Here is a 144179-nt window from a genome sequence, read left to right as displayed (position 1 = left end):
TGCTTCGGTTGAAGCTAAGTGGAAAAGTTTTTTGCTTTTATACTTGAAGCTTCAATTAAAGCTAAGTGGAAAAGTTTTGACGTCTTGGTAATAAATGACAAGAAATGGCTGCATGAATCATATAGTCTTTAATCACTTAGAAAGCAGTAGAATACATGATCCGTTTATAGATAATACTTGCACAGGTGCTCAACGTTCCATGGTCTCGGGAGTATCTTCCCGGTTGTTGATTCGAGATGATAAGCTCCCTTGCGGTGGCACTTGATGACTCGATAGGGGCCTTTCCATACCAGACCTAGTTTTCCCTTGGATGGGTCTTTTGTAGTCAGAGTCACTTTCCACAAAACCCAATCGCCGGGATTTTATTGCTGGATTCAGAAATTAGGAGAGCCAATCTCCACTGGGTTGACAAATTTGGTTCCGAACGTAAGAGAATAAGGTGTCTCTCCTGTAGCGGTCTGGGAAGTAGTCCAGTATGACCATAATACTTCTGGGATATATTCTACCCTTCCACCTTTTCGCTAGGAAACTTCTTTTTCAGAATCTTCATCAAAGTCTAGTTAGTTGCTTTCACTTGTCCATTAGCTTGGGGATGAATCGGTGAAGAGAAGTAGTGTCGGATTTTGAGCTCGGCACACCAGTCCCGGAATGGCTTGCAGTCGAATTGCGTGCCAATGTCGGTAACTAGAGCATGGGGTATTCCGTACCGGCACACTATTAACTTCCACAATAAATTCTTCATGGTTCCGGTAGTAATTGGTGCCAAGGGCTCCACGTCTACCCATTTGGTGAAGTAATCCATAGCAACTGAAAAATTAATTGGACTTCTAATTTAATAACAAGTGTGTGCACAAAGTGTCAACAAAAATAAGTACAGCGAAAAGTAAATGACACAGAGATTTTTGTTGATGAAGTGGAAACTCAATCAAGAGAAAAACCACTCCGGGGCAGCCAAACCCAGGAATTCCACTATTCAGAAGACAAAGCTAGATACAAGATAGTAACACTCACATATACCCGATGCAGTGGTCGTACCTTGCTCTCTGACGTGTAACCCAACACGAACGCTTCCCAACCAAGTCTCCTACCTGAACGGGTCTTCAATGGAATCCTTTACCTTAGGGCCAACCCCTAAGATAGACTTCAGATGTAGCGCAGCAACAGCACACTTGCAATGGCTTCAGAGGAAAAATCACGTCTCTGAGCAGTTGTGGAATTCAATACCAAATTCTTGCAGTTTTCAATGCCCAGTGGCCTCTATTTATAGGCTGAGAGCTCAAATGAGCGTCAGGCAAAATATATCTGGGCGCCGTCCAGACGGTGGTCATGGCCGTCCGGACGGACAACTGTGCGACAAGATTTTATGAAAATTTCGCAGAGAAATCTTTCCTGTTTAAGAGCCGCGTCCGGACGGGATGGCACATCGTCCGGCCGATCGCACGTCCGCTGCAAGTAATTTCCTTATAAGGCTTCGCGCGTCCGGACCATGGGGGATGAGCGTCCGGACGGCTGAACTTCAACACGCAATTTCCATATCTGCTATGTGCGCGTCCGAACCATGAGAGGCAGTCATCCGGACGGTTGAAGTCGAATCGGCAATTTCCATATTAGTTGCATGCGCGTCCGGACCAAGGCTGACTGACGTCCGGACGGTGATATTTGAATTGCGATTCTTGCCATAAGGAGACGCACGTCCAGACGGGATACTACACAAGTCCGGACGGTTGATCGATCTTTCCTTTATCGAAACTTGGAAAGAATCTGAGACTGGTCGAGTACCGAGAGGCGTCCGGACGTGCTGCTAAGACGTCCGGACGGATGCAAGCTGGATAGAATTTTCTCGACACAGTGGAGGGTCCGGATGGAAATGCACGTCGTCCGGACGGATGATGCTTGGTCTGATTGGCGTTCGGACGGTATGGCACGTCGTCCAGACGGATGGAACAATGGTCAGATGGGCGTCTGAACGGGGATGGCTCGATCGTTCGAACGGCTGACAGGGAACCGAAATCTTCTATCTTTCACGCAGTGCAAAGTCTTCTAAGAGAGCTATGAATAGTAGAATCCCTGTTTACATCATCTTTACACACACAAGTGATTTTGTCCAGAATGAGGCCAAAATACTAACAGCAACTACAAGGAATTTGCAATTTCCCTTTCCCAGGGGCATGGGCGTTACAATGTCAACCCCCCATTGAGCGAATGGCCAAGGTGAAGAGATGGAGCTCAACTCTATTGGGGGACTCCTGTCGACTTTTGCAAACCTTTGACACTTGTCGCAGTGCTTTACCATTTCAGAGGAGTCTCAGTTCATAGTTTGCCAGTAGTACACGACTCTTACTGCTTTGTGTACCAGCATCCGACCCCCCAAGTGGCTGCCGCAGACTCCTTCGTGTATTTCCTTCAAGAAATACTCAGTTTCGGGTCTGGAGATGATATGAACTCCACCAACAAATGTGATGAAACCCGATAGCAATGATGGTTTGAAACCCCAAGATCATGTAGACAAGAAATGTTGAGGCTTGACCCGTCACCTAACTAGATGAGAAACCAAGACTACGAAGGATTGAAACGCCACACCAAGAATCTGAATCTCTTCAAGAATCAAGGTGATAAGTTTGGTTGTTTGAACGCCACAAGATTAACTTGATAAGCTCAAAAAGTTCTTTCAAGAACAAAGAGGAACACAAGACCTCACAATAATAATTTTCTGAAAACAAAATTCTATATCCCTTACAAAATTCGTTATGCCCATATATATACTTGGAACAACCCTCCAAGAATAGGAAAAGTCTTAATTATAGCTTTAAAAGCAACACAAGTGCCAACATAAACAAGTCCCAATATTTTTAGGTCTCTTTGGACTTCTAGAGGCAACCAAAATAACTAAATGACTAAATTCATAACCAGCCAAGACCAAGTTCATTCCCCTATTTAATATCCTTGAAACTCAACGAGTTCACACCCTTTAATGGTCAAACCAAGCTGGTCACGTTTTTGCATGCTAATTATCCTCTTCAACTGCTTTGATGACATGGACTAAGCCTTGATTATTATTTGAGCCCATCTTGGTCTTTTTAGAATCAGCCCAATTCTCTTGGATTAGCCCATTTAGTGCTTCCTTGAAACGTTTGGCTCTAAGTCTTGTAATTGGGCCACTAGGAAGTGACAAAGGGTCTTGCACAACTTCAGCCCCATTCCCATGTGTATGATCAGCATGTCCAGCTCCTTGGTTTCCATCAGGAGAGGCATTTAAGGAGTGGTAAGGTGTACCCCCGACGATAAAAGACATCCTTGACGAGGGTGTACCGAGAGGACTGAGTTCGTATTCTTTGAGCCTCCTCTTTGTCCTCGGGTAGCTCTCCTTTCCATAGAGATTCAATGACATCCTTGGCCTAGTCGGGGCTGTCATATATGTCGTCGATCTGCATTACCAACTCAAGAATAACTATAGATGATTGAGTTAGGACTCTCACCTTTTTCGTTGAGGTTTCGATTTCTTGATCTGTACCTGATCCTAACCAAGCCAATGAATCGGCTTGGGTATTGTCGAACCTTGGGACTTGCGTGATCACCATCTAGTCTAACTGATCTTGGAAGATTTCGACCTTTGCCAAGTACTTTAACATTTTATCTCCTCTAGTCTCAAATCCTCCTTGTATGTGGCCCACCACCACTTGTGAATCACTGTGAATTTCAAGATTTCTTGCTCCAAGTTCTTTCACTATACTGAGTCCTGTAAGGACCACTTCATACTCTACTTCATTATTTGTGGTCGGTAAGGCCAGCTTTATTGCTACTGAGACTTCATCTTTATCCGGGTTGATTAGGACAACATCGACTCTGCTGCTAGTTTGAGTGGACGATCCATCCACGTAAGATATCCACGTTTCGCCTTTAGGTAACTCCTCACTCTCCAAGATGTTGCAAAATTCCACAATGAAATCTGCCAGGACTTGCCCTTTGATTTCAGTGCTCGAGTGGAATTCAATGTCGAATTCCCCGAGCTCAATCGCCCAATTGACTAACCTTCCCCGATAGGTCAAGTTTCTGCAATACCTTCTTCAGGGGATATTTGGTGAGCACTCGAATGGCATGTGGTTGGAAGTCCGACCTTAACCTCCAAGCCGACACGATCAAAGCGAATGCCAACTTCTCTATCCGAGGGTACCTTTCTTCAGCTCCATGCAGTGCTCTGCTCATACAGTATATCAGCTTCTGCATCTCGACTTCTTCTCAGATCAAGGCTGAGCTTACAGCTGAGGGTGATACAACCAAGTAAAATAGAGGATCTCTCCCTCGGTTGCTCGGCTCAGTAGGGGCAGATTGGTCAGATACTCTTTAAACAACTGGATGAAAGCCTCTTCACACTTGTCGCTCCAGACCAATTGCATTAATATTGCTTTTCTATAATTTTATAATATTGAACATTGGACATATATATTATTGCTTAACATGTACATATATGTTTGAATATTTTCATATGATATATGTTTAAGGACCCTAAGTTACATCATTATATTTGACTATGGTGTGAGTAATGAGATTATCACACAGAATGATCATAGTCATAGGTCCTTGTAATTTATAAAAGATTGTCGTAGTCACAAATGGAACTGGAAAATCCATCTAGACTTAACATGTCTTCTTTAACGATCTATCTTGGTTAGGAGAAGCAGAAGAGCTTCATGCTGATATGTTGGTGTAACTGCAAGGTAGTGCCATGCATCGAATGGACTACATGAGTTATCACTCTTTCAACATTGTGATTAAGAATGATGTACGTGCACGACGACTTATAACAGTTACTCTAAATTCTGAGAAGATTGTGAACTCAGATGTAAGTGTAGGTCACTTTGATGTATGAGAATGAAATCAAATCGCTGGTCAACACTTCCGTGCGTTGAGTGATCGCATATAGCATTGTGGGAACACCTTCTTCAAGAAGGAATCCAAATCCTTTGTCATGGAACAAAGCAATAAGGAATATTCTCCTTGATGTAGATTTAATGGAAATGATTATCCTAAAGCTTGGGCTTGAGTGTTTTAGTGGTATTTTCTGAAATTTTGTTTTGTGCAAGGTAAGATGAAATCTCAAAGGTACAAAAAGGATATCATGTAATTAAATTAAGATTATTAAGGAAAAGAGATAGTGAACTAAGTAATTGATGTGAACCTCGTCAAGAATAACGAGACCCAACAACGAAAGGGAACCCAAGATCGTTCTAAGGACAGATTCGAATGGAAAAACCTCGACCCGTTGTTTATGACAAACAAGAACCTCGGTATAAAGAAGACGCCACAAACGGTGGTGGAAATTCCGTTTGATAAGTCGAGATGAACGTCACGGGAAATCCCGATAAGTTCGAGTAGTTCTTTAAAGAACCAAAGAGAATAAATCTCACAAGTTTTAACAATATTCAATGTCTCTTCGATTACATGGTAGGTACACCTATTTATACAAGAAAATTACTTGCGGAGAAAGTAGTTCTAATCCTAATAAGTAAACAAATCAATTCCTAGCAAGGAAAGAAAATAAATAAAGATCTTAGGTAGGTAAAGAAAATAAGTCTTGCAATCCGATCCTTCTAAATTAACGAACAATCTCAGCAGTTCTTAGCCTTCACTGGATCCTTCTAGAACTTGAATCAAGATGACAATTCTTTGTTGCCCACGTGGATCATGCTCAATGGGCCTCCCCGAATTTGCTTGAGCCCATAACTCTTGGATGAGTCTGTTGAGCACATCCTTGAACTTCTTTGCTCGTGCTCTCGTAACCGGCCCAATTGGTACTTGAACGAGATCCTTCAAAGTGGTGCCTTGATCTCCATCAGTAATGGTGTATTGACTTTGGCTGGACTACGGAAAGATTCCACGGAGGCATAATATGTAATAAATAAGTACGTCGCTGGGATTGATTCATTAATTTGACGCCAAAAACTTGTTGTGCAAATTTTATTAACTCGCAAGTGCACAAATCGTTTGCAATAAAGGGTTTTGAGGTCGATCTCACAGAGAATTGTGTTCTTGAAAACAATTCTATATCTAAACTAATTAAATCCTAACCTAGTTCCAAAAAAGGTTTGATTTTTGATAAAAATAAATAAATAAACATAAACTAAATAAAGTAAAAATAATCCAAAGATAAGGTACTAAGGTTTTGGAATCCACAACCACCAAATCATTACAACGTACTCCATGTTCATCAATATTAATCCGAAGTTCTCACAATTAAAATCTTAGGTATGCTTTACTATGTTTCAAACAGTTAATCGAAACCATCCCATGTATCCATTCTTTACACAAATCACAAAAGAAATCCAATTGAAATCAAATCATCAAGTTTATCCATAAATCACAGCAAGATATCCGATTTAAATCAAAACATCAATTTTATCCGTAGAATAAATCACAAGGGATATCCATTTGTTTATAAATAAAAAACCAAACAATCAATTATGTGAAATTATCTTAAATCATCAAATGTATTCTTGAATCACAAAAGATATTCAAGAATCATTCCACACATTGAAGAGAAGTAAAACATTGGAAAAATTAAACCAAATAAAATCGGATCATAAAGACTTACATAGAAGTATTGTTGTTCTTCATCAATGAGGCTTCATCCTCAACCTCAGTTGAGAAATTAGCTACACATGATTATGAAAAATAAAACCTACACCTAAAGAAAAACTAAACTAAAAGGGAGAAAATATGCGGAATTTGTTTCTGGTCTCCCACCTCCTTTTCTTGAGGCTTAGCAGTCTATTTATAAGAAACAAACAAACCCTAGAAGCCCTAGAGATCCCAGAAAAATCGTACTTAAATCTCCAAGTCAAATTAAGAAGCAATCCTAGTACAAATTGGAATAAGATTCGTCCAAATTTATGTTCTTATATTCCGGGACACTTTTGGCATAGTAAACGTCCGAATTAGGAAAATCCTATATCACAAGGATTTGTAGTATTTTTAGTTAGCTTTCTATGCCTTTGTTTCACCTTAATCTGAGACCTGTAATGAAAGTTATGGTCAAAATTCTGATTTAATCCTTTCATTGATTTGGTTAAACATAAACACATCATCTAGGTCTTCTTAAAGTGTGCTTTCTTCCAAACTTTGCATTTTTCATCTTAAAGCTGCCTACAAAACACTAAAAACACAAATCTAACTCAAAACATTAGATTAAGATACACCTAAAGAATTAACTCATCAATATGGTGTAACGCCCCGAATTTGGTCCAGCAAATTCGTAAGCAGAAACCTCCGGTTCCCACGTGACGTTACTACATCAGAGATAACTCTCGCAGCGGAATATATTTTTTGTTCTTCTAAAGACTTAGGAATTGATAGCATAACACGTTAGAGCTGACTTAAATACCTCGAAACATTAATTAAAAGTTGCTTAGGTTATCATTACACGCTATTTGCACACTAGGTGCATTAAAAATAAGTGCCACAAACGGCACATAAACATACAACATAAAAATACACCAAACAAAACATCGTCATAATTATTACAAACCTTGAAATAAAGCACACATAAATATGCCTAGCAATTTCTAAGCTAGCACATATTACTTCAGTAATGGTTTCAAAAACCATTAAAACTGGCATATGAGTCCATGCCTTCCTCTTCTAGATCTGCATCAATAACTATGCAAATATGGCGTTATCATATTTGCATAGACAAACAAGTGAGTCATCCATTTTCATATCTAAGTTACCATCAAACAAATAACAGTTCATAAAGAATGCAAATGCGAGGGTTGTATGATTATGCATCGTAGTAACCATTTAGTTTGATGTTTTATGATCATCTTTCTTCAGACCTCTCGTTCTAGGTTATCTGAACCCGTTCACTTCCTTTGCCTCCCATTTAAAGTCTTACCTGTTTTTACTGGAATCCTACCGGTCCCAACATTAGTTATATATTAGGACTTTGGACACCCCTGGGTCACTCTGAACCCCTTGGGTCCACTGATTAGCCTTCCTTCCAGTTGCTACTACATCAGCTTGTTGATGGCTATCTGCTCAGCCATTTTATTAATTGGACACGACATGCAATACATGAACAAACACATGCAATAAACACACACCACACAGTCCTAATGAAACATAGAATCATTCCTCAGTAAGTACATCCATACTTACACTCTTCTTCGTGTAGTTCCTTTAAACTTCTTTCCTGCATATAAATTCATCCATACAATAATATATTTATCAATCATCTATCAAACAAATCATTGTTTCTCATCTTTTTATATTTATTATTCATCACTTCATTATGTTTGAGACGATCACTCATAATAAATCTTAAAACCTTGGTTCATGATTTGGTGACGAGGCTATATGACCAATGCTACCAAATATGAACTTGAAGGCTTAAAATATATCATAAGGACAATAAGGAATAAATACGATCAACTCATGAGAATCATGAGGACAATAAAAAAGGAATATAAATACGATCAACTCATGGAAGTCATGAGGACAATGAAATATAAAAGGAAATATAAATACGATCAACTCATGAAAGTCATGAGGACAATGAAATATAAAAGTAAATATAAATACGATCAACTCATGAAGTCATGAGGACAATGAAATATAAAAGCAGTTTATAAATACGATCAACTCATGAAAGTCATGAGGACATTGAAATATAAAAGTAGTTTATATTACTTTTTATTTTAATTCTTTTTATCTCATAAGCTTATTGGGTCTTTAAACAACTCATAAAACAAGTAATGAAATCAAAACCTATATCATCAAATTAATGAAATTAATGATTGGAAGCTTACCAAAATACTTCTTAGCACACACTTCAAGTCTTGAACCACACAAAACTACACAAATCTCACAATTTTCTCTCTTGGTTGTAGGTGTGTGAGTGAGTGAAGCTTAATGAGTATTGCATCTTCCACCATGGTTCTATTTATAAGAGAATGAATGGTTAGGATCAAGTAGACACATTGTGATCCAATGGATGGGAATTGGTGCATCTTAGCCTTATCTCCAAGGCACATGGGTTTCATCATTACTAAGGTGGTGCATTCTAGATGTGGGATGTGGGCAACACTTGTGGTGATGAGTGCACACATTAGAGGAAGTGGGTGATGAGTTGTTCAATCAAAGGAAGTATTAAATAATGCTATGTATGAATTTTCGTCTAAATAGAGGCCAGCTTACTCCAAGTAACGTTTTGATGGTCAAATCTACTCCGATCGCTGTAAAATTTTGAGGGTAGATAGATGACATCAAGACGAACACTTTCTATTTTTGGTTCAACTCAATCCGAGTTCGTTATGACTTAGTTTTGGTCAATCAAAGTTTCTGGTTTACTTAGACAAGTTAAACCAAGATATTGTTTAGACTACTTTCATTTTATGATTACTCTAGATTCTATTCTAGACATCTTTTATTCTTTCATCATAAGAGGGGGAGGGAATAAATGTAGTGGAAGGTTGCACTAGGTGTTGAATCATCATATCTTACACTATCCTATTTAATCAAATCTAACTAGGATGATATATTTAATGACATTCTTAAAGCATAAAATATAGGTCTTCCACATGTTGAGTTGGGTGATAGCACATGTAGTAATCATGGCTATGGGCAGATGACATGTGATAAATGGGTTGGGTTTGTGGATAGCAATTGGAATGGGTTGGGTTAAGTTCAAAGATGGCCCATTAATGAATAATGTGAATTTCCGTTCAGAACAGGGGTTGTATTTTTCACCGGTGTTTTCATGGCCTTAACGACGTCCAAACATCATGAAATTTGGAGGGAAGCTAGAGGACTTCAAAACGAGTGTCTTAGTTTTTGAATCGACCAAAATGGAGTTCGTTTGACCCTGTTTCCGTTATTCCAAAGTTTAAGGTCTGTTTTGAGTTTTTATCAAATTGCAACTATAAACGTTTCTAAAAACAGAAATACATTATTTATTTTCATAAATAATCGTAGTTATTCTTTTTCCTTATTAAAAATGTTTTAAAATTAATTTAAACTATTATAATTTATGTCTTAAAATCTGGGGCGCTACATATGGAGTCTTAAGAATAAGAGTAGATGATGAAGGAGCCTTAGTGCTCACTTCCTCGCCTTTTGCCCAATATAAAGCTTTTAGGGCCTCAATTTGCTCCTCCATCCTATTTTCCACGTGAGTTTCGACCACTTCTCCATTCTTCAGTGTGGTGATGGCTTGCTCATGATAAGAAGTACTCTCGTCCACCATGTAGTGTCCATCAAGATTGGCCACCCGCTGACTTTGAAGCTCTTCTTTTTCTCTATTGAGGTGGTTGACGATTTGTTCAACATGAGCTTCCATCTTGGCTTCTATCTCGGTGAAGAATTGAGGGGTATATTGTTTTATCTTGCTCATAAATTTCAACAGCTGATCTTGAAGGTCAGAATCCAACTGAGGAGATGGTGTGGCTTGAGACTACTGTTGTGGAGACCAGTATGTGGAAGAAGGCTGCCAGTTATCCTCAAATTCAGCACAATATAGAGATAATTGCCATTGTTGGTGGGGAGAATGGAAGTTAGATGGTGGATAGACCGCTTGATTGTTGAACTGCAAATTTGCTTGATAGTGCAATTCATGACACTATGGGGCTAAATTTCCTATGGCTTAATCATAACAAGACAAATTATGATGGTTTCTCCATCCCGAGTCATAATAATCGAAGTAAGGATTATTTGCCAATCTAAAGAAAGCCTCTGGGTCTAAATCAAAATGATCAAACCTAAAGTGAGTTTGATATTCTTCATAGGGGTCCCTAGCCATGCGCTCTTTGCAATGCAGTAGCTTCAGTACTACTGATCTGGGAAAGTGCACTCGATGCAGACCGCTGGATGTGTTGGACCTGATTGAGAAAAACTAAGAGAAAAAAAAAAAAAAAAAAAAAAAAAAAAAACTAAAAGCAAAATTAGAAACCGAAATTAAGAAAAAAAAAATAAATGAAAATAAACTGGAAGTAATTAAGCTACATTTAATCTTTAAAACTTAATAACACAACCGTTAAGCAGTCGTCGACAACGACGCCAAAAATTGATGTGGTCATTTTGTGTACAAAAATATCAATAATAAAATTACCACTCGCAATAGTATGAATCCTTGTAGGATAGGGCTATATTGATGGTGTCGAACCTCAAGGACTGCATAAGTGTTTTTATCAAGCTTTTCAAGATTAAATAGAACTTAATTTAAAAGATGTTTGATTTGATTTTTGTTCTCTAAAAATAAATACATAAAAGTAAAAGACATAAATGTAAAGAGAGTAGTGATGAAAGAAAGAATAGGGAGTTGATTTCACCACTCACCGCATAACAATGGTCAATCATAAATTAATAAGGAAAATTCATACTATGCATGATATAGGGCTCGTCTCATTCGAGTAGTCAAGAAATTACCTCTAAAGAATAAGTATAATCCATCTTCGATTGGCATGGACTATCTACATAACCACCAAGATGTGGTACGACCCATCTTCCTTAGGTATGTATTAGCTACGTCTTTAATAGGATACATACAATCAATGGAAAAGTATAACCCATCTTCGGTTGGTACGAACTGTCTACCTAAATTACACTAAACTAGGGTGTAATACAATTCGTCTTCCCTAGGCATGGCATATCTAACCCTCTTCATCATATATCAATTAAAACCGTTGTATAACAATCATTCACATAATTATACAAAATATGAAGGATTGAGTTCAATCAATATAAAAGACTTTTTAAGACAAGATAAAAAATTCATAATGATTGAATATTAACATTAAGATCAATTCTCATAGTTATACATCCATCATGCGCATAGAAAATTCCAAACTAAAACACAATTAAACCATTGTTACTTGGAAAAGGCTATATCAACACCCTATTACGAGTTTAGCCGTTCATCGTGGTGCTGGGATGGCCTCCTGCCATGTTTTTCTCTTCTTCAACTTCTCAAGCCTCCAAGAAGAATTTTCTATTTATACCTAAATTGTTTTTCTCTTCTAAATGCCAAATATTGTATATTTAGACCCCTAAATTCACATTTGTTAAACCTTTAGCTTTGTTATTTTTTAATGTTTTTGGTTAGTTTTTGTATTTTGGTATTTTTGCAGATAATGAAGAGAAAATAGTATTTTTAAAGTGAAAAATGCAAATTTTGGAAGTCAAATTCGGATTTGATTAAATTTTAGGTTCTACACAAGTCATAGTATTTTGACCATAACTTTCAGCTCAAGTATCGGATTAAAGTTAAATCAGCGGCGTTGGAAAGCTAATTCAAAATTCTACAAATCATTATGAAATATAATTTTCCTAATTCGAATTTCTGCCACGTCATAAGTGTCCCGCAAAATAAGAAAGCGAATTTCCTTGCTCCTGGCAGCTGCAGACACTCCAAACCCTAATGGTGTGTTTGGATTTAGAAACAAATAAATATTCTTTTCGGGTATTTTCTAAAACCCGCCCACCCGCCCACCCGCCCAAAACCCGAATTTTGACCCGAATTTTACACCAATTCAAAGCTGACAACCTGTTTAATGGCTGGGACCCACGCGCAGGACAACTTGTCTCAAAAAAACGCGTGGGTCCCACATTTAAATAATAAACTAATACAAATTTCAATAAAAAAATAAAATTAAAAAAAAAATTAAAAAAAAGCAAAGGGTGGCTGCCGGGCAGCCACCCCTTGGGGGTGGCCGCGCGGTCCCCCCCGACCCTTGGGGGTGGCCGCGCGGTCACCCCCGACCCTGGGGGGTGGCCGCGTGGCCTCCCCCGACCACTGGGGGTGGCCGCGCGGCCTCCCCCGACCAGCGGGGGTGGCCGCGCGGTCACCCCCGACCAGCGGGGGTGGCAGCGCGGCCTCCCCCGACCAGCGGGGGTGGCCGCGCGGCCTCCCCCGACCACCTCCGGGGGTGGCGCGCGGCCACCCCCAGGCAATGGGGGTGGCCGCGCGCCACCCCCTAAAGGGCAGCCACCCCTGCATATATATATATATATATATATATATTTTTAATTTTAATTTTAATTTTTTTAAAAAAAAATTATTTATTTATTTTTTAATTAAATAATCAATATATAATAAATTATTATTATTTAAATTATTATTTTACACAACTTTTCAAAATACCAATCATTATACACAACTTTTTAAACTTCCAATCATTTCTTACCATTAAAATATAATATTTTTCAATCTCAAAATTCAACATCCAAACACAATTTTTTACCTCGATATTTGTAAATAAAATTAGAATTCAATTCTAATTCTCAAAATTCAATACCCAAACGCACCATAACATTCTTTTCTCTTATTAGGATTTTTTAGGGATAGATGTGCCATTTTGAAAATATGGCCCTAAACCCTAGCATTCTTTTCTCCTATTAGGGTTTAGAGGGTAGAGGTGTCATTTTGTAAAAATTAGGTTTAACCTAATTTTCTGTTATAAATACCCCATGCTAAGCACCACTTAGGGCATCAATTTTTCTCTTCAGAGCACTTGTCTTAGCTCTTTTCTTTTGTAAGTTACTTTGTTCTAAGTTCTTTTAATTTAAATTTTCCATTCTTCTTTGTTATTTAATTCATCGCTTTAATTTAAAATTAATTAATTTTCAATTGTTCTTCTCTTTCTTTTTCTTTTTTTTACTTATCTTTTGTTTATTGTTATTTCTTCTCTGTTCTTCCTTTCTTTCCCTTCATTTTAGTTTATTGTTTTCTTTTTACTTTTATTAAATTTCTGTTCTTCTTCTTATCTTTTTCGCTTTTAATATTTCATGATTTCATTTCATGAGTTTTTGGTGTTTTCAATCATGAGATCAACTAAAGTTGAGGATGAAACCTCATCAATGATAACACCTATGCTCTTGTCATGATATTCATAAATCCAATGTTCTTATATATATATTCAAATTCCATGTCAATCATATATTCATTAGATTGATGATTTTTATTTGATGTTTGTTGTAATTCATTCGATAGATACATCGATTGATTTATTTGAGATTGGGATATCTATTGTGATTTCAGGATACAATAGATGATTTCGATTAAAAATGGATAATTGTTGTGATTTGTTGGGTTGAATTCTTCAAATATTTTCTTGCTTTGTTACTCAAGAATTTGAATATCGAGCTTATTGAATTGAATTTATGAATAAAATGCAAAGAGTAGGGTGTTTGATTTGATTTGGTGAATTCCGATACCTTAGTGTCTTTCTTTATAAATTGTTCTTATTCAGTTTTATTTTCGTTTGTTATTTTGTTTAACAAAAATTCCAAAATCTTTGGCTCTAGGTTAAAATAAAGTTAATTTAAATAAAAATTGATTTTTCTTCTTTACACACACCTCCCTGCGGATTCGACCTCGCACTTGCTTGTACTATGCTACATACGATTCGTGCGCTTGCAAATATTAAAATTTGCACATCAATGCTCACACCAAGAAGACCAAACATTAATACGAGGCAAGATTGCTATCGGTTAAGCATACAATGTAAGTACGTAAACCCTCTCGGTTTAATTGAGTAGAGCTAGTATTCAACTTTTCGATTAAGAATTTATATCCCTAAGGAGTGCAGTATTAGCATGATAGCCTTATTCATATATAGAGTTAGTACTCACCAAGACTTTTGGGTATAAATTGAGCTATGAAGTTGGTTTAATTTTAGAACTCTCGATTCCCCAGTTTTAGTTATGATAAATTTGAGGATGAGTTATCATTTACTCATAGTGATTTTGGATTAATGCTTAACCTTAGTGATGAGTTTAAGTTGCTTTGGCTACTAAGTTGTGATTATAGTAATTATGAATCTTAGCCAAATGGATTGAGGAATTCCATGGTGATATTTTGGATAATCTGAGATAGATAGTTTTAATTGAGGATTTGTAAATTGACTTTTCATTGGCTAAACTTGAGGATTTACAGGGATTAAATATTGTATTCGCCAAATATTGGAGATTTGACGATGAGTTGATATTTTTGAGGTAATCTTTCATTTCAAAGTTATGAGATATGATTCAAGTTACTGAGAGGATCTTGATGACCTTGTAGAAAAGAACTTAAGTGTTTGCTATTGGAAAATAATGTATGAAAATAAATCCATTGTTAGAGTTCATTTGGATAAAAATTATTATGTTTATGGATTTATAGTATTAAGTTTTGTTATTTGGAATCAAGACAGAATAATTATGGCACTGTGGAAAATAGGTTGTGATATACCACTTGCGTTGATGCCTAGTTGACTTTAGGAAAGTGAGAAATGCTACGTGGTAGATAAAGGAAGTTGTCCCTAAATCAAATTACAAGAACAAGATAGCTGATTGTGATATCTAAAGCTTAAGTCTTATTGATTCTGGAATGACTGATTTCTTGAATTGAATATTAAGTAAATGTTTCATTACTAGCAGGACTATATGGTTAAACCTTGCAATGGAATGCAAGGATAGTGTTTAAATTGAGGCCTATGGACTAATTTAAAGATAGAATTAAGAGACATTATTTTCTTACACCCTTTTTGTGGATAAAGAGGAACAAGAATTAATTGAAAAAGGGTTATTGGTGGAATTTGATTTTAAGCCTTACACCCCAGTTAATGATATCATGAATCTTAAAGATGGTCATGACGGTTTAGACCAAAGTAGCTATGATACAATGCAGATTTGAATTCGAGGTGATCTTCTGAGATATATGATGTCAACGTAGTTGATTGAATGAGATGTCTAACTATTTGAATATTGTCATTTGGAGAATCTCAACGATTAAGATGTGACTCAAGGTCAAACAACAAGGAAATCTATATCAGTCTTTCACTAAGATGCACTTGAGGATGATTGAGGTAAGTGATGCCTTGATTTGAAATTCTTGCTTAGTGTAATCTATTATCATGATATGATTTATGTTTCGAAGTCCGAAGAATTAAGGACTAATTCTTATTTGAGGAATATTAGACCCGGATTTATGTTAAGAAACTCCGACCCTTAAGGATGACTAAGGATGTACTTTAATCGAGACATTGGACCTTGAATAAGACTCTTCCCTAGGTTTGGGAGCTGGAATTTCAATAACATAAGATGGAATTTTAACAATAAAGGATAAGATGAAATTTCAGCATATTACATGAGGTATTTGGAAATATAACGATCTGATCAGGTACTGCTAACACGGACGAATAAAGTAGATGAAGGTCTACGATAAGAGCAAACCTTTACGTTGAAGCAGAGAAATGAAAATGAAAATCATGTGGATGGTGAAGGTCGGATAGAAGATCATATAAGTTAAGGTGTTATGGCAAGACGATAGAAAATATGCATTATTTTTCATTCCTTAGAACAATTTTAAGTGGTGACAGTTAGAGTAATTTATGTTCAACAATTAAGTTCTACGCCTTAAAATCTGACCCTTGACTTTAGATTTAGAAATCTAAATCTTCGTTAGAGAAAACTTTATGGTTTTCAAATTTCGGGGACAAAATTCCTTTATGGGGGAGGGGATGTAATACCCCAGATTTTAAGACAGGGAGCCTTAAATAGAATTTAAGACCCGTGGTGATCAATCGCTCGATCGGCCACTTCTGCCGATCGATCGACTTATTGTTTTACCATCGCTCGATCGACAATACTTGTCGCTCAATCGACCTGTTGATTGATAATCACTCGATCGACTGTAAAGTTGCTCGATCGACATTATTCTGATAATTGCATATTTATGTGCCACCTGTTTTAAAACTTAAATATCTGGTGAATTAGTTAGAATAATAATATTTCTAATATTATTATATGAGAATATTTTGTGGAATAATATTATTGATATATAATATTATTTTGAAATATTTATTGTACATAATATCATTTTGCCTAATCTTATTCAAAAATTTACATTATTTATGAAACAAACTAGACTCAAAACGGGTTTAGAATTATACCCTAATGAGTTATTAAATGAAAAAGATTTTATATAAAACATTTATTATTATTAATGATTAGTTTTTAACTCTAGTTAACTTAACTAGATAAAAGTTAACCATGGGTTAACTAGATATTTTTAGGTTAACTTAGGTTAATCTAATTAGGGTAAAACTTAACCTTAGTTAAATGTAAATATCATATTAACCAAGATTAAAAGATTTAAATTCAGTAAGATTTAACTTCAGTTAACGAAACTTGAAGCTCAAGTTGCTAAAGTCTATAAATTGACCAGCAACTTCTCAGTAATTCTCGCACCTCATCTTCTATTCTTCTATTCTCTTTCATTCTGTTATTATGTTCTTCTTCCTTTTGTCCGAATAAAAGTAAAAAAGGGAGAGAAAACCCAGTTGTTCTTCCTTCTCTTCTTTCTTCTCCTTTCTCCTTCTTTCCCGTTCTTTCCCTTGCTCTCTTTTTTGAGAGACATAGGGAGACTGAGCGAGAAAGTGAGAGATCGAGAGAATGGGAGAAATAGAAAGGGGAACCGAGAGACTAAACCACTCCCTTTCTTCTTATTTTTCCTTTTTGCTCTTTCTTCTCCTTTCTCTCTTTTCTTCTTATTCCTTTTCCCTTCCTTGTCACCAAACCCAGACAGAGATCGAGAGGGAGAATAGGAGAGAGTGAAACAGAGAGATACCGGGAGAGAGTGGAACAAAGAGAGATCGCCGAGGGAGCCAGAGCACCCGATAGACCTAGACCCGATTTCCGGCGAGCAGAGGCGCGACTTCCGGTGGGTGGTTGGCCGGTTGAGCTAGGAGTGATTTTCGGCGGTTCTGGCCAGAAATCCGACGACTTCCAGTAGCAATTTCCGACGACGCATCCCATGACCCATTTCAATGTTTTTCCGATGGATTTTTGTGAAAAATCCCCAAAGATAAATTCCTGTAATTAGTGTAATTGGAAGTTGATGTTTTATGGATTTTTGCTAAATTCCCTTGTTTTCCTTTGATCGGCCGAATACTGTGATGTTGGGGAGGTTAGCCGTGTGTTGATTTTTGGGGTTGTTTTGGTGGTTCGGCAGATTGCTTGTAGGTCGGTCAATTGCTATAAAATTTGTAGTGTTTTGATTGTGTGTTCGATGGTCCTTTGGGTTGATCCTTAATCGGCTGAGCCGTGATTTTGGTGTGATGGTTTCCTGGTTGTATGGTGTTCGGTGTATGGGTGTGTGTTGTGTTTTGGGTGATTTTCTTAATGGCCAAGTACCCCTTTTTTGGAGATGATCTTCCCTGTTCCGACCACTGTGTTTTGGTGAGGATTTGATCATGTGTGTATTATATTGATGTCGGTTGGATTGATGGTTTTTGGCCAATTGTGTTAGATGAGGTTGGACCAATTTCTCTATGCGTAGGTTTTAGCTATTAGGTATTTTGGTTGCTAATATGCTTTGATATTAGGAAGTTTCGGTAGTGTTAATGATTCGGCCAAAATGAATGCATCTTACTCAATTGGGTGTGATTTGGTTAGGTCTAGAATTGAGTATTTTGGTAATTATTTTATTAAAGTATATTATGTTTATAATTTTAACCGATTTTGGGTGTTTAAAGAATATGTGAAATGATATGGAAAATTGATAATCTCTTAAGAAAGAGTTTAGATATTGGGAATTAACGTCAAGACAAACATATTATGTTAAGTGGCTTTCCAAACTAAAAAGATTAGGTACAAAGATAAGTGTACCTAAGCTTATATAATTAATATTCACAAGTAATGATGTTAACACTTTGTATGTAAATATATATTTATTGCAGATAATGAACTATTATGATAACTGCACCGAAAGGCTGTAAGTATCTCTATACTTCCTGAGGACGAAGCTGGTTGACTTTCCTATAATATATGTTTACTACTTTATTTACTTGTTTGCGCATGTGGTTTTGCATATTTTATTATTTTTAATAATCTGTCTAATAACAAGCTGTTGGATCAAGATCTACAGTGAGTACGTAAGGCTTCACTTGAGTTCCAAGGTTCTCAGTGAATGAGGAAGTACCTGAAAAGAGAATAATAAATACAAAAACTGATGTACCAAGGTCACTAGGGAATCCAAGGCTCCCAAATATTATAATTAAAAGTTAAGGTGAGGAAGCCAAGGCTTCAAATAAAACGCTAACCGTGTCAAAACCAACAGAGTAATGGAAAAAGGGCAATACCTAAAACTCTGCATTTAAAACTGACATATCACTGCTTTATGGTTATGTTTATATTCGATATATGACTATGATTAGCTACCATGGATCATATGTTTACTTATATATGTGATTATAAAGCAATATTTGCATTATGTTGCATTTATTAAATAAACCAGCATTCGTTATATTACTGGAAACAGTTGACTCACTTTAGTATTTTATGTTTTTGTTTCTATATATATGTACATTTGTGTAGGTTTAATAAATGAAAATTAGAGCTCAAGAGGTTTAAAAGCTAAGGATACATAGATTGTATTTTGTTTGTAGTCTTCTGTGTTTATAACATTTTATGTTGACAAGATTGCTAATAATTTTCATGTATTCTTTTGTGTCACTATTGACACACGTTTTCATGTATTTGTTCTAAGTATTTTCTAATGGATGTCTAAAGGTATTTTAGTTAGAAGCTTTGATGTGTTATTTAATTCCAAGTCAGTTGGATATACTATATTCCGCTGCCAAACCTTAACTCTGATGATGTTATAGTAAAGTCACGTGGAAATTGAAAAAGGCGGGGCGTTACAGAAGGTCACTAATGGACTAAGTAAAAAAAAAAAAGTGTTGTGACTTAAGATGAGTGTATTAGATGAGGGTGGCTAGGCCCTAGTAAGATAAGGTTTAACTTTTGACAAATCAAATAATAAATTTTCTCTTTTTAGAAAATTTAGTTGTTTTAAACCATATATGTAAACATGTTGCCTTATTGAGAAAGCTTTCACACAACATGCATGGCATGAGTTGAGTAAATTGTTTAAAATTTCATATTTCCAGAGAACTTTTTAGCTCATAAATTACTTGACTCTCAATTATATGTTTGCATATTTTTTATTTGCTATTTGACCGGTTTATCAGTTTTAAATACATGCGTGCTTTGGAGTTAACATTGGGAAAAATTCTTTTTCTGTATTTTTCTCCAAAATTTCAAGTTTCTGTGTGAAGCGCCCAGACGGCTGAGTCTCTCTTCTAGACATGCTATTCGTCATGTTTTTCAACATAGCACAGCTGTTTAATGTGTCAGTTTTTGTTTAAATTGCCCCTTTCTTTCATTGGCTTGTTTTTACTGTGTCAGTTTCTCTTGGATAAGTGGATTTTACATTAAGTGGGAGAATTTTTTTAAAAAATAAAAATAAAAATTCAATTTTGCATATCATGTGTTATACTGTTCATGATGTTGCATTTCATGCATGGGTCATTGTTTTGGTTTCTTACTGGACACTTTTTCTTTTTTTTTGTACGCTTTGTCATTTCGTGACAAAAATGGGTAGAAGAAGTAATTACCACTTTGATAGGGGGAGTAATTATTTTGATACTTCTTGATGCTGTGAATGATTAACATAGTTATGATAATGTGTTTATTGAATATATATTCAATGATTCATCTTTATGTTAATCAGAATTACTTCTGAAAATAATTATTGACTTCTAATTTAACCAAGTGTGTGTGTTTGTGTGCAAACAAATATAATAAATGTGGAATTTAAATAAGACAAGATATTTGTTATGAAGTGGAAACTCTGTGAAGAGAAAAACTACTCCGGGGCAATCAAACCTAGGAAATCCACTATCCAAAAACAAAGCTAGTTACAAGACACTCGTACTCACTTACCCTTATACAGTAGTCATACCTCTAACTCTGACGTGTAACCCAACATGAACGCTTCCCAACCAAATCTTCCACCTGAAGGGGTTTTTGATGGATTCCTTTATCTTAGGGCCGACCCCTAAGATAGAATTCACACGAACGACTGAACACACACTGGCAACGGCTTGAGAGCTAGCGGATCTTCGATTCTCCCTAAACACCCTCTCAAACCACTGTCGAATTCTGTACAAAACACTAGCCTAGAGCCCCCTATTTATAGGCTTAAAGAGACCTCAAAAACTGCTGAGATTCGGAATCTGGCTAGCGAGCGTCTGGACGGAAGTTAGCCACGTCCGGACGGTTTTCTGCGATATCCTTTCAAAAACAGCGTAATTCTATCTTTATCGGGTTCACGTCCGAACGGCTTGATCGAGCGTCTGGACGGTCTTCGCTAAAATCCTTTCTGCGTTCGAACGGAACTCTGGAATATTCTGAAATACTGGACATCGTCCGGACGTGTTGCCACATCATCCGGACGGCTTGCAGAGACTTCCCAAACAGTGTCGACTTCTGAAATCCAACTCCTTGTTGAATACTGATTGACCTGGCGTCCGGACGGTGTTGCTTTGACGTCCAGACGTCTTCAATGTTTATCTGCTGGACGCCTTCAAAGGCCCATCCGGACGGTTGCACAGGAACCGGTTGTTTTTGTCTTGGATTTTGCAAGGACTCTTCATGGACATCTTTAAAAAGCTTGTGATCAGTTATTGTCTTTGATTTGATCATTGTCTGAATACATGAAGATTCTGAATTGAAAACGACCATCCTGTTAAAACGCAATCATTACATAAAGTGTTTTTGTTTTATCCAGAATGTAGACAATATAAAATACTAACAAACTCCCCATTTGGCCATTTTGGGATAAAAACACTTGACCAGTTTGGAAACACATTCCCGGTCGAAATACCAAATACAACCAAAAAATACTCCCCCTTTTTGTCACACAATGACAAAGGGTAAACAGAGTATTAATTAAAACCATAACCAAAAACAAAAATAGGAGAAAAGAACAAGGTTAGGTCGTCAACGAGAAATCAGCACACGCATGGATCTAAACCTGTGAAAACAGTCAGAGAGCTGGTCAAAAATATGCAAGCATATAGAAAAGAGTTAAATAATCTATGAGCAAAAATTTTCTACAGACAGAACTTTTTCAACAATAAACTTAACTCATGCAATGTATGTGTGTGTGTGAAAGCTTTCTCAATAAGGTATGAAGTTCACTGATATGACGTAAAACACTTGAATTTTCTAAACAAGAGAGAAAATCAATGTTAGATCAGTCAAAAGTCAAACCTTATTATGCTAGGGCTTAGTTACCTTCATTTGATACACTCCCCCTAAGCTGCAACACTTTTCTTTTACTATATCCTTTAGTGACCGTCTATTTCTGCAATAATGTGATCACTGACTGTTTCTTTAAGGACAAGATCAAGAACAAATTTAGCATAAGCAGTGGATCTTTTTATTTATCCATTTTTATTCAGTTTTGAATGCCTTTTATCACCTGGTGTTGCAACCTAGAAAGAATGCCAGAATTTATGGGTTCTAGGTTCAACTAGCGAGTTGATCAATTTGACCATCTTAGTAAAAAAAAATATCTCTCATTAGAATTTCCAAAAGCTAAAAAGTCAAAGGAGAGACAACCATACCTTAAGGGAGCCTTGGATAGTGCACATTTTTCATCGCAAGAGAAAAGTAACTATCTAGTATGGATGCCACTGGGAAACTTCGCAGATATCACAAAAAAAAAAAAACTCTCAGTTATATAAAGGCAAATGAATAAATGCATCAGACATTGTGACATCAATTAAACACACATAAGATATCTGGAAACTTATATAATGGACAACAAAGTTCTACATCCTTTATTCCATACCCCATTTTTTTTTCATTTTAAAAACATGCTTCACAATAAAAAGGATAGAAATGATCAAGCATGTAAGGTAGAAACAAACCTGACCTCAGGGAGAGAGGTTTGAGAGTAACAAGATAGAAAAGTAGCCGCTCGACGTGCTTTTACTATCATCCCTATTTAATACCTACAGAATTTCCTCAAGACAAACCAAGAGAGAATATAGGGATAGAAAAGATGGTTCCATAACAACATGCAAAGTTTTTATAAGATGATAAAATAAAGTAAACTATGCAAGTGTACCTGTCATGCTCTAGGTTTAGGAACAAAAATCCTAGGCATGTGTGACCTTACCTACTAGGTAGGTCTGCTCCCCCTAGGGGAGTGGGTGTCCTCGTCCTTGTCCTGTCCTTCTTTCTTAAGCTGTAGTGTCAGAAATATGACCAGATCTTGCATGAAAGAACTGGCGGAAGATGTTCCTTCACTGGAGATTTCCCTTCCTGCAGTCTTTTTGGGGACCCAAGTCTTTTTCGCTTGAGTAGGCTTCTACAGCTGCTGAAGCTTTGGAACATGATTTATGGGCGAAGATCTATGATGCTTGGGAGGCTTAGGTGGACGATACCTTGGTCTGATATGACTGCTAACTCCACATTGGTGACACATGGGAGTTTTAGGAGTCAGCCATTTTTTCTTCTGCTGAACTTGCCAATGTGGGCAATTTGGTCTGATGTGCCCTAGCTCGCCATAGTGATGGCATATGGGAGGCTTTCTCCTGATAGGAAGCTTGACCAGATGCTGAGGGTTGAAAGGAACTTCTCCTTCCATAACCACTTTTCCCTTATCCATTCTTGGAGGTGGAGATTCGAGAATAACAGGCCTCACGAAAATGGTCTTGGAGGTAGACGAAGTATCAGAAATAGAAGTAGGAACATACCTGAGTCCTGTCTTGTCAGTCGGGCACTTCTAAATGGAGAGCATGTGAGTGCGCTTCTCGTCTGAGACTCTTTCTAGTTGTAACTGTGTCTCCAAGCAACCTTCCGGACGTGTGGTGTTCTCGTTCGGACACTCATCAGTTAGCAACATCCGTCTGGACAACGAGAACTTTCCATCCGGACGCCCATCAGTGTCTAGAAACTTCGAACTGTTCAAGATTGCATCCGTCCGGACGTAATGGCAAATCGTCCGGATGCTATTAAGAGTTCGAGAAGAATCTAGTGTTCAAGTGCATCCGTCCGGACGACGTGGCAATACCATCCAAACGCCATTCAGAGTTCAACAAGCAATAGGGTTTCTGTCTCAGACACAAATATGGGAAGACAACTACAAACCGTCCGGATGATGTAGTGTTCCCGTCCGGACGCGGCCTTGATATGGAAGCTTTCAACGCTATTTTGGAAAGGCAGTTGCAATTGATCGTCCGGAAGTTCGGTCAAGCCATCCGAACGTCCTCTAGTATTTTGATCATAATTTTCTGCTCAAATATCAGATTGAGATGAAATTGGCGTCATTGGAAAGCTAATGAAAAGATATACAATCTTACTATTTGGATGGCCAATAGAAACGTCTGGACGCGTGCCCATAACCGTCCAGACGCATTTCAGTCTTCTAGGAAGATTTCTGCGTATGTCTCAGTGTTTTTATCATAACTCTCTGGTCGAGTATTGGATTGAGATGGAATTGGTGTCATTGGAAAGCTAAGAAAAAATCCTACAACTTGTATGTCTGGAAGACATTTGGACGGCCCACCATCCGGATGGAAAGAGAGTAGCGTCCGGACGGCCTCCAGGATTGCGTTGTTTCTGAAAAGATAACGCAAAAATCCGTTCGGACAGGGCTAAATTTCGCCCGAACGGTCGGCAGTCAGAGTCCATTTCTCAGCAGATTTAAGGTCTCTTAAAGCCTATAAATAGGGGGCTCTAGGTCTGTGTTTTTGTTCGGTGGTGAATTCCATAGGGCTTTGAGAGGGTGTTTATGGAGAATTGAAGATCTGATAGCTCTCAAGCCGTTGCCAGTGTGTGTTCAAGTGTTCGTGTGAAGTCTATCTTAGGAGTCGGTCTTAAGGTAAAGGAATCCATCAAAAACCCCTTCAGGTGGAAGATCTGGTTGGGAAGCGTTCGTGTTGGGTTACACGTCAGAGTTAAAGGTATTACTACTGCATAGGGTTATGTGAGTACGAGTGTCTTGTAACTAGCTTTGTTTTTGGATAGTGGATTTCCTGAGTTTGGCTGCCGGAGTGGTTTTTTCTCTTTATTGAGTTTCCACTTCGTAACAAATATCTTGTCTTATTTAAATTCCGCATTTAAGATATTTGTTTGCACACAAACACACACACTTGGTTTGTTTTAGAAGTCAATAAATTATTTTCAATTGGTATCAGAGCAGGTTACACTTGTGTTTTAGATTTATTTCTTAAGTGTGATCCATGACTTCTTCTAACATAAATCTTCCTGAGTTCTGTGAAGATGATTTTTATGATTTCTCTAAAGATACCCTTTTGACAGGTAAACTCTTTAGGAAATCAAATAAAGAACTCAAGAAGATTAAGCAAGAAAAAGAGTCTTTGATTTTACAATTATCTGAATCACATGTTTTGATTGACTCTTTGAAATCTGAGAATACCATGCTTTTTTATACTATTGATGGACTAGAGAATAAATTAAAAGAATTAGAGGATCTCTTGAAAAAAGTCTCTAGTAATAATTTGAAAAGCATGCTTTGTATTCATACAGATATTTCTAACAAGCCTGATTTAATTCTTAATGATTTAAGTACTTCTACTTCACATGCTTCTGATTCTGAATTAGATTCTATTGATATTAAGCATGTGATAGAAGATACACCTTGTTTAGATAATTCTTGCTTAACTAATCATGTAATGCCTAACTCCAAGAAATCAGGAATACAAGATAAGTTTATTCCTAAGTGTCATAATTGTGGAAAGATTGGTCATATTAGGCCAAATTGTTATTTGCTGAAATCCCATAGGCCTTGGATTAAGCAGGATGCTCTGAGGAAAAGTAAAGTTGAAGATTGTTCCTCATCAAAATATGTCCATTCGCATAGGAGACATATAAAAGGTAAGGGCAATATTGTTTGTAAGAATGCTAACCATATTTCTGCAGAGAAAGTCAAGCAACATTCCAACAAAAGAAGCATGCCCACCTGTCATCACTACGGCATCACCGGTCACATCCGACCCAAATGTCCACATCTTCAGGCATAGAAGTCGAAGGTTCAGAAGGAGCTGCCAACAAGAGCTACATCATGTACTCTACCTCCGACTACATTTCAAGCTCCACGATATCAGCAGCGACAACTGAAGTTTGTTCCTGCCAATCAGAGTGGCAAATCAAAGAATAACAAATCAAGGCGCTACAAGAGAAAGCCGCAGAAGCCCATTAGCAACCATGGCTATGAAGGGTTGCTGAGCCTAATGCAATGTATGCTAAGAAGAATGGACAACATGAACAAGACTTGCAAACCACCGCCACAGGTCAAGCAGGTATGGGTCAGGAATGATGAGACCATTCACCCCTTGAGGGGGAGTGGACTCACCTAGTAGACATGAAGTCTTACCATGCCTAGGATTTTGGTTCCTAAATCCTAGTACATGTCAGGTATGTTTTGCATTACATCACATGTCATATCCTATTCATGACTTGCATTCTATTTGAGGAACCATTTATTCTATCCCCATATTTTATCTTGTCTTGAGAAACTTCTGCAGATATTTTTTTGGAGATAACAGTTAAAGCACATCGGGCGGCTACTTTTCTGTCTTGGTATTTCTAAACCTCTCTCCCTGAGGACAAGTTTGATTTTACCTTACATGCTGGAATTAGATGTTATTTCATTTTCCATAAGCATGTCCTTGTTTTTTGTTGTTTTTTTGTTTCCAACAAAAAAAAAATGGGCGAGAAGATGCAGAATTTTATTTTTTTATATATAGCTTTTCAGATATTGTATGTGTGTTTTTGCCTAATATCTCAGTTCATTGTGCATTAATTGAATATGTTTATATATGATTGAGAGAGTATGTCTGATATCTGCTAAGTTTTCTTGTGCATCTTAATACTAGATATTTGCTTTTCTCATGCGATGAAAAATTGTGTATTATCCAAAGCTCCCCTAAGGTACATTTTTTCTCTCTGACTTTTAGCTTCTGGAAATTCTAATGAGAGAGATTTTTTTTTCTAAGATGGTCAAATTGACCAACTCACTAGTTGAACCTAGAACCCATAAATTCTGGCATTCTTTATAGGTTGCAGCACTAAGTGATAAAAAGCATTCAAAACTAAAATGAAAAATGGATAAATAAAAAGATCCACTGCTTTTGTGCTATAAATCTGTTCTTAAACTTGTCCCTATAAAAACAGTCAGTGACCAAAGCATTGCAGAAATAGATGGTCACTAAAAGACGAAGTAAAAGAAAAGTGTTGCAGCTTAGGGGGAGTGTATTAGATGAGGGTGGCTAGGCCCTAGTAAAATAAGGTTTGACTTTTGACTGCTCTAACATTGATTTTCTCTCTTATTTAGAAAATCTGGTTGCTTTAAATCATATCAGTAAACTTCATACCTTATTAAGAAAGCTTTCATACACACACACATTTCTATTTGCAGGAAATTTTTGTGCTTATTGACTCTTAACTCTCAATTATATCTTGGTATATTTTTGAAATGCTATTTGATTTTTATATCAGTTATTTATACATGCGTGTTCTGAAGCTAACGTTAGGAAATTTTTGTTCTGCATATTTCCCTCTACTTTTCAGCTTCTAATGTGAAGCGTCCGGACGGACATGTTCTTGTGTCTGGACGTGCTTGGCTCTGTCGATCTCTTATCTGACAGCATGCCGTCCGGACAAGTATGTACCACTTCCGGACGCGAGTTTTTTGCTTTCTCTGCTAAACACACACACACTACTTTTTGTCTGTTCTATCATGTTGTGTTGTGTGTGTTTTCTCTCGGACTGATCCCGAGATTTTGGTATTCTCTGCACATCTTTCTCATTCCAAGGTATTCCTTTAACTTTCCTTATTATCTTAAGCTTTGGTTCTTTTTAGAATATTGGAATCTTTAAGTGATTATGATTTGAGAGATTGTGCATGAATATCTTCTTTTGTCTTTTATACTGGATGGATATTACTAATCTGTGTCTTTTGGATTGCTATATTTACTTTCATATTTCTTTATGCATCCAATTGATAGCCATCATAATCCCACCTTCTTTTTAAAACTAACAGGATCTAATATTTTCTTGTGGTGTTATTTTTAGATAGATTTTTGTTTAAATATTTTTAGGAATATGTTGTCCAGTGGCTTCCAGCATAGTGTCAGATAGAGGGCTCCTTGGAAAATAGACCAATGTTGAAATCATATGTTCCAGTGATCTCGACTTTTAGATGAGCTCATTCCCCCGCTCATACAAAGTCTTCCGTAACTTCTTCCTCTAGATCTGCACCAACTAGAAATTCAGTGGTGAATCTTCTTTATCGTCTTGCAGACCACTTGTTTAGAGGATTTCATTCTGTGGATGATCAATTTCGGGCTCGAAGCCTCAAGTGACTAAAACTTTTTAATTTATGTTTCCCGGCTTCAAGAGCTAGAAGTCGAAGTGTTTCAAATCTAGCTTTTTATACAGTTTTCTCTCCGTTACTTGATTTCAGTGGATCAACAGGATTTGGTACTTGGAGGATTTTTGTTCCTCTCTTTTGGGCCACTTGCAGACTCTTCTCTAGTTTCCTATTGTTTTGGATTTTAGAATGTTTTTGTCTGTGGATTTTAGATACTCTATTTTCCCTTGTTCTGTTGAGATATCAAGGGGGTGTATTTTAATATTGTGGTCTGTCTATACTATGTTTACCCTTTGAGACAAAAAGGGGGAGTATATGTTAGTTTTTGACCGGTAATGTATTTTTAACCGGTCTAGTGATTTTGTGTCCCAGAATAGCCAAATGGGGAGTTTGTTAGTATTTTAATTGGCTACATTCTGTTGAAAAAATCACTATTATGTAATGTTGCTGCTTTCACAAGGATGCCGTATATTTCAGAGTCTTCAGATATTCAGAGTCTTCAGATATTCAGAGTTTATTTCTCTGATGTGGAAGTAGCTGTTTTATGACAAGTTGCAAGTGTTACAAGTTTCATGAAGGCTATTTCAGTGTTCAATGAAGATACTATGTAGATTCCAACTCAGAGAAGTCGGATCCCAAGCAACCGTCTGGACGATGTGGTGTTCCCGTCCAGACGCTCATTAGTTAGCACGACGAGAACTTTCCGTCCGGACGCCCATCAGTGTCTAAAAACTTCGAACTGTTCAAGATTGCATCCGTCCGAACATAATGGCAAATCGTCCGGACAATATTAAGAGTTCGAGAAGAATCCAGTGTTCAAGTACATCCGTCCGGACGACGTGGCCATATCGTCCGAACAACATTTAGAGTTCGACAAGCAATAGGGTTTCTTCTCAGACACAGATATGGGAAGACAGCTGCAAACCGTCCGAACGATGTGGTGTTCCCGTCCGGACGCTATCCTCGGTAAGGCAAGTCGTACAGCAGAAGTGCAACCGTCCGGATACTAGGGCAACACCGTCCAGACGCGGCCTTGATATGGAAGCTTTCGGCGCTATTTTGGAAAGGCGGTTGCAGTTGATCGTCCGGACGCTCGGTCAAGCCGTCCGAACGCCCTCTAGTATTTCGATCATAACTTTCTGCTCAAATATCGGATTGGGATGAAATTGGCATCATTGGTAAGCTAATGAAAAGATATACAACCTGACTATTCGGATGACCAAGAGAAACGTCCAGATGTACACCCAAAATAGTCCAGACGCATTTCAGGCTTCTAGGAAGATTTTCGCGCACGTCTCAGTGTTTTTATCATAACTCTCTGCTTGAGTATCAGATTGAGATGAAATTGGTGTCGTGGAAAGCTAAGAAAAAATCCTACAACTTGTATGTCTAGATGACGTCCGGACAGCCCACCGCCCAGAAGGAAAGAGAGTAGCGTCTGGACAGCCTCCAGGATTGCGTTGTTTCTGAAAAGATAACGCAGAAATCCGTCCGGACGGGGCTAAATTCCGTCCGGACAGTCGGCAGTCAGAGTCCGTTTCTCAGCAGATTTAAGTCTCTTAAAGCCTATAAATAGGGGGCTCTAAGTCTGTGTTTTTATACAGAATTCGGTGGTGAATTCCATAGGGCTTTGAGAGGGTGTTTAGGGAGAATTGAAGATCTGCTAGCTCTCAAGCCGTTGCCAGTGTGTGTTCAAGTGTTCGTGTGAAGTCTATCTTAGGGGTCGGCCCTAAGGTAAAAGAATCCATAAAAAACCCCTTCAGGTGGAAGATCTGGTTGGGAAGCAGGGTTACACGTCAGAGTTAAAGGTATGACTACTACATAGGGTTATGTGAGTACGAGTGTCTTGTAACTAGCTTTGTTTTTAGATAGTGGATCTCCTGAGTTTGGCTGCTCTGGAGTGGTTTTTTCTCTTCATAGAGTTTCCACTTCGTAACAAATATCTTGTCTTATTTAAATTCCGCATTTAAAAATATTTATTTGCACACAAACACACACACTTGGTTTGTTTTAGAAGTCAATAAATTATTTTTAGTTGTATCAAAGTGAATTCAGAGATCTTAGGATATGCCAAAAAAAAAAAATAGTCCTTGAAGTCAAATTTCATTAAAACATTTGACGGATTTCATTAGGTATCACGACAGCATCAATAAAATAACGACGTGTGTGACTCTAAATAAGAAATATAAATATATTAAGAATATACATTTGCAAAAATTTTAAAAAAAAACTAAAAAAATTATTTTTTAAAAAAATATATAACTTTAATAAATGTTTTTTAATATATTTATATTTTTTTTAATAAGAGTAACACATGTCATCATTTTATTGGTGCTGATGTCAACACTAATGGAATACGTCAAGTGTTTTGACGAAATTTAACTGCAATAATTAAATTATTATTTTGGCCTACCATGAAGACCTCTGATTTATTTTTTATTCCGCATGGAGTGATTTGTAATTTAGGCTAACTACATGGACCGAATTTACATTTTTCTTTTTTCTTTTTCTTTTTCTTTTTTTTTTTTTTAAAAAAAATAGTTTAGTATAGTCTTTTTGACATGCCTTGATAGTTTGATTCTCACTTTAACACACTAGTCACTTTATGGGACTATTTTAAGGAAAAATTACATTTAAGCCCTCCAAACTACCAGCCGTTTTGGAAGTAGCCCCAAAATTACCAATCCTCGCATTCTGACCCCCAAAACTACCAAAAAGTGTCAAAAAAGACCCTATTCATCAAAATATTCCTATAATACCATTGCCACGTGTCATTTTTTCAATTAAAAAATAATAAAATTTTAAACAATTTTAAAATCAAACAATATATATATATATATATACCCCCAAGGGCCATGAGGGTGGTTCGGTCACCCCCAAACCGGCCTTAGCCACCCCCTTGGCCAAAATGCCACCCCTTTATTTTATTTTTTTCATATTTTAAATTTTTCCTTGTTTTTTAAAATTGTTTTAAATTTTATTATTTTTTAATTAAAAAATGACACGTTGCAAGTGTATTATGGGAATATTTCGATAAATTGAGTCTTTTTGACACTTTTTGGGAGTTTGGGAGGTCATAGTGCGAGGGTTGGTATTTTGATGAGTTACTTTTAAAACAGCTGATAATTTAGTGTACTTACATATAATTTTTTCTTATTTTAGAAACAACTATTAGTTTAAACAACTTTTTAATATTTTTCCCTTAAACTTACCTTATTTTATGATTATTATAGTAAAATATATATGCTTTAGTAGAGGAATTGTATCATCAGCTTTCTACTCTCCTTATACAGAGCTTTCATGCTCTAGTTTGTTTTCATGTTATGAATGAAATCAATCTTTATTTTGTATATATATGCTCTGAACATATCATAAATATATAGTTATTAATGCATGTAGATTTGTGAGACCCAATAAATTAGATTTTGTTTTTAGTTTTTTTTTATGTTATGAATGAATCGGCCTTCTTTTATATATATATATATTATTCTGAACATATCATATAATATATAGTTATTAATGCATGTAGATTTGTGGGGCCCAATAAATTAGATTTTGTTTTGACCCATTATTCCTCTAAGCTACATGTCGGTACCATGTTTCCGCGTTACAGTTGTCGACTTTCGATGTAACAATTTTGCATTGAAAATTGAAAATATGATTTTTCTCGAAATATTCTGCTCTTTTTGTTTTATCAAATTCATCAATCAGCTTGATCCTTTTTTTTTTTTTTTTTTGGCTGAATCAATCAGCTTGATCTTGACGTCACACAATTGGCTGCTTTTAAAATTCTTCTTCAGCATCCGAGGCCGAGCCCTCTCTTCTTGTCTTTCGTTCAACTCTTTCGCACTAATCGAGTGAACAAATTTATGATGGTTACCCAAGTTTTTTATTTACCGATAGAATTTTCTTATAAATTGATTTGTATAATATTTTTTTATAAATCAGTTTTTAATTTCTTAAAAGGATATGTCTTTAGCATGTAAATTTTTTTTTTTTTTTAATAACACGTCAAATCACATACTTTTTAAATAACTTAAAAATACGTATCATTTTTACAAATTAATTTGTATAGGCATCTTACAATTCAATTTATAAAAATGTGTATCCATAAAGCTTATTATTACACTGTTTTACAATCCATCAAAGATTTGGTTTTAATAGCGGGTTTGCTTGAACTTTATAAATTTCCTCTAAAATCTTAGAGAGAGAATGTCTACCTTCTCTATACAAACCACTACTCTTCTTCCTACACCAAAAGTCATGGGAGGAAAGCCAAAAGCTTCCAGCTTCCCACCCCCATTTTCTCTTCCTTTTTCCTTCTCTTTTCCGTTTATTTTTTGTTGCTTACACTTCTTATGAGGTTCCTATCATGCTAGAACTCTTTTTAGCCATATCCGCTTCATTAGAGGCAATTTATTTGCTTTTTATGCTTTCCTACTCCACAACACAATGTTCGCCGGCTTTCATCATCTTCCTCCATCTTGTTTTTTAGATAGGTTGTAGAATCAAAATCTTTGGATATAGATTAACACTCCTCCGTCCAATATTGCACGACACGTGCCTCACTAGTGGGTTCGCCGACGTCTTCTACTTCTATCGACGATCGTCGTGTCTTCATTTGCCGCACACGCATCAAAGCATGACTTGCACGTGCCAAGGAGTTTGTCTCCCTTTCCAGGGCGTGGTGGCCACACCTCTCGATTTTCGGCGGTTCCCTGTGATACCCACTGACGAGAGGCTTTCTAGGGACAGCGCATGGCCTTCACGTGTCGCTTCGAGCAACCCCTAGTCACTCGACTCCGCCAAATTTGAGTTGTTGTTTATGGTACAGTATTTGTTTTACTTTTCTTTGTATTTTTTGGCTTTTCTATTTCTACAACTTCTTCATGTTTACCCCCGTCTCAATGTTTGAGCCATCAAGACTCTCTATACACCACAAACAACTTTAACTAATGGCCCAGATTATTGGCATCCGTGTCGAGAATCATTTGGTCCACATCTTCGGAAGCATTGTCATCACATACTTACATTTCTAATTTTTATTTTGGGTTACATAGCCTTGTTGTAATTTCCTTTCATGGTGTAATTTCTTTTCTTGTATCTAAAAAAAAAATATTTTTATTTTTTACTCTCATAAGTCTTATGCTCATTCTAGATGGAATCTTATATATCTCCAAATAAAAGGAAAACTATTAAACAACAATATCAATTGCCTCTTTTAGTTCATGACCTTGCCTTGACCATGGGTCTGTTGACCAACTACTAAGGCCAGCCATGAATCAGCAGACCTACTGATGAGTGCTAAATAGTATATTTAGACCTCTTAATTCACATTTGCTAAACCTTTACCTTTGTTATTTTTTAATTTTTTTGTTAGTTTTTGTATTTTGGTATTTTACAGATCATGGAGAGAAAACGGTAGTTTTAAAGTGAAAAATGCAAATTTTAGAAATCAAAATCGGATTGGATTAAATTTCAGGTTCTGCACAAGTTATAATATTTTGATCATAACTTTCATCTCAAGTATCAGATTAAAGTGAAATTAGTGTCGTTAGAAAGCTAATTCAAAATGCTACAAATCATTGTGAAATAAAATTTTCATAAGTGCCCCGCAATATAAGAACACAAATTTTCTTGTTTCTAGCGGCTGCAGACACCCCAAATCCTAGCATTATTTTCTCTTATTAGGGATTTTGAGGGGTAGATGTGCCATTTTGAAAATATGGCCTTAAACCCTAGCGTTCTTTTCTCTTATTAGGGTTTAGAGGGGTAGATGTGCCAGTTTATAAAAGTTAGATTTAACCTAATCTTTTGCCATAAACACCCCATGCTAGGCACCACTTAAGAATCACCCAACATTGTATATAGCAGCAGCTGGGTTTTTTGGCTTCTATTCTTTGTAAGTTTTTATTTTTATGTTCTTAATAAAATTTAGTATTTTCTTTTTAGTGATGAGTGGTTAAGTTTTCAACTAAGGTTGAGAATGAAACCCAACCTTTGATAATACTTTCATACTTGTTATTTTATCTTATGCAACTCTGATATTTATCAAATTATTGTTCAAGTCCAATATTCAATTAATTGATTTATGTCTTTTGATTGAATGATTATATATGAAAAAATTGGATATTCAATGTGTTTCAACCGATGGATACATCGAATGATGGTTGAAAGAAGATATCCATTGTGATTTGTTTGTTAAAACGGATACATTGGATAATTTGATTTCAATTAGGTATTCGTTGTGGAGTAATGCTACATATCACCCTTATATCCTCCTTTTGTCCCCCCAAAATTAATGTGGCTCTTAAAATCACCATTGAATTTATGATAGACTACTATTAAATTTTGATTCAATGGTAATTTTAAGAGCTACATCAATTATGGGAAGACAAAAGGTGGATACAAGGGTGATATGTAGAGTTACTCTTCGTTGTGATTTGTTATTAAGTTGGATTCATTGAATGATTTAATATAATTTTTACGCAACCTTGAACAATAAATATGTCTTAATTATTTATCGGGTGTATGAATAAAATATAAGAATGTGTTATTTGATATGGTGAGGTGGATTCTATAACCTTAGTGTTTTTTTTTTTATTGATTGCTTTTAATTCAATTTTTATTTAGTTTATTATTTTACATTATAAAATCCCAAAATTCGGAACTAGGTTAAGATAAAATTAGTTTAAATAGAAATCTATTTTCACAAAGCAATTCCCTGTGGATTCAACCTCGCACTTGCACATACGCTATATTGCAAACGATTCGTGCGCTTGCGAGTTAAATAAATTTGCACAACACCCACCGCTATAGAGCTACTTGGGGATATATATATTGGCAAGGTGCACAAGTTGACACATGGCAAGGTGTAGGGGTTGGGCCATGGTAAGGTTTTGTGCATGGGAGAGTAAACCGGGCTTAACTTTCTCTACGAGTTTCAGAATCGTGCAAATGACACTAATTCGGAAAGCTATTTTTTGATGCACACGTCATGTTGTTGTTTTCATGCCCAAAGTCTATCGTTTTCACCTTCAAAACTCTATTTTAAGTTATTTCCTGCCACTCTTCAGGAAATATTTGTTTTCTTTAGGGCGGTTACGATTTTGTTTTTCCTTAATCGCAAATATTTCTCTTCTTAACATCTTTCCACCAAAAATCTTAAATGAGTAATGCTACATAACACACTCCATCTTATTTTTATTACACAATGCTAAGAGAAATTTAAAGGTGGATTGGTAGTACTATGTCAGTATATTAGGATAGTGGTGGGATGAATCATGATAGAGTAGCATGTAAAAATTTGAAAAAATTGCACCATTGGACCTTGTAACTTGCCTAAATTACAAATTGCTCAGTCACCTCTGCGGGTGGTGCGTGGCCTCCCCTAGGGGCTGGGAATAGCCTAAGGGCCACCCCTAGATGCATTTCGGGGTGGCCTTTGGGCCAATCCTGGCCACCTCTAGGGGTGGCTGCCCAACCGGAAGCCACATCTTTTTTTCTTTTCAATTTTTTTTTTAAATCATAATTTTTTAAGTTTTATTTATTTATATTTTCAATAGATTGATATTTTTTTTATTATGATCAACATATGTCGCTATCGTATTGATGCTGACGTGACGCTTAACGGTATCTATCAAATTTTTTAACGAAATTTGACTATAGGGAGCGATTTGTAAATTAAGCCAACCACATGGATTTTTGAATTAATTTTGATACCAGAGAGAGTGATTTGTAATTTAGGCCAACCATAGGGACCAATGATTCAATTTTCCCTAAAAATTACTAGAATCGGTGAGACTTCATTGCTATCTTGCTAGAATTCCTATAGTTTCTATAGTATTGTTTTGTTTATGTTTCTCGGCTGCACCACATATATAGTGTTGCCATAAATCTAGTCTGGGCGTACATTGAGCTTGTTATGTTTTCTTTCGAATTGGTTGTACTGCTTATAATCAAGTGATTTCTTATTTTTAAAAATAATCTGTTGTCTATTAGTTGGCTATACTTGCTTTATGTCGTATAGTACAATTGCATGTTGTATGTTTTAAGGAATTACTCTTGTGGTTTCATGCTTTTAGGCCCTGTACTCCATGTTTCACTTGGCTTATATATGCATTTGGAATTAGAGAAATGAGGGACTTGGTGCTTGTTCAGCATGATCAGCACTTTTGGTGCGTGTTCTCTTGATCCAATTTCTCATATGTGGTTTGGAATTAGATGTTATGGTCCAGACATCGTTTATTCATGACATGTACGAAAAATGTGGTAGGATGGATTATGCAAAGAGGTTGTTTGACAGAATTTACTTCAAAAACCGTTGTGGCTTGGAATGCAATGATAGATGGCTTGAAAAAGATGCAAGATGCTGATCACTTGAACCAGCTTGATCAGTTAAGACTTGAGGGTGTGCTTCTCTTTGGGACATTTTAGACATCCAGATAATTTTGGAAATATTTTTAGGATGTTATAATTTGGACCAGCATTGGCTAATGACTCTTCATCATTTTGTAATTCATCTTTTTCGGTATCATGGCCTATGAATATATTCTAAGTATGATGCTGCCATGTACTTAAGCTTTGATATTTATCTCTAATTGTGTCGGTTTATTATTGTGGGTTTAATGTCATGATTTTATATATATATATATATATTTTTTTTCTTTTTCCCCGTTGGGTTGTGCTAGATGATGTTAAATTTACTTTTGAAATCACCCAATGGATGAATAAAGCACAAAAATTGAAAACAAAAATAAAATAAAATGTACAACACCCAAATGGTTTTGTATTTTCTTGCCAAGTGTAAAATGTTTTGAAAATAACTGTCCAAACACCTTAAGCACTTTTTCTGTTTCAAAAAACTATATCTGAAAATAGTTTGTCAAGCGCTTATTTAACAAAAAAATAGCAAAAAATAGTTTTATATTTTTATTTTTGAAAACAATTTGCAAAAATAAAAGCAGAAACCAATTGCCAGGCCACTTTTCTTAAAATTTTACTCATTATCCAGAATATTTCTAATCCAGCACAACGTCAATATTTATTATTTTATATTATTATCTTCAAATTGTATTTTCCTTCCGTTTATACTTTTTTCTGAATATTACAAGGTTAGAGGGTCACAGCAAAAGAAGAGAATGGCAGGAACTAGTCCCCAGTAAATTTCTCAGCCATTAAAACCAAATAATATAGAAGTTTCCAAGGTCATTACCAAAAAGTTTATTAAAGAAAGTAAAGAAAAGGAAAAAAAAAACCCATTAGCTGGATCAATAATGTCTCCGAAACCGACAATTTTTAAGCAATCACGTGCTAGAGTTCATGTCAGCATGCTAGGTAATGTCGGTCCAGTTTCTTTGACATTTTACGGGCTTGGAAATTTAAGAAAGGCAAGAAACGGTGAAAAGAAATCTTCCTATTCACCAACCAAACAAAGACCAACATATATATATATATAGATAAGACCAACATATATTTCATTGTCTATTACTATTAACATATTACGATCAATATGTTGATGTTGGACGACCCCTGTTGTGTTAACTTTTAGGTATTCCATCCCTGTTCTTAAAAGAGAGCAAAGTCTGACGTAAACGTCAGCATTTTCAATCCCATGCGAATGAGAGCGGTTGGTGTTGACATCTAATCCCTCCCTGAAATCCGCATCTGCACTACCCGGGGGCTTCTGATATTGCATATATTTGGTAGCCATTTTGGGAGTCGATGCCAAGGATCCCATACATAAAATTTGAATCATGCTTCTATTCGCATCATTTATCTCTCTCTCTCTCTCACACATATATATATATATAACTACAACAAAATTTGGAAAAAAAATAATCAAATACAGACAGACGAACACAAAAACCAATTCAAACAGACAGTTAACAACAGCTCATTGTTCTGGAAGGAGACCAGAAAGTGAAAGACAAGCGAAAATGCAGCTAGTGATGGTTGTGGCCCATAAAGGAAAATACCATTTTTTTTTTTTTTTTGAGAAATAAAGGATAATACCATTGTGAGTACCAACCAGAGCCAAAACCCTCATTTAGAGCCAAACGTTTGCTCCAAATAGCAGCAACCCACCGACATGACCGATGAGATCATCTGCCATTTCTTTATTTTTTATTTTTATTGCAGTAACTTTCTTTTTTGTTTTATCTTTTCAATACTTGTTACAATTACAAAAAGTTAGCGGTTGAACAGTGTGAGAAGGCAATAAGTACACACATGCTGTATTTGTCGTCCTGGCCTCCCCTGCTGCCTGGTTGAAAAGCTTGTCATAAGTACACACATGTTGTGTTCCCTCTTCTTGAGTCTTTTTTTTTTTTTTTTTTGGATGAAGAGTCTTGATGGGTGATACATAGGTTTTACACAGAGCTTACCTTTCAGCTCGCTCACAACACCAGCGAAACAAAAAATGAATCTCTCCTCCTCTCTTCTGCTCCGACTCACGATATTGGTGCTCTTCTGCGTCGCTTTATCTCTTCCTGGCAATGTGACCTTCGACCGTCGCTCACTCATCATCAATGGCCAGCGGAAGCTCCTCATCTCTGCCTCCATTCACTACCCTCGCAGCGTTCCTGCGGTGAGCGACCACTCTCTCTTCTCTTATCCACATTTTTGCCGAATCCTCCGCTCGCTTGCTCACAAAGCATTGGGATTTTATATAAAAACTAATGAGATTACAAGGTAGCGTCCGAGAATGAGAGAAGCTCAATCTTAAGCTTCTCAAGTGTGGAATGATTTCCTTATTTTCATTTTCACATTTTCGCAGCCAACAAACGGGGCCTGATTCTTTTATTTGATCGATTACTCACTCTCTGTAATCCGCTGATTCTTCAGTTTCCTCGTTTTGTAGAGCTCCATGAGTTATATTTGGCGTGTTTGTCTGATTTTTCTGTTTTCTATTTTGGTCTGTCGGAAAAGAAAAAAGGATTTTTTTTTTATTCCATTCATTCTTTTCGTAATTGGAGGGAGTCTACTGATTTGTTAGCTTGCTTGTTTAGTTAAATATTCTCTCTTTAATTTACATTTCCGTTTTTTATAGAACGTTCTCATTTTTTTTAATCGATTCCCTGTGTAATTTGCATTTGGGATTATGCATTGTTTTGGCTATTTGATCGTTTTCTCTATAGTTTCATTTTGGATTACTTTTTTCCTTGTTCTGCTATCTCTGATGGAAATTAATTCTGTATAATAAATGAATCTGATTTGTGATAGATGTGGCCCGGCTTGGTTCAAACAGCGAAGGATGGAGGGGTTGATGTGATTGAAACATATGTATTTTGGAATGGTCATGAACTTTCTCCGGACAATGTGAGTGAGATAACAGATAAGTAGTACTTGATCATTGATCAATGTGAGTGAGATAACAAAAATCGTGTCACCTTTCATATAAAATAAGATTTAGGAAAATCACTATATTCTTACCTATTTTTTGGTATCTATCTAATCATATTGAGTTGGTTTGTTTCTTCTCTTTGAATTTGGGAAATCCTAGTATTATTTTGGGGCGAGATATGATCTGGTCAAGTTTGTGAAGATTGTTCAGAAGGCGGGGTTGTATTTGATTCTTCGAATTGGTCCATTTGTTGCAGCAGAATGGAATTTTGGGTATGTTATTTCAATCATATATTGTGATATTGTTTCTTTTACAATAATGAATAGATTTTAAATCCACTCTTGATGTTTAAGACTATGGAACATGGCATTTATTAATGTTCTTTCACTCTTTCAAACTTCAACTATTAATTGGAAATTCCTAAAAGAGTTCTATGATACAGTGGTGTACCTGTTTGGTTGCACTACGTGCCTGGAACTGTATTTCGAACCGACAATGAGCCTTTTAAGGTATGGGAATAGGGCTTTCACAGTTAAACTCTAAGAACACTTATAAGAATAGTTTCGAGAACACTATGTTCTAATTTCTTGTGATACAAAATCTTACCTTATAAAATGATATTGAGACTCTTTCTAACTGATTCCGTTGCTTGGTGGGGTTTAGCATTACATGCAGAAGTTTACAACATTCATAGTGAACCTAATGAAACAAGAGAAGCTTTTTGCATCACAAGGAGGTCCCATCATTTTGGCCCAGGCAAGTCTAACATCTATTCTGAAATTAGTTAAATGAGACTGCTAGTGTGCCTTTTTTTGTTATCATTTTATTTACTTTTATGTTCTTCCTCTATCTCGGACAAGCTGACTGGAGTTGTTATAAGTGAAAAGTCGATTTCTGAACTTTTCCTTAATTGCTCCCACAGCTAGATTTTTGTACAAAACCCACGAGTGCTATTCTACTTGCATCACAAGAAGATGAGACTTGCTTCAGTATTAGTGGTATTATTATTAGGCACACTACTTCCAATTAACTCCAGTTTTCTCGAGTTATCAATTTCAGCTTCTTAGTTATTGAAGGATCTTAAGTAGCTTTACTTTGGAGGATACTTGTTTTTATCTTTTTTCCTTTTCTCTAGGATCTTATTTATGTCTTGACTATATGCTTTCTAATGATGTAAAACTAAACCAAGCAACTTATATTCAAAGTCATTCATGTAAATACTTTGAAAATGAGACCCCGCTTCCTATTTCTTTTTCATTTCTTCCTCCATTGTTTTTTCCTTTACATAAACAATGGTTTGCCCTGCTTATTCCTTTTCCCAAAAAAGGTACGCTGTTTATTCTGTCCACCTTCCTCTTAGAAGTACATAAAGTACATAATTGCACTTACTTTTTGACTTGAAAGATTGATGGGCCATTAGCAGATTAATTTGGTAACTTAATGTTGAAAATGGTGTGGCTATTTCCATGTAATTCTTTTAGTTGAACCCTATGTAGCACTGATTCAGAACAGGGGCACTGTTACGATATGGCGGTATGTCAATTCTTGAAAAATCTAGATACAATAGAGCAAGGATAAGTGATTAATTAATATATAATTAAATATATGTAAATAGATATTATGCTAATGCTTAGTCTAAAAGATACATTATAAACAATAAAAGGCATTAATTATGTATAACAATAGAAGTAATGTAGATTCTATGAATAAAATAAGAACCCAACTTTGTTGTTCCAAGAATTATGAATTCATGAGTGCTAGGGAGGGACTAGAGCAAGTGTTGGATTCAAAGCTGTTGTTAAAGATTATAAATTGACTTATTGTACTCCTAACTATGAGACCAAATATAATATCTTGGCAGGGCAGCATTCTGAGTAACTTCTCAACCTAGAGTTCTGCCTGAGGAAACAGGGGCTGTGGCTCAGTGATACTTGATTGACATTCATAGCATTCTCTACCCCCACCCCCCTTCCCCCCGCTTTCCTTAAGGAAAAAAAGTTCAATTCTTAGCCTGCAGCACCTATTATCCATGGCGTATTATAGCCACTTATGTTACAAAAATTGATTTCTTGATTGCCTGAGCTGGGTTTGGGTTGTTCCAGTTTATGCCGGCTGATCAGTCTCCTCTGGCTTCGTCGTCGGAGCTAGTTGTGAGGGATGATGGGGAGGATGTGGATGTTTCTTCCCCTCTGGGTTTTCCTCCCGTCACTTCCTTGGATTGGGCTCTTTTTTGTGTTAAGGATATTGGTCTAGTAGTGGGGTATGAGGATCAGGTTGTGGTTCTCCTAACAGCTATTGAAGAGGATCATTCTCGGGTGGTTAAGGGTGCTTGTTCCAGAGATAGAAGGGAGCTTTAGAACTTAGAATGCTCCATTAACTATTAACTATCAAGGGACGTCCTCAAGGCGAAGGAGAGGCAAGGCTCACATTTGTTAGTGTTGAGCGCTTCGTGTGGGTTTAGGGTTTGAAGGTTTTTGGTGTTTTGTGGGTTTTTGTTGTTTTGCGAATTTTTTTCTTTTTCTCGCTCTAGTTAGGTGCTTTTCTTTGTAAACTGCTTGTACCTAGGGGCGCTTTACACTTTTTATAGAAGTGTTCCTTTACTTATAAAAAAAAAAATAAAATTAATTTCTTGATTTATGGATACATAACTAATACATATTAGATATAGGTCCATCATCAGTGATGGTGAGTCTTGAAGCCTGGCAGTCTGGGCCTTGTTCGGTGATGCAGTTTGAGGGCACAGAAGTTCAACCCTTGATAGTGGTGGAAGCAGCTCTTGTCCTGGGCTGTGCTTGTCCTGTGGCTTGGCCCTTGATGGTGGTGTAGTTTGAGTGTACTGTATCCTTGCTGCTGCCTATACCGTGTTTCCTAGCAGGTCTTGGGTTAGATGGTTTGGATCTCTTGATTCTAGGGGCAAGAAGTGCTATAACGGTAAAACTAAGGATAGCTGGTTTGCGAAGATGGAGGGTAGTGCTTGCCGAGGTAGTGTCGGCGTTAGTTGCTCCCCCAGTGTTGTCTTCTATCGTCGTGGTGCCGGAGCTTGTTGGTAAGATTTCAGCCACTGCGCTGAAGTTGCCCAAGTCCCGGCGTTGAGTGCTGATTTGGGTTTTCTCCAGAGGGGCTTTCTCCAACCGAGCTCTTTTGCGGTTTAGGGCTGTCCTCCTCTAGCAGCTCTCAGTGTTATCAGTCCATCACGTTCTCATACTTTTTTTTGATAAGTAATGATAGTATTATTGAAAGCGTAAGGCGCCCCTACGTACACTAGAAGTATACAATAGGAAACACCTAACTAGTAAGCGAAAAAGAAGTAAGAAATTCAGCAAAGCTGATAGATAAAGGGTACAAATAAGCCATCGACCAGACATACAAAGTATGGAGAAACAACTCTAGCACCTCCTCTAGGGAGCTTTCTAGATTCTCAAAACACCTAAGATTTCTTTCTCTCCAAATACACCAAAAAAGGCAAATAGGCACCATCTTCCAAGAAGTAGCGCTCCCAGATCTCCCAGACTTCCACCAACAAGCAACTAATTCAAGTACACTCCTAGGCATGACCCACGCCATACCAAAGCGGGAGAAAATGTTGTTCCATAGAGCAGAAGCCAGATCGCAATGCAGAAGAATATGGTCCACTGATTCCCCATCCCGCTTGCAAAGACAGCATCTATCCACAATAATTAAGTTCCTCTTCCTAAGATTGTCCAAGGTCAAAATTCTGCCTAGAGCTGCAGACCAAGTGAAGAAAGCTGCCCTCGGGGGAGCCTGAGACCGCCACACACACTTCCATGGGAACCGAGTACCTCCAGCGCACATCATAGAACCAAAAAATGACTTCACCCTGAACACACCTTTCTTGGATGGTACCCATTTAAGACAATCTGCCCTCTCCATATTCACCTTGGTAGAGCCCAGCATCTAGAAGAAAGAGGCAAAAACATCAACTTCCCAATCATGAGCCTCTCTAATAAAGCTCACGTTCCATTGAATGGACCCGCCCAATCTCTCCAAATTATCAGCCACTGACGCATCCTTCACCCGAGCAATGCCAAAGAGATCAGGGAACACTTCTTTCAGAATCGAATCTCCACACCACAAGTCATGCCAAAATCTGATCCTACTCCTTTCCCCCACCTCAAATCTAAGGAGTTTGGAGAAATTCTCCCAACCTTTCCTTATAAACTTCCACAACCCTACTCCAAACGCCCCAGCAACCTCTCGGGAGCACCACCCACCCCACAAACTTCCATACTTGGAGTCCACCGCGACTCTCCACCAAGCATCCCTATCCATGCCATATCGCCATAACCATTTACCTAGCAAAGCGCGATTAAACTGAACCAACTTCCTAATGCCAAGCCCCCCGTTCGAAATTGGAGTACAAACCTTCTCCTAACTCACCAAATGGTATTTAAAAGCTTCACCCATGCCACCCCAAAGGAAATCGCGTTGCAACTTCTCAATGCGAGAAGCAACACTCACCGGAATAGGGAACAGAGACATGTAGTACGTAGGTAAGTTAGAGAGCGTATTCTTGATAAGGGTCACTCTCCCTCCCTTAGAGAGGTATAACCTTTTCCAACTAGCCAACCGTTTTTCAACCTTCTCAATAACTCCATCCCAAATACGAGTAGATTTGTAAGGAGCCCCCAATGGAAGACCCAAATACATCACAGGCAAATAAGCAACTTCACACTCTAAAAGGTCGGCTAACCTACCCACATTATTGACATTCCCCACTGGAATAATGCTGGATTTGGCCAAGTAAACCTTAAGCCCCGAAGCAGCCTCGAATAAGAGCAAGAGAACTCGCAAAGACCGAATCTTGGAGGAGCTAGCATCACAGAAAATCAAAGTGTCATCAGCGAACAAAAGATGGGAAAAAGAAGCATCACCCACTCTGAAACCATCCAACACACCCCCACTCACTGCCGCAGTAATCATGCGACTCAACGCCTCCATAACAAACACAAACAAAATGGGAGACAAAGGGTCTCCTTGCCTTAGGCCTCGAGAGCTGCTGAACAAGCCGTATGGTGAGCCATTAACAAGCACCGAAAACTTTGCAGAAGAAATGCACCGAGCTATCCACGAACACCATTTTCCCCCAAAGCCGCATCTCCTCAACATATACAACAGAAAATCCCAATTAACGTGATCATAAGCTTTTTCTAAATCCATTTTGCAAATGACTCCCGGCTCCCTTGATATAATACGACTATCAAGGCATTCATTCGCAATAAGGATTGGATCAAGAATCTGCCTCCCTTTGATGAACGCACTCTGGGATTTGGAGATAACCTTGTCCATAACCGTCTTCAATCTGTTGGCCAAGACTTTAGCAATAATCTTGTAGATACCTCCTACAAGGCTAATGGGCCGGAAATCTTTGAGAGACAAAGCTCCTGGAGTCTTAGGAATAAGAGAAATAAAAGAAGCATTCAAACTCTTCTCAAAAACTTCTCTATCATGAAACTCAGAAAAAACCTCCATAATGTCCAAGCGCACCACCTCCCAACAAGCTTGGAAAAAAGCCATAGAGAAGCCATCCGGACCCGGCGCTTTATCACCATTAAAAGCAAACACAACCTTTCTAACTTCCTCCTCCTCAAAGGCTCTCTCCAACCACCTAGCTTCTGACTCTAAAATGGCATCAAAGGAAAGATCATCCAACCGAGGCCTCTAACTATGCTTCTCAGAGAAGAGATCTTGATAGAACTGAACCACATGCTCCCCTATCTCTGCCGGATTAGAAGAAATGGAATCTCCAATCAACAAGGAATCAATAGAGTTATACCTTCTGTTTGAGTTGGCAATAGAATGGAAGAAGTTTGTGCATTTATCTCCTTCTTTCAACCACGTCACCCTGGACTTTTGCCTCCAGCAGACCTCCTCCAACAGTGAGCATCTCTCTAACTCACTGACAAACTCCAGCTTCTTTTGAATTTCCCCCTCAACCAAAGCCCTACTACCTTCCACTGTATCAATCGCCTGAAGCTCCTCAAGAAGCTTTCTCTTGTTCCTCTCCACATTACCAAAGGCCTCTACATTCCACGTCTTCAAATTAGACTTGAGAGCCTTTAATTTACATGCAAGCACAAAGCTAGGAGAGCCATGAAAAGAGAATGAGTCCCACCAATATTTCACCAACCCCACAAAACCATCCACCTTGAGCCACATATTCTCAAACTTGAACGGCCTACTTCTTGTAGAAGAGTGGGCACAATCGAGGAGAATAGGAAAGTGGTCAGAGAAAAGGCGGGGAAGCCTCTTCTGAGACGCCTCAGGAAACCTATCTTCCCAATCAGGAGAGACAAGAAAACGATCAATTCTGGACCAAACAGGAGGATCACAGGAAATTGACCACGTATAAGAACCTCCAGCGAGCAGAAAATCCATAAGACCCTGGTCAGAGATGAAATCACAAAAGTCCCTCATGGCAATCACACTACCAACTCCAGATCTTTCGCTAGGAAACCTAGCAGTATTGAAGTCTCCCCCTATACATCAAGGCAAACTCCACCAACTCATAATCCCCGCCAGCTCATCCCAAAGACCCCTCCGATCAACCCTGCAATTCGGACCATACACTCCCACAAAACCCCACTCAAAGTGATCATCAACATTCCTTAACGAAACTGCAAGTGTGAAACTCCCCACGCACACATCCACCTTTTCCACCACCCTCTTATCCCACAAGATAAGAATACCCCCTGAGGCCCCACTAGCATCCAAACAACACCAATCCACATAATTACACCCCCAAAGACTACGCACAAACTGCCTAGAAGGATCCTTAACTTTTGTTTCTTGGAGGCAAATAAGATCCACCTTCCAATCTCTAAGCAAATTGCAAATCCTTAAGCGTTTACGCCTATTATTCAGCCCCCTTACGTTCCAAGAAAGAATCTTCGGCTTCATGGCACTACTACTAGCCCCCTTGCCCTTCTCTTACCGCTACTCAATCCGGAACTTTTGGCATCATAGTTAATAGAGCTCTCCAAATTCTTAATCTCCCTCTTACCCTTCGTGCGTCCTTTACCCAATCGACGCTCCTCTTTTCTCTCCTCTTCTATACAAGTCAGAAAAGCTAACAATTGCAATTTATGCCCCACGAACGTCATCCCAACAATGGGATAAATCTCGTTAGCACTCTGCATCACCCAGTCCGAGTACCCCAAACCACCCAAGTCTAGAGAGTAGGCATTGAGAGGAGAAACCACAACAACAGCCCCTCCCCCCTCCTTGAACTCCACCAAACCAACTTCCCCGGGAGTAAAGCTTCTTGAATCCTCACCCAACAATCCAACCTGCAGGCCAGGGGACACTGAGTCCTCCACTGGCCCCCCCATCCACTCACAACCTTCCCCTCCAGCACTGCCAAAGCATGGAGCAATCTCCATATCCACCGATTGATACCCAAACACGTCCCCTGTCAACTCCCGAGGCACACTCAGCATATCCACACTCCTCAACTGCGAATTTGCCGAGTCTTTCACCCTCACTAGACCACCCTCTAAGCACAAGACAGGGATCTCACTACAACACAACTGCTCTAGCTCTGAGAACAACTTATCCCCTGCTGCACCGGACCCAACTATCAGCTCCCCCTCCCTCTGCTGACCCGGCTCCTCCCTCTGCACCGCCTCTAACTCCACTTGCACCTCAGAGCTACCAAGGGGCGAGAAGCTTCTATCCAAGAGTCCGGACTGTCCTTGGAGCTGCCCTTCATCTACACCCAGAGCTGGAGTCGAAGTCAGACAGTCGGCGACTATGCTCAGTGGACTGTACTGAGAATCAATCCCCCGTGCGGCTGGATCTGTGCCTGCCGAAACCAGCGCAGGTGACTCCCTCACCGGCGAACGAAGCTGGCCGTCGAGAGAAGAGGAGGCGACGACATGTCCCAACGCCGGACCCCACGAAGAAGAGGCACCAGACGTCAGGTTACCGGCGTCCAAGCCCAGAGTCGACATGTCCCACGAAGAAGAGGCACCAGACGTTCTCATACTTGAAAGCATGAATTTGGTCAATCTTCGGAGATGGTGGTTAGTGATGCGATTTTTGGGGTGAGGAGGTTGGAGAGTTTTTGTACCCTTTGGGTGATTTTCCCCCTGCCACCTTATTAGATTGGGCTTTGTTTGGGGTCATGAGGGGATCAAAGACTTGGGGTTCGTTTGGGTTTGCGATTTCAAAAAGTGCGATTTAAAAATAGCGATTTTAAAATCTGCGATTTAAAAATGTGATTTTTAAAAACGCAGTTAAGCGTTTGGCAAAATCGCAGTTTGGCCTTTAAAATCGCAGGTTAGCATTTTAAAATACTGTGTTTTCAAAAAAACACCCTATTGCCTGCAATTTGAATAAGCACTTTTCTGCGTTTTCAAATCGCAATTTTTTAAAAACGTAGTTTCTAAATGGTTTATTTTCTACGATTTGGTTTAAAATCGCACTTTTTCTCTACGAAATCGCAATCCCAAATGCACCCTTAATAGATGATAACCCTTGGAAGGTAAAGGGTAGAGAACTTCTGAACTTGGATTGCTCTATGAACTATGATGCGAACAGAGCATCATCTAGGCATGAGAAAGGCAAGGCTCACACTTGATAGCGTTTTATGACATGTTTGGGTGTTCGATTTTTTGAAATCTGAATTCAACTATTATTTAGTGCGCGAATCTCGAGGCAAAAAGATGTATAGATGATTGATAGAGTTTAAATTGTACTGAAATCATGTTTAGGTAATAGTTGTATGAGAGTATTTTTTTTACGGAAAACTGTGGTAGGAAATGATTGGAGGTATGAAAAGTTGTGTAAAATGATTGGAGTTATGAAAAATTTGCATTGGAATTTGGAAACTCGCTTGAAATTTGGGGTGAATCCGGGTTGTATTTAGGTTAGATGCGGGTTGTATTATATATTTGGATTTCAAAAAAAATCTAAACACTGTAGCAAGTAGAATTTGTTTTTTATTTGCATAAATATGCCATTAGGGTTTTGGGCTTTGTTGTCTTGTGGGTTATGGGGTTGTGGGTTTGATGGGGTTGATTGGGTTGTGGGTGTTTTTATTGTTGCTTGGGTTTTGGGCTTGTGGGAGCTCATTGTGTATAAGGCCTGTGTATAAGGGGTGCCTTACGCTTTAATGATAAAATTTTACATTAATGATAAAAAAAAAAATTAAATACAGGTGGCTATCATGATTTGAAAGAACTGTTATCATGAAGTTCAATAGAAAGGAAAATATCCAAGAGCCTACTGAATCATATGTGATTTCATAATCTAATTTTGTGGGCTAGAAATTTGATTCAGGGAAAGTTGTTGCAGTTGTAGGAGCAGTTTTGTCTCACTCATTCATTTGTCATATTGTGTGATTGGAACTGATTCTCAATTTTGATGGTCTAATAAAATTAATCCTCTATTACTATATTTGTTATACTGTTATCCTAATTTGATATGAATATATTCCTTACTTACAAGAAGGGTTTTAAATATTGAAGCAAACATTTATTTTGGTTTAGAAGTTGGAGGTATCTCTGTGAAATTTCCTTCTAGAAAAAGATTATTTTGAAATTACTGTTTTTGTGATAGGGATTGAAAAACAAAGTTCTATTAAATACTAAATGTTTTCATTTATCTGTAATTTTAAATTATTTGTTCTTACCCAATTAAATCTTTCAACTGCTTGTCAGCGCCTTGGCCTGTCTGGTAAGTTTAGGATCCTAACAAAAAACTGCTTTGCAACTCCTCTGCTTTGATGTGCTTCTCTGTTTATCTTTGTTACAAAAATGGAGATTGTGGTCAGCATTTTTTTCTTCTTCTTGCAGATAGAGAATGAATATGGATACTACGAGAGTGCTTATGGAGATGGGGGGAAGCGATATGCCATGTGGGCTGCTAGCATGGCTGTTTCTCAGAATATAGGTGTCCCTTGGATTATGTGCCAGCAATTTGATGCTCCTGATACTGTGGTAATAATTTTTTGTCTAAATGAAGCATTATTTATCTACTTTTACTGAAAATATTAAATTCAATGCAGATCCAATATCACAAACTATAGTTAAATGGAAAATCGTGTGCTTTTACATGTGTAAATGAGTGGTATTAATCATTTTTATTTAGTACGAGTTACTTTGATTTGGAACTTTTGGTTTATGACAAGTTTTACCTTGTGTATTTTTGTAACACTTTGGTCCTATATTGGGAATATGAGTATGGCCCACATAAAGTGAGTGATTTATAAAGATAGTCATGAATGCAAAGTTTTACATTGCCTAGTTATTAGGTAAAACGGGGCTTTATAAAAAATTCTATGGAAACTCCAAATTAAGCAGATATGTTTAGCGCTTTTCCTTAGGTCACATTACAAATAATATATTAGAGCCATCTAGTAACGCCAGACCATGTGATACTGGAACGCTGCATGATATGGCTCTGACGGCTGACGAGGGACATTAGGAGTTTAAGAGGGAGAGTTTGTAACACTTTGGTCTCATATTAGGAAGATGAGTAGCCCACATAGAGTGAGTGACTTATAAAAATAGTCATGAGTATTAAGTCCCACATTACTTAGTTATTAGGTGAAACTTGACTTTATAAGAAATTCTATAGAACTCTATGGAACTCCAAATTTACTAGCCCTTTTGGGGTGATAGTGCAAATGTGGCTAACGTTTTTTTCTCTAAGCCATTACAACTTCAGTCTTTTTTTTTTGATAAGTACGACTTCAGTCTTCTTAAATAATAACTTTCATATGAGTGTAATATAAAACTGAACTTTCAATAACCTTGTGACTTTTATGCTGTTGCAAGCTCTAGTATATTTCATATATGTTGAAGGTACATTTTGCTTCTCAAGTTATTCAGGCTGAAGAAAATTGTCTTACTATTTTCTATTTCTTTGACACTTGTCAAAAACATTTAATAGTTCTAATGCGGGACAACAAACAATTGAGAAGAAATTTTGAAGAGAGAGAAGAAAAAGCTAAGAAGAGAAGTAAGAGAGAAGAAGAAGCACAAGAGAGAGAAGTCAGGAGGATGAAGACATTTCTTTATTCATCAAAAACTAATTATCATAGTACAATATTATGTTTAAATAGACTAGAGATTAAACCCTAACCCTAACTCTAGTGATACTTGAGTTGATAGCCCACTAAAATAACATAAAATAAAAATAAAAATAACATAACCAGTCTGAAAAATAAATAACAAAAAAAAAATAAAGTGCGGAAAATAACAACAGTGCCGATAATAATATCTTTATCTCTCAATCATCCAACCACAAGTGTTAAAGTATTGATTAAGTGATTAAATTTAACTCTTCCTATCTACTTAAGCTTTTGAGATAAGTGGTGATTTAACATGGTATCAAAGTCAAAGGTACTGAGTTCGAACCTTGACTCCGTCATTTACTTCTCATTTCAATTAAATATTCTATGTGTTGGTAATAAAAAGAAAGTCTGAGCCCACACATGAGGGGGAGTGTTAAAGTATTGATTAAATGATTAAATTTACCTCTTCCTATCATTTTAAGCTTTTGAGATAAGTGGTGATTTAACAAGAAGGTCTTGGACTGGGCCATCCTTAGACGTTGACGTCCATACACGCGTGTGATCGGTGGTCTGTGTCCAGTGGCTCCTAAGAGTCTTTTGAAATCTCTTTAGCGACCACAACAAATATGACAGACTCTTCATTAACTTCCCTTTCAAATTCTCTTGGGCTTGGCTCAAAGGAGTTGTCCTCTTTCGTAGTCCAATCTGATTTCAGGTCTGATAATGTGGAGGGTGGTGTAGGCGATGAGGTGGAGGGTTTGGGCCCGTTATCGGTTATGCCTTTGGTAGTGGAGATGGACAAGGATTCCTGTTCGAATGTGTCTCCTAGATGGGTGATGGAGAGGGTGAAGGGTTACTACAAACTCGTAGGAGTGTCTTGTGACCAATATGAGGATAAATTGTTGGCTTTGTTTGAACAAATTGAAGCCAAGCGGGTCCAATCCTTGGCTGATTCATTGGCTTTGGTTACCACTGCGTCAGGAGTGAAAGGCCAGAGGGAGATTAAGCAGCTGGATTGTTCCATTAACTATGACAAGAAGGGAGAACAATCTTATAGAAGGAGAGGTAAGGGTAGGGGCGTGTCATGTGTTAATGAAGCTTAAAATACTGTCATGGAATGTAAGGGGGATTAATGAGCTGGATAAAAGATTGCGTATTAAAGGGCTCATTAGAGATTGGAAGGTTGATTTGGTGTGTTTGATGGAGACAAAAATGGAAGTCATTACTAGAGAGGTGGTTCGAAGTTTATGGGGATGTCAACATGTGGATTGGTGTTATATGGGGGCTAGTGGGGCATCAGGTGAGATTCTGATTATGTGGGATAGGAGGGCTGTGGAGAAGGTGGATGAATGCATGGGACGGTATACTTTAGCTGTTTCATTGCGTAATGCTGATGATAATTTTATGTGGGCGTTTGGGGGTGTGTATGGGCCTAATGATGATGGGGAGAGGAGGGTGTTGTGGAATGAGATGGCTGGACTGATGAGTTGGTGGGATAGACCGTGGTGCTTCGGGGGAGATTTCAATGTGGTGCGGTTTCCGAGTGAGCGATCGGGAGTTAATAGTTTTCCTGCTGCTATGGAAGATTTCTTGGAGTTCATATATGGGCAGAGTTTGGTGGATATTCCTCTCCAAGGAGGGCAGTTCACTTGGTCCAATAATCAGGTATGGTCTAAAATTGATAGGTTTCTGCTATCTCCAGAGTGGGAAGAACATTACCCTGATGTGTCTAAAATTGATGGCCTAGACTTTTATTAGACCATGTTCCTTTAATGTTGGATTGTGGATCGCAAAGAGAAGGGAAAAGATACTTCAAATTTGAAAACATTTGGCTCAAATTCGATGGCGGCTTTGTAGAACAAGTGCAACGTTGGTGGGAGTCTTATGATTTTCAAGGTCTGCCGAGTTATGTGCTGGCTCGCAAGTTGAAAGCTTTAAAAGTGGACTTGAAGATATGGAATGCGGAGGTCTTCGGTGATGTGGGAAAGAAGAAGAAGGAATTATTGGAAGGTATTAAAGAGCTGGAGTGTTTTGAAGAAGCTCAGGGGCTAGTGGAGGAGGAGCGGGTTCAGAAGTCAGACATGATCAGGGAGCTGGAAAAAACAATCCTGTTTGAGGAGGTTAATTGGAGGCAAAAGTCTCGGGCTCTGTGGTTGAAGGAAGGGGATAATAACACTAAATTCTTTCACAGGGTGGCCAATTCGCATCGGAGGTACAATCATGTGGGAGTTTTGAGGATCAATGGGGCTTTGTCTTCTGATCCGGTGGAAATTAAGGATCATATTGTAGATTATTATGACTCTCTGTACATCAAGCAGAGTTCGTGGCGGCCTAGGGTGGATGGGATTTCTTTGTCCTCCATTGATGCAGATGAGTGTCTTTGGTTAGAACGAGGCTTTGAGGAGCAGGAGGTGTGGGAGGTGGCGCGGGAGATGAACGGGGATAAGGCATCGGGTCCAGATGGTTTTTCTATGACTTTCTTTCAGAAATGTTGGGGGGTTCTCAAAAAAGATATTATGGCGGTATTTTTAGAGTTTCATAATAGTTGCCAATTTGAGAGGAGTTTGAATGCAACTTTTGTTTCCCTAATTCCTAAGAAGGCTGATGCGATGGAGGTTAAGGACTTTAGGCCTATCAGTTTGGTGGGAGGGGTCTATAAAATTATTTCTAAGGTCCTTGCTAACAGGCTCAAATTAGTGTTGGAGAAAATTATTTCGAGCTCTCAGAATGCTTTCGTTGGTGGAAGCCAAATCTTGGATTCAATTCTTATAGCCAATGAATGCTTGGATAGCTAAAGGCGGTCAGGGGAGGCCGGATTATTGTGCAAACTGGATTTGGAGAAAGCATATGATCACGTGAATTAGGATTTCCTCCTTTACATGCTTCAGAGGTGTGGGTTTGGGGAGAGGTGGAGGGAATGGATTAAATTTTGCGTTTCTACAGTAAAATTTTCCATTTTGGTTAATGGCGTCCCTTTTGGTTTCTTTTAGAGCTCGCGGGGGATTAGGCAAGGTGATCCTCTTTCTCCTTTGCTGTTTGTAGTGGTTATGGAAGCGCTTAGCAGGATGTTGAATGCGTCTATGCTCCAAGGCTTGCTGTCAGGTTTCTCAGTGGGCTTTATGGGTAATGAAACTTTAGTGGTGAATCATTTATTGTTTGCGGATGATACCTTAATTTTTTGTGGAGCACAGGTCGAGCATGTTCGAAATTTGAGGTGTACCTTCTTATGTTTCGAAGCGGTGTCAGGGTTGAGGATCAATTTAGGCAAATCCGAATTGGTCCCTATTGGCGAGGTGGAAGATGTAGAGTCTTTGGCACATATTCTAGGTTGTAGAATTGGGTCTCTGCCGATGACTTATTTGGGTATGCCGTTGGGGGCGTCGTTCAAATCTATTTCTATTTGGAATGGGGTTATTGAGAAGGTGGAACGAAGGTTGGCTAGTTGGAAGAAATTATATTTATCCAAGGGTGGTAGGGTGACATTGATTCACAGTTCTCTTTTTAGCATTCCTACTTATTATTTATCTCTGTTCCCTTTTTCTCTGAGTGTAGCTAAGAAACTGGAGCGGCTTCAAAGGGAGTTTCTGTGGAGTGGTTTGGGTGATGAGACTAAATTTCATTTAGTCAATTGGCATCAAGTTTGTACTCCTATCAAGGCTGGTGGACTGGGAGTTTGTAATGTTATTAATTTTAATCAAGCCTTATTGGGAAAGTGGATTTGGAGGTTCTCTCAGGAGCGCAATGCTTTGTGGAGATCGGTGATTAAGGTGAAGTATGGGAGTGTGAGGGGAGGTTGGCGTTCTTTACCAGTTTCGGGGCCTTACGGTGTCAGTGCTTGGAAGTTTAGTCGAAGGGGGTGGGATAATGTTGCCAAGTATTTGCGTTTTGAGGTGGGTGATGGGTTTCATAATCGCTTTTGGCATGATTTATAGTGTGGGGACAAGCCTCTCAAGCTCTGTTATCCAGCTTTGTACTGTATTGCGTGTTCTCCTGATGCTTAGGTAGTGGATAATTTGTCTGTGGTAGGAGGCGTGGTTCATTGGAATGTTCTCTTTACGCGCTATGCTTAGGATTGGGAGGTGGAGATGGTGGTGTCCTTCTATGAACAGTTATACTTTACTTGGGTTCGGCATGGAGAGGTTGATAGGGTGGTGTGGAATCTTTCTAAGAGGAGGAATTTTGAAGTGATGACTTTCTACAAAGCATTATTTTGTCACATGGCAACTTCTTTTCCTTGGAAGGGTATATGGCGTGTTAAAGCTTCGAAGCGGGTGGCATTCTTTGTTTGGACAACAGCTTTAGGAAATATTTGAACTCATGACAATTTACGTAGGCGTGGTATTGTGGTAGTAGAGTGGTGTGTTATGTGTAAAAAGTATGGGGAATCCATTGATCACCTTTTTCTTCATTGTGATGTGGTACGGGTTGTTTGGAGTTCTTTTTATAGCTTGTTCGGGGTGGAGTGGGTTATGCCTAGTAGTGTCTTGGATTTGTTAAGTGGTTGGAGCACTTTGCTGGGTCGTGGTCCTGTTCTCCGTATTTGGAAGCAGGTTCCTTCATGTGTTTTGTGGGGCCTGTGGCGTGAGAGAAATTCTAGGCTTGTGAGAGAAATTCTATGCTTTTTGAGGATATGGAGGTATCGGTTGGAGCTCTTTGTAGAAATATGCTTAAAATGTTATATCTTTGGGTGTCGGCGCATAGTTCGGGTAGTATGCTGTTCGCTGATTTTTTACTTTCTTGTTCGTTTCTTTCCTCAGTTTAGGGGCTCTTTTGTATACTTCCTGTGTACTAGGGTTGCTCCCCTCTGCACTTTTTAATGAATTCTTACTTATCAAAAAAAAAAAAAAAATTCTCTTGGGCTTATGATGTTTAGGCCCTTTTCTTTCGTGGCCTCCTTTTTCTTGCTCTTGTTGTTAGGCCTTGGGGGTTGAATCTTCTTACCCATAAAATTAAAGGAGCATGAATTTGAGCGATCGTAAATCATGACGTCCAGATCAAAAAGCAATGGTCTATCGAATATGATATGTCCCACATCCATAGGGATAACGTCACACCATATCTTGTCCTTGTAGTGAAGAAACTGAATAGGGACAAGACGCCTCTCTGTCATTGTTATAGAGGATGTATCAACCATGATATACTGTATGGGTTGGGATGGGGAACTAACTTCAAACCTAAGCGGGTTACAGTATTGGATGAGACAACATTAATGCAACACCCGTTATCAATAAGGATTTTACAACTCTTGTCTTCACACTTATTGTAGGTGTGGAAGATTTGCAATCCTTTGCTAGTGATCGATCTCCTTAGGTTGTGCAAGAGCACACTTGACACCCACTCGGGGCGTCCCAAAACAGCTCCTTTGCTGCTCAATATGATCTAAAATGGCTCCAATGCAACATAGATAGTTTGGATTGCCCAAGAAATCGGCCTTTAAGTCCTCAAACTCATCAGGGCTAGGCTCATAGATTAGTTTTCAACACCCTCTTTTTTACTCACATGCTCTTTCTGATCAATGACAAGGGCCTTATTTGCACAGTTAGAGGCAACATGACCGAAACCTTAACACTTGAAGCATTGAACCCTAGAATGCATCTTGTGGGTTTCACTAGCTGTTCCCATACCTTTGTCATCCCTAGCAAGTGGAACACCACTAGCCACTCGGATTGGGTTTCAAAGGTAGAGGTCCTAACAAGGATTTATTACTCGAAGACTGGGACTTGGTGGTTATGTTCCGAGTTTTAGTGTGCCTCATGAACTAGGACTTGGTGGCCAACTCATAATCTTGCACCAGGGTATAGGCTTGGTCAAGAGTGGTAATACCATGGAGAACAAGTTCCTTTTGAGATCATCATTTAGGCTTCTCTTGAACTTACGCAAGGTCATAGCTTTATCCTCAACTACAACACACCTCATCTTATACTTATCAAATTGTGCTGTGTAGTTAGTGACATGTCTTATTTTTTTGTTTTGATAAGTAAGAAAACTTTATTAAAAAAGTGAAAAGCGCCCCTAAGTATACAGGAAATATACACAGGAACACCCAGCTAGCCCACAGAAGAAAACCCACAAGAACCCACAGAAGAAAACCCACAGAAGAAAACCCAAAGCCCACAAAAACTCAAAATCTAGAAGATACTCCCATAAAGCCCAAACTACAAAAAAAACCCCACCCAAAATACATGAAAACACCCCCAAAATCTTAAACCCGAAATACAAGCAAACGCAAAATACAGAGGGAAAAACCCAAGAACTACAACCCTCAAAAGATCCCAAACAAAAACCGAAAGCTTGAGGAACGACCCACAAACCAACCCAAGCATACAACTCTACAACATAAGGTTCTTTTCTTTCCTACTCCTAGCGGAAGGCTTAGTGTCGCCATAGTTGATATAGCTATGTAGATTTAGAAGCTCCCTCTTGCCTTTGGACTTTTGGCGCGATATCATCTTGTCACGCTGAAATTCTTCTTCCATGGCATCCCTAATTGCCACCCGCCACCATCTCTGCAGTTTTTTTTGTTTTGTTTTGTTTTTTTTTTTTTTTTTTCTCGGCTTCTGTCGGCTTGAGTTTTGGGTGTCTCTCTTGGGTTTGTTGGTTTTTTTTTTTTAGGGCTGTTTGGGGTTTCTAGTGGGTTTTGGGGGGTTTGTTGGGTTGGGTGCTTTCGGGGTTGGTTTGGGTGTCGACGGGGGCTTCAATTGTTTTGGGGTTTGGGTTTCTCGTGGGTTTTGCTTGTGTCGGGTCAGTGTTGAGGTTTTTATTTTTTGTATATTCCGTGTGTACTAGGGGTGCCTTACGTTGTTATTTATAAAATTTGCACTTATAAAAAGAAAAGAAAAGAAAAACCCCAGTAATTGGGCTTGGATCTAAATTTTTTTTAGCATATGTTTTCAACCTAATAGCATTTTAGAACTCAAGGTCGAACTTTCTGCAACCAGAGGAGGATGATGCAGAACGAAGCAAGAGTTGATTGGGTCCTGTAGTTTTATTAGTTATAATTTATGCTTTATTTAATATTTCAGACTGAATGATGTTTTTATACTTCAATAAATGGGTGTTGCCCTAGTTTAATTTAGATAATTCAATAAATGCCAACAAATGATGTTGCCCTATATTATGTTAGGTAAGTCAATAAATGGGTGTTGCCCTAGGGTTCAGTCATAGTCTATTTAAGCATGCTTTTAACGACAATGGAGAGAGATTTAGATGGAATACAATTATGAGAAAGTGATTTTCTCTCTTTCTATTCTCTCTCTTCTCCCTAGCTTCTCTCTTCTCTCTCTTTCCTGGCTTCCTCTTCTTTGAGCTTCTTCTCCCTTTATTGCTTCTTCTTTCTTTCTCTTCCCTCTTTCTCCTAGCTTCTTTCATCTCTATTTGCCCTAATTTTATCATGTATTGTTGTGATCAGTGTTTGTCTTGGCGTCACCATCAACTTCTCACTCTAAATATTGCAGAATGTCAACAATTTTGATTTGATGACTTCCCTCTCTCTTTTATCTTCCTCGTCTCCTTCACTAAACATGTTCTCTAATAATCTCTCTCTCTCTCTCTCTCTCTCAAGACATTCATGTCCCACATAGATGCATATATCCTTTGACTTGTGTGTGCCTTCTTACCGGCATATTAAATGAATAGGCATTGTAGAAATTTAGTTTATCTTATTTGAGTTGGAGATTGTTATGGTACTTATACATGAATTTAAAAAGTTAAAGGAACACTATATGCTTACAAATCAAAGGGTTATCCCAAAAGTTTTAGCTGATAAGAAGGGGTAAATTTAATCATTTAATTAATACTTTAACACTCTCTCTCACTTGTGGGCTAAAACTCCATTTTAATAGGTGAGGCCCAGCACATGAAATATTTAATTAAATTGGGAAGTACATGACAAAGACAAAGTTCGAATTCAAGACATATGCTCTGATACCATGTGTTAAATTTTAAGTGTTGGCAAATTCGGTTTCAAAACTTATTTGGCTTGTTTATGTAAGAAGAGTGGGGAGTCTATTGATCACTTGTTGCTTCACTGCGAGATAGCCCAGGCTCTTTGGAGCTTTGTCCTTACTTTATTTGGGGTCGAGTAGGTTATGCCACGTACGGTGTTGGAGTTGCTGAATAGTTGGGGGGCGGCGCTTGGGGGTGGTCTTGCTATTGAGGTTTGGCGGTTAGCTCCTTTATGCTTGCTGTGGTGTATCTGGAGGGAGCGGAATGCTAGGCTGTTTGAAGATGTAGAGACATCCATGGTGGAGCTTCGGAAGCGGTTGCTCAATACTTTATATTTTTGGATAGCGCCCCATCATAGTTTGAGTTCTTTTACTTATGTAGAATTTTTAAATTTATTCTCTGTTCGTCCCTGTTAGGAGTTCTCTTGTATACTTCCCGTGTATAAGGGTTGCGCCCCTCTGCGCTTTTTATATAATTACAATTACTTATCAAAAAAAACTTATTTGGTTGTAAGTTTTAGTCTGTTGGTTAAGTCGATGAAGAAGTTTATCCAAGACATGATGATGGACTTAAATTTAAGTGGGCTAAATCTAACTCAAATTCGAAGACCTATAAGATGGGGTTAAGCCTAATCAATTAAGGAATAGAAGACCTATATGAAATGGTTTAAGTTTAATCAATCAAGGGAAGTAGCAATTCGGAATTTCATTAAGTGGAGTTAAAATCGGATTTGTCAATTCCAGATTGAGCACGTCTTAGTGTTTAACCATAACTTTCGGCTAATTCGCGGATTCTTCATTATTGGATTGATTTCCTGGGTTGAGTACCCTGTAGTGATTTTTCTCTTTGAGTTTAAAGAGTTTTCACTTCGTCACCAAATATCTGTGTCAGTTGCTTTTCATATTTTGGTGATTGTTTCTTTGTTGTTGATTATATTTTTAATTTCGCATTATATTGGCATATACCTATTCTACCACCCTTCTAGGTGTTGTTGTTTGGAGTCTAGTTAATATTTTCAATTGGTATTATAGCATGTTCCTTGTGGGTTTATTTTGTGGGCTGCTTCTTGGGTGTTCTTTTGGGCTTGTTTGTTCTTCTTCTAGTTAGGTGCTTTCTTTGTATACTGCTGGTATACTTAGGGGCGCCTTACGCTTTTAATAAAACTCTTTATTACTTATAAAAAAAAAAAATTCCTGAGTGAGATTATTGACTCATTTTGTTATGAATACCTCTCAGTCATCTCATGATGATTCTGTTGATGAGTATGCCCTTCAGACTACATATAACAAGCTCTATAAGGAATGTATAAAATTGATGTAAATCAATAAAAAAATTTCCCATAAAAAACTTAATGACGTTGAGCATGAAAGAGTCGTTGGTTACTAAATTGTCTGAATCACATGCTTTAATTGACTCTTTGAAATTTGAAAATACTATGCTTGTTGAAAATAATAAATTTCTTGAGAATGAATTGAGAGACTTTAAAAAAATTCTCACATAAACTCTCTAGTGATAATCTGAAAAACTTGTTTTGTGTTCAAAAACATGTTTCTGACAAGGCTTGTTTGATTGTTGATAACTTGGGTGCCTCTACTTTGCATGCTTCTAATTCGGAAGGAAAGACTTTGTTTGTTAAGCCTGTGAAAGTTGAAGAAGTCAAGACCAATATAGTCTATGTGGATAGGGGCAAACATTCTTACATGAATAACTGTGTGAAGCCCAAATCCAAGGTTCATTTAGGGAAACAAACTCAAGCTAAGTTTGTTCCTACATGTCACAATTGTGGCATGGTTGGTCTAATTAAACCAAATTGCTGTCAGTTAAAATCCCAAAGACCTTGGAATAAGAAGGATGCTCCTAAGAAAGAAAAAAGATGTTGTATGGTCTTGTGTGTCTAGGCATGTCCCTCTGCATAGGAGACAAGTTTCTCCAAAATTTGTTCCTACTTGCATTTAAATTGTGGCAAAGTTGGTCATATCCGACCTAACTGTTTTAAGTTGAAACCCCATGAGCATAAGAGTGAGAATTCCTTTTTTTTGGAATGGTTACGAGGGGTTGTACAACATGATAATGGTGATTTCCACTAGGTTAGACGAGTTGGACAACTGTCACAAATCTACACCTAGTGGGAAGAGTGCATGGGTTAGGAAGGTTGATATCATTCATCCTTTGAGGGAGTGTGGTAGTGGACTCGCATAGAGTTAGGTGATCACATGACATGTCTAGGATCATTGTTCATGCATATTCATTCATATCCTAAAGCATGTAGTGTTCTTTGCATTGCATTTTTTTTTTTTTTTTTGCTTTTGTTTTTCTTTACTTGATCTCAGTTTGCATATGCATTGCATTAATTTTGTATGTTTTATTTCCACTTTTTTTTTTTTGTTTTTTTTGTTTTGTTTTGGTTTTTGTTTTTGTTTTTGAAAAACTAAAAGACAAAAAAAAAAAAAAAAAAAAAAAAAAAAAAAAAAAAAAAAAAAAATTTGAAGCTTGCCTTCTTCCTAGCTTCGGCTTATGCATCTTAAAAGTTCATTAATTTCTCATGTGTATTCCTTGAACTCAACCCATAATTATTTCTTAGAATGTGCTTATTATTCATGAGTTGATTATTCTTTTAATGGACTAATTTCTTTTCCTAAGCATTTTGTTGTACACTTCTCTTATACTAATCTTTTGTGTACTTAAAAGCTTTCATTTGAGTTAAGCTTGACATAAAGAGTGAGTGTTTGTTAGGCAACCATGTGTGAGAGGTCGACTAGATTTTCGGTCAAATTGACCAACTCACTAGTTGAACTTAGGACCTAAAAATTCCTGCATTCTTTCCATATGATTTAAGCACCAGTGTTTAAAGGCATTTTCTCAAAAAGAAATATATGAACGAAAGTTCAGTGTCTAATAATTGCTTAACATGTCCTTATAGAAACAGTCAGTGACTAAATCATTGCTGAAAGAGACGGTCACTAAAGGACTATGTTTAAGCTTGTGCTATATCTCACGGAGAGTATATTGGATGAGGGTGACTAGGCCCTAGTATGATAAGGTTTAACTTTGGACTTGATGTGCATGTCAATCTTCCTTATTAGGATTTATGAGCTTTTGCTTGCTAAGCTTTTTTCTCTTCACCAAATAAGGTTTTAAGTTTGCTCAATAAAATGTTATCACACACAACACACAAGCATGGGTTGAGTGGAACATATTGCTTTGCTTTTGTTAAAGAAAATTTTGATGCATTCATCTTTTGATTCTCATGCCTGCTTTGCACACTTTGAGCTTTATTGTGTTGGGAATTCATTGTTTAACACGTGCTATTGATGCATTTTTCTTGTATACTATCTAGATATTTGATCATACATTAAGGGGGAGAATTTTATTTTTCCTTAAACTGTTCAATTCTAAATATTATGAGTTCTACTGTTCATGGTTTTGCGTTTCACTCATGTTATAGCCTCTTCATAATTTTTCTAAATTTAACTTTGAAAATCTACTTTAAGGGTTTTAGCTAGTCACTTTTTTAAACCATCAAATGACAAATTCTCTAAATGTTTCTCTACTTTAAATGAATATTATTTTTTAATCATTCATAATAACATTGTCACATAGAGCAATTTTTATTTATTAGAAAAAAGGGAGAAGATTGGCACGGTTTGCAAAAAGTACTATTAAAAAAATTTATAACGTTGTCTTTTTGGCTCTTTAAATCTAAATAGAAAATCTGACAAATGTTAAGTTTAACATTTGTTAAAGAGTTTGTTATTTTGGCATTTTTGTGGTTTTTGTTAAAATTGTAGAGAAAAACTAAATATGAAGAGTCCATTGTGAGTGCTCTTACATTTGGTGCATTGCTTATGTTCATAGTTAGGTTTAGAGGAGAGTTTCTAAATGTGGTATTGTCTGGTTTTTAGAGGTCATTTGATTCTATGCATCACCCACTCATGTTCATCTCTTCAATGTACATGGATGATTGATTTGGCTTGTTTGAATTGCTTATTGCAAGACTTTATGAGAGCTTTTAGTCGTTGATGTCTTTGAGAAGGGGAGTAGTATCTTTTTGATGATGTGATTGATTAACATAGTTGTGCTGTTTATTGTATATCTATTCAATTATTCATCTTTATGTTAGTATGAGATTTAGTACTTCAATTCTCTATTCGTTTAATGGTTTGTTCACGTTTCAGATAACATGTTAGACTCAGAATTTCATCTAAGTCTATGTTGAGTTTTGGGTTTTTAGTTTTTAACTTGAGTTTTTTGTTGTAATTGGGTTTTGTCACCGAATTGCCAAAGGGAGAGTTTGTTAGGTTTTAAGTGTTAGCAAATTTGGTGTTAAAACTTATTTGGTTGTAAGTTTTAGTCTATTAATTAAGTTGGTGATGAAGTTTATCTAAGAAATGATGATGGACTTAAATTCAAGTGGGCTCAATCTAAATCAAATTGGAAGACCTAAAAGATGGGGTTAAGCCTAATCAATCAAGAAATAGAAGACCTGTATGATATGGTTAGGTTCAATCAATCAAGGAAAGGAGCTAATCGGAATTTCATTAAGTGGAGTTTAAAAATCGGATTTATCAATTCCAGATTAAGCATGTCTCAGTGTTTTAACCATAACTTTCGGCTCAAGTATTGGATTGAGGTGAAATTAACGGCATTTGAAAGATAACTCAAAAGGCAACAAATCTCTTTAAAATAGGATTTTTCTAATTTGAACGTTTACTATGCAAAAATCGCCCCGGTCTGGATGAATTTGGGCTATTTTTGTGCGAATTTTGTTCGACAGATTTGTAAGCATATAAGCCGAAAATCTGGGCGAATTTTGTTGCAAGCCTATTCTAACTAGAATTAGGTTTCTTCATAAGTCTATTTAAAAGGACTTGCAGGACTTGGACTGTTAACGTTATATATCTCTTAGAGTTTGGGTTATTGTTTAATCATCAACCTTGAATGATTGGAACCAACCAGAGTTCTGGTTAAAAAGATCAAGAAGAAGAACTGTCTAAAGTCTTCGATTGGGCCGTTTCCTGCCTAAATCCAAAGTCTCTTGGCCATTGAGACTTCTGCCGGAGATGTCGTCGGAGATATCTTTTGGGGTTTTTTTGGGTCTTTCTTCTTCAGGGGGTGGGTCGTCTAGCTGTTTGAAGACCGATCCAGCATCTTCTCCAGTCAAGTCGGCTTCCCTTCCCATCTTCCCCCCTTTGCCGGCTTTGACAACTCTGGTTGCTCCTTCGGCTCCGGCTGGGCTGTTAGTGAGTTTGGAATTTTCCAGTAGCTCGTGTGGTGCAAGGCCTTCCGTCTTCGTTCTTCCTCCTCTCTCAGGGGCTTTTGTGTTGGGGGAGAAGATTCGTTCTCCCCCCCTGCTACATATTCAACCTTTTCAGCATTATTACAGGAGGGCTAGGGAGCTTAGTGTAGGTCATTCTGTGAAATGGAATGATGGGTTATTATCGGACTCTCTGGAAGCTTCAAAGTTGTCTGCGGGTCTTGTTCTCAATAAGGTTACGGGTACTGAGCCTCCTGTGAAGAAGAAGACAGAGCCTCCAGTGAAGTAGGGCCTTTTTAGGAAGGGGTTTCTTAACCTTCCCCCGATAGTTTCAGTCCCTCCCACTTCGCCTCGGGAGGTCAATGATGTTGTGGTGGTAGGACCTTCCTCCCCTTCGAAGGGTTGCATCATTCCTTTTTCTGTTGAGGGAAATGGATTCTCCCAATCTTAGAATTGGCCTGTTGGTTTTGATCATAATGGGAAGATTGTGGTTTGGGTAGAGGAAGATGATTATTGAGATGGATTGCCCTTGGATTGGGCGTTGGATGGGGCTTTTGGGGAGAAGGCCATGGCAATTTGGGATGCCATGGAAGAAGATTTCCATCGGGATAAGATGATTGCATGCCAAAAGTTTAAAAGAAAAAGGGAGCTTCTGAATCTGCATAGCTCCATCAATTATGGCGACGCGAAAGATCCCTTCAGGCATAAGAAAGGCAAGGCACACAAGGTGTAGGTTGGTGTGCATTGGCGGGTGGTGGGTTGCCTTGTATCTCAGTTGGGTCCTTTTGTAGTTTGCTTTTGGGTATTTTTTTGGCTTCTAGGGTTTAGGATTTCGGGTTAGCTTTGGCTGCTCCTGTGTATACTTCCTTTGTACTTAGGGGCACCTTACGTTTTTATTAATAAAGTTTTCTTACTTATGAAAAAAAAGGTTATGGGAGAGAAGCAGACAAGTAGGTCACTTGTTGTAATTCAAGAGTGTGACGACTGCAAAGGTTTTGTAAGTATTAACATCTTGTAATTCGCGGATTCTTTGTTGTTGGATTGATTTTCTGGGTTGGTTACCCTAGAGTGGTTTTTCTCTTTCAGTTCAAAGAGTTTCCACTTTGTCATCAAATACTTGTGTCAATTGTTTTATTAATTTTCATATTTTGGTGATTGTTTCTTTATGATTGATTGTATTTTTAATTCCGCATTATATTGGCCTATACCTATTCAACCACCCTTCTAGGTGTTGTTTGGAGTCTAATTATTATTTTCACCATGTTAAATCATCACTTATCTCAAAACTTAAGCCGATAGGAATGGGTAAATTTAAACATTTAATCAATACTTTAACACTTATTTGAGTTATAAATTGTTTTGGTACTTATATATGAATTTAAAAAGTTACAGGAACACTATATGCTTACAAATCTGTCTAACATATTGATTTTATGATTCTTGATGTAAAATATTAACATTCAACTCAAAGCATTGCCTTTCATGAGAATATAACATATGGATGAATGAGAATATTAACAATCAACTCAAAGCATGGCCTTTCATGTTTCCTTTGCAGATTGATACTTGTAACTCCTTCTATTGTGACCAATTCAAACCTCTTTCTCCCAACAAGCCCAAAATTTGGACTGAGAATTGGCCTGGCTGGTAATGTTATATTTCACCTTTGATCTCTGTATTTTCCACCTTTTTCTAAGTTTCCATTTGAAAGTTTATTTCGCTTTTCTGATCTAATTATTTCTCATTATTTACCTTCTATAGATGTACAATGTAGTATATCTAATACTTTTGTTTTGTTAGGCAAGTTTGCGTCCAAACTGCTCCTTTGTGTCTCCAATTACACATACAAGTCAAACAAATAAAGCAAATAATTAATATAGAAATGGAACTACAACATAAAGATGAAGCTATAAACTGACATATTTTGAATTCTATAACTCCCATCTCTCACAATCTTGGTTGATTCTCAGTCGATTTTGTGCTCATCATAGGTCAGTAAAACCCAATTTTATCTAGATGCCTAATCAAGAGAGAAAGATACCATTAATGAATTAAAAGCTCTACATTAGGATGGTCAACTCTTCTGGTGAAAGGAGGTGTGACCTATAAATGCCACTATGGTGCTACAGTTGACAACGAACATGTGGTTAGAAGTAATGTTCAGGAAAAGGTCAACCTGAAAGTTTGTTTTATGATGTGATTACTTAATAGCCTCACCAAACCTCCTGAGAAGCCAGCCTGAAGTCTATAAGAGCCACTTATGTTTAAGAGTTTGTGTAGAAGTTTGACGGTCTTCAAAGATTGAAATATTGGCCTATTGACCAAGTAAAATGTTTAATGTCTCTGGCATGGTCTCTAAAGGAACCATCAATAACTTTTTTGGTTCTATGATGCATAGTATCAAGGTTATTTTCTGAACTAATGGTCCATTTGGTAAGGAAAAGGGGAGGGATTGAGAAGGGAGGAAGGAAAATGAGGGGTAGATTGTTTTCTTCTAGTGTTAGGTAAAAGCAAAAATGGGTTGGAAGGAAGGAGGGACAGATGGTGATAGTTGATCCAGGCCCACACTTCTAATCCTCCCAGTTTGGGAGAAAAAATGGAAAGCAGGATGAGGGTTGATGTGTTTTTACAATTTTATGCCTCATCCTCTGAATTTTTAAGATTATCCTTTTCTTCAAAAAGCTTATTATGGCAAAAAGAACACAAAATACAAAATCCACTTTCTTTCTTCTCGTCCTTTGCCTCTGCCAAACAAGGGAAAGAGAGATTCAATTTTCATGCTTTCATTTACCTATCCTTCTTGCCAAACATATATCATAGATAATCATCATCTCTTCTTTCCATCCTCTTTTCCATCCTACATCTCTCTTCCTCCCACTTTTCCATCCTTCCCCCCAAACCAACCCTAATTATTTGTGAAATGTTTTGACAGAAAGGATCATGCGATTTGGTAGGGAGGCAAGTCATGGCAAAAGTTAAGCTCATGTAAGTGAACAAACCGACCTTGAGCAAGGGAGGCTTGCCTAGATTGGATAGCATAATTGTCTGTGTTATGTAATTGAGGAGAAATCATAAAACTTAAATTAACTAGAAGCCATACAATGTTAAAACTACTAGCATGGTCTTGAAAGGATCACTAGTTTTAGAAGTTCTTCAGTCCCATTATGCACAATGATTACGTATTTTCTTGACTAAGCCATTGGTGTAATGTTTTGGCAATGGCACCTAGATATGATTACTGTGTAGGGGATCAAGCTCAGGCAAAAGTGAAGCTTATCTAACTCACAAGTCTGCATTGAACTAGGGTGGTTTCCTAGAAGGGATACGTTAGTTGTATTACTGTGAAACTTAAATATTTATCTCTAAGCATTTTTTTTTCTTAGAATGTCATTTGAAGGTGTGGATCCATAGAAAATGTCTCGACAAGAAAGTCGCTCAGAAAAAAGAAAAAGAAAAAAGAAAAAAGACTCGATAAGAAAGTCAATTTCGTTGGTTTTCTTTCAGACCTGGAGAAAGATACTGCTAGTATTTATATCAAGAGTGTACACCCTGGTGCCAGAATTGATGTTTACCTGATTCTGATAACATTGCACCGTTATAACCTTTATTTTAGGTTAATGTGCCTCGTTTCATGTTTTTTTATAGATACAGTAACATATGTATGTTGTGTGTGTGGGTGTGAGTGCACCCGTGTATGTGTGCATATGTATGTATATCTTTATAGAGATGCATGTGTCTATATGTATGTACATATGTGCAATTGCTTGTGTATATGCAATATATTTTTGTATATAGGATCCAAATGTCTTTGACTTCCTAAGTTCACATTCATTTTTCTTCATTGTGTGGACATTTTATTTAAAATAGAAGTTTAGGATAGAATTTTTGTCATAGAGCATATCAATTGTTGGGCTTGGTTTCAGAAGAAACTTTATAATTATCCACTCACATACTGCTACTGTGCCTCCTACATAAAGTTTTCTTGCTTGTTTGTGGTTCAGTCTCCTAGCTGTTTCTGATTTTGTCAAGTAGTCTTTTATTGAGCTGTATTTTAAGTGCATTTAGCTGGGGTCCGGAATAATGTTCGAATTTTCTGCCAAATGTTTGAGTTTTCTTGATTTAGGTTGACTTTTTTACTCTAAGGCAGGCAAAAGTCTATTGAATACCTCTAGTCTAGCTCTTGGAAATCATCTTTTATGTCTTTACTAATTTTGCAGTCTTTCACTACTTTCAGGTTTAAAACATTTGGGTCCAGAGATCCTCATAGGCCACCTGAAGATGTAGCTTTTTCTGTTGCCCGTTTTTTCCAGAAAGGTGGTAGCGTCCAAAACTACTACATGGTATTTCAATAACTTTTCTATTTTGTCATGAATTGTTTTTAATATTTAGTTTAATATTGTCATTCATCAACTGTTTTATTTGGTAATTTACTTGTAGTACCATTTTACTAACTCCTAACTACTGTTAGTATGTCATAATTGATATTGTTACATTATCATGGTCCTCATCATAATCTCATTACAATTTTATTTTTAGTATCATGGTGGGACAAATTTTGGTCGCACTTCAGGTGGACCGTTCATTACAACAAGTTATGACTATGATGCACCGGTTGACGAATATGGTATGCACTACATTTCTCGTTCCAATGATTATATGCTCATGTTTTATATCTGCAATATGGAAAAATAGGTAATTTACTACAATCAACATGCAATATTTAATATGAATTGAAGGTTTCTCACATGGCTTGTAGGATTACAGAGGCTTCCAAAATGGGGTCACCTTAAAGAACTTCATGGAGCTATAAAGAAATGCGAGCATGTATTGCTCAACGGTGACCCAGTTCATATGTCACTTGGTCCTAACCAAGAGGTAGTTTTCTCTCATACCTTTGACATTCATCAGTGCTATATTGTTAAATGATTTCTTTTTCTTTTGTCCTTTGGTTTTTTTGTTTTTTTATTCGCTCGTTGATTAAATCCAAATTTGCTCAATGTATTCATATAATCTATTGCTGACTTCATAATTGCAAGAATATTTGTATGAATGAAAATTAATATATTTAGTAATTGAAACATAATTTTGTAGTGTTAGTGTGCTTGATACTCATTGCTGGCCCACTTTCTAATAGCCTAGGCTTTTAGAATTAATGGTTCACCTATATGGCATCATAATCTTGTTTGTCTAAAAGGTCTTGTGTTCAAATTCTGGGGACCTTGTTTTTAGTTTCTTTTTTTGTCCCCATTCCATTTCTTTGTTTTCCATTGTTATAAGTAAACGCAAGATTAACTAACATAATTTTGGGCTTCACCTTGCTAAGAACTGGTTGACGCACTAAAATATATATGGTTACTCCTTTGTAACCAGGAGGTTTAATTAGGTGTATGACTATGATTAACAGAAGGAAAATGATGGATTTACAACACCACTATAACAATTATACAACACCCCCTCACATGGGGGGGCCCAGTCACTCCCATGTGAGGGGGTGTTGTGCAATTGTTATACCGGTGAAGTGTAGGAATCAAACCTCTTAACAGAATAGTGTCTCACTCTATCTCATAATAGCTAGGGTTGAAGGTTTATTTGGGTTTCTTCTTGTGGACTCTTTTGTTTGTTCTTGTTTATACTTTCCGTGTACGTACTTTTTAATAAAATTTATTAGTTATCAAAAAAATAATAATAGCTAGGGTGATTGATGTAAGAGATGAAACATGAAATATTGGTCCACCCAATTTTATATAGGTCCTAGGTTATTAGTGTTTAATTTAAGAGCCAAGGGTGTCTTTGCAATTCAATAAATGGGTGTTACCCTGGATCATTTTAGGTAATTCAATAAATGGCAACAAATGGCATTGCCCTAGATTATGTTAGGTAAGTCAATAAATGGGCGTTGACCTAAGGTTTAGTCGTGACTCTATTTAAGCATACTTTGTATTCCAGTGGATGAGACTTTGATGGAATAAAAATTATGAGACTTTGATGGAATAAAAATTATGGATCTCTCCCTCTCCTTTCTCTCTCTTCTCCCTGGCTTTTGCTTTCTTTTTTTCTCCTTTCTCTCTCCTCTCTTAGCGTCTTTTTCCTCGCTTTGTCCTAATTTTGTCATAATTTTTCTCTGTGATTTTTTGTAATTATTTTGTGCCGCCTCAAATTGGTATCAGAGCCTAACCTGATTTTTTCCCATAACATTTGTGCGATCCATGACGGTGCTACCCTAATGGAGGCAACACCATGACCACCACCATCCCAACATAGCCGTTGTCTGTGATCTCAGACCTCTCTACTACCGGCCAAATCAAACCCTAAAACCCACCAACTTCTAAACACCCAAGCCTGCTGCCATCCAAAAAAAAAAACAAAAAAAGAAATTAGAAAATTCCCCAAACACCCCATTCTACCATGCCACCGCCACTCAACAACCCACAACAATAGATAGAGTCCTTCGCACGGCCTAAAGCACGGCCGCCCATCATCCAAATACACCAACCAAACACCCAAACACTCAGCCCATAACCATTACACGAATCCAATCCACCACCCAATCCCCCCAAAAATTGGCTGAAACCCCCATCCATCGGAGCCAACTTCACCCACATCGGAACGCACCACATCAGCGTGCTACATCCTGTTCTTTTGCCACCCAATTGCTCCAAACACACAAGCCTCAAGACCAAACACCCAAGTCAGCCGTGCACTACTTATCTTTGTCGTCGAGGCCTTCCCCAACGTTACCCTTGAATCCCATTCGCACTAAAATATCACACAAGTCCCCACTGTGTTCAGCCCATTCTCCATGGTTGGCAGCACGAACCCACTTGAATCAACAACCCATGGTGCGTAAAAAAGAGAGAAACCGGCGCGTAGTTCTTCCACGTCAATCATTGGTGTGCTTTCCTTCCGCCATCACAGTCCCATCAGTCGACGCAATCTCTGCTGAGAACTGCAATTACGAAACACACCCAGCCGCACCGCCTTCACACCCCAATTCTTGCTGCCATTGATGTTGTAGGAGAAGACCATACATACGAATCTTTGTTTTGTGGCTCATAAAGAACATAAAGGAAACCACCAAAGCACCTTTGTTAACTTTTATTACTTCTTCCCTCTGTTCAGAGCCGATTGTGCTATCACTCTCTGTCTCCCTCCATGCCCTAGCCCTCAGGATGCCATAATAATAATAAATTTTACTATTATTGTTGGGTTTTGGGAAGTCTTGTGTCTTTGTGGATAGTAGTCATGTGAGCGGTGCAAGATGGCGTGGCAGTCGCGATCCCCTTTAGAGGTTGCCGTGTGCGGTTGGGGATGGAGGTCCGGTTCTTTGTGGAGGCTAAATCCTTTATATTTTCGGTGGCGAAAGGGTCTGTTGAGTTGGGGGTGGGGGAGAAGAGGAAAGGCTTCTCAGGGGTGGTTTTTCTGGGCTCTCGATGCGTTGCCTGGTTGCTGTCGATGATGGTCGAAGGCGACCATTGTTCGAAGGGATGGGAAGAGTTTCGGCCGGTTTTTGGAGGTGGCAGTTTACGCTATGGGTGGCTGGAGAGGGATGATTTTGTTTACTGAAGGTGTAATGTATTTATATTTTCTGTATATATTTTGTATTGGTAAATGTAGAGATAAGGTAGAATTATGGAAGAGAATAGAGATGGAAGAAGATGAATGCAAGCTGGACCTTCGAGGGATCCAGAACCTCCATGCTTTATTAGAGAAAGCTTAAACTCAAGAGAAACTGTTTACAAGAATCAACATGACTCAATACTCCTGGGCTTTGGGCTATATAGTGGATTACAATCTTAACCACTAACAACCCAATCTAACCACTAACAGTCCAAACCACCAGCGTCACCAACTCTTACAACTTGACCCAACTACTAACAGAAAGCCTCTATGCTTACAACTGAAAAGAAGATACAATTACCATAAACTCCTCAACCGACAGGCAAAGCCAGCTCACCCTCATCTGTCTGCTCCAGCTCTTCTCGAGCCCAGCACCCAACAGAAGACAAGACCTCTTCCGCAAATCTCAAAATCTTCAATGAGCTTCCAGATATCATCCTCTCCATTTGCCATCCTAAACACCCCCATTACAATCTCCTCCCCTTCACAACACCTTGCCCACAAGGTGGGGATACAAATCACAAAGCTTCCAGTATCCTTCCCACGTATTTTCTTCCAATGGTGCCCCACGCCACTTAACCAACACCTCCGTAAAAGATCGCCCATGTTTCTTGACAATCCGACGTTCCATAATCTGTTCCGGTTCCGGTTTAATCTCTCCATTTGCATCAACTGGTGGCAGAGTAGAAAGAGGCTGGATATGCTGACCCACTTTCTGTTTCAGGCAAGAAACGTGAAAGACTGGGTGTATCCGAGCTTCAACCGGCAAATCCAACCGATAGGCCACAGAACCGATACGCTGCAAAACTTTTAAAGGACCAAAGAATCGTGGAGACAACTTCATGTTTTTTCGCATAGCCACAGTTTTCTGCCTATAAGGCTGAAGTCTCAGGTAAACCCAATCACCTATTTGAAATTCTCTCTCCGTTCTGCATCTATCTGCTTGTGTTCATTCTGTTCTGAGCCAAATGCAAATTGTCTCGTAAGGTATTGATTAACTGATTCCTGTTCTGTAAATGGTCCTCCACTGCATTGTTGTGAGCCAAACCTGGAACATAGGACATTAATGTAGGAGGAGGAATACCATAAAGTGCTTCAAAAGGAGTCATCCTAGATGAAGCGTGATAGCTGGTATTATACCACCATTCAGCTAACGGAAGCCAAAAACTCCACTCCTTAGGCTTACAACCTGCATAGCATCTTAAGTACCCTTCCAAACACTTATTCAAAGCCTCTGACTGACCATCCGATTGAGGATGATAAGCTGAACTATAGGCCAGATTAACTCCTTGTAGCCGAAAAAGCTCCTGCCAAAAAGTACTAGTAAAGATAGGATCTCTATCCGATACAATCGTCTTAGGCATCCCATGTAACTTCACAACATTAGAAAAAAATAAGTGAGCCACAATAGAAGCTGTATAAGGGTGTGAAAGAGCAATAAAATGCCCATATTTAGTAAGTCGATCAATGACTACCAAAATCACATCAAACCCTTTTGAAGTCGGCAATCCTTCAATAAAGTCCATGGAAATATCATTCCATATCTGTAAAGGCACCGGTAAAGGTTGCAACAACCCTGGAGGATGAATCAGTTCACTCTTACTTTCCTGGCACACTGTGCACTCCCGCACTAATTGTTTAATATCCTTCCTCATACCTTTCCAGAAAAAAATCTGATTTAGCCCTCTGTACAGTCTTATGATAACCCGAATGACCTGCACTGGGATTCGCATGAATATACTGTAAGATTTGAGCCTTAAAATCAGAATTTTTAACAATAAACAATCTGCCCTTATACAAAATAAGTCCCTGCTGGAGGGAGTAACCCTTAGGATACCCTTGCCCTTGCTGTAAGTTTATCAACCGTTCTTTCGTAAAAGGATCAGACATATAACTAGACTTCAAGTCCTCTACCCAAGTAGGAGTAGGAAATGAGATCAAAGAGACACTTAAATGACTATCCTCATGTAACTCTTCAAATTGCCTGGAAAGAGCATCAGCCACCTTATTGTCTGTCCCTTTCTTGTACTCAATTGTAAAATCATATCCCAATAGCTTTGTAATCCAACGCTGTTGAGACACTGTGCCCACCTTCTGTTCAAGCAAAAATTTTAAGGACTGATGATCAGTTTTTACTTTAAAAGTCTGCCCAAGTAAATAGGGTCGCCACCTCTGCACTGCTGAAACCAATGATAAGAGCTCCTTTTCATAAGTAGAATAAAAAAGTGCCCTGCCCTTCAAAGCTTGGCTGAAAAAAGCAATAGGCTGCCCTTGCTGCATTAACACTGCCCCCAAACCAATACCACTTGCATCACATTCAATCACAAAAGGAAGTGTAAAATCTGGCAACCTCAACACTGACGGACTCGTTACAGCCTGTTTAAGTTGATTGAAAGCTTCAGTAGCTTGTGGAGACCACTGAAAAGAATTCTTCTTCAAAAGTTGGGTTAAAGGAGCTGCTATCATCCCATACCCGCGAATAAACTTGCGGTAATACCCAGTTAATCCCAAAAAACCCCTAAAGGATTTAATAGTTGAAGGAATAGACCAGTTAAGCATAGCTTGAATCTTCATAGGATCAGCTCGAACCCCCTTTTCCGATATTAGATGCCCAAGATACTCAATTTCAGCAACTCCAAACCTACACTTGGATTGCTTAGCATATAATTGATGCTGTTGAAGGGTTTGCAACACCTCTCTCAAATGCAACAAATGAGTCTTCATATCTCGGCTATAAACCAAGATGTCGTCAAAAAAAACCAAAACAAATCTCCTCAAAAATGGTTTAAAAACCGAATTCATCAATCCTTGGAAAGTTGATGGAGCATTTGTAAGGCCAAAGGGCATCACAAGGAATTCATAATGACCCTCGTGTGTCCTAAAAGCCGTCTTCGGAATATCTTCAGTCTTGACCCTGATTTGATGGTAACCGGACCTTAAGTCCAGTTTAGAAAACACTTTAGCTCCAAATAATTCATCCAATAATTCGTCAATCACTGGTATAGGAAACTTATCTTTAATAGTTTTCTATGGCGTTCTTTCAGCAATGTTGGGGGGTTCTCAAAAAAGATATTATGGGGTTTTTTTCAGAATTTCATAATAGTTGCCAGTTCGAGAAGAGCTTGAATGCTACTTTTGTTTCCCTTATTCCTAAGAAGGCTGATGCGATGGAAGTTAAGGATTTTAGGCCTATTAGTTTGGTGGGAGGGGTCTATAAAATTATCTCTAAGGTCCTTGCTAACAGGCTTAAATCAGTGTTGGGAAAAATTATCTCGAGTTCTCAGAATGCTTTTATTGGTGGAAGGCAAATCTTGGACTCAGTTCTTATTGCCAATGAATGTTTGGATAGTCAGATACGGTCAGGGGAGGCTGGGTTATTATGCAAACTGGATTTGGAGAAAGCTTATGATCACGTGAATTGGGATTTCCTTCTTTACATGCTTCAGAGATGTGGGTTTGGGGAGAGGTGGAGGGATTGGATTAAATGTTGCATTTCTACAGTAAAATTTTCCATATTGATTAATGGTACCCCTCATGGTTTCTTTCAGAGTTCGCGGGGGATTAGGCAAGGTGATCCTCTTTCTCCTTTGCTGTTTGTGGTGGTTATGGAAGCGCTTAGCAGGATGTTGTATGCGTCTATGCATCAAGGCTTGCTGTCAGGTTTCTCTGTGGGCATTAGGGGTAATGAAGCTTTAGTGGTGAATCACTTATTGTTTGCGGATGATACCTTAATTTTCTGTGGAGCACAAGCCGAGCACGTTCGAAATTTGAGGTGTACCTTCTTATGTTTCGAAGCGGTGTCAGGGTTGAGGATCAATTTAGGCAAATCCGAATTGGTCCCTGTTGGCGAGGTGGAAGATGTGGAGTCTTTGGCACATATTCTGGGGTGTAGAATTGGGTCTTTGCCGATGACCTATTTGGGTATGCCGTTGGGAGCGTCTTTCAAATCTATTTCTATTTGGAATGGGGTTATTGAGAAGGTGGAACGAAGGTTGGCTAGTTGGAAGAAACTTTATTTATCCAAGGGAGGTAGGATGACTTTGATTCACAGTACTCTTTCTAGCATTCCTTCTTATTATTTATCTTTGTTCCCTATTCCTGTGAGTGTAGCTAAAAAGCTGGAGCAGCTTCAAAGGAATTTTCTCTGGAATGGTATGGGTGATGAGACTAAATTTCATTTAGTCAATTGGCATCGTATTTGTCTTCCAATTAAGGCTGGTGGACTAGGAGTTCGTAATGTTATTAATTTCAATCAAGCCTTATTGGGGAAATGGATCTGGAGATTTTCTCAGGAGCGCGATGCTTTGTGGAGATCGGTTATTGAGGTGAAGTATGGGAGTGTGAGGGGAGGTTGGTGTTCTTTACCGGTGACAGGGCCTTATGGTGTCAGTGTTTGGAAGTTTATTCGTAAGGGGTGGGATAATGTTGCCAAGTTTTTGCGTTATGAGGTGGGTGATGGGTCCCATATTCGCTTTTGGCATGATCTATGGTGTGGGGACAGGCCTCTCAAGCTCTGTTTTCCAACTTTGTTTACCATTGCGCGTTCTCCTGATGCTTGGGTGGTGGATAATTTGTCTATGGTTCGAGGTGTGGCTCATTGGAATGTTCTCTTTACGCGCAATGCTCAGGATTGGGAGTTGGAGATGGTGATGTCCTTTTTCGAACAGTTATACTCTACTCGGGTTCGGCATGGGGAGGTTGATAGGGCGGTGTGGATTCTTTCCAAGAGGAGGAATTTTGAAGTGAAGACCTTCTATAAAGCTTTAGTTTGTCACGAGACGGCTTCTTTTCCTTGGAAGGGTATATGGCGTGTTAAAGCTCCGAAGCGGGTTGCGTTCTTTGTATGGACAGCAGCTTTAGGGAAGATTTTAACTCATGACAACTTACGAAGGCGTGGAATTGTGGTGGTCGAGTGGTGTGTTATGTGTAAAAAGCATGGGGAATCCGTTGATCACCTTCTTCTCCATTGTGACGTGGCTCGAGTTGTTTGGAGTTTTTTTTATGGTTTGTTTGGGGTGGAGTGGGTTATGCCTAGGAGCGTATTGGACTTATTGAGTGCTTGGGGTACTTTGCTGGGTCGTGGTCCTGCTCACCGTGTTTGGAAGCAGGTTCCTCTTTGTGTTTTGTGGGGCTTGTGGCGGGAGAGAAATTCTAGGCTTTTTGAGGATGTGGAGGTTCAGGCTGGGGCTCTTTGTAGAATTATGCTTAATATGTTGTTTTTTTGGGTGTCGGCGAATGGCATGGGTAGTATGTCGTACGCTGATTTTTTACTTTCTTGTTCGTTTCGGTCCTCTAATTAGGGGCTCTTTTGTATACTCCCTGTGTACTAGGGTTGCACCCCTCTGCGCTCTTTAATGAATTCTTACTTATAAAAAAAAAAGGACCTATAGTCCATACACATTCGCCAACTCCCGTCCGCTTTTCTCACCAACAAAACTGGGGACGGAAAAGGACTTTGGCTATGTCTAATCACCCCTGTCTGCAGTAACTCTTTCACAATCTTCTCAATTTCAGTTTTCTGGTAATAGGGATAACGATATGGCCTGACACAAACAGGCTTAGTACCTTCCTTAAGCAAAATTTGATGATCATGAGATCTCTGAGGTGGTAACCCCTTTGGCTCTTCAAAAACCATACCAAACTCAGTAATTAAGGCTTGTAAATCCTCATGTATATCAGCCGAAGATAAAGCCTGAAAATGAGGTAACATTTGCAAGACTAACCCTTTAGCTGAAACAGAAGCATTTTTAAAGAATTTAGGACTATCCTCCACTGTAAGACCAGCTGAATTCAACCCTGTGAGAATTATAGGTTTCCCAAAAAGAGTAAATCTCATGGTCAACTGCAGAAAATCCCAAATGATCGGGCCTAACGTCCGAAGCCATTGTACTCCTAACACCATATCACAACCTCCCAAGGTTAGGATATAAAATTCTGTTGTTAATATGACCCCCTGAACCTTCAAAGAAACATCACTACACTGCCCTTCACTCTGAATTGTATCTCCATTAGCCACTTTAACTGTAATTCTTGTATGTGACATAATCGACAGCTGAGTTTTCTTGACAACCGAGGGATCTAAGAAGTTGTGGGTGCTGCCCGAGTCAATTAGAATGACTATCATTTGACCCCGAATGAAACCTACTACTCTCATTGTGTGAGGAGTTGGAGTACCAGAAATCGCATGTAACGAAATCTCTGGTAAGTTCACTCCTAATCCCTCAATCCCTTCTTCTTCAATACAAACAGAATTATCTACCATATCCTGTTCCCACTCCATTCCTTGAATTAAGAAAATTCTAGGGGTTTTGCAAACATGGGACTGGCTATACTTATCATCACAATAATAGCACAATCCTTTCTCTCTTCTTTCCCTCATTTGGGCCCTAGAAATTCTTTGGATAGGTAAAGATTTAGGCTGGACAGAATTAGAAGAATTAGTCTGACCTGCCAACAATGGGCTAGAACCACTAGAACTCCCCCATTCGGATTGCTTACTAAACCCATAAGAATTTCCTGCACTCTTATAAGGTTTCCTGGTAGAATTCATGAATTCTTCCTGGATTTTAGCCAAGGAAAAAGCTGTATTAAGGCTGTCAGGATTCAACATTCGAACCGGTAGCCTAATCTCATCCTTCAACCCACTTAAAAAACAACTGATTTTATTCTGAGAAGAGACTCCTCCTCTTAAACGATTGGACAATGATTCAAACTGAGTTTTATAAGTTGTGACAGTTGTAGACTGCTTAAGCCTCATCATAGCCTCCATTGGATCATCATAAGCTGAGGGACCAAAACGAGTCTGTAATTCCTTAACAAACACGTCCCAATAAGGAAAAAGACCATTATCCTCCCCATCTTGAAACCAAACTAAAGCATCTCCTTGTAAATAGAAAGAAGCGACTTTAACTTTGCGATTCTCAGGGACTTGATAAAAATCAAAATACTGGTTGGCCTTATACACACCCAATTGGATGGATTCTCACCATCAAAAGTGGGAAGGTCCAAACGTAACTGACGGGGTTGAGCATTCCTAAAATTCCCACTACCCGAACTCTCATGATTATACAAATCATCATTATTTCTACTCATTTCATTATCATGAACAACAGGGGATTTAAACTTTACCATTTTCTTGATTTCCTCCGCAAATGCTCTGAACTGCAACTGTAAATCTTCTGCAAACCGAGCCTCCAACCGTGACTCCATCTGAGACTGGGAACTCTGAACCTCCTTCCGAAACTCCAAAGTTGCCTCATTCACATCCTGAAATTGGCGCTGAATCTGCTTCAACTGCTCCTGATTTGCCTTCACTGATTCTGCCAATTGTGAAACTCTTGTTCCATCCGCCATTGAGAGGATCGTAGACTCACTGATACCACTTGTAATGTATTTATATTTTCTGTATATATTTTGTATTGGTAAATGTAGAGATAAGGTAGAATTATGGAAGAGAATAGAGATGGAAGAAGATGAATGCAAGCTGGACCTTCGAGGGATCCAGAACCTCCATGCTTTATTAGAGAAAGCTTAAACTCAAGAGAAACTGTTTACAAGAATCAACATGACTCAATACTCCTGGGCATTGGGCTATATAGTGGATTACAATCTTAACCACTAACAACCCAATCTAACCACTAACAGCCCAAACCACCAGCGTCACCAACTCTTACAACTTGACCCAACTACTAACAGAAAGCCTCTATGCTTACAACTGAAAAGAAGATACAATTACCATAAACTTCTCAACCGACAGGCAAAGCCAGCTCACCCTCATCTGTCTGCTCCAGCTCTTCTCGAGCCCAGCACCCAACAGAAGACAAGACCTCTTCCGCAAATCTCAAAATCTTCAATGAGCTTCCAGATATCATCCTCTCCATTTGCCATCCTAAACACCCCCATTACAGAAGGCCGTGATGGGCGGGGTCGGGGGCGTGTTTCTGGGGAGTTGAGCAAAGTTTTGGCCTTTTTGGAGCCACGATGGTGTCTTCATTCTCTGATGGGACTTAGGTGGGGAAGAGTCTGAGTAAGGTTGCAGGCCTTCTGTCATTCACGGAGGTGGTGAGCTTGCCGATTTCTATCTTAGATGTTGGAACCTCTGGTCCAGTCGGCGGCAAACTGGTGTGCAGTGGAGAAGTTCATCACGCTGGGTCAGAAGCAGGAGATGGTCTGGCAGGCGGTGGATTGCTTCGCTTTGGCGAGGTCTTCTTTTGGCCCTCCGGGTAAAGACAATCCTGCTGGAGACTCGAGATTTTTGAATTGTGGATAGGCTGGGCTTGCGGGCGTAGGGCGAGATTGGGCTTGCTCTCCTCATTTGGATTGAAGCGGTTATTGGGTGGTTTTGGCTTGGGCTGGGTGTTTAAAAGTGGTAATGGGTTGGGTTGGGTGCGTTCTAGGGCTGGGTCCAAAAGGTTGGGTTTTAGGCCCGATTTTAAGAAGGCCACTGAGCCGGGTTTAGATCTAACGTCTTCATTGGGTTTAGACCAAAGGTTCAAGGTCCGAAGTCAATCTCAACGTCTTTAGAGGCCACCGTTGGCTCTTGTTTGGCGCCAGTAGGATTGGGTTGTTCGTTAGATGTTGTCTTGGTGCGCTCTGTGCACGTAGCTTCTTCTCTGGCAGCCATTTTGGAGAAGTTTCCTGCTGTGGGTTGCTCTTCAGGTGATGGTCCGACGTCTTCTGCAGTTGACCTCCTCATTCCGTCGCTGATAGACGTGAGTTTCTCGTTGGGGTGGTCGTCTCTAGAGACAGTTCCGGGATTATTTGCTCTGACAACTGGTTTTCCTACTTCGTTGGCAATTTTGGGCTGCTATGTTTCAGATTCTTCTGAGCTGCTGCCAAAGACAGAAAACCAGGCGGGGCACTGAAACCCAGCAAAGGCTCTCCTGCAAGAGGCCAACTGCACACATTTAACATGGCTTAATCAAACCATTTAACAAGTGCGCACACATAAAAACCATCATATATCATATATGTCAATTTCCAAGCAAAACAGTACAGATCATGACAAGATGAGTGAACCAATCAACAAATGACAAGTGGAAATTGAGATACTTTAAAAGTGCATCCAAACCATCAAGGTCTTCTCTCTTTTTTTTATTCACCAAAGAGAATGAAACAAAGGAAAAGGAAACATGCAACGCAAAACTAGAGACACAAAAGAATGCATGCAAATAAAAAAAAATTGTTTGTCCTAGGATGCATGAAAATGCATGAAGTTCACCCATGGGCATGCTACCAACTACCTACCCTAGGTAGGTCTTTTATCACTCCCCTCCAAAGGGTAAGGGATATCCACTTTCTTGGATTGATTCTTTCTCCTTCTAGGGACAATCATATCACCCTCCAACTTGTTCAACCGAGAGACTACATCTGTCATCAAGGAGACAGGATTCTCCAAAACAGTCCTAAGAGGGGTGATCTCTTTCTTAGGTGTCCTTGACCTAAGCAAATGGCAATGGGTTCAAATGTGACCCACTCTACCACAATGGTAGCACTTAGGGACAACCCTTGGAGGAGGTTGTCTCCTAGGAGCGTTCATACCCTCAACCATAGGCATATTGCCCGCAAAAACACCATTACCCTTATCAACAACAATAGGAACATCCTCAACACAAGGAGGAACGAAAAACGTTTTCCCTTTGTTGACAAGTGTGATTTTCAAAGCGGAAGCACTTTTATCAAATCCAAGCCCACACTTGTCCTCGAAGGGTTTTTGGGAACTCAAGATGCAATCAAGTTTAGCACTGGAAGAATTACACAAATCATATTTGCAAACAAGAAGATTGTCTTGTAGATTTTTCACTTTATTCACAAGCACCTAGTTCTCATATTTCAAGGATTCATTAACAACATTTAAATCATGCAATTTAACACACAAAGAGAGGCCTCTTGGATCTTAATATCCTCAACTGACTCACCTTGTGATTCATCATCACAAAGTCTCCACAAGAACGGGAGGGTCACAATCACATGGGCCATTGACACTCTCCACAGAGGTGGTGAAAGCCACGAAGCTCAAATTCTTGGAAGCGTTCAAGGATTTACCCTTCACATTTAATGAAGGTTTTTTTTTTTTTTTTTAATAAGTAATGTAATGCATATCAAAAAGCGCAAAGGGGTGCAACTTTAGTACACAAGAAGTTCACAAGAGAACGCCTGAATAGAAGAAGAAAACCGTACAAGAAAATCTTTAAAACTAATCACTAGGGGAGCTAAAAATACAATTGTCCAAGTAAAAAGAGAATAAAAGAAAAAGGATGTGAGCTCCTCCAACGTCCTTTCTTGGTTCTTGAAATTTTTGTCATTTCCTTCCGTCCACAGGCATCACATAAGGCAAGAAGGCACAATTTTCCACATAATAGCACTTCGAAAGTGACCACCCGTCCACCAGCAAGCAAACAAATCAACCACCCGATTAGGCATAGCCCAGGACATCCCAAAGCAGCTTAAGATAGCATTACATAAGGCACAAGCAACCTCACAATGAGAAGATAATCCACAGACTCTCCATTCTGTTTGCACAAGCAGCACCTATCGACCACGATGAGATGCCTTTTCCTAAGATTGTATATGATAAGAATCTTCCCTAGAGTTGCCGACCAAGCAAAAAAAGGCACTTTCAAAGGAACCTTGGTCCGCTAAATACTCTTCCATGGAAAAGGAAAAGCATCTTTGCAAGCAAGGATTTTGTAAAAGAAACTAACACCAAACTTTCCTTTGTGAGACGGGGCCCACCAAATCTTGTCTTCCCTCTCTCTTCTCACTTTATGGGAATACAACAAGGTGTAGAAGGAGGCCAAGACATTCCTTAAGATTAATCGCCCCAGACTTCTTTGGAATTAGAGCAATAAATGTGGCATTAAGACTTTTTTCAAATTTACTACGAGCATGAAAGTCAATGAAAACCCCCCATGATAACTGTCTTGATCACATCCCAACAGTCTTGAAAGAAAGCCATAGAAAAGCCATTAGGACTTGGAGCCTTATCTCTATTCATACCTTTCACCACCTTTAAAGCCACCCTCTCCTTGAATGGATGCTCTAACCGAGAGGCCTCCACCACATCTAAAGAGTCGAAAGCAGTCTATGGTAGGACACCGTTCATTTTTTTTCATAAGATAATCTGCTTTTGCATTATAAGGTCATCCAGCCTAGGCCGCCAGTTGTACTGTTCTGAAAATAAGGTCTCATATAACCGAACAATGTGATTCCTGATAACAGGTTGGTTGAAAGAAATTGAGCGGTTTACAAATAGCAACTCTATGGAATTGAGCCTCTTCTTCAAGTTGGCTACCCGATGAAAAAACTTTGTGCATTTGTCACCCTCTTTTAGCCAAAGAACCCTTGACTTTTGTCTCTAACTAATCTCCTCTTGTAGAGTAGTTTTTTCCAGCTCATTGATGACCCTCAGCTTCTCTTCAAGAGCTAACCCTCTCTTTTCCTCCAATCTATCAAGAGCGCTATGATCTTCTAAACAAGCTTTTTTAAGGGACTGCACATTACCAAACACCTACTCGTTCCATCTTTCTAGATCAACTTTTAGGCAAATGGTTGTGGCGGTTTTGGTATAGAGAGAGATGCTTAGTGGAGAGTTGCGGTTGAATCCAAGTTTGGCTGTTTATGGGGTGGGTGGTGCTCCCGCGAGCCTGTTGGTGCCTTTGGGGTGGGGTTGTGGAAGAATATTAGGAAAGGGTGGGAGACTTTCTCTGGTTTTACTAGATTTGAGGTGGGGGATGGGGTTAGGACAAAATTTTGGCATGATCTGTGGTGTGGGGATCTGGTTTTGAAGGAAGCTTTTCCTGTTCTTTTTGGTATTGCTTGGGTGAAGGATGCCTGGAGATTTTGGGTGGTTCTATTCAGTGGAATGTGAGCTTTGTTAGAGAGGCGCATGATTGGGAAGTGGTTGTCTTTGTCTCCTTCTTTCAGGTGCTACAATTAGCCACAGTAAGTAGAGATCATGCAGATAGACTTTGGTGGGTCTCTTCGAAGAAAGGTGTGTTCAAGGTCAAGACCTACTTCATCTCCTTGGTTGGCTCTGAAGGTTGACGTTTTCCTTGGAAGAGTGTGTGGCGGACTCAGGCTCCTTCAAGGGCGGTTTTTTTTTCATGGTCGGCAGCCCTAGGCAAGATACTTACGGTGGACAACCTCAGGAAGAGAAATATCATCATTGTGGATAGATGCTGCTTGTGCAAGAGAGATGGGGAAACTGTGGACCACCTTCTTCTTCACTGTGATGTGGCTTCCACTCTGTGGTTTCACGTTTTTGCTCAGTTTGGTATGTCTTGGGTTATGCCTAGAAGAGTTATCGATTTGTTTGCTTGTTGGTGGAAGTTTGGAAGGCTAAGGAGTGCTATGGTTTGGAAGATGGTGCCAATATGCATTTTTTGGTGTGTTTGGAATGAAAGAAATCTTAAGTGTTTCGAAGATCTGGAGAATTTTGTGAAGGAGATTTTAGCTTCGTTTTTTCATACACTGTATCTTTGGAGGATGGCCTTTTTGTCACCCTTGTCAATTAGCTTTTCTGATTTTCTTGTTTGTTTTTCTATTCCTAGTTAAGTGTCTCCTTTTGTATACTTCCAGTGTACTAAGGGGCGTCTTACACTTTTAATAAAACTATATTTACTTATAAAAAAAAAAAAAAAACAAGACGACAGCCCCTGCCTCACCCTATCCACAAACTCATCAGCCTTCAACCACATATTCTCAAACTTAAACGTTCTTTTGCCCCCTTGAATATCATCACAATCAAGGATAATAAGGAAATGGTCAGAGCAAAATCTATGAACCCTCTTTTGAAACAAACTTGGATACTTAGCTTTCCAATCCGGATAAAGAAAAAACCTATCAATTCTGGACCAAGAGGAATTATTAGACCACGTAAACGACCCCCTTGCAAGGGGAAGATCTGTGAAGCCCAACTATGAAAGTACCCTTATTGAACTTGAGGAATTTCTTGGCCAACAATGCCTCTTCCTCAACATATGAATCATCTAGGTATGACTCACCAAGGTCACGTGTATCATTCACACTAGACCCGCGATCACTCAAAGAGGCGATAGAAACCATGAAAGTCCTATTCTCAATAGGAGAATCACCAATGTATGACTCGTCCTTCGAGGGGGCTTTAATGGTTTTGCTTTTGGACCACAAACAATTTGGGCAAACAACTTGAATCTCTCCAAAATCAAAACATTTATGGCACTTGATGCTTTGAGTATTCTTCTTTAAATTGTCCCTATCGTTTCTCTTAACATGAGAACGCACACTAAGGGACCGAGAAGAATCCATAGCAAAAGGGGTCGAGAACACACTCAGGACGTTAGTCCAAACAAAGTGAACTTGCTCTTATACCAAATGAAAGGGACTGGGAACCAATCCCAGTGCGCAAAACATGCAATAAGCAGTAATTATATCAAATAAAATTCTGCAATAATAATAAACTCAAACCACCAAAGCGATAAAACATTCACACTTAATAAACACAGGATTTTGTCGATGAAGTGAAAACTTTTTGAACACATCGAAGGTAAAACCACTCTGGGGCAGCCAAACTCAAGAGAAGACTCTACTATAAAAGGTTAAAGTACAAGGAAAGTAAACTTACTACCCTTTGTAAAATACTTTATCCATCTGTACAACAAGCAGCTTCCCATTGGCCAATCTTCTAAATGTGAACTCCCTATCGACTCACCTGTAGACTTCAAAACGGTTGAAGGAAGTGTATGGTGTGGTTTGAAAAACTAACAAACTGCAAGAGAGGGAAAGCTAGAATGGCTCTCAACCAAGCTCTCTTGGATCAACAATGGTGAAGCAAGAAATCTTTGTAAGAGGTTCTAAGACTAAAGCCTAGTCTAGGCTTCACAAAGTCCAAGAGAGGGAAAGCATTAATGGCTCTCTTGGCACACAAGGGAGAAGCAAGATGTATTGAAGCTCTAGCTTCGTTCTAAGCTCTCTATTACACAATGGGCATCATATTCTATTTATAGGAAGGGAGGAAACACCAGCTGCAATGCTGTCCAAGAATGACCCAGTCTGAGTACAATCGCCATAACTTTTTATCTTGATATCCAATGAAGGCAAACTTGGTAGAGTTGGAAAGCTGATTCAAAAATCTTCAACTTTGTATTTCACAAGATTTTTCCAATTCAAACATTTAGTGGGTGAAAACAAGCTGTCAAGAAAGTGCAGACTTTGTGTGGCATATGGACACCCAAAAACTGTCAGGACAATCGCTAGGGTTTTATCGCTAACTATAGTGAAAACTTAGCGGCGTTAGGATGGTCTAGGTGATGGTCCAGGTGACGAAACTCTCTGGAAGTCAGGCGTCAGAACAGTCTAAGTGACGGTTCAGGTGATGGAGCTCTATGGAAGTCAAGCGTCAGGACAGTCTAGGTGACGGTGCTCTCTGGAAGTCATGCATCAGGACGGTCTGGTGACAGTTTCACAACTTTGGAAGAGAAAAATGCAAATGTTTTGGACTAGAACTGCCCACTTGGGCTTGGACCAAAATTTTAGCATATATTTTTAATCTTTCAGCATTTCAAAACTTGAGGTCGAGTTTTTTACAACCGGGGACAACGATGTAAGAGGTGAAGTATGAAATATTGGTCCACCTAATTTTATTTAGGTCTTAGGTTATTAGTGTTAAATTTTTAGGTGTTAAGGGTTTTTTGTAATTCAATAATTTGGTGTTTCCCTAAATCATTTTAGGTAATTCTTTTTTTTTTTTTTTTGATAAGTAAGAGAAATATCATTAAAAAGCGCAATCAAATACACAAGAAGTATACAAGAAAGGCATCTAAGAGGAAGTAGAAAACAATACAAGGAAATCATTAAAACTAAACGTTAAAGGTGCGAGGAACGCAGCCGACCAAGAGTACAAAGAATGAAAGAAAAAGGAAATGAGATCCTCAATGGTTCTTTCTTTGTCCTCAAACTGCCTATCATTGCGTTCCCTCCATAAGCACCACATAAGGCAACAAGGGACCATCTTCCACACGACAGCACTCCAGAAGCGACCACCCGTCCACCAGCAAGCGAATAAATCTACCACCCGAAGAGGCATAACCCAAGACAGACTAAAGCGACTAAAGATGGCGTTCCACAGAGCATGTGCTACCTCACAATGGAGAAGAAGGTGTCCACTGACTCCCCATTCATTTTGCACATGCAACATCTATCAATCACTATGACCTGCTTCTTCTTGAGATTGTCCAAAGTAAGGATCTTCCCATGCACTGCCGTCCAAGCAAAGAAAGCCACTTTCAAAGGAACCTTGGTCCGCCAGATACTTTTCCAAGGAAAATGAATAGCCTCTTTGCAAGCAAGAGCCTTATAGAAAGATCTAACATCAAATTTCCCTTTGTGAGAAGGAAACCACCATAGCTTATCCTCCCCATCATAATTCACTGTGGATGAGTACAACAAAGAGAAAAATGAGGCCAAAACATCCACCTCCCAGTCGTGGGCCGCTCGGAAAAAGCTAACATCCCACTGATAAGACCCACTCACCACAACCAAATGGTCTGCTACAAGAGCATCCTTGTCACGCGCAATGTCATACAAAACTGGGAAAGCTTCCCTAAGAGGCACCTCACCACACCACACATCATCCCAAAAACGGATACTAGATCCATTTCCCAACATGAGTCTGGTATGGTTGCAAAACGAACTCCATCCCTTCCTAATATTCTTCTAAAGCCCCACTCCGTGAGACCCAGGGGGATCTAAAGAACACCAACCATCCCGAGTAGATCCATACTTTGCATCCACAACAGATTTCCACCAAGCCTCTCTCTCATGGACATAGCGCCACAGCCACTTCCCTAAAAGAGCCTTATTGAAAAGCCTCAAATTCCTGATGCCCAAACCACCACTTGAAATAGGGGAACAAACCTTGGACCAATTAACCAGATGAAATTTAAATTCTTCACCTATGCCACCCCACAAGAAATCTCGATACAACTTCTCTATACGACTAGCAACACTGGAAGGAATAGGGAGTAGAGATAGGAAGTACGTAGGAAGATCAGAGAGAGTGCTTTTTATCAGGGTTACTCTGCCACCCTTTGACAAATACAACCGCTTCCAGCTAGCCAGTCGTCTCTCGATCTTCCCAACTACCTCATCCCAGCTAGACTTGGTCTTAAAAGGAGCCCCCAATGGAAGACCAAGATACTTTAAAGGAAGAGATGAGACTCCACAGCCCAAAATGCCAGAAAGATCATCCATATTATCCACAATACCCACAGGAACCAAAACTGACTTATCCAAATTAATCTTCAAACCTGAAACAGCTTCAAAGGACAGTAATAACATACGAAGATAGAGAAGATGATCAGGACTAGCCCCGCAGAAAACTAATGTATCGTCTGCGAATAAAAGGTGAGAAACATTAATCACTCCATTGCTTCTAGAGCCCACAGAGAAGCCAGAGAGAAAGCCCCTTTGAACAGAAATAGAGAACAGCTTACTAAAAGCCTCCATCACAATGACGAACAAAAGAGGCGACAGAAGATCACCTTGTCTAATACCACGAGAGCTGCTAAAAAAACCAGAAGGGGTGCCGTTCACCAAAACCGAGAAACGCACCGATGAAATACAATGCGCTATCCAAGAACACCATCTCTCCCCGAAGCCACATCTTCTCAACATATACAATAAGAAGTCCCAGTTAACATGATCATAACCCTTCTCAATATCCAGTTTACAGAGTAACCCAGGCTCACCTGATTTGATGCGGCTATCCAAACACTCATTCGCCATAAGAACAGAATCAAGAATTTGCCTTCCTTTCACAAAAGCATTTTGGGGATTCGAAATAATCTTCGCCACCACCCTTTTGAGTCTATTAGCAAGAACTTTAGCAATGATCTTGTAGACACCACTTACAAGACTAATAGGCCGAAAATCTTTAAGATCCATAGCCCCAAACTTCTTCAGAATTAAGGCTAAAAAAGTGGCATTAATGCTTTTGACAAACTTGCTATGAGTGTGGAAGTCCTGGAATACCCCCATGAGATCAGTCTTGATCACCTCCCAACAATCTTGGAAGAATGCAAGAGTGAACCCATCAGGACCTGGAGCCTTATCACGATTCAAACCTTTAACCACCTCTAAGACCTCCCTCTCCTCAAAAGGAAGTTCTAAGGAAGAGGCTTCACCCGCATCCAAATTGTCAAAAACAAGGTTATCCAATCTAGGCCTCCAACTGAAAGGTTCTGCAAAAAGAGATTTATAAAATTGAGCAACATGATCCCTAATAACCTGCTGATCAGAAGAGATAGAACCATTGACACAGAGTGACTCAATGGAATTGGATCTCCTATTTGAATTGGCTACTCGATGAAAGAATTTGGTGCATTTATCACCCTTTTTAAGCCAAAGAGCCCTAGACTTCTGTCTCCAGCTAATCTCTTCCTGTAAAATAGAATTCTTCAAATCTCTGATGACCCCACTTTTCCTCGCCTTTTCTTCAGGAGTTAAACCCCGTTGTTCCTCCAACCTATCAAGAGAACACAATTCTTCCATATGCATTTTCTTGCGGAATTCCACATTACCAAACTCCTGATCGTTCCATCTTTTGAGATCAATCTTCAAGGCCTTAAGCTTTTGAGAAAAGATGAAGCTGGGCGAGCCTTGAAAGCGATAGGACTCCCACCACAGATGCACCCTATCCACAAACCCTTCAGCCTTTAGCCACATATTCTCCAACTTGAACGGTCTGGGACCCCAATGAACACCACCACAATCAAGAAAAATAGGAAAATGATCAGAACACAGTCTTGGAAGCCTTTTCTGAAGAGATGGCAACAAATGGTGTTGCCCTACGATAGGTTAGTTAAGTCAATAAATGGGCGTTGCCCTAGGGTTTAGTCTTGTGAGTTTAAGCGTACTTCGTACTCCAATAGAGGAGACTTTGTTGGAATAAAAATCATGAGAAATTTTGATTCTCTCTCTCCTTCTCTGCCCCTCCTTTCTCTCTCTTCCCCTAGTTTTTTCTTCCTTTCTCTCGCCTCCCCTGGCTTTCTCTCTTTCCAGCTTCTTTCTCTTCTTTCTCTCTTTTCTCTTTGCTTCTTTCTTCTCACTTTGCCCTAATTTCACTGTGTGATTTTTGTGATTATTTTTGTCCCACATTGGTGATTTTCTTGTTAACTGAGAGTTTCAAAGAATGAAAACATGTATCCATTTAACTTTTCATGTTATTCTGAAATCTGAATCTTCTTTTTTAATTTTTATTTTTTTGCGCTCCATTTTCTGGGAGAACAGTGGTAAGAAAGTACTGCTTTGCCCATTGCTCTGATACCATTTTAGAGCTTCTAACACTAACCCAAAAAAGTTTTAAACTAATAGGTGGAGAGGACCAAGTATGTAATATCCATAACTAGTGTAAATTGATAGATTGGATGCTCTAACAATTTTTTTTTTTCTAAGCAGATGCTCTAACATGGTATGGCAGCAAGGTTTGTTCATGGACTCCATGTGCCTAGCTCGTTAGTATTTGTTTTAGTTTTGTTGCATCATCGAGCTCATTTGTCTTTGTTTCGGTTGTGGCATAGACCTATTTGTCATGTTTTTGATTTATTTAATTTTTTTGGGCTTGGACGTGAGAGAGTTCTAGGGAATTCAACATTGGTTGGGGGTATACGTATTTGTTGGCTCTCTTCACCTACTAGTTTAAGCTTTTGGGTTAGATTCTCCGACACCCACCCAAGGGGATTTTAGGAAGAATGCTTTGTTTATTTTGTTTCATTAAAATGCTTTTGGATGGAGGGAGTATGAAAATTGTAGCAATTTGAAGCTCTTCTTATCCTTTCAATCACCCTATATCCAGCATAAAACCATTGTCTTACATCATGAGCATAAACTTCCTAATCACCTGAATTTGGATGCCGAGCTGAAGATAACCTTTCTTGAGTAATGTTGGCTGCGTAATTAGGATACTGCATAAGTATTGATGTGAGGCATTCTTTTCACCTTTTAGTACTTCAATCATTACGGTGAAAGAATTACTTAGTGGGCGTTGAAAACTGATACAACTTATGTACTACTCAACAGTTCCTATATGACTTATTTTTAATTTCATATTCTCTGTTTTCTATGACTTTGGACTTAAATGTGCCTTTATCTGTTCTTCTGCAATTGCTTCTGCTTACTGAATAACCTATATTGTAGGCCGATGTCTACACTGACTCTTCAGGAGCATGTGCTGCCTTTATTGCCAACATGGATGAAAAAGATGACAAGACAGTAGAATTTCAGAATGTGTCATATCACCTACCTGCGTGGTCAGTTAGCATTCTGCCTGACTGCAAGAGTGTTGTGTTTAACACAGCCAAGGTAACTATTTTTTTTTTCATGCTTGCATTCTATCAAAAATCTATTGGAACAAATCAGAAAAGAAGAATACAATGTGATTATGGAAAGTTTTCAACAATTTATAAAAGTTTATCAATGTGCATCAGTAATGACCTTGTGTACTGTTATAGCATCTTATTTTAGCGCCAGTATGCATTTAAAATCACACGCTTGAACAATGTACAACCTATTAACTGAATATCAAATTTAGTAGATACTTTTATGCACAAGTTGTCACATTATTTGTATTATTTGCACCTATGCACCTTACTTTCTGCTTGCTGCTTCGATGGTATATGGCTAACAATAGTGCACTAACATGATTTTGGCTATCTCGTAACAATGTGAATCAAGACATGGGTGTCAGTCACAAAATGCGTTCTGAAACTTGTAAATCTAGATGTTCTGGACATGGTAGAGATGCTAAAATAAAGATCCCTTTGTACTAAAATATATTTCATAAGTTCCTTATTGTTGTGTTGACAATTAATAATACATGGAAATAAACTACTAAAATTAATCATGATGACATGGGTTCTCTGAATCTCCTTTATTGCGTATAGTATTCAAGAATTGCATGAACCTTTGCACGTAACATGAAACCTTTAACAGGTTAGAACTCAAACCACCATAGTGGAAATGGTACCAGAGGATTTGCAACCAACAACGGCATCACCAGATAAAGGCATGAAAGCTCTTAAATGGGAAGTATTTGTGGAGACAGCTGGGATTTGGGGAGAAGCTGACTTCATTAAAAATGGCTTTGTAGATCATATCAATACCACGAAAGATACTACTGACTACCTCTGGTATACCACAAGGTTTGTCTTGCTAAAAAATATTAAATCATATTTTGGTCACTTGAAATGTTGTTTTTGTCATTCAAAGGTACTATTTAGTAGTTGGTGGGACAGAACAGATTAAGGATGGAGAAACATGCGCGCACATTTGTGGTAGGATTGGAGGTTTCTTCTGTCTTTTGGGGTTTTGCGGGTGTTCTTCCTTTGTTTTATGTTTTTCTTTTTGTTTTGGTTTCCTCCTTGTATACTTCCCTATATGCTTAGGGGCGCCTAATGCTTTTTTAATGCTATTTCTTTGATTACTTATTAAAAAAAAAATGCACATTTTTTTATTTTTTATGAGGAAAAGTAGAAGCATTTTTGGTTATTTCACTATTTGTTGATTAGTAATCGTACGTGAAAATATAGATGCTTATGGAATAATTCACTTTACTATCAGTAGGTGATCGACATTTTTGGTTATGCCACAACTTACTTAAAGAAAGGATGAAGTTTTCCTCCAACCCAATTAAACTGACATATGTTCAAAACCACATACTCTATTACAATTACATGTGAGATGCTTATGGAACAATGTATGTACTCACTTTACTATTTGTAGGTGATCAACATTTTTGTTTATGCCACAACCTATTTAAAGAAAGGACAAAGTTTGCCACCAACCCAATTAAACTGACACCTAATCAAAACAACATGCTCTATTAAAAATGCATGTGAAAATTACATACATTTTAAACAGATGTCAGTTTAATAGACTAGGTTGAAGGAATTCCCTCCAATCCCGTTTGGAGGAAAACTTTGTCCTTAAAGAACAAATCCTTCTACATCTCTCACCATTTCCTAATAATATTATGTATTGAAACGTCTAAAATTTGGCACTATCTGATTTTCTTCCTCTTCAATCCATTTGTCAAATGACCTAGCTTTAAATTCATTTCTAGATTCCTATCTCAATTTGCCTCTTCAATTGAAGTCTAGCTTTGAAAATCATTTCAGCTTCCTTCCATACAGTAGACTAAACTAGAATCTTATAGTCCCTTGTTGGTCCTCCAAACGCTTCCCACTCACTAAAGATAAAGAGTAAGTACTCTTAAGTGCTCTTCGTTGTTTGTCTCAACTGCTTGGAGCCTTCATTTTCCTACCATTTGGAATTATATGATAGATCCTGGTGTTCTTGGTGCCTCTTTTTCCCCCCCTTGACATTCGCTTTCTGCTTTCAGCTAGATTCTTCCTCCCTGAATTTGTCTTCTTGCTGCTCACTCTGTATCTGAAGTCTTCACTGAATATTCAAATTATCGACTATCTGACTTGTTGCTAGCTCTCAGCCTTGTTCGACAGTTGTCTAGGTAATCAAATGGATTACTATGATTCTTATGGAAAAACTGTTAAAAATTTTGGTCACCTAATAATTTACATTGAGATGATCTCCTATGATCATCGGCCTTGAAAAGATCTTAAAATATATTAGGGTTTGCAGATATATCCGTCTACTTGAATGTTAAGAAACATGGAAGTGAAGACGATCAGTGCTTCATGGATGGGTGTTATGAGATCATTTTTTTTTTTTTTTGTGATAAGTAAGAAAATTTTATTAAAGAAAGTGTAAGGCGCCCCTAAGTACACATGAAGTATATACAGGAACAACCAAAACTAACCCGCAAAAACCTATAACACCAAGGCCCCAGAAAACAAAAAAAACCAAAAACAAACTACAAAAGGACCAACTAAGAACAAGACTACCCACTACCCGCCAAGGCACTACAAACCTACAACATGTGTACTTTGCCTTTCCTACGCCTAGAGGGATTTTTCGCGTCACCGTAATTGGAGTTATGCAAATTCAGAAGCTCCATTTTTCCTTTAGACTTCTGGCGCGCAATCAACTAGAACTTGTCTTCCATGGCATCCCGAATAGCCATGGCCTCCTCCCTAAAATCCCCATCCATTGCCCAATCTTTTTTTTTTTTGATGAGTAAGTAGAGAATTTTATAAAAAGCGTAAAGGCGCCCTTAAGCATACATGAAGTATACAAAAGGACACCAAAACAGGAAAGAGAGGTGAAGGGGAAAAACAACCGAAAAAATCCAAAATAGAAGGAAACCCAAAAAACCCCTACAAAACCAGCCCACAAAACCCAGAGACTAATACATCACATTAGGCCGCTTTGCCTTGCCTCGGCTAGAACCAAAACCTCTGGCATCATAATAATCGATTGCCCAATCTAAGGTCAAACCATTCCAATAATCATCTTCTTTCTCCTCCCATACCACAATCTCCTCGTTATGATCAAAACCGACTGGCCAATTTCGGGATGAGAGAAACCATTTAAGCAACCACTTGGAGGGGAGGAAGGACCTACCACCCCGCCATTGTTGACCTCTTGAAGCGATGCGGGAGGGACTGAAACTATCGGGGGAAGGTTGAGAAACCCCTTCCTAAAAAGGCCTTGCTTCACTGGCGTCTCTGAGTTCTTCATTGCAGGAGGCTTTGCCACCTTCTCCGCTGGTGGCTCTGCAGCCGTAACCCTTTTATCAGTGTAGACAACAGACATCTTCACGGCTTCCAGGGAATCAAAAAGTACCAAATCATTCCACTTAACAGATTGCCCTTCCCTCAGTTTTTTGGCCCTCCTGTAGTAACACTGAAAAGGCTTAGAAACCACCACGGGGAGGGGAGAACGCAACTTCTCTCCCAAAACAGTTGCTCTAGCAAGAGATGAAGGGGCAGAATATGGTTTAGGAATCTGAAGCATCCCCAATGGAATGAACTTAAAGACAGGAGCTGAAGAAGGAGCAGGATCCGCCGGAAAACCCAGATCCGATGCCGGCGAAGGGGGGAAACCGAATACTTTAGAGGCTGGAGTCTGGCTAGAAAACACGGGAAACACCTGGGAACTGCTCGACTCACCCCCAGAAGAAGACTCCATCCCTGTAATTGCCGCCGATGAGGGCTCCTACCTAAAAGAATCCCTAATAAAGATTGACGAAGCTAGACTCGTGCCCTCTGTGGCTCCCAACGCTGTAACCTCCAAACCCCCAAGAGGAAGTCGATTCATAATCAACCCAGAAGACACCTCCGGTGTCGTCTTCGGCAAGGATGGCGGTGGACAGAAAACTTTAGGTTTCCGCATGAGTCGGGCCACGCAAAAACCTAAGGGGTTTCGATTCAGCCCCGACCCAGCAAACTGGTCCAGAACTCTCCTTACAGCCCGGTCCAATGCCAAGTAAAAACCGGGACCCAACTTATGTGACGTTCGCAGAGTCGAATTTTCAAAATTCAAATTCGAACGAGAGTACTTACCCTGTGGATGAACATGCTGGTCTTTGTCCAGCAGATCAAGTGGATGAGACTCCAACGAGAAGCAATCCACTGCCGATCTCGGATCAGCCTCTGCATGCCACACCGCCGGAAGAAGATCAAGCTCACAAGGTTCCGCCAACGAAGCCCTTAACCAGGAACGACCACCACCCACGATGGGCAATGCCTTCACAGCAGTGGTCGAATCCGACCTCAATACCTCCGCAAAAGAAGGCCCCGTCCACTTTGGAGCCAAGACCAGAGTCTGCCGAACATCCTTCACAACCTTCTTCTCTGATGATAAGAAATCATCCTTTCTAACAAAGGCTTGCTTCCCATCTTAATGATCACTAGTTGAATGTGCAAACACTCCCTTTTCACTTCCAAACGACAGAAAGAGAAACAAATGCTGAAATAGGAATAAATTGTATAAACAAGGCTATGATACTATGTTAAAGAGCATGTGTCTCAAAAGATTAAACTGACTGGAAGTAGGCCAACAAGAAATATCAAGCACATAGTAAAATGTCATAGTTAACATTGTATTATTGGGTGATTGGTCCCATCGATATGTATACATGGTGCAGTGAGATAGTTTCCAAATTGGTTTTCTGTAAGCTCTAGTATCGCAAAATATTGTACGAAATTATTGAAGAAAGATCTCTCTCTCTCTCTCTAGCGAACACACACACACACACAAAAGGTTTGTCAATTTCAAAATCTGCTGCTTAGAAGATAGAAGAAAAACTTTCTTCACTAGAACAAGCAAGAGGCAATATATTGAACGCACAAATTTGGGGTTTACATGTTCAATGTGTTAGGGTATTTGTCTCTTGTATGAATTTGATTGAATTCTCACAACAGAGCCAGCCATGGGTTACCTGTCCTTTTACCTAATGTTTTCTTTAGTGCTTATTGAAAAATAAATGGTTTCTTTATGGGATTTTGGATTTATGCACTTTGGTGGACCTGTCGTGCTGCTCGTTTCTATAGATTACAAGCTTATGACCACAGAGAATGCAATAGATATGCAAAGTAAACGAAGTATGTCAATTGGATTGAATACCTCTCTTTGTGAGGCTTATCGTATTATATACGAATGTAATCGGTAATTACAATGCTGAATATCAGCAATTACAGCAATCTAGGAGACCAAATAAGGCAACTACAATCAATCTACCAATTACAGGATACTTACAGCTATAATATAAAAACATGCCATAACTAGAGAGACTAATTATGTGTTGTATTTGACTAACATCCCCCCTCAAATTGATGCTGGTTGATCAAGAAGCATCAATTTGCCCACAAGAAACTGATGGCATTGTCGTGTCATGGCTTTTGTGAAGACGTCAGCTATCTGGTGATTAGTAGAAGCATGAGGAAGAGATATAACACGAGTGTCCAAGGCTTCCCAAATAAACCTGTCTACTTCAATATGCTTCGTACGCTCATGGTAAACAGGATTAGCAGCTATTTGAATGACACTAGTATTATCAGCATGAAGAGGAGTAGAATAAGATTCAGAAAAACCAAGCTCAGCTAGTAGCCCACAAAGCCAGACAATCTCAGAACAAGCAGTAGACATTGCCCGATATTCGAATTCAATAGAGGATTTAGAAACACGAGCTTGTTTCTTACTTTCCAAGAGATCAAAGAATCACCAAGAAACATGTACCAACCCGTGACAGACTGCCAAGTATCAGGACAGTCGGCCCAATCCGCATCACTATAAGTAACAAGGCGAAGAGGAAAGCCGGTGGAAAAGAACAACCCATGGCCAGGTGACCCTCGAAGATATCGAATGATATGGCGAACAACAACTAAATGAAGGTGGTGTGGAGTTTGCATAAACTGGCTAACCTGCTGGAGAACGAAGGAAATATCAGGCCGAGTAATAGTCAAATAGTTCAAGCTCCCTACCAACTATTGGAACACAGTGGGATCAGAAAGAAGATCACCCTTCTCACTTTGGTATTTCACATTGACCTCCATAGGAGTATCCACTGAAGGCGAATCCTGAAGACTAGCCAGGCTAATCAAATCTTGGGTATATTTGTGTTGATTCAAGAATCTTCTTGAAGAATCCGTGTGCACTTTCAAACCCAAAAATATGTAAGAGGACCAAGGTCTTTCATATGAAAAGAAGCCTGAAGATTCTGCTTGAGGTGGGCAATCAAGTTGGAGTCAGTGCTAATGACAATATCATCCACATACACAAGTAAAAGAACGAGACCAGTTGGAGCCTTGCACAGAAACAAAGAGGAGTCATATTGGCTTTGAACAAAGAAGAGGCGAAGCAAAGTAGACCTGAATTTTTCAAACCACGCCTAGGAAACTTGTTTTAAGCCATAGAGAGACTGCTTTAACTTACACACAACGAAAGACGGAGAAGAAAACAAACCCAGAGGAGGAGTCATGTAAATATCCTCTTGGAGATTATCATGAAGAAAATCATTTTTGACGTCCATCTGGTGAAGTGGCCAGCCTTGGGAGGCGGCAATAGAAATAACCGTACGCACTGTAGTCATCTTCGCCACTGGAGCAAATGTCTCCTCATAATCCACCCCATATTCTTACCTGTTCCCAAGGGCAACTAATCGTGCCTTATACCAGTCCAGAGTCCCATCAGAGCAGAGCTTAACAATAGAGGGGCAAGGAACCACATCCCATATATGATTGTCCTGTAAAGCCTAAAGTTCCTCATCCATCGCTTTTCGCCAACATTCATGTTTAACAGCCTCTGAAAAGCATGTAGGAATGGAAATAGTAGAGTTAAAAGAAGTGTGGTAATCTCCATACTGATCAGGAGGATGTAATACTCGGGCAAATCATCGAGAACCAGGCTCAGGGGGCATGGGAGATTTGATCGGAACTGTTGAATGGCATGTCAATGTCAGGAGAAGTTGTCGGAATAGTTTCAGATGAAGGGTTAGTATCGGGAAGGGGCAAAATTGGTCGACGTCGAGTATACACAATTCCAGGTTTGAACCATTCAGGAAGAGGAGTCAATTCATAAAAACAAGTTAGAATACTAATCTGAGGCAATGACTCAACATGTGTAGAAAATAAACATTGATTCTCAAAGAAAACAACATTACAAGATATATGAAATTTGTTAGCACAAGAATCATAGCAAACATATCCTTTGTGTGAAATACTGTAACCCATAAAGGCACATTTAACAGATTGAGCAGAGAGTTTGTGACGTTGATGAGGAGGTAAATGAACAAAACAAACACATTGAAAAGTATGCAGATTAAGATAGCTAGGATGCTGATGGTACAAACGGTAATAAGGAGAATAAAAATTCAAGACCTGAGAGGGCAATTTATTAATTAAGTAAACTGTAGTAGATAATGCTTCAACCCAAAATTTAGAAGGAATAGATGATTCAAGCAATAAGGTGTGAACAACATCCAAGAGATGTCAGTTCTTTCGTTCTGCCACCCTATTTTGCTGAGGAGTACAAGGACAAGAGCGCTGAGAGACAATTAATTTGTCATGTAAGAAATCATGAAACTCATGGGACATGTATTCGCCACCAGAATCAGACCTCAATATCTTAATACCTGTAGAAAATTGGTTCTCAATATATGCGACAAAGGTCTGAAAAAAAGATAGGCCCTCAGATTTGGCCCGAAGAAAATACACCCAAGTATACCGACTGAAATCATCTATGAATGTCACAAAATATTTATATCGAGCGTGAGAAATTACAAGAGAAATGCCCCATACATCACTATGCACAATATCAAAGCATTTTGCATCACGACTACCATGAGAAGGAAACAAAAGAGTCTTACTCTTACTAAGTTTGCATACAGAACAGTCAAATAACAAGTGTTTAGAAACATGTTCTTTATTGCCTAACAAACCAGAATTTAACATACGAGATAGAATAACAGAGTTTGGATGGCCCAAACATTTGTGCCATACTTCACTTGGAGTATTAACTGTTATACAACCCAAAGATAAACAATTAGGAATTGAAAATAGCAGTGGAAAGAGTCTGCCAACTTTAGGCGCCTTTGCGAGTATCTTCCTCGATACCTGATCCTGCACAATACAACCATCACGAGAAAAATGGACATCACAGTTTTTCTCAACTAATTGGCCAATCGAAATAAGATTATTAGACAGTCCAAGAGGTACATAAACATCTTTGAATGAAGGGTTGATATCTTCTATTTCATTATTAGCTAAATAACTCCCATTAGCTACCTGAATTTGGGATGAACCATGATATGGATGAACATTGCACAGAGTATTAGATGATTTGGTCATATGATTGGATGCAGTATAATCAATGAGCCATGACTTATGCGAAGTAGTACCATTATCTTGAAGCCCTAAGGCGGAAAAGGTTGACATAATCATTTGCTGGTCCATTTCAGGAGTAAGTCTAGAGGATCCGGCTACAGACGAAGAAGCTGAGGACATCCCTGGAGCAAAAGAAGTGTTCATTGTATCCTGATAAGCAGTAGCTTGACGATCTGGAGGCTGAGTGGGACATTCTTGGATAAAGTGACCTTGTTTCTTACAGTAGTTGCAAAATTTCTTTGCAAAGTTGGCGGCAATATGACTATACTCCTTCCAGCTAAAACACTGGACCTTGCTTATATCCTTATCCTTCCCTCTCCAGTAGGCTGCATAGGCAACGGGATTCGGGTTAGAATCTTGCTATCAAGTAGCCTGTGTGAGAATAACAGTTCCTCGTGAAGTAATTATCCAAAACAAACATCCAAAGATGGTGAAGGATCCTGGTTCATTAAATTTGAGCGAGTAGCCTCAAATTGAGGACGTAATTTCTTCAGAAATTGATCTCTCTTTCTCTGCTCATGAATAGCCTGAACATCATAGACAGATGCAACAGGTACCTTCGCATAAACCACATCAGAAAATTCTCCCCACAAATTCTGAAAACCAGAGAAATACTCCTGAATGGAGAGATTGCCTTGAGTGTAGCTAGCAATATCATATTCCAACTGAAATCGACGTGTTGTATTATCCTGGTGATAAACCTTTCAGCAATTACTCCCACATAGTCTTTGCAGTCTTATAGGCCCTTAAATTGGGCACAATAAGAGGATCAATATACCCTAAGATTCAGGACATCACACGTGCATCTTTGACCTTCCACTTAGCCAACTCCTTAGGCTCCGTAGGAGTTGGATCACTACCATCAATTTGGCCCCACAACTCTTTTCCCGTAACAAACAATCAAAACTGGAATTCCCAAGCTGAGTAATTTTTTAATCTTTTCCAGTAAAATGAACCCCAAAAGAGTCGCTAGAAGACATACCTACATTTAAAGTTGTATTTTTACTTATAAAAAAAAAAAAAAAAAAAACCAAAAAAAAAAAAATAGAGTTAGAGTATAAAACCCGATTCACCAGAAACGCTCCTCTAGAAACACTCCCGGAAACACTCCAAGACTGCACAGATTGCCAGAAACGCTCATGTCGACAACCACCACAGATCGCTGGAAACACTACCGGAAACACGCTAAGACTGCACAGAATCTTCCGACAACCACCAAGAGTTTTGCACAACCTCCAAAAACTGCACAGAACCTGCTGACAATCACCAAGAAGTCTGCACAACCGAAAACACTCCTACTGACAGCCACCACACCGGCATTCTTCATAACCTCAAAAGAATCTTCTGACAATCACCAAACAACGGAAACTGCCGCTACCCACAAAAGAATTACCGAAAACGTAGAACAACCCTCTCCCGCTACCCACAAAAAATTACCGAAAAGCTTACAACCCTAATTTAGATGAGCCTTGCTCTAATACCATGTCAATTGGATTGAATACCTCTATTTGTGAGGGTTATCGTATTATATAGGAATGGAATCAGTAATTACAAGGCTAAATATCAGCAATTACAGCAATTTAGGAGACCAAATAAGGCAACTACAATCAATATACTAATTGCAGGATATTTACAACAATAATATAAAAACATGCCATAACTAGAGAGACTAATTATGGCTAAATATATGTTGTATCTGACTAACAAAGTATGAATCTCAGATAGAAGTGGATTTTAAGATAAATTTTGAGTCATACTATTCTTGTTGGCAGTATATTTGTTAATGAAAATGAAGATTTCTTAAAGAAGGGAAGCCATCCAGTTCTTCTTATTGATTCAAAGGGTCATGCTCTCCATGCTTTTGTCAATCAGAAACTTGAAGGTTAGTTTCCATTTCTTCCAACATTCTATTTACGCATAATTCCTTAATTCAGTGATTCAATTGTTACACATTCTCTATGTTGAAATATTAAGTTAAATGTTTAAATTCATAAATTCCTATCAGCTTAAGCTTATATGACAAGCATGATGATTAGTCATTAAGCCAACATTAACCTAATACATCTCATAACATATGCATAACTCATCAGAGATAAATAATTGCAGTGGAACTAAATTCATTAACTAGAAAGTGTAAATACAACATCAGAGCTTTGCGTCTGTTTATCTGTTTAAAGCTTAAACAAAATTCTAATTACATCAACAGAGTGGCTATACAAAATAAGTATCGCATGCGACACAAGTCATAAATCAAACGTTTATACAAAATATGGACTATCTATAGTCCGACACACATACGACTGTTGTGATGAACCTCAGTCGTAGTATCTCAAATATAACACCACTGGGTCCTTGTCGACATCAGCAGTACCTGCAGCCACAACATCAGCATCTATATGGTTGTGGTGATAGCTACATCCACATAGGTAGAAGTATGAGTCCACAAACTTAGTAGTATAAAACTCGCTAAGTTTTAACAATGAGCCAACCTTTTTATTTTCTACCTTACGTTTGTCAATAGTAAGGTAGTGGAGAACCTGTTGTATTCAAATTTTCAATATATATATATGGATTACGAGGGGAGAGAGGCTACGTGAGGAGGTACCTTCTATTCTGCATGCAAACCTCTTAAAAAAAAAAAAAATTAACTTAATATTTCAACATTTTCCCTTACGTGTGGGCTTAAATTCCCCCTCAATAAGGCCCAACACGTGAAATATTTGATTGAAATGGGAGGTGAGTTTGTAACAGAACTGAAGTTCTGTTAAGAAATCCATAGAGAAAAAAGAACGAAATTTCAAGAGGAAGAAGAAGAATTGAAGAGAAAAGATAGGAATTTTATTGAACAAGCCTATTCGAGATGGCCAATCTCCGATCCTTGGCAATTCAAGGAGCCAAGTAACCTCTAGAGTACACAAGGAACGAATTACAAACAGAATGCCTTTCTCTCTACTCCTTTCCCTCTCTTTTGTACAACTAAAGAAAACAACTAACATAACGACTAAAACGACTAACTGTTTACAACCGCCTCTCAGGCGTCAACCTGCAACAGCTTCACCACGTGATGACCTTCTTCTCAAGCTAACTACCACATGTCATCGCTACTTACAGTCACATGTACCTCTAAGATTGGTCTGTTACAATACTCCGCTCTTTTAAAGCACCTTGCCCACAAGGTGCGGGTAGGCTTGAGCTAACTTGTGAAAATCCTCCCAAGTAGCATCTTTTGGGGTCCGTCCAGTCCATTGCACCAATACTTCAGTGAAAGCCCTGTTGTTCAGGGGCCGTGATTTGTGATCTAGAATAGCCATAGGCTCTGGTTGAATAATACCCTCCAAATTTACAGGCGGTAACACATGTATAGGAGAGGTACTAGCTCCCAACTTAGGTTTAAGTTGAGAGACATGGAATACATGATGTATTCTAGAAGCGGCAGGCAAATCCAACTCATATGCTATAGCTCCTACTCTTCTTAATACTGTAAAAGGCCCATAGAACCTCGGAGCTCACTTCAAAGCTCTTCAAGTCGATACTGAGGTTTGTTTATATGGCTGAAGCCTCAAAAAAACCTGTTGATTTCACCTCCAAAGTCCTCTCACTTCGTCAACAGGTTTTTTCTGAGGCTTTAGCCATATAGACAAACCTCAGTAGCGACTTGAAGAGCTTTAAAGTTAGCTCCGAGGTTCTATGGGCCTTTTACAGTATTATTAACACAACTCCAATAACAATTACAACTCAAGACTCCAAATCCACTTATGAGTCTTGTGCGGCACTACATAATCCAAAGACTATTGAGTAGAGGTCTAATCCTATCCGGAGTCCTAATCTGAAGATAGAGTTCTAATCTGAAGAGAGAGTTCTAAGATAAATTGTATTCTAGTTATTTGAGAGCTAGAGAAGTCCTAGATCAATTATGTATAGGAGTCCTTGTATATGTTTATCTCTTGTAATACTCCTATATATATTCAATGAAAGCTCATCTATAGAGCACAGTTTTACAGCCTAATACATTAGTTCTATCATGGTATTAGAGCCATATCACCGACTAACGTCGTGATCCATGGCTTCCGACTCCGAATCCTCTGCCACATCGGCAGTGCATCCCCCACCACCCGCCCAGCCCTCTGTTATTTTTTCAGTCCCAAACATGAATCATAACCTCAGCATCAAACTTACCAAAGGTAACTTCATGGCCTGGCGAACTCAGATTCTTGCGTATATCAAAGGCCAAGACGCTTATGGCTTCCTTGATGGTTCTTCTCTTCCGCCTGCCCAGACGATTCCAAATCCGAGTACTGCTGCTGGAGTACCCGCCACCGTCGTCAACCCAGACTTCCTCGCCTGGAATCAACGAGATCAGATGATCCTTAGTATTTTAATTTCTACACTGTCCGAGCCATATGTCGTCCATGCATTCGGCTCTCCCTCGGCTTCCTCTCTCTGGAACACGCTGCTCACCATGTTCGCTTCTCAAGCCCGTGCTCGGGTCATGCAAATTTACTTCCAGCTCGCAACGGTCAAGAAAGGCACCAACTCGATCACCGACTATTTTCAGACTATAAAGACGCTCAGTGATACTCTTGTTGCAGCCGGACAGCCTCTCAACTATTTTGAGAGTGTTTCTTTTCTTCTCAAAGGGCTCGGCTCCGAGTATGATCCATTTGTGACTTCGGTCACAACTAGAGTCGACCCACTGTCCATTGATGAACTTTACGGCCACCTCCTTGCTCACGAAATGCGACTGGAACAACAAATTCCGAGCATTGATGCTCACCCACCCGCTGCGAACATCACCACCCGCACGTCCAACTTTCGTGGTCGAGGTTTCCGTGGTCGTGGCGGCCGATCATCCAACTGGGGACGTGGATCTTTCAACAACAGAGGACGCGGTTCCTATTTCTCTACGGATGCAACCTCTTCTCGACCTATCTGCCAAATTTGTGGCAAGCCCGGACATACAGCAGTCCGTTGCTACTATCGACAGGACCAATCTGAGTCGTCTCAACCGCCCGAGCCGTACTAGTCCTCCAATCCCCAAGATTATTTACTCCACACCGACCTTGCCAGCTGAAGAACTGTGCTATGCAAACCGAGTTCAATGCACTTCTTCAAAATCAGACCTGGTCACTTGTTCCTCCTCATCCTTCTCAAAACATTGTGGGATGCAAGTGGGTGTTTAAACTTAAAAGAAAAGCTGATGGTTCTATTGAAAGACATAAAGCTCGTCTTGTTGCAAAGGGTTTTCATCAACAGGCCGGGGTGGATTATGGAGAAACCTACAGCCCAGTGGTGAAGCCTACAACGATCTGGATAGTCCTATCTCTTGCTTATTCTGCTGGCTGGTCCATGAAACAGATTGATATCCAGAATGCTTTTCTCCGTGGGCTCCTTTAGGAAGATGTTTATATGGTGCAACCACCAGGTTTTGTTCACTCTACCTTCCCTAAACATGTGTGCAAGCTTCAAAAGGCAATCTATGGCCTCAAACAGGCTCCAAGAGCCTGGTTTTCAAGACTTAGTGACAAGCTCCTTCAACTTGGTTTTGTGGGTTCTAAAGCTGACACTTCTCTTTTTATTTATCGCACCAAGCCTCTTACTATGTATCTTCTTATCTACGTTGATGATATCATCATCACTGGGTCAGATCCAGCAGCCATTACCGAACTTTTACAGCTTCTTAGTGCAGATTTTGCTGTAAAAGACTTGGGTGATCTTCATTATTTTCTCGGTGTGGAGGTGATCAAGCTCAATTCGGGTCTTCTACTGTCACAACATCGTTATATCATGGACCTCTTGAAGAAAACAAATATGCATGAAGCAAAACCGATCACCTCTCCAATGGCTTCTTCATCAGCTCTCTCGGCTTTTGCAGGTGATCCAATGGAAGATCCATCACTCTACCGTAGTACAGTTGGATCCTTACAGTATCTCTCTCTCACTCGGCCAGATCTTATTTATGCAATCAACCGTGCGTGCCAATTCATGCATCAGCCTCTCAAACCTCATTGGCAAGCGGTTAAAAGAATTCTTCGATACTTGAAACATACGGTTTCTCATGGTCTCCGCCTTCATCACAATTCTTCTAATACTTTACAAGCGTATTCCGATGCGGACTAGGCTGGATGTCCCGATGATCGTCGCTCTACAGGTGCCTATTGTGTTTATCTAGGTTCCAATTTAATTTCTTGGAGCTCCCGCAAACAACCGACTGTTTCAAGATCATCTACTGAGGCCGAATATAAAGCTGTTGCCAACACTACAGCCGAACTACTTTGGATTCGTGCACTTCTTAAAGAACTTGGAATCACTCACTCAACTCCACCAACTCTTTGGTGTGACAATATTGGAGCCACTTACATGTCGGTTAATCCGGTTTTTCATGCTCGCACGAAACATGTGGAAATTGATTTCCACTTTGTCCGTGACCGTGTGGCTGATAAATCTTTAGTTGTTCGTTTTGTTCCTACTTCGGATCAGATTGCAGATGTCCTTACAAAGCCACTAGTTTCTGCCAAGTTTCTTCACTTTTGTTACAAGCTCAACGTGCGATCTCCCCCGTTGATCTTGAAGGAGGGTATTAACACAACTCCAATAACAACTACAACTCAAGACTCCAAATCCACTTATGAGTCTTGTGCGGCACTACATAATCCAAAGACTATTGAGTAGAGGTCTAATCCTATCCGGAGTCCTAATCTGAAGATAGAGTTCTAATCTGAAGAGAGAGTTCTAAGATAAATTGTATTCTAGTTATTTGAGAGCTAGAGAAGTCCTAGATCAATTATGTATAGGAGTCCTTGTATATGTTTATCTCTTGTAATACTCCTGTATATATTCAATGAAAGCTCATCTATAGAGCACGGTTTTACAGCCTAATACATTAGTTCTATCAAGTATTAAGAAGAGTAGGAGCTATAGCATATGAGTTGGATTTGCCTGCCACTTCTAGAATACATCCAATATACCATGTCTCTCAACTTAAACCTAAGTTGGGAGTTAATACCTCTCCTATACTTGTGTTACCGCCTGTAATTTGGAGGGTATTGTTCAACCAGAGCCTATGGCTATTCTGGATCGCAAATCACGACCTTTGAACAACAAGGCTTTCAATGAAGTATTGGTGCAATGGATTGGATAGACCCCAGAAGATGCTACTTGGGAGGATTTTCACAAGTTAGCTCAAGCCTACCCACACCTTGTGGGCAAGGTGCTTTAAAAGAGGGAAGTATTGTAACAGACCAATCTTAGAGGTACACGTGGCTGTAAGTAGCGATGACATGTGGTAGTTAGCTTGAGAAGAAGGTCATCACACGTGGTGAAGTTGTTTCGGGTTGACAGCTGAGAGGTAGTTGTAAACAGTTAGTCGTTTTATTAGTAATGTTAGTTGTTTTCTTTAGTTGTACAAAAGAGAGGGAAAGGAGTAGAGAGAAGGCATTATGTTTGTAATTCGTTCCTTGTGAACTCTTGAGGTTACTTGGCTCCTTGAATTGCCAAGGATTGGAGATTGGCCATCTCGAATAGGCTTGTTCAATAAAATTCCTATCTTTTCTCTTCAATTCTTCTTCTTTCTCTTGAAATTTCTCTGTTGATTTCTTAACAGAACTTCAGTTCTTTTATAAATTCACCTCCCATTTCAATCAAATATTTCACGTGTTGGGCCTTATTGAGGGGGAATTTGAGCCTACACGTGAGGGAAAATGTTGAAATATTAAGTTAAATGTTTTTTTTTTTGGTTTGCATGCCGAATAAAAGGTACCTCCTCACATAGCCTCTCTCCCCTCGTAATCCACACACACACACACACATACACACACACACACACACACACACATATATATATATATATATATATATATATGTGTGTGTGTGTGTGTGTGTGTGTGTGTGTGTGTTGAAAATTTGAAAACAAAGACCAAAAATACCCATGTAGCATATTAACCCTAATAAACTTTTCTAACACTCCCCCTCAAGCTGGAGCATATATATCATATAAACCCACCTTGGAACAAATAAACTCTTAACTTCTTTCGACACAGACTTTGTAAACATATCAACTAACTGATCGCCAAACTTCATGTATGGTGTAGATATATCTCCGTTGAGTATCATATCTTGAACAAAGTGACAATCTACCTCAATATGCTTGGTTCTTAATATATATATATACTCCTCCCACCTATAATATTATTCCTTATATGGGAGGCTTTTCTTTTCCTGTTCTGTGTTTTGGAATTGATGTAGTTCTAATTCCAAGTTCCTGACCCTATGTTGCCTTAAATATGAATGAATAAATAGATGACTTAGATGATAGGATGTATATATCGCATGCTAAGCCATGGCTTAGATTTATCTACTAGTTATCTACTAGACTTTTTTTTCTCACTATTTTACCCATTACTATTATTGAATATTATGGTTTTTATTCAATCATCCTTTGTACATGCATTCTTTTGAGTAACATATGAAATTTGTCAGTGTTCTAAATAATCTTGTCATCATATCTATTTAAACTCTTATGAGTGGTCTTAGTTAAATTTATTTTCGGTGATCTTCAGCTAGTGCATCTGGAAATGGCACGAATTCACCCTTCAAATTTGAGAAACCCGTTTCTCTCAAAGCAGGGAAGAATGAAATTGCTCTGTTAAGCATGACTGTTGGTCTACAAGTGAGTTACTCTTCTTTTATAAGTGCTGATTGTTTGCTCTCGCTTTAAGACACTAACTTCATCTAGTACAAACTGGGAAATCGATTGTTAGTTGACATTCTTTCACGTTATGGCAGTAGGTTTGGTTTACAGTCAAATATGAACTTCCGTCTGCAGATATCTATCTAATTATCTACTTCATTGCTTTCAAGAATTTGGAAAAACTTGATCCTACGTATTGGTATTATCCTAGATATGTAGTTAAATTACCATTGTTAAATGTCCCCATGGTCCTTCATATTCTGGTCTCATCTCATGTTTCAGTGTCACATAACCCCTCCGTATTCATTAGTTAGCTGATTTGCAAGTTTCATGCTTTTCCTTTATGCATTAGCCCCTAAATTGAGCTCCTCCCTGTATTCCATACACTTATATGCATCAAGGAACCCTAGCAGGTATTTGCTTTTTTATTTCTCTACATCAAGTTTAGCTCCTAATTGTTGTATGGATTGTTAGTCTAGTAATTTTAGAACGTTATCATCATGATGAATAAAATAATGGGTGCCAGACAGTACATTTAGAGCCAACGATATTTTGATTGTTTAGAAAGGAAATTCATTCCCTTCATAAGTTTAAATTTCATATAAATCAGAAAATATATGTACAGTCATGATGATGTGTCAATAACAATATTTTGCTACTTTAATGAAATTATACCATGTAGCATAAAATTTTTTGAACTCTCTATGTGTTTGGTTTCTTAGTGCTATCATACCCTTATTTCACTTTTCTTGTTGTGTTAAGAATGCAGGCTCATTTTATGAGTGGGTAGGAGCAGGACTAACAAGTGTCAAGATTAAGGGGTTCAATAATGGGACAATTGACTTGTTGTCATATGCTTGGTCCTACAAGGTAATTTTCTTCATTTTCCATTGGTTGTAAGAACGAACAATTTTAATGGAGTTATTAAATTCGGTACTAACAAGTTCATGAAAGTCTGAAAACAAGAGGAAAGATCACTGTTATTTTTCAACAAATAAACCCGAGTAGTGTGAGAATAATGACCAATAAATGTAACAAGCCAATGAAATACGGATAAAGAGACAACACGAGAAGCACTGCAAACATTAGAATGAACAATAGCAAATGGTAAACTACTTTTATTGTAATTAGCAGGAAAAGACACTCAATAGTGTTTGGCAAGTTCACAAGTATCACACTGAAACTGAGAAACATTATTTAGGGAAAATAAGGAAGGAAAATTGTGTTGCAACAAGGAAAACGAAGGATGCCCTAGTCTACGATGCCAAAGCCAAATCACCACCCTCAAGTCATGAGCCCATGTAGTGTGGTAAGCTTGTTTGAGACAACCAAGTGTCAAGCTAAGAGTCTAGGTAGTAAAGACCATCCCTTAGGCTACTACTGTCAATCATCTTCCTTATGACTAGTGTTGGACGTTTATGTGACTTGAATTGTTCAAGTCGATGGGTCCAAGTGTTGGTCCTTCTCTAAGAAGGAAAGGCTTTGATTTGTCTTCTCCTGCATGAAATCAAAGACTAACTTGTATTGGATTTACTTCTCAAAGTTGGAGTGTGATTGGTTTTGCTCCTTATAAAAGGAGTGGTGCCCAACATATTGTTAAATACACCAAAGGCAAAGGGATTTCTTTGTTCTCTCATAGCTTAGTGTGCTAAAGAACTAGAGAAAAAAAAAAGAGTTTTTCTTTTGTTATTCTCGTTTGTATGATAGTGAGATTTGGGTGTATTGGGGTTTTGAGTTTTGAGTGATTTTCTCCCTGTAACCATCTTCATAGTGAATTTCTTCACGATATTTCCTCTGCTAGTGAACGTACCTCACATTAACAAAACCACTTAAATTTTGGTGTCTGTTGTGATTGATTTAATTTTGTTGTCTTCTTATTTTTCACATCTCACGGGTCTTGGAAAATATAATAAATTTCCTAACAATTGGAATCAGAGCTTTTGGTTCGGGTGGGAGCGATGACAGTAGAAAAGGCAAAGATTGTAATCGAAAACTTCAACAGCACAAATTTCGAGTATTGGAAGATGTAGATTAAAGATATTCTTTATGGGAATGACCTCTATCAACCTCTTTTAGGAGAACAATCCGACGACATTTATGATAGCAAGTGGGCTCTACTTGATCGTAAGGCCCCAAAAGTTATCAAGTTATCATTATTAAGACAGTTATCATGTCTAATGGCGGCTTTGTCAGGTATGTATGAAAAACTGTCTACTAACAACAAGGTGCATTTAATGAAGAAACTGTTCAACCTAAAGATGGTGGAAGGGGCTTCGGTAGCGCAGCATCTGAATGAGTTCAATACAATAACAAATCAATTGTCTTCTATGGAGATTGATTTTAATGATGAGATCCGCGCATTGATTGTCTTGGCATCTTTGGCAAATAGTTGGGAGGCTATGACAATGGCTATGAGCAGTTCTGCAGGGAAAAGTAAACTCAAGTATGAGGATATTCAAGATTTGATTCTAAGTGAGGAGATGTGCAGAAGGGATTCTAGCGAAGCCTCATGTTCTGGTACTGCCTTAAACCTCGAGACAAGGGTAGCAGACACGTTAAAAACTCTAGTTGAGGCAGATCAAGATCCAAAAAAGGTAGAAGCGAATCCGAAGCTAATAACCAACCAAAATGCTAGAATTGTGGCAAGATTGACCACTTTAAGAAGAATTGCAAGGAACCAAGGAAGAAGATTGAGAACGACTCTGCAAACGTGATGACAGAAGAAGTGTATGATGCCCTACTTCTCTCTGTCGACAGTCCTCTTGATTCTTCTGTCTTGGACTTAGGAGCTTCTTTTCATACCACCGTAATCCGTGAAGTTATTGAAAACTATATTAATGGAGACTTCGGGAAGGTGTACTTCGCTAACAGATCGGCGTTAGATATTGTGGGCATGGGTGATGTCCGCATTAGAGTCCACAGTGACTTGGTATGAAAACTGCAGAAAGTCAGACATGTTCCAAAACTGAAGGAGAATTTGATTTTAGTGGGACAGCTGGATAAAGAAGGGTATAATATTAGCTTTCACAGTGGTAAGTGGAAAGGTTAGCACGAGAGCAAGGATTTTGGCTCGTAAATACAAGCTAGGTACTCTCTATATGACTACAAATATTAGAGATATAGTTAATGAAGCCTTTGGCTATAAGTTTTGGGATGATCAAAACCGCAAGATTATTAGAAGTAGGAAAACTACTTTTAATGAACAGGTTGTGTATAAGAATTGGTCAGGCGCAGAACCTGTGGGTATAGAGCCGGAATCTAAGAAGTCTGAGTTTGTCAACTTATATGAGCTTCGGGAGAGTATAGTGCATGACAAGGTTCAAGAGGAGTCGTGGAGGTGGAGCTTGATGAACAACTTTCACTCACGGACGAATGTGACGAAGAAGAATCTCTAAGAGATTCATAGCACCAAGAAGAGCCTTATTCTTTAGCAAGAGGCAGAGAGAAAGATGATCGAAAAGCACCAGAGAGATATGGATTCTTTTACTCTGACAGCTGGTAGTGGAGATCCATCGTCTGTTCAGGATGGTATGCCGAAAGAGGTGGAGTTACTACAAAAAGGTAAAGCTTGAGAGTCGGTTGGATTGCTCAAGGGAAAGAGGTTAAAGGGTGCAGATAGGTCTACAGGAAGAAAGAGTCATCAGATAAAGCTATGTGGCCAAGAGGATTGGTAGAGAAGCATGGTGTTATGTTTAAACCAGGTCCTATGCTCATGTTCAAGAGATGCTTGGACTTGAGTGGTACTTGTAGAGTATGATTGCCCTTGGGGGCAATGGGCAGAGGCATATGGAGAGGTGATTGTTAAAGTTGATGGAATTTTCAAGTCAAGGTAGAGATTGTTGGACTTTTACGTGACTTGAATCGTTCAAGTCAGTGGGGCCAAGTGTTAGTCCTTCTATAAGAAGGAAAGGCTTTGATTTGTTTTGTCCTACATGAAATCCAAGAATGACTTTATATTGGGTTTACTTCTCCAAGTTCAAGTATGATTGGTTATGCTCCTTATAAAAGGAGTGGCGCCCAACATATTGTTAAATACACCAAGGGCAAAGGGGGGTTTTCTTTGTTCTCTTATAGCTTAGTGTGCTAAAGCATTAGAGAAAAAAAGAGAGTTTTCTTTTGTTATTCTCCTTTGTATGAGAGTGAGATTTGGGTGTATTGGGATTTTGGGTTTTGAGTGATTTTCTCCCTATAACTATCTTCATAGTGAATTTCTTCGTTAGTACCTCCGTCAGCACGTACCTCACATGAGAGAATCACTTAAATCTTGGTGTCTATTGTGATTGATTTAATTTTGCTAACTTCTTATTTTTCGCATCTTACGGTATTGAGAAATAGGATAAATTTCCTAACAACTACGTCTTGGAAAAAATAGTAGTGAGATAAAAAATTGCTTGGTAGTTCAAATCAGCAGTAATCCGAGCAATAGAGAGCAGATTAGGTTCAAAGATAAGTACATGTAAAACCAATGAAAGAGACAGAGACAGGGAATCATCAACTTTTCTAACTTTTTCCTTACTTGAACAAAGATGGTATGAAGATTAAAGAGATGAGAAACTAGTCATATGGTAAAATGCCCCTGAATCAAGTATCCATGGATCATCAAATACAGCTAAATTACCAATGGGGGCTGCATTCAGAGATGAAGCTAAATAATCTGAATGGGCAAAGGAGGAGGACGCAGTAGAGGAGGTCTTTCTGTTAGAGTTACTTGGCCTTGGGCTAATAACTCTTCAATGATACAAAATAATTTATCCTTCTCATCCTGAACAGCATCCATTGCTTTTCCTCCGTCACGACTCTTAGAATCCCCTATGCATTTAAGGCAGATCGTTCTAAACACTTCTCGAAGAGACAAAAGAGACTCATTTCCAAAGATCTGAATTTGAACCTTACAATATTCGGAATCTAAACTCACAAGAAACTCACAGATACGGCGTTCATCCATTATTTTTTGAAATTTTCCCTTGCATTGAACGACATGCTGTTTTCCCTTGCACTGAGCGACTTTCCGTTTGCTTCATGTTGCACAAGCTATCGTTTTACCACACCATAGAAACAACCTGTTGTTTAAGCTTGTGCATACTGTCTTCGTGTCCATCCACTGAAACTACTACCGCCACCACCGGAAACGGCAGATTTCTTCAATGAAACAACCAAAAAATTCCGGTCGCTCCAAACAGCCCTGAACAAACTAGATTTGTACGAAAAAGATAACCAAATTTCAAGAGAAATCCATTCAGCACCACGCTTTTTTTGGTTATGATTTCTGACAGAGCCCTTGAGATGCTGATCAAACCTTGGACTCCCTCTTGTTATGCCGATATATCAGCATCTGTACAGCTGATGTTAGTGGCCGTACAAATCAACCCTCCCCGGATTTTTTTTTTCCTGATTTGTTTTAAGAACTGTTCCCCATAGAAGAGGGGGATAGTTAGTTTGTTCTCTATTTCCAAACAGTAATCAACTGAAACATTATTTGACAAAAAATGAGAAGCAGTTGATGGATAGAAGCATCATCTCGTGTGGAAAAGCATTCACTTAGCCAAACGACAACCATCCTAAAGTAACTTCTTTCTCATTTGAAATGCCATTTTTCTATCCCAGCATTTCCTGTGCTTCAAAGGCCTATGTCATGCAGATCTGAGATCTCAGTGCTTCTACTTTTCAAGAAAAGGGAAACAACCGAAGGCTGTGACTGATGGGGCCATAATGCATATGTAATGTCAATATCTTATTTCCGAGTAAAGAATTTAATTGCTGGTACTGCAAATTGAACGTGATACATGACTTTCCTCTCACTATTGCTTGTTTTGGCTTCTTCATAAACTTAATTGGGCCAAACCACTACTTATCAAGCCCATTAGTCAAATCAATATGAGTTCATTTGATCTAATCTAATTTCAATAACATTCATGCTATAAAAGAGCATATTAAGTAATACATGTGTTCTGTGTGAAGTTGATCAAAAAGATACATCATGGTTTATTGGTAAATCCAGCTTTTTTGTATTTTTTTTCTCTTTTATTTATTATTTAAATGCATTAAATATATATTTTTTATCATCTTTTATTTCTTGCAGTAGATATCTGACAATAACTCCTAAAAGTCAAACCCCCTTCTACTATTCCATAATTGCCTGCGGTCACCTGGTTTTAATTAACACAAAGAAGAAGCCATGTAGCTTGATTAAAGTAATCACATTAATATGGATTGCCAGCCTCAGAAAATTCTCTACTTAGCTCAAGCTAAAATTTTAGTTTTCATCAGCTAAACCAAGGTCAAATACAGATGCTCAGATCAGCTTGGCTTGCTTTTACCTGTACTCACTGCAAGTCAAGCAGTGCCTCCTGAAACCTTAGCAGGGCTTTGTAATCAGATAAGATGAGCTAAATGTTGAAATCCTTCTTCCTAGAATTTAGGCCTAAAGTTTATGAAAGGCTTACTCTTGTCTTTCTTGCTTTCCCAGATTGGATTGCAAGGAGAACACCTGGGATTATACAAGGCTGATGGTTTGGAAAATGTAAACTGGTTATCGACCGCAGAACCACCAAAGACACAGCCTTTGACATGGTACAAGGTAAACACTTGGACAAGTCATTCTCAACTGCCTCTGTGGAAGTACACGGCTGTTGTTTATTTGGATACCAGTGTATAATGAATAAATCATCATCTGTGGAAACACTTATATCTTCAGGTTGTTGTGGACCCTCCATCGGGGGATGAACCTATTGGGCTGGATATGATACATATGGGGAAAGGTCTAGCTTGGTTGAATGGAGAAGAAATTGGAAGATACTGGCCAAGGAAAAGCTCAATACATGATGAGTGTGTTCAAGAATGTGATTACAGGGGCAAATTTATGCCAAATAAGTGCTACACTGGATGTGGAGAGCCAACACAAAGATGGTAAGGCAAAATTAACATACCCCAAAAAAGGAGTTGTGGATCCATGTATTCTTTCTTCTTTCCTTTCAATTGCAGCCAAACTACAATCACTGTGGAGATTTTTGACAGAACATGCTTAGTTTGTAGAGAAATTCTCATATTGCGTAAGAATCTATGGATAATTGTATTTTAATGAAAGTTAGATCATTCACAAGTTCTATTTTTTCAAAGAATCAAGAAATTTTTTTTTTGATAAGTCAAAGAATCAAGAAAATTATTAATCCAATATAAAAAAATCACAGATTGTAAGAAAAAAATGGGTTTTTCACTTGATTCTAGAGCACTTAGGCCTCCACATTCGGCTTTGAAGGCCCTTGCGGCATGTCTATAGTGATATTCGAGTTCTTAAAAGATTTATTACCATCAAAGATACTGAGGTTACTTATTTAGCTCTTTATATGGAATCTATGTAGTTCACAAGTTTGTCACCCATGGTTCTTCAGAAAACATGAAAAATAAGAGTTTCTTCGTTTGTCATCTTGAGAGTATGTACTTTTTGTTTCATCAGTTTCTTGATACTATTTTCGAAAGTCAGTAGATCTTCATCTTCACGAAACTTGGCCAATTTTATATTTTACTTGATGGTGGTGATGATAGCATTCCCCATATATATGGTTTCAATAAAAGTAAACTGTGATAAGAGAAAAAAAAATGCCCTGTTGTCATGAATTTCTTACTTTCTGTATGGAGCAGGTACCATGTTCCACGATCTTGGTTCAAGCCATCTGGAAACATTCTGGTGATCTTCGAGGAGAAAGGCGGAGATCCAACAAAAATCAGTTTCTCAAGACGGAAAATCTCAGGTGTATGTGCTTTCGTTGCTGAGGATTATCCTTCCTCTGAACTTCAATCTTGGCATGAAAATGGAAATGTGAACAACAAAAACAAGGCAACCGTCCTTTTGAAGTGCCCCAAGAATACCCGTATGTCCACTGTAAAATTTGCCAGCTTTGGAACTCCTACTGGAGCTTGTGGGTCCTACAGCAAGGGAGACTGCCATGATCCCAATTCCACTTCTGTGGTTGAAAAGGTAAGTATTTCTGTCTTGTGTTTCCATTACACTAGTTTGTCAATGTGTAAAAATTTGTTCTCTTTCTCTTTGTACATTTTATCTGGTGATCATCTTGTCTGGGGCAAGTTAATGCTGCTCTTAGTTAAATATGAATAAATAAATGAGTAGGAGGTCATGAATGCATGACATGTTAAATCTTACCTTTAGAAAAATGACATTAAAATGTCTCCCTAGATTGAATTTCTTACAAGTCCCATTCAAAGTGCAACATCACCATGGTTCCAGGATTATATGTATATGTTTGTGGGTGTGTGGGTGTGTGTTTGTATAGATATCCAGAGTTGTTTTTCTTATTCTTGGGCAAACTGTTTTTGGCCTCCACAATCTTATGCATGTTACTACCAGTATAAGGAATCTATTTAGTGTAAATTTCAGCCTCCTATCATAGACATCAACATCTTTGCATCTGAGATATATGTTGTAACACCCCCGGCCTGTTAGGGTTAAGTTTGTTATCATAAAGCCTCATAGGTGCAAAGGTAATTAATAGAACATCAAGAGCATTTACTAAACTCATTAAATGCATGAAATGAAATCTGTCGGTGTTGGGCGTGACCACGTAGGCGTTGCTCTTAGTGCGCCTTCTGGTAATTCGTTGTATCGTACTTCGTCTCTCCGTCGGCAGGCAGGGATGCTTGCGGATGTTTCTGCCTTGGGAAGGAGTTTTGGTGGGGTTGATCTCTTGGGTCTTCCTGGGGTTTCGGCTTCCTTTCCCTGTGGTCAGTGGGTTTTGTTTTCTCATTGGCCAAGTCCAGTCCCCTTTGTGGTTGGGTACCCCCAGTTTACTGGTTTATCGTCTAGGGTCGTTGAGGTGGGGGAATCTTCAAAGGGGGTTGATTCTAAAGGAAGTGTTGTTGGGCGCCCCCTGGATCCTGGTTTGCCGTCTGGTAGCGTTGAGGTGGAGGATTCTTCTAAAGGGGTTGTTCCAAAGGATAGTGTTGTTGTTTACCCCAGGGTTGTGGAAGATAGCAAGTCGTGTTTTCGCACGATGGGGGTTTCGTTCGTGGGATCTGATCAGAAGGGATTTCTAGATTTTTTGGCTTTGATCGAGGATGAGCGCTTTGACTTTGAATCCCCTCCTAAGAAGGATAAGGAGAGAAAAAGGAAAAAGGGGATAAGAGAGGTCAAGAATCTAGAATGTTCTATCAATTTTGATGCTAGGGGTATGGGATCTAGTCGGGACAGGGGCAAGAAGATGGGGGTTTGATGTAAATTTCTTTTTTTGGGTTTTTCGGGTGTTTCCTTTCCCTTTTTTTTTTTTTGTGTGTCCTTTTTGTATACTCCCTGTATGCTTAGGGGCGCCTTTTACGCTTTTTAATAATATTCTGTTTATTACCTATCAAAAAAATATATATATTCTCCTCTTCTGGTTCCTTTCCGGCCTAGGTTCTCTTAGTTTTTTCTTCTTCGCTTGGGTCTTTTAGTTTTGGGGTTTTCTTCTGTTGGGTGTAGATCTCAATGGTTGGGGAATAGTTTCTTGAGCGTCAGGTGTTTGTGGGTTGCGCTTGTTGTCCGCGTAGGGGCGTCAACCGGTGGGTTCTGTGACTGTGTGGCTCCTCTCCGACGAAAATGTGATCGTTCTCTAGGTCGGCCATTTGGGTTCCGGGTGTTATTTGAGATGGAGGTTAGTTTTTTCGTGGAGTCGAAGACTTTTGTCTTCTCGGTTTTGGATGGGGCGTCGACGATGAGGGTGGGGGAGAAGAGAAAAAGTTTCTCCGGCGAAATTTTCATCAGTCCTTCGTGCTCTGAGTGGTTGGCTTCAACGCTGGAATCACTTGTGGGTTTCCGGAAGATCAAGCTTTCGTCAAATCCTTCAGGGAAGGATTGAGAGTCCTGATCGCTCAGAGAGGGTGTAACCAAGCCGGCCGTTTCATGGAGGCAGCTTCTTTCGGGATGGGTGGTCGGAAAGGGTTTATACTGATTCCTGAGGGACGTGGAGGGTGGGGTTGGATCAAATTCTCCGACGAGCTGAGGAAGGCCGCTGTCTCCTTCTCTGCTTCTGTGGGCGGGGGGATTGGGTCCTTGCATAAGCTGGTGGAGAATAAGGGGAAGGAAGTTGAGGTTTGGCCGGGTTTGGTTCCTTTCTCGAAGGGGCCCTCCTTTGTGGAGGTGGTGAAGACAGGCTTGGTCGCTGTCGTGAAGAAGGTGCCTGTCATGGGGGGTCATTGTTTCGGGAGTAAGGTCGTGCCAGTGGATCACTGTGAGCTTGACTTTCTTCCGACGGTGAGGGTGTTAGATGCAGATGTGAGGTCAGCGTTGGACTGTTCTACCTTGGAGCCTTTCGATCCATTGGGTAAGGACCAGCTTCGCCGCCCGCTGGGTAAGTCTGTTCTTCCACGTGCGAGTTTGAAATTTGAAATTTCAAAGTTGCGTACGTGGAGTAAGCGGGTCATAAGTTTCAACTTGGCTTTGGGCCGGGCTGTTAAGAAGCTACTGGACCGGCTTGCAAGGATTGGACTGAGTCGAAAAGGTTTGCGCTTGGGTTGCTTCATGCCAAAACCTAGTTCTTCACGGCCGTGGTTGCCGGAGACGACTTCGGTGGCTTCTTCTGGGCTGTGCGATCTCGCTTTGTCGGAGATGGTGGTTCCCAGTGGGGACCTGTTGAGCGGAGACTGTTCTGGGGGTGGGTCGTCTATGGTTGAGTCGACTACTCCGTTCGTCTTCCCTCCTCTGCCGACTGCGGATTTGCCGTCGCTTGCGACTTTAGCTGGTCCTCCGGCGTTGTCTGGGTCTTTGAGTGGTGAAGAGCTCTCTGTTTTTCCTTCTCTCTCAGGAGCCTCTGAGCTGGGGAAGAAGCTTCATTCTTCCTCCTCCCCCTTGTTGCAGCCTTTTAAGCATTACTACAGGAGAGCTAGGGAGATCAGGGCAGGGCAGACTGTGGTATGGAATGATGGGTTGCTATCTGACTCTTTGGTAGCCTCAAAGCTGTCCCCAGAACCTATTCCTTTTAAGGTAAAGGGTGGAGAGTGTCATGCGAAGAAAAAGAAGAATCAGCCTCCTGCTATACAGGGGCTTTTTAGGAAGGGTTTCCTCAATCTTCCCCCTCTTGTTTCTGTCCCTCCCGTTTTGACGCGGGAGGTCATGGACGTTGGGGAGGTTGGTCCTTCCTCTCCTCCGAGAGGCTGCATCTTTCCTTGTTCCATTGAGGGAAATGGTTTCTCCCAATCTCAGAGTTGGCCTATCGGCTTTGATCATAATGGGGAGATGGTAGTTTGGGAGGAGGAGGAAGATGATTTTTGGGATGGTTCGCCCTTGGATTGGGCTTTGGAAGGGGCTTTTGGGGAGGAGGCCTTGGCAATTAGGGATGCCATGGAAGAAGAGTTTCAGCGGGAGAAAATGATTGCGCGTCAAAAGTCTAAAGGAAAAAGGGAGCTTCTAAACCTACATAGCTCCATTAAGTATGGTGATGCGGAAGTTTACTCTAGGAGGAGAAAAGGAAAGGCACACTTGTTGTAGGCTAGTGCGCTGTGGTGGGTGGTGGGTTGTATTGTTCTTAGTTGGGTTTCTTGGTGGGTGGTGGGTTGTGTTTGTTCTTTGGTGGGTGATGGGTTGTGTTGTTCTTATTGGTTTTTTTTGGGCTTTTGTGGGTTAGCTTTGGTCTTTCCTATGTATACTGCCTGTGTACTTAGGAACGCCTTACGCTTTCATTAATAAAGTCTTCTTACTTATCAAAAAAAAAAAAAAAAATCTTTATTGCGGAAACATATATGGTCATAAAATAAAAATAAAAAATAAAAAAAAACCTTAAATGCGACATGAAGTTTCAAAACATCACCTTTGCCCCAAGGCACTTATTGAAATCAAAAGATACAGATAATACATAATAAATATGACAGATGTTTCCCCCACAACTAACAAAGCATCCGGCCTCCTAGTTCATCTCCTCATGATGTGGAAAAAGGAAAACGAAACGGTTGAGCGAAGTGCTCAATAAGCAACATTCCCAACCAAGTTAAAACAGGTTGGTTAAAAACAATTTCTTTTAAAAACCTTTTCTTTTAAAACATTTCAGTTCAGCATATGAAATAAGTTCGTTTAACTCTATATAAAACTGGACCTGTTAAATATTTCATTCATTTCATAATGTGGCCTCACATACTATTACGTTTCATATGCATGGGGTTGCTTGTTGAAAATTATAAACCAAACTCCAAAACCTAGAAGGGGTTGAATAGGAGTGTACTAAAATAATGCGGAATTTAAAAATATCAGCCACATAAACAATCACCAAATATTTTGAAAGCAATAAATTAATCAACACAAGTAATTTGGTGACGAAATAGAAACTTTTTGAATAACTCTTCAAAAGTAAAACCACTTCGGAACAGCCAAATCCAAGAAATCAAAAATCAATCCACTATAGCAGAATGAGAAATTACAAGCTATTCACACTAACAAAACTAACTTGCCTACTACTGCAGTAGTTCTCCTAGAACTTCTAGAAAATTCTTTTATTTGATCTCCTTTACTAGAACTTCGATGGGCTTCAGTTGTTGTTGATGAATGGTTGTGGTTTATAACAAAGACTCTAAGAGACGTGCATTTGAAAGCATAAAAACCTAAACTTTCTCTTTTAGAACATGAAGGAAAAAACTCTTTTTCCTATGGAAATATTGCCTCAAATCCTTACTAAATTCTTGCTAAAAAAACCCTTAAATAGACTTCAGAAAGTAGCCCAAAAATCATAAATTCGGTTTCCAAAAAATGCATATTTCTGGTGCTCGTTTGTACACACTTCATACACGTTGTAGATGAGGCATTCTGCCAAAAAGTCGTCTGCAATCTCGTCCGGACGAGATTGCAGCCGAGCCATTCTATCCAGATCTTTTGTCTTCTTTTCAGAGTTTGTTTTGACCCAGAAAAAGTTGGAATTGAAAACATTTCATGAAATACAAAATTGTAGCATTTTGAGTCAGCTTTCGAACACCATGAAGTTTGCGTCAATCGGAGCCCGGAACCAAAAGTTATGATCACTTTAGTCAGACTAGGTATTTTGTTGACAAAATACACAAATTCGAATAGTCATGTCTTGGATCAAATTTTTCATCGACTTAACCCTTAAACTAAAACTTACAACCAAACATGTTTTGACTCTGAATTTGCCAACACTAAAAACCTTACATCTGTAATCCCAAAAAACCCATTCTCAACCTGTGGCCGTGGTAAGAGTCCATGTGGGTCACCTGATTAACCTTGGTGAAGTTAGTGTGGCAAAACATGGTGATAGGCCATTTTGACCCGATTTTTCTATTAAACATATAGTTATAATTTAAATCGGTTCTTATAACTTTTAGAAGACATTTTTATATTTTTTACCTTGCGCGTTTCTGCCCCAGCCAAAATTTCATGTTCCATATCAGATTTTTTAAAATACTTTTTCATAAAAATATGTTTTATAATATTGATAGTAAGATTAATAGTTTAAATCATGTGTTATTCATCATGTGAATCACAGTATGGTTCGGCTGGTTATAATCATCCCTTGGCCGATTTATATGCTTATAAAATATTATTTAAAATCTTGGATACCAAAATCATTGATTGTATACGTAAATTAGAACAAAATAATTGAAAGTTTAATGCAAAACTAACATGTAGGTTTGGTTAATGGTATAACTGAATGACCAAATCCACCATGTGATTTTGATCATGTATATGTTATGGTTTGCATGCAATCTGATTGAAATACAAAGTAAATCAACTGTCTCTATGATTTCGGACAACATGCTAGGTTTTTATGTTAACATAATGATGTATAGCATGAAACCCGAATCTCTCAATGAAACCATTGAAGTACTAACATAGTTTTATGTTCTCATGTTCTAACAAACATGAGATGAAACTAATTAAAGGAATATAAACCCATGCAAAATCACGTGATTGACATCATACATGCATGGTTTCATCAAATTAAAAATTTTAGAAGAAAACACAGAATTGGAATACTTAGATGTGCCACGTGAAAAAAAATTGAGAAAAATTGTGGTTGAGTTCCTCCTTGTAGCGGTGTGATGATGTTCTTGGAGAAAAGTATAAAATTTTGGGAGAACAAGGGGTGGCCGACTGGCAGGGTGCCAGGGTTGCAATATTATCTTGAGAAGAAACTTGAAAGGTGGAAAATAATGAGTGTGATAAAGGTGTAGGGTTAGGAGGGCTAGTGGGCCTTGGTGGGCCTCCAATAGACTTGTAGTATTTTATATCACCATTACATATGTAGCTGTAGTTTTCATATGTATTTTCCTAATATTTTTCTCATTCCTTAGTGTGCTTCAACATTATTGCAGATGTGCCTAAACAAAAACGAATGTGCCATAGAAGTAACAGAAGAGAACTTCAGTAAGGGTTTGTGTCCTGCTGCAACTAAGAAACTTGCCGTGGAAGCAGTATGCATCTGAAACTACCAGTTCCCATGTCACATGATATCATTTTCGCTGTTTAGCTAAAAAGAAGGAAAAGAATATTATTATTTTCCGAAATTATCAGTGAGTTTTTTTTCGCCTTGTACAATTTATTGAAATTTGCAGGAGGAAAGCCTGATGTTCGGTCATTTTTGTTGATTTTAGTATAAGACAGGCGTTAAGCCAATTTCTGCCAATATAAAAGGTATTTGTCAGAGGTATATTATTATTGGGCTGGGCCTTCGGCCTTAAGTTGTATTGGATCTACCATATTAGAGTTGGTATGATCTGTAGGGTTATGGGTAGGTTAGGGTCTATATAAAGAAGATTAGTAATAGGTATTAGGTATTGAATTGGTATCCCGTCTTTGACTGAATGGAGGGAGAGTATCTCGAATTACCCAGTAAGGTTTTAGGCATCCTTATCAATACAATTACTGCATATTCTCCCCAATTCCTCTTTAATTCTCCATTAAACTCCCTAAAATCCAGAAACAATAATCTGTGTAACAGTATTCGATATCAATTCATTTTCTTGGCAAGTAAAGATCTGAAATGTGTTTGGCAAAGCTTTATCCCCAATTTTTTTTTTTTTTTTCTGAAATAGTAGTATTAGTGAGTTCTATTCAGGGGGGGCAAGGGATATAAGTCAGCGGTAGAGTGTTTCTTGACGTGGTGTGATTTAAAGTTGAAACTAGTTTTGAACTTTTTGATATAAAAGTGAAGAAAATTATTTGTTAATGAAAAGAAATGAGTTTGACCTTTTTCTATTCTTCTTTTTTTTTTTTTTTTTTTTGAAAGAGAGAGAGAAATGGAAAAGGAGAGGGAAAACTTGTTGCCAAACATACTGATTCAGCTTCATTGGTTGTAGGGAGGTGATATTTACAACGCAACTTTACTTTCGTCAACCTGGCGCAGTCGTTTAAAATGAAGGAAAACATTCCACTACATTCTTTTACCCCAACGAAATTAATTATAGGGAAAAGAGTACAGAAAGTTCTCTTAAATTACCATTTCATTGTGAAAGTTTCTTATAAAATATTGATCGAGTCAATGTTTCTTAAATTACCAAAAATTGTCGATCTCCTCAAATGCCAAAATTACACTTCATAAAAATTATTTTTTTTATAAAAAATAAAAAAAATAAAAAAAAAAAAAAAAAAAAAAAAACTGAGGCAAAAATATACATATCTCTTATATATTATCACTTAATTGTTAATGTTTTCCCAAACTATCAATTGTGATTAATGTTCTTCCTCAAATTTTCAAAATATGTCAATGTCCTCCTTAAGACCAACAAAAAGATAAAAATGATTTTAAATTTTTTTCAATAAAACAAAAATGTTGTTATAAATTCATTAAAAAAAAAACGAAAAATAAAATAAAATAAGCGAAAATTAAAAAAAACTAAAAAAATATATATAAACTAAAAAAAATAAAAAATAAACGAAGGAAAAAAGAAAAACCCCCTTTTTTTTTTTTTTGGTATAACTTTTTGTTATTTTAGAATTTTTATTTTTTTTTTAATAATTTTTGTAGTTTTTTTTAAAAAAAAAAAATTAATAATTTTATGAAGGGTATTTTTGTCATTAGGGGGGACATTGATATTTTTCGGTAGTTTAGGGGGGAAGATTAACCCAATTGGTAGTTTGGGGAGACACTGACAATGAGGTGGTAGTTTGTGGGGATTATATGCACTTTTTCCAAAAACTAAATATAAATAAATTAGTGAAACTAAAAAATTTCCTAGGGTGGTTGGCACTTAGCCAAATGCAACCCTTTTCAATTTTTTTTTAGGGAAAAATGCAAAATTGGTCAATGTGGTTGTTCTAATTTACAAATCGCTCTCTACGGTAGTAAAAAATAATTTAGAGGTTGGGGTAGGCAAAAATAACAATCTAGTACATGATGTGCAAGGGATCGAAATCCTTTGAATCCACAATCAAATTGAAACTTACCCAAAAAAAAGTCAAGAATCAAGTCAAGATGATCTAGACCCGTTGAAATCTTGTTTCAAGAATCTAGATTCAGTGAGAATGCCATAAAGGGTTTGCCTTTGATAAGTTCTTAGTTCAATCATGAACAAGTAGAGAAAACTGAAAATTCTCTATGAAGAAAACTTCATTCACATTCAAACTCTCCTAGAAAATGCGGTTACAAGTCTTTTTAAAACCTCTTTATAAAACCCTAGGACCTACTAAGGTCTACATATGAAGCTACACATCTATAGCTAATAAAAGAAGTCCACTTAATGAATTAAATAGGCACAAATGCCCACAACCATAGAAACATAAAAAAAAGGGTCACACGCTTATACTTAATGAAATAAATAGTGTACATTAAACCACTAGGCTATGCCGTCCCTGTAAAGACCAAGAAAATTTATAGGAATTTAGCATTTAATAAATTGTATTTATTAAATTGATGGGACAATAATTATATTCTATGTAATAATATTTATGTTAAGAAAATAAAATAAGTCTAGGCTAAAATAAGAGAATTAGAGTAATAATAATAATAGGTCATAATAGAATAAATAAATAATTGGATGGATTAAATGTAATTAAAATAAATGTGGGGTTACTTATTAATTACCAAATGATAGAAATTAAATAGAGTGGGGTCCTATTATAATTTGTAATAGTCGGGGGATTTATTTAAAAGAGAATCTCCAATTGCCATGTGTCGGTCTGGGATTTGGTAGGAAGAGATAACCTTATCTCTTTTTCTCCCCTCTCAAACCACACACGTGTCCCCCTCCCTTTCATTTCTTTCTTTTTTTCCTTTTCTTTCTTCTTTCTTCCTCTCTTCTCCTCTATTTCTGAAACAGCCTAGCCCACATCTCCTTCTCTTTCTTTCCTTTTCTTTTTCTCTCTTCTCTTCCCCTTCTCTCGGTCGTAGCAGCAGCCCTCACCATTTCTTTTCTCTTCTTCCTCCCTTCTCCCCTGTCACGCATGCACTGTAGCTCACCTCTTTTCCTTCCCATTCCTCCTTCCTCTCTTGTCTCGCACTCAAGCAGACACACGGACCCTAGTGCGAGAGATGAGCCGAATGGTGAAGGAGCACCAGTGAATACAGGCTGAGGATGATTTTCTGTAGAAATTCCTGGGTGAGATTTCTCTTCTCTCTTGCCCTTGAATAAATAACACAAGATTTTTGCTAACGAAGTGAAAACTCAAGATGAGAAAAACCACTCTGGAGCAGCCAAACCCAGGATATCCACTATTCAGAAGACAAGACTAGATACAAAGTAGTAACACTCACATACCCCTGATGCAATGGTCGTACCTTGCTCTTTAACGTATAACCCAACACGAACGCCTCCCAATCAGGTCTCCTACCTGAAGGGTCTTCAATGGAATCCTTTACCTTAGGACCAACCCCTAAGATAGACTTCAGTTTAAGCGCAGCAACAGCACACACAGCAATGGCTTCAGAGAGATCAACTCAGCTCAATAGACTCACAATATAGCTCTCTAAGCACTAGTGGAATTCAATACTGAATTCTTGTTGTTCTCAAGCTTAGGGACCTCTATTTATAGGCTAACAGTTCAAATGAGCGTCTGACTTGATAAACTGGGCGCTGTCCAGACGGTGGTCATAGGCCGTCCGGACGGACAACTGTGAGGCCGAAATTCCAAAAATTTCGCTGAAGATCTTTCCTGTTTGAGAGCCGCGTCCGGACGGTGATGCCCTGTCGTTCGGACAGTCGCACGTTCGCTGCAAGTAATTTCCATATAGAGGCTTTGCACGTTCGGACCAGGAGGATGGTCGTTAGGACAACTGATCTGATGCACGCAATTTCCATATTTGATATACGAAACATAAAAAAAAAAAAAAATTAAAAAAAAAAAAAAAAAAAAAAAAAAAAAAAAGACTTACAAAGAGAAAAAGTTGCAGGAAAATAAAAGTCAAAGAACCCAGCTACCACTATATACAAAGAGGGGCTTTTCGCCTCCACACAAAAGGATATATATATATATATATATATATATACGGTGCAAATCTAGGGTATTCGGTGCCTCTCAGTCTGGAGTTTTTCTAGTGCCGCACGAATTGCTTTAGGTCAAGAAAAGAACATGCTCTTTCCAAATTTAGTTTGCACTGCATGCACCACGTGTGAGCTGAGCTCGGTTCTCAAAAAGAATACCCTCAATAGTCCTCTCACCCGCACGTTCATGTTCACGTTCCACGCATGGCTACTAGGTTTGGAAGGAAATCATCCGTGTGTTTCTCTGCTCCTAGCTCAGGAGAATAGCGTGTCTCTCTCTTTTTAAAATCTGCTTCCTTTGTGCATGGATTCAGTGCTCCAGTTTAGGAAGGATAATATATTAATATGTCTTGGTGCTTGGAGAAAAACGAGTATATATAGATATATATATCATGCACAACTGCGGGTCTAAAAAGAAATAAGTGCACTCAATGCTGCACTCTAAAAAGAAACAGTTCGGTGCTTCTTTCCTTGTGAGGAAACGTGTTCTACTTTGGAAAGTAATTATTTTCTGCCTTGTGTGTTCAGTGCTGCAGGTCTGGAATAGGAGCATATCACGACAACTGCCTTGCTTGTGTTCGGAGCTGGTCCTCTTTTGGATAGAAATTTTAAAGGAAGTGTGCATATCTTTGTTGGCAAGCTTGGAGAAAATCTTGACTTGATCCAGTGCATGCTAGTTCATGTGTAGAGCTGCTGGTCCTCTATGGTCAATTCGGTGCTGCCTGATAAGTCGAAGGCTTCTTCGTAGGCTCCGGAATTTCTAGGATCTTGGTTTGAGAGTCTAATGATTATTTCTGTAGAAAATCCGTAGCTTGATCCGTAGGGGGAGCAAATTGATTTGGGTGCTACTAGGTCAGCCCTAGTGCCGTGTTTGCATGGGCTCTAAAAACTTGTTTTCCCGCTTCTTTACAATTTCACATAGAAATCGTTATTTTCTCTCAAACACCAACAAAACACTTAAACACTACAACTAACAAAAAACATTAAAAAATAACAAAGTTAAAGGTTTATCAAATGCAAATTAAGGGGTCTAATTACACAATATTTGGCACTCATCAATTTTCAGCAACTCTATAAGTGGCTAATTTATCTGTAGGGTATTGATATAGCCATTTCCAAGTAATTATGGTGTAATTATGTTTTTCTTTGAAAATTCTATGAACATGAATGTTGGTTGTTTATCTTGAGATTATGTTTTAATGTTTATATTCAATTTTGATAAATCTTTTATCTTGACTTAGAAAATTATTTATCTTGATTGAACTCAACGTTCATATTTTCTATGATTATGTGAACAATGGTTTTACAACGGTATTAATGGACACAGAATCAAAAGAGTTTGATAGGTTATGCCTAGGAATGATGAATTACTCTACACCCTAGTTAGTTTAATTTAGGTAGAACAATTCATGCTTTGTCGAAAGATGAGTTATGTTTATCTCTTGATTATATGTATGGTAATTAGGAGTGAGCAAATACCTGCAGAACCCGCCCCGCCCTGCCCTGCGAAGCCTAAAACCCGCACCCATGGTGCGGGTTTAGGGGCGTTTTTTGGGCCCCCTGTGCGGTGAGGGGCGGGGCGGGGGGGGGGGGGGGGGGGGGTGGGGGGCTTGAAATTTTGCGGGTCCCCGCCCCATAGATTTTGAACAAAAAAAAAAAAAAAAAAGCAGAAAAGGCTAAAGGCCTAAAGCAGAAAAGGCCCTATGCTCAGCCCTACGCTGGCCCGCTGCAGGCTTCAGCCCACCTTCTAAGTTTCTAACTTCTCTAAGTCTCTAACCTAGCCGCAGCACACGTCACAGACTCACACACCGGCAGGCGGCAGAACGGCATAAGAGGAAGGGGAAGGCCCCTGCAGGTCAGTCCGTACATGCTCTCTCTCTCTCTCTCTCTCTCTCTCTCTCTCTCTCTCTCAGAGTTTGTTATTTTTAGAGTCTGAGTTACTGCCAATTTTTCCTCATAGCTGATATTTGTTATCCAGTTTCATCTCGAGGCCGGGTCACAGCTGAGATAGGGCTTTTGCTCTGGTCGAATTTTCCAGTTTTGTGCATACCCCTTTGTACTCTTAAGGAATTGAAAGAACTCTGTGCCCTTGGCAGTCGAGCGCTTGGTTTCGGTTCAAAGAGTTGGTAAGCTCTGCATTAATTGGAGTGTTGTTATATGCATTTACAACTTTTTTGTTTGTTGGATTCTGAGATGAATCATAACCTGTGGGGATCCCCGCATACCCGCTGGGATCCCCGCTCCGCAATCGCGCCCCATCCCCACCCGCCCTGTGCGGGTGCATGGGGTAATCTGCGGGGTGCGGGTTCCCTTTGGGGAACCCCGCACCTCTGCGGGGCGGGGGCAAAAAAACCCCATCCCCCCCTGCCCCATGCTCAGCCCTAATGGTAATTAAGAAATATGATAGTTCATACTTAGAGAAGACGGATTATACCACATCTTAGTGGTTAGGTAGACGATCCATGCCAACCGAAGATGGCACACATGAGTCATATCATTCATGTAAGTGAAATTTCCATATTAAATGTAATTTACCATTATTATGAGGTTAGTGGTTAAATCAATTCTCTATATCTTCTCTTACTATCTTACTTTTATGTGTTTATTTAGTTTCAATTATAAAACCAAAAATCAAATATCTTTTCTGAATTAGATTAGAAGTGATTCTGTTGGACAAAATCACTTCTATGTAATGATGCTTATTATACAGAGATGCTATTATATCTAGAGTCTACACTTCTGTTTTGTACTTCAAGAAGACTCTGTGTGGATTTCAAAACAGTTAGTTCAGTTCTCTTACATCGGTCCGGACGACGTGCTATTCCGTCCGGACTCTCATCTGTCAAGCATCATCCGTTTTGATGACGAGAACTTTCCGTCCGGACTCCAATCTATGTCCAGAAGCTTTGAACTGTTCTCGATTGCATCTGTCCAGACGTCTCAGCAACACGTCCATATGCCCTTCACTGTTCGACAAGTAAAATGATTTCTTTCCAAAACACAGATATGGAAAGACAACTACAACCGTTCATACGATATAATGTTTCCGTTCGGATGCTGTCCTTGATAAGGCAAGTTGTACAAAAGACGTTCAACCGTTCAGACGTTAGACTCCACTGTCCGGACGCTCAGGCCTTAATATGGAAATTACGTGCAATAGAAGTGCAACCGTCCGGACGCTAGGGCAACACTGTTTGGACATGGCCCTATTCAGGAAAGAATATTCAACGAATTCGGAAGCCGGTTGCATAGTTGTTCGTCCGGACGTCCTCAACTACTGTCCGGATGCCGCCTAGGAAAATCGTATCAGACTCGGTTTTGGTTTTCTGCAGCCTATAAATAGAGGCCCCTAGGCATGTAATTTGTAAGAATTCGGTATTGAATTCTGTAGAGCTTAGAGAGTATATTTTAAGAGTTGTACTGATTCGCTTACTCTCTAGCCGTTGCCAAATGTCGTTGCTGTATTCGTGTGAAGTCTATCTTAGGGAGGAGCCCTAAGATAAATGATTCCATTGAAGACCCTTTCAAGTAAGTGACTTGGTTGGGAGACGTTCGTGTTGGGTTACACATCAGAGTTCAAGGTACGACTACTGCATAAGGGTATGTGAGTGCTACTGCTTTGTAATTATCTTTGTCTTCTAAATAGTGGATATCCTAGGTTTGGTTGCCCCGGAGTGGTTTTTCTCTTAATTGAGTTCCACATCGTTAACAAAATATTTATGTCATTTAAATTCCGCTTTTATAATATTTTGTTACATGATACACACACACACACACACACACACTAATTTAGAAGTTTCTTTGTTTTTCGTTTGGTATCAAAGCTTGGTACACTCTGTTTAGATTTAATTCTTGAGTGTTATCTTTCTTGTTGACTTCTATTTTTATTTCAATGTCTCAAAATCTTAAAGCTCGTATGCGTTTCTTTTTAAAATCCATTGATTATTGGAAAACTATTGAAACTGGTTGGACTGAGCCAGCGGATGTAAATATTGAGCTTGCAAATGAAAGAAACGCATGACTGTCCAATGATAAAGCCCTTGATATGAACTCCACCAACAACTGTGATGAAACCCGATAACAATGATAGTTTGAAACCCCAAGATCGTGTAGACAAGATTTGTTGAGCCTTGACCCGTCACCTAACTAGATGAGAAACTGATGTGAACCCTGTCAAGAATAACAAGACCCAACAACGAAAGGGAACCCAAGATCGTTCTATGGACAGATTCGAATGGAAGACCTCGACCCGTTGTTTATGACAAACAAGAACTTCGGTATAAGGAAGACGCCACAAACAGTGGTGGAAACTCCGTTTGATAAGTTGAGATGAACGCCACGGGAAATCCCAATAAGTTCGCATAGTTCTTCAAAGAACCAAAGAGAATAAACCTCACAAGTTTTATGAATAATCAATGTCTACTTTTCCATTGCTTATGCACCTATTTAAAGGGCTGAACATTACAAGGAAAAAAAAAAACTAATATAGAAAACCTAATTAAAGCCGAAAATGGGTAAGGAAAGAAATCCTTAACTTCCTAAAACACACAAGACATATAAGGCAATAAAGGCTGGACGCCCACCCTCCTAATCAAAGATAAAATAAATCCCTACTTGCCTAAAAAAAAGACGCTAAAATAGGAAAGAAGAGCTGGACGCCTAGAGTCATATAAAATGAATCAAAAGACAACATAAAAGGAAAGAAAGTGGCGCCTAGAATAGCCATGCAATCCAATCCTTCTAGGATAGACCTAAAATATTTCTTGCCAATTCTTAGCCTTGACCGGATCCTTCTAGAACTTGAATCAAAGTGACGATTCTTTGTTGCCCACGTGGATCATGCTCATTGGGCCTCCACGAGCCCATAACTCTTGAATGAGTCCGTTGAGTACATCCTTGAACTTCTTTGCTCGTGCTCTCGTAACCGGCCCAATTGGTACTTGAACGAGATCCTTCGAAGCGGTGCCTTGATCTCCATCAAAAACCAAGAGTACGAAGGATTGAAACGCCACACCAAGAAACCTAAGAATCTCTCAAGAATCAAGGTGATAAGTTTGGTTGTTTGAATGCCACAAGATTAACTTGATAAGTTCAAAGAGTTCTTTCAAGAACAAAGAGGAACATAAGACCTCACAATAATGATAATTTTCTGAAAATAATATCTGCCTTACAAAATTCGTAATGCCCATCTATATATTTAGAACAACCCTCCAAGAATAGGAAAATTCATAACTATAGCTTTAAAAGCAACACAAACAACAACATAAACAAGTCCCCACAAAATAACTAAATGACTAAGTTCAATGTATTTAACATAACCAGCCAAGACCAAGTTCATTTCCTTATTTAATATCCTTGAAACTCAACAAGTTCACACCCTTTAATGGTCAAACCATGCTGGTCACGTTTTTGCATGCTAATTAGCCTCTTCAATTGTTTTGATGATATGGACTAAGCCTTGATTATTATTTGAGCTCATTTTGGTCTTTTTAGAGTCAGCCCAATTCTCTTGGATTATCCCATTTAGTGCTTCCTTGAAACGTTTGGCTCTAAGTCTTGTAATTGGGCCACTAGGAAGTGACAAAGGGTCTTGTGCAACTTCAGCTCCATTCCCACGTGTATGATCAACATGTCCAGCTCCTTGGTTTGCATCATTCTCCCCCTCTTGAGAAGGATTTGTCCTCAAATCATCACCTACATAAAAAAAAGACAAATCAGCAACATTAAAGCTTGTACTGACACCATACTCACCTGGTAAGTCACGCTTGTAGGGATTAGCATTGATGCGTTCCACTACTTGGAATGGTCTGTCACCCCTAGGTAGGAGTTTTGAACGCCGTTTCTCCGGAAAATGGTCTTTCCTTAAGTGCAACCAAACCCAATCTTCTGGTTCAAATACTACCTTCTTGCGTCCCTTGTTGGCTTGCTAGACATATTGTTGAGTCCTCCTTTCAATGTTCAGCCATGCCTTTTCATGAATCATCTTTACAAATTCTGCCTTCTTTTTGCCATCTAAGTTCACACATTCACTCAAAGGTAAATGAGTTAAATCCAAAGGTGACAATGGTTTAAAGCCATAAACAATTTCAAATGGTGAAAACTTAGTTGCAGAATGTATACTTCTATTGTAAGCAAATTCAACATGTGGCAAACAATCTTCCCATGTTTTCAAGTTCTTTTTAATGATAGCACGCAACAAAGAAGACAAAGTTCTATTTACTACTTCTGTTTGACCATCCGTTTGTGGATGACAAGCAGTAGAAAACAACAACTTGGTTCCCAACTTTCCCCACAAAGTCTCCCAAAAGTAACTCAAAAACTTTGCATCCCTATCAGAAACAATGATCCTAGGCATGCTATGTAACCTAACAATTTCCTTGAAGAACAAATCAGCTATATGTGATGCATCATCGGTTTTATGACATGCAATGAAGTGTGCCATCTTGGAAAATCTATCTACCACCACAAAAACTGAATCTCTCCCCCTCTTAGTCCTAAGTAAACCTAAAACAAAATCCATAGAAATATCAGTCTAAGGTTCACTAGGTATTGGCAAAGGGGTGTACAAAAAACTATGGGGTTTTAACTTAGACTTAGCATGTTTACACGTGATACACTTCTCATAGATTCTTTCCACATCACGTTTCATATAAGGCCAAAAAAAATGATCATGCAAAATTCCTAAAGTCTTAGCTACACCAAAATGACCCATCAAACCACCACCATGAGCTTCTCTCACAAGCAATTCACGCAAAGAACACATAGGCGCACACAGTTTATTTTCCCAAAACAAAAATCCATCATGCCTATAAAACTTTCCAAATGCCACTTTTTCACATGCATTGAACACATCACCAAAATCAGAATCTTGTGCATACAAATCCTTAATGTATTCAAAGCCAAGCAATTTTGTATCTAAAATGGAAAGTAAAGCATACCTTCGAGACAATGCATCAGCCACCACATTTTCCTTACCTTGCTTGTATCTGATCACATAAGGAAATGTTTCAATGAATTCCACCCACTTGGCATGGCGATTGTTCAACCTTTGCTGTCCTTTCAAATGCTTCAAAGATTCATGATCTGTGTGAATCACAAATTCCTTTGGCCATAGATTAGTGCTGCCAATTTTCCGAAGCCCTTACCAAGGCATACATCTCCTTATCATAAGTGGCGTAATTTAGGGCTGCCCCACTCAACTTTTCACTGAAATAAGCAACTGGACGGCCTTCTTGCATCAAAATAGCTCCAATACCTATTCCTGAAGCATCACACTCAATTTCAAAAGTTTTAGCAAAGTTAGGTAAAACAAGCAAAGGTGCATTAGTTAACTTTTCTTTGATCAGATTAAATGCCTTTTCTTGTTCTTTCCCCCACTTAAACGGCACATTTTTCTTGATGACTTCAGTAAGAGGGGCGGCTAAGCTACTAAAGTCACGCACAAACCGTCTATAGAAGCTAGCTAAGCCGTGGAAACTCCTCACTTGGCTGATTGTTGTATGCGTTGGCCACTCTTGGATTGCCTTTACCTTTTCCTCGTCCACCTCAATTCCTCTCTTACTAACAACAAAACCAAGAAACACAAGCCTATCCGTGCAAAAGGTGCACTTCTCGAGGTTAGCAAACAACTTTTCTTTCTTTAGAAAACTCCTCACTTGGCTGATTGTTGTATGCGTTGGCCACTCTTGGATTGCCTTTACCTTTTCCTCGTCCACCTCAATTCCTCTCTTACTAACAACAAAACCAAGAAACACAAGCCTATCCGTGCAAAAGGTGCACTTCTCGAGGTTAGCAAACAACTTTTCTTTCCTTAGAATTTCCAAAACAGATTTCAAATGCATTACATCTTCTTCTAAGTTTTTGCTATAAATTAGGATATCATCAAAATACACAACTACAAATCTGCCAATAAATGCACGCAAAACATGGTTCATCAAACGTATAAATGTGCTTGGCATTAGTTAAACCGAAAGGCATTACTAACCATTCATACAAACCATATTTAGTCTTAAAAGCAGTTTTCCATTCATCACCTTCCTTCATCCTAATCTGATGATATCCACTCTTAAGATCAATTTTTGTAAAGACACAAGAACCATGCAATTCATCCAACATATCATCTAACCTAGGAATGGGATGACGATACTTTACCGTTATGTTGTTGATGGCTCGGCAGTCAGCACACATCCTCCATGTTCCATCCTTCTTAGGAACTAATAGCCCCGGAACCGCACAAGGACTCATGCTTTCACGCACATACCCCTTTTCCAATAATTCCCTTACTTGCCTCTAAAGTTCCTTGGTCTCCTCGGGATTGCTCCTATAAGCAGGTCGGTTTGGAATTGATGCACCAGGTATGAAATCAATTTGATGTTCAATCCCTCGAATTAGAGGTAAGCCATAAGGTACCTCTTCGGGAAAGACATCTTTCAAACTTCTGCAAAAGAGAAATAATATCGCTCGGCAAAGCACCGACGAGATCATTAGTACTTAAAAGAGCCTCCTTGTACATGAGTACAATAAGGGGCTGGTGTGAAAATAATGCTCTCTTGATCCCACTTTTTTTTTTGTAATGTAAGTGAATTTTTCCTCTCTTGCTCTCACTAGGGCCGAAATCCTCTCTCTTTTCTTTTTTCACTCTGATCAATGTTTTTCTCTCTTTCCTTTTTTTTTTAAACTCTTTTTTTTTTTTTTTTTTTTTTTTTCAATTTCGGCCTTCCTTCCTTTTTCTTTCTTTTTTTCATTTGATCTTTGTAACTTTAGTTGGTCCTCCATGACCTATTTTGGAGTTAATGGCACAAGAGTAATAGGTTGCCTTTTAAGAGTGAAAGAATGCCTATTTGTGAATCCGTCATGCGTAACCTTCCGATCATACTTCCATGGTCTTCCCAACAATAAATGGCATGCATGCATAGGAACCACATCACAAAGCACCTCATCCTCATATTTGCCAATGGATAATGCCACCAACACTTGCCTTGTCACTTTGATTTTGCCACATTCATTCAGCCATTGAAGCTGGTAAGGGTGAGGATGTTTCAAGGTGGTTAAGGCCAATTTTCTCCACCAAATAAGTGCTGGCTACGTTTGTGCAACTCCCTCCATCGATAATGACACTGCAAACTTTGTTATTTACAAAGCACCGAGTATGAAACAAGTTCTCCCTTTGGTTACTTTCTTCCTCCTTAACCTGCACATTGAAAACTCGTCTTGCTACCAATAAATCCAACCATAGCATTTTGCTCATCATCGGCATCCTCCAAAGGTGGTATGTCATCATCATCTACTTCTTCCTCATTATCTGACTCAAGCTCTCCTTGGGCGTTTATCACCATCACCCTTTTGTTTACACACTGGCTGGCTATGTGTCCCCACCCCTGACATTTAAAACACTTAATATCACGTGTTTTAGAAGTAGAAGCCTCGGTGTTACCTGAAGTAGTGGCGGTCGTTGGTTTGGCATTCTTAGAGGGTTCAAATTTTGGCTTATTTTGAAGCTGCTCGTCCCTTTTTGGAGCTGTCTTCCACGGGCTGGTGGTAGTCATAGGTTGTCCCCTCCTAGCCAATCCCTTTCGTTTGAATTGTTCCTCCACCTTTATGGCTTGATGCACCATATCCGTTAACTCAACATAGTGCTGCAACTCGACTATATCTGCAATCTCACGATTTAAACCGTGCAAAAACCTAGCCATGGTGGTTTCCCGATCCTCTTCTACATTAGCCCAAATCATAGCTGATGTGAACCCCGTCAAGAATAACGAGACCCAACAACGAAAGGGAACCCAAGATCGTTCTATGAACAGATTCGAATGGAAGACCTTGACCCGTTGTTTATGACAAACAAGAACCTCGGTATAAGGAAGACGCCACAAACGGTGGTGGAAACTCTGTTTGATAAGTCGAGATGAACGCCACGGGAACCAAAGAGAATAAACCTCACAAGTTTTATGAATAATCAATGAATGTCTTTTTCTTTACAACCACATAAATAGGCTTTACAAAAGACTAGCAAGCTCTTTATCCCTACGCAATCTCTTGCGGTCCAAGCAATTATTTAGGCAACAAACCCATTATGGAAAACTTAGAAATATCAAATCAAAATATACTTAAATATCTAACTTAAATAGGGCATGAAATCGTTCTAAATATGGTACTCTTCATATTTCCATGTCAGTCCACCATCAATTTATTCCGCATCAATTTGCTTGAGCCCATAGCTCTTGGATGAGTCCGTTGAGCACATCCTTGAACTTCTTTGCTCGTGCTCTCGTAACCGGCCCAATTGGTACTTGAACGAGATCCTTCGAAGCGATGCCTTGATCTCCATCATTCCCCTCCTCTTGAAAAGGATTTGCCCTCAAATCATCACCTACATCAAAAGGACTCAAATCAGTAACATTAAAAGTGGTACTTACATTGTACTCACCAGGTAAATCTAGCTTGTAAGCGTTGTCATTGATACGCTCGTGGACTTGGAAAGGACCATCTCCTCTTGGGAGCAATTTGGAACGTCTTTTCGCCGGGAATCTTTCTTTTCTCATATGCAGCCAAATCCAATCTCCGGGTTCAAAAACCAGGTTGCGACGTCCCTTGTTGGCTTGTGTGGCATATTGTTCCATTCTTCACTCAATGTTGAGTCTTGCTTTCTCATGACTCTGCTTCACAAAGTCAGCTTTCTTTTTGATTAATTGAAATTATTTCTCTTGTTCTTCTCCCCACCGAAATCCAACGTTCTTCTTGATCACTTCGGTAAGCGGTGCGGCTAAGCTACTGAAGTCCTTCACGAACCGCCGGTAGAAACTAGCAAGTCCATGAAAACTACGAACATTATCTACACTTGTGGGGCTCGGCCAATCTTGGATTGCATGTACCTTCTCTTCATCAACCTATATACCTTGTATACTAACAACAAATCCCAAAAATACAAGCTTATCGGTGTAAAAAGTGCACTTCTTTAAATTAGCAAACAATATTTCTTTCCTTAGCACATCTAAAACGGATTTCAAATGTGCTACATGATCGTCTATGTTTTTGCTATAAATGCACGCAAAACATGGTTCATAAGTCTCATAAACGTGCTTAGAGCATTAGTCAAATCAAAAGGCATAACTAACCATTCATACAAACCATATTTTGTTTTAAAGGCGGTTTTCCATTCATCTCCTTCTTTCATCCTAATTTGATGATAACCACTTTTTAAATCAATCTTAGAAAATATGCAAGAACCATGCAGCTCATCTAACATATCATCTAAGCGTGGGATAGGATGACGATACTTTACCGTTATGTTGTTGATGGCTCAGCAATCAACGCACATTCTCCACGTCCCATCCTTCTTAGGTACAAGTAAGACCGGAACCGCACATGGGCTCATGCTCTCCCTCACGTGCCCTTTCTCCAACAATTCACTTACCTGCCGTTGAAGCTCCTTTGTCTCCCCAGGATTGCTCCTATAAGCTGGTCGGTTTGGGATGGTTGCAACGGGAACAAAATCAATTTGATGTTCAATCCCTCGGATTGGAGGTAACCCATGTGGTATTTCCTCCGGGAAGACATCCTCGTACTCCTGCAAAAGAGAAACAATAGAACTAGGCAAAGCAAGGTTAAGGTCGTTAGTGTTTAAAAGTGCCTCTTTGTACAAAAGTACAATCATCGACTGTTTTGAAAAACATTGCCCGCTTGATATCACTCACTTTTGCATAGAAATTCTTTTGTTTTCTCTCAAGGGCCAAATTTTGATTTTCTTTTTCTCTCTCATTTTTCTCGGCCTCTCTCTATTTTTCACTCCTTTTCCATTGCTCACTCTCTTTCTTTTGTTCACTCTCCTTTTGTAATCTCACTTGATCCTCGTATACTTGCTGCGGTGTCAATGGTACAAGAGTGATTGATCGTTGATTAAGTACAAAAGAGTACTTGTTCGTAAAGCCATCATGCTTTGCATATCGAACTGCTATGGACGCCCTAGCAATAAGTGTCCCGCCTGCATCGGTACTACATCACACAAAACTTCATCTTCATATTTATCGATTCGAAATGCAACTAACACTTGCTTGTTCACCCTTATCTCACCACTATCATTTAGCCATTGCAACTTGTACGGTCTAGGATGCTTTATCATGGGTAATCCCAATTTCTCCACCATAATTGTGCTTGCAACATTAGTACAACTACCACAATCAATAATCACACTACATACCTTGTCTTTAATGTAGCACCTAGTGTGAAAGATGTTCTCCCGCTGTACTTCATCAACTTCTTTTGCTTGCAAGCTCAATGCTCTCCTCGCCACCAATGTCAATGCGTTAAGGGCTAAATACTCCTCATCGGAAACATCCTCTAATGGCGGCATGTTGTCGGTGTCGGAATCTTCATTATCGGTCACAATTTTCTCCATTGGCTTGCAACACCATGGCTTGCTTGTTTGGACATTGACTTGCTATGTGGCCCTTGCCTTGACATCTAAAACAAGTAATATCACGATTCCTAGAGGTTGAGGTTTCGGTTTTACCTTGAGGAACGTGGCTGGTGGTCGCGGACTTGGGCTCGGGTTTGGGCGTTTGTGACTTGTCCAGCGGCTTGGCATGACTCGATTTCTAAGAGGTAGAACTAGAGTTATGGCCTGCACGTGTCCCACTCCCTCTCTTGAGTTGTTGTTCCACTTTGATAGCCGTATGCACCATATCTTCCAATTCCACATAATGCTGCATCTCTACCTTATCATGGATCTCCCGGTTTAAGCCAAGTAAAAATCTAGCCATTGTAGCCTCCCGATCCTCCTCTACATTCAGAAAATTCAATCACCGCTAATTTTACCTTCTTTGTCTCGGAGTAGTTGTGGCAATCAAACACGAACTCCATCTTCTTCTCCCACTCAAAATATGCCTCAGGATCATATCTACCTTGAAAGGACGGAATCTTCATCTTAATACCACCCAAGTTGTTATCTTCATGATTCCTAGCTTCTCTAAATCTTCCTCCAGGTCTCCTATTGTTAACAATGGAACCCTGATCTTCTTCTTCATCAAAACCAGACCCATAACGCTCTTCATCCCCCTCCCTCGGTGGAACTCTTTCCCTTCTACGAAAATTACAACCGTTTTGTGGTTGCTCCTCACGTCTATTCTCCATCTGATCTATCTGTTCGTGAACCTGCTCCATCTCCATCTTCATCACACGCCTCATCTCACTCATCATGGCCTCCATAAACATTTTCGGATCAGCCAATTTGCATCATCTTCGGCAATACTCTTACCACTATCGTAAGACATGATTGCTGCAAAACAAAGTTTAGAAAGAAAAAAGAACCTCACGAATCGCTCCCTTACACTCAAGAAGGTGGATCACTCTCCACTCGTGTTTCACTCAAAATAATATGGCTTTTACCCTCTGATGTTCTCACCACTCTTGCCTTTTTCCACTCGATAATTCTCTCTTAGTTCTTTTGAAACTAAACAAACAACTCAAAATTTCCAGCAACAATTCACCCAGAACTACTCAAGGAATTTCAGATTTGAACACAAGGAATATGGAAATTTTCAGATTAGAAATAGAAAGAATATGACAGTTTGGAATTTTGGAAGCACAGAATAGTGATTTTTTTATTTTTTTATTTTTTTATTTTTTATTTTTTTCTAGTCACAAGCAGCAATAATAATTGTAATTGCCAAAAACGATTGATCAGATTTCAACAAGGACATGGAACTATACAAAGGACAATTGAAAGCGACGTGTAAATCAAATCTGGAAATTGTAGATATCGAAAGAAAAATCCAAATCTTGAAATTATTGATCAGATTTCAACAAGGACATGGAAATAGACAAAAGGACAATTGAGAACGACATGTAATTCAAAGATGGAAGTTGCAGATATGGAAAGAAAATCTAAATCTTGAAATTATTGATCTGAAAATTAAAGCAAAAATTCGCGTAATCAATTAAGAATGGAATTTAAATCTGAAAATTTCAAATCTGAAAAATTAAAGCAAAGATTCGCGTAATCAATTAAGAATGGAATTTAAATCTGAAAATTTCAGATCTGAAAAATTAAAGCAAAGATTCGCAAAAATCACAAATCTGAATTTTGACACATGATTTTTTTTTTTTTTTTTTTGATGATCAGCAACTAGCTTTTAAGAATAATGAAATAAAATTTCGAAATAGTGATGTGAAGGGATATGCAAACCTGAACTAGAAACTTGGCTCTGATACCAAATGATGTGAACCCCGTCAAGAATAACGAGACCCAACAACGAAAGGGAACCCAAGATTGTTCTATGAACAGATTTGAATGGAAAACCTCAACCCGTTGTTTGTGACAAACAAGAACCTCGGTATAAGGAAGACGCCGCAAACGGTGGTGGAAACTCCGTTTGATAAGTCGAGATGAACGCCACGGGAAATCCTGATAAGTTCGAGTAGTTCTTCAAAGAACCAAAGAGAATAAACCTCACAAGTTTTATGAATAATCAATGCCTGTCTTTTTCTTTACAACCACATGCTTAAATAGGCTTTACAAAAAGACTAGCAGCTCTTTATCCCTACGCAATCTCTTGCGGTCCAAGCAATTATTTGGGCAACAAACCCATTATGGAAAACTTAGAAATATCAAATCAAAATATACTTAAATATCTAACTTAAATAGGGCATGAAATCGTTCTAAATATGGTACTCTTCATATTTCTATGTCAGACCACCATCAATTTATTCCGCATCAATTTGGTTTAGATTTCCTGCGATTGTTTTCTTGCCAATTCTTAGCCTTGACCGGATCCTTCTAGAATTTGAATCAAGGTGACAATTCTTTGTTGCCCACGTGGATCATGCTCAATGGGCCTCCACGAATTTGCTTGAGCCCATAACTCTTGGATGAGTCCGTTGAGCACATCCTTGAACTTCTTTGCTCGTGCTCTCGTAACCGGCCCAATTGGTACTTGAACGAGATCCTTCGAAGCGGTGCCTTGATGTCCATCAATAGCTACCTCCATCTCCTTGTAATACTCATCCACACTCTTGGAACCTTGAATTAACCTCTGCAACTTTTGATATAATCCCCTATAATAGTGGCAGGGTACAAAACGCCTCCTCATAATCAATTTCATCTCCTCCCAAGTGTCTACTGGTGACTCCCTATTTCTCCTCCTATTAATCAGTAATTGATCCCACCAAACAATGGCATAATCGGTGAATTCAATTGCAGCCAACTTAACCTTCTTTATCTCCAAGTAGTTGTGACAATCAAACATCATCTCCATTTTAGTTTCCCATTCCAAATAAGCTTCAGGATCATTTTTACCTTGAAAAGATGGGATTTTAATCTTTATGTTTCCTAAATCATTATCCCTCCTAGGCCTAATCATACCCACGCTCAAACCTGCCCCGGTTCAAATATGGCTCATCAAACTCCTCCAACTCTACCTCTTCCTCAACATTCCGCCACGGAACACGCCCACCTTGCAGCTCTTTGGGATTGTCTTGCTGTCCCATAGGAGTTTCCACTTCTACTCTGTCCAACCTCTCATGAATAGGTTCTAATTCAGCCCTCAGCATACGCCTCATCTCCCCTAACAACGCTTGCATTTGGAGAGTCGAAGCTGCGGGTTGTTGAAATTCTTCGGTTGTGTCTGCTTCTTAATTATTGGACATGTTTAGAATCTGCAAAACAAGGTTAGAATCCTCACAAGCACTCCCTCACGTGTTTCACTCAAGAATTGATACACTTGCACTCGTGTTTTCACTCTAAACGGCTTTTACCCTCTTATGGTCTCACACACTCTTGTGTCTTCTTAGTTCTTAATCGAACTTCAAGAAACTAATTTAAAATAATCCAGCAGCAATTCAAAAATGGGAAACAACCAAAACTCATCAAAAAGGTCAAGAACTTGAATAAGGTGAGGAACAAGATAGAAATGAAGAAATTTTCTTACTCAGAAAGGTCAAGAACTTGAATAAGGTGAGAAACAAGATTGAAAGGAAGAAATTTTCTTACTGGAATCGAGTACTTTTTCTTTTCTTTTTTTCCATTTTTTTTTTCACAACAGGGAACAGGAAATAAAATAATAATAATAATAAAAGATAGTCAAACTTGCCTTAGAACCAAGGCTCTGATACCAAAATGATATGAACTCCACCAACAATTGTGATGAAACCCAATAACAATGACGGTTTGAAACCCCAAGATCGTGTAGACAAGATTTGTTGAGCCTTGACACGTCACCTAACTAGATGAGAAACCAAGAAACCTAAGAATCTCTCAAGAATCAAGGTGATAAGTTTGGTTGTTTGAACGCCACAAGATTAACTTGATAAGTTCAAAGAGTTCTTTCAAGAACAAAGAGGAACACAAGACCTCACAATAATGATAATTATCTGAAAACAATATCTGCCTTACAAAATTCGTAATGCCCATCTATATACTTGGGACAACCCTCCAAGAATAGGAAAATTCATAACTACAGCTTTAAAAGCAACACAAACAACAACATAAACAAGTCCCCACAAAATAACTAAATGACTAAGTTCATTCCCTTATTTAATATCCTTGAAACTCAACAAGTTCACACCCTTTAATGGTCAAACCATGCTGGTCACGTTTTTGCATGCTAATTAGCCTCTTCAATTATTTTGATGACATGGACTAAGCCTTGATTATTATTTGAGCCCATTTTGGTCTTTTTAGAGTCAGCCCAATTCTCTTGGATTAGCCCATTTAGTGCTTCCTTGAAACGTTTGGCTCTAAGTCTTGTAATTGGGTCACTAGGAAGTGACAAAGGGTCTTGTGCAACTTCAGCTCCATTCCCACGTGTATGATCAACATTTCCAGCTCCTTGGTTTGCATCAGCCCTCCATGCTTTATGAAACTTTCAAACTATGGAACTGCTGAAGAAGCAAGGCAAATCTTAAAAACAACATATGTTGATTTCTAGATTTGAAAAAATTAAGATGATGGATGATGAGACATTCGGAGAGTTTTACTCCAAGATGATGATCTTTGCCTTCAAGGCATCAAAAAAGAAAGCCAAAGTCTCATCTGAAGAAGACTCTGAGAAAGAAGAAGATGTTGTAGCTATGCTGGCCAAGAATTTCGGAAGATTAATGAGGAATGATCAGTTCAAAAAGAAATTCTCTGAAAAACTGAAGAAGTCCCCTAGCAAATCTGAACCTGAGGAAGCTAAAAAGAAAGATCTCAGAGGCCCAAGATGTTTTGAATGCTCAGGCTTTGGGTATATTCAGGCTGATTGTAGGAATCTCAAGCCGGGAAAAGGGAAGGCATATAATGCGATTCTTAGTGATGAGTCTGAAGAAAAAGAATCTCCTGACGAAGACAAATTTCTAGCTTTTGTAGCTCCACATGTAGAAGAGGAAGATTCTTACTACTCAGAGCACAGTGATGAAGACGGGGAAGAATTCAAGGAGGCATATAAAATCATCTATGTGGAGTTTGAAAAGCTGAGGGAGACTTGCAAGCAACATATCCATGAGCTAAATAGCTTAGACTAAGAAGAGTTCAATGTTGCTCAAGATACAAGACCTAGAGGAAAAGCTACTGGAGACACACCTTTAGTTGGAGAGGGTCACCGATGAGAAGCTGACTCATATGTTGTCAATCTAGAAGAGTCCAATAGACAAGATTGGACTCGAGTATGTAGCTCCTCCCTCTGACATTCTCTCTACTTCTAGGACTATCTTTGTCAAGCCCACAATCCCCGAGCTCCACTCACAATCGTGGACAAAGGGAATGATATAATCAATGGAGATATTCCGGTTACTCAGAAGCTCCCCACCATTAGACGACTTATCATATGCCATCACTGCTGCCTAAGCGGGCATGTCCGACCCCAGTGTTCCCTTCTCAATGCTTAAAGATCAAAGGTCAAGAAAGAGGTGCTGACATAGGTAT

General features: G+C 38.9%; 2 protein-coding genes across 2 annotated transcripts; both read left to right on the top strand.

Moving 5' to 3' along the window:
• Nucleotides 1-38429: 38429 nt before the first annotated feature.
• On the top strand, nt 38430-122692 carry LOC133856946 (beta-galactosidase 10). The gene is made up of 19 exons (XM_062292011.1): nt 38430-38807; nt 39443-39538; nt 39723-39835; nt 40006-40072; nt 40227-40319; nt 49379-49522; nt 65358-65446; nt 68034-68139; nt 68336-68423; nt 68556-68674; nt 90590-90754; nt 91385-91593; nt 100965-101074; nt 107748-107857; nt 108641-108748; nt 114345-114455; nt 114573-114784; nt 115517-115853; nt 122180-122692. The coding sequence occupies exons 1-19, from the start codon at nt 38640-38642 to the stop codon at nt 122288-122290; spliced, it is 2556 nt and encodes an 851-aa protein (XP_062147995.1). The 5' UTR covers nt 38430-38639; the 3' UTR covers nt 122291-122692.
• On the top strand, nt 74448-76716 carry LOC133856947 (uncharacterized). Its single transcript, XM_062292012.1, has 2 exons — nt 74448-75445; nt 75527-76716. The coding sequence occupies exons 1-2, from the start codon at nt 74491-74493 to the stop codon at nt 76714-76716; spliced, it is 2145 nt and encodes a 714-aa protein (XP_062147996.1). The 5' UTR covers nt 74448-74490.
• Nucleotides 122693-144179: the final 21487 nt, after the last annotated feature.

Source organism: Alnus glutinosa, chromosome 14, assembly GCF_958979055.1.
Source record: "Alnus glutinosa chromosome 14, dhAlnGlut1.1, whole genome shotgun sequence".
Lineage (NCBI taxonomy): Eukaryota > Viridiplantae > Streptophyta > Magnoliopsida > Fagales > Betulaceae > Alnus > Alnus glutinosa.
This window is presented reverse-complemented; position numbering and strand designations above follow the sequence as displayed.

Bases quoted from the DNA above. Each gene is read 5' to 3' on its own strand.
- LOC133856946 (XM_062292011.1), top strand. From the start codon at position 38,640: ATGAATCTCTCCTCCTCTCTTCTGCTCCGACTCACGATATTGGTGCTC. The intron at 40,073-40,226 runs GTATGGGAATAG...GGTGGGGTTTAG, and splicing joins CCGACAATGAGCCTTTTAAG to CATTACATGCAGAAGTTTAC. The intron at 90,755-91,384 runs GTAACTATTTTT...AACCTTTAACAG, and splicing joins TTGTGTTTAACACAGCCAAG to GTTAGAACTCAAACCACCAT.
- LOC133856947 (XM_062292012.1), top strand. From the start codon at position 74,491: ATGGGGTTTTTTTCAGAATTTCATAATAGTTGCCAGTTCGAGAAGAGC. The intron at 75,446-75,526 runs GTAGGATGACTT...CTGTGAGTGTAG, and splicing joins ACTTTATTTATCCAAGGGAG to CTAAAAAGCTGGAGCAGCTT.